General features: G+C 43.0%; 1 protein-coding gene across 2 annotated transcripts; it reads left to right on the forward strand.

Moving 5' to 3' along the window:
• Positions 1-57,770: 57,770 nt before the first annotated feature.
• Positions 57,771-119,073, forward strand: USP7 (ubiquitin specific peptidase 7). Of its 2 annotated transcripts, none has more exons than XM_075830085.1 (31): positions 57,771-58,543; positions 87,231-87,335; positions 87,958-88,156; positions 89,094-89,232; positions 90,627-90,715; positions 91,258-91,366; positions 91,840-91,970; positions 94,947-95,001; positions 97,896-97,976; positions 98,059-98,149; positions 100,459-100,541; positions 101,905-102,014; positions 103,065-103,221; positions 104,345-104,489; positions 104,679-104,809; positions 105,916-106,050; positions 107,645-107,746; positions 108,548-108,659; positions 109,024-109,116; positions 109,215-109,282; positions 109,899-109,999; positions 112,227-112,380; positions 113,349-113,416; positions 113,751-113,859; positions 113,943-114,020; positions 114,844-114,944; positions 115,800-115,899; positions 116,007-116,126; positions 116,277-116,348; positions 116,728-116,818; positions 117,785-119,073. In XM_075830085.1, exons 1-31 carry the CDS (start codon positions 58,462-58,464, stop codon positions 117,889-117,891), a joined length of 3,318 nt encoding a protein of 1,105 aa, XP_075686200.1. In that variant the 5' UTR covers positions 57,771-58,461; the 3' UTR covers positions 117,892-119,073. The 2 variants fall into 2 exon arrangements, with proteins under 2 accessions (XP_075686200.1, XP_075686201.1); XM_075830086.1 differs by having other exon boundaries at positions 108,548-108,653.
• Positions 119,074-129,357: the final 10,284 nt, after the last annotated feature.

Genomic DNA, 129,357 nt, shown 5'->3' on the forward strand with positions numbered 1-129,357 from the left:
CTAGGGCGGGTCGTTGCAAGTAGGCAGGGACAGGGCGGTGGGTAGATTAGGGCTCACTTTCCCTTCACCTCCTTCCTGCCATTACATATACCCTGCTGCCACCTATATACCAAGCTGCCCCTATATACCCAGCTGCCCCTTATATAACCTGCTGCCTCCTATATACCCTGCTGTTCCTTATATACTCTGCTGCCCCCTGTATATCCTGCTGCCCCTATATACTTTGCTGCTTCCTATATACCCTGCTGCCCCTATATACCCTGCTGCACTTATATATCCTGCTACCCCCTATATATCCTGCTGCCCCTTATATAACCTGCTGCCTCCTATATACCCTGCTGCCTCTTATATACCCTGCTGCCCCTATATACCCCACTGCCCCTTATATACTCTGCTGCCCTTATATATATGCCTCTGTGTGTGTGTGTGTGTGTGTGTGTGTGTGTGTGTGTGTGTGTGTGTGTGTGTTTATGTGTCTGTGGGTATAGTTATCATCTACGACATTATCTGTACTGTTATCAGCGGTGTTACATAGGACTGCAGTTAACATTTACTGCATTATATGTATTCAGAGAGTTATCACTGTATTATCTGTGGTGTTACATAGGACTGTAGGCAATATCTACTACATTATCTGTACTCAGTTATTAGTGTGTGTTATCTCTTGTGTTACATTGGGCTGCACATGAAATCTACAACATTATCTGTACTGGGTATATATGGGTCTGTTTGTGAATGTGTCTTTGTGCTTGTAAATATGTTCCTTTTATGTATTTGTATATGTCCCTGTCTGTGTATTTATCTGCCGGTGTGTGTGTGTGTGTGTGTGTGTGTGTGTGTGTGTGTGTGTGTGTGTGTGTGTATGTATCTATATATGTGTCTATACGTCTATATATTTACCTGTATATATATATTCCAGAATGTGTGTATGTATATTTGCCTGTATGTCTAAATATCTGTCTTTATGTATGCGCAGTATATATGTTCCAGCGTGTCTATATATGTGGTTAATTTTTGGTTTGTGTAGGGGGCGGCAATAGAGAGTCCCGCAGAGGGCGCCATTCAACCTAAGGCCGAACCTGCACCCACCTCCATCCGTGCCAGAGCTGCGGTCACTGTCTGGATTACCCAGGTACCCTAGTGCGGGACTTTGTATTTCTAGGGTGCTGTTTAGTTTGGCCAGCTGCCTCCCCACTATGGCGGTGCAGCCTAGTGGGTCCACATACCCCCCTACCGTGACAGTACGCTCAGGCCATGGACCCTGCTGGTTAACCTGACACCTTGACGACACAAGCCATGCTGGCCGAGATGGAGGATCTCCAGTCACGGCAAGACTAACTCCTCCTGTCGGTGAACGCCATTGCCTATCGGCTGGTTGCTCCAACCACAGTCGTCACCGCACCCATTCCTCCTGCTCCTCCTGCTACACTTCCTGTCTGTACCAGTGCCGATCTCCTGTGCCTCTTGCCGCTACCTTCACGCTATGACGGAGACCTGAGGACCTGCAGGGCATTTTTGAATCAGTGCCAGATCCACTTCAGACTACATGCCAGAGCCTTCTGTTCTGATGACATCAGGATCGCCTTCATGATCTCTCTCCTTTCTGGAAAAGCACTGGTGTGGGCAAATCCTCTGTGTGAACATCAGGGGCCAGAGACTCGTGACTTGCCGTACTTCTTACGGACTTTCTGCTCGATCTTTGAGGAACCTGGGAGAGTATCTTCTGCCGCTGCATCTGCTAACTCTACACCAGGGAGAGCTCTCCGTGGGTGAGTACGCCATTCAGTTCCGTACCCTGGCTACTGAATTAACCTGGAACAAAGAGGCTTTGGTGGCTACATTCTGGCAGAGACTGTCTTCGAGGATTAAGGACGAGCTGGCCGCTCGAGATCTGCCATCTACCCTGGACAATCTCATCCTACTTGCCACCAGGGTTGACATGAGGAACCGGTAGCGTTCCCAAGAGGTTTTCCGGGAGAGAGCACTTCCTAGGCTGGATTCTACTTTTCAGCAATCTTCACCATCCTCAGTCATCCTACCAGAGGATCCTATGCAGATGAACCGGACAAGGAGAGACAACGCAGACGCACTTCTGGACTTCGTCTGTATTGCGGCCTCGGATGCTATATTGTGCATCTGTGTCCCCAGAGGCCAGAGAGACCCCAGTGTCTAGGATTGGAACGGTACCAAATAAAGCATTCTGTTCCAAGTTGACTATTCCTGTGACTCTAGTATCCGGCGAGAGGACGCATCGGGTTTCTGCCTATCTAGACTCCGGGTCCGCGGAAAACTTCATCCAAAAGGAGCTAGTGGATCATCTCCAGTTGCCCACAGTTCCCCTGGAGACATCTTTGGCTGTTGCCTCAGTTAATGGACTGCCTCTGCCTGACTCGATCGTTTCTAAAAACAAGCCGTTGAGGCTCTAGTTTGGAGTCCTTCGTTCTGAACTAATTTCTTTACTTGTTTTGCCCAAGGCCATCAATCCTGTTCTCTTGGGCCTGCCTTGGCTTCGACTGCATGCCCCAGTCCTGGAGTTCTGGAGAGGTTCTCCAATGGGGCTCCAAGTGCCTCGGTCATTGTCTGTTGCAGATTCATCCTGTCCAGCCTCCTCTGCCTCAGTCATTAGCGGGACTGTCCCCCCATTTTGCTCAGTTTGCAGATGTCTTCAGCAAAAGGGAGGCGGAGACGCTGCCTCCACATCGGACTTATGACTACCCCATTGAACTGGTTCCTAATTCCTCTCTTCCCCATGTACGGATATATCCTCTCTCCATGCCAGAGTCTCTATCCATGTCGGCCTATATGAAGGAGAATTTGGAGAGGAGTTTCATACGAAAGTCTTCATCCCCGGCTGGGGCTGGCTTCTTCTTCGTTAAAAAGAAAGACGGATCCCTTCGACCCTACATTGACTACCGTGGTCTCAACCAGATCATGGTCAAGAACAAATCCACGTTGCCATATATCTGAACTGTTTGACCGTATACGAGGAGCCAGAATTTTTTCTAAGCTAGACTTGCGTGGGGCTTATAATTTGATCCAAATCTGTTAAGGGGACGAGTGGAAGACGGCGTTCAACACTCGAGACGGGCACTATGAATACCTGGTGATGCCATTCGGACTGTGTAACGCTCCCGCGGTCTTCCAGGAATTTGTTAATGATATCTTCCGAGATCTCCTCTATATCTGTGTTGTAGTTTATCTCAATATTTTGATTTTCTCCCCAGATCCGACAACTCATCGGAGGCATGTCCGTCAAGTTATACTACGATTAAGGGAGGATCGTTTGCATGCCAAGCTGGAGAAGTGCGTCTTTCAGAAGAGTTCTCTGCCCTTCCTGGGCTACATCATCTTGGATCAAGGTCTCAAGATGGATCCAGAGAAAGTGAGAGCTGTCCTGGAGTGGCCACATTCTCAAGGCCTGAGGTACATACAGCGTTTCCTAAAATTCTCCAATTTCTACCGGCGGTTTATCCCAAACTTCTCATCACTTTCAGCTCCCATCTCTACCCTTACCAAGAATGGTGTGAATGCCAAGGTGTGGACTACAGAGGCAGAGTCCGCATTTATTAGTCTCAAGAAAGCCTTCCCTTCAGCCTCGATCCTCCATCATCCTGACATGTCTCGGCAGTTTTCATTGGAGGTGGACGCTTCTTCTGTTGGTGCAGGTGCACTTCTGTTCCAGAGGAGCTCCAAAGGAAAGGCAGTTGTATGAGGCTACTACTCGAGACTTTTTTCTTCTGCTGAGCGCAATTACTCTATTGGGGGATCAAATTGGCTCTGGAGGACTGGAGACATCTGCTAGAGGGCGCAGCTCACCCCATCCTGCTCTACACCGACCACAAGTACCTCACTTACCTTCAGTCCGCTCAACGACTAAATCCCCGTCAAGCCAGGTGGTCGCTGTTCTTCACCCGTTTCCAATTTGTGCTCCACTACCGTCCCGCTGACAATAATGTGAGGGCCGATGCCCTGTCCAGGTCATGATGACACGGTGGAGTCCCTTCAAAGTATCATAGACCCGTTCTGCATTGTCACTGCTAATCCTTTCCAGGTTAGAGACATCCCTCCTCGGAGGACTTTTGTTTGGTTGGCAGACAGGAGAAGAATTCTCCGCTGGGGACACCGTTCTAAACGGTCTGGTCATGCTGGTGTTCGTAAAACCCGAGACCTGATTGCTCGTCACTTCTGGTGGCCCACGCTACCTTAAGATGTTGTGGACTTTGTCTCTTCTTGCACGGTGTGTACTTCTAGTAAAGTTACTCACTCCAAGCCTGCCGGCCTGCTTCAACCTCTGCCTGTACCCAATGCCCCCTGGCAGCACATTGCGATGGACTTTGTCACAGACCTTCCTCCCTCAGCTGGCCGGGCACGAGCGTGCACCCTACGGGATGCTGCAGAACGGGATGGAAAGCACCGCTAGCGTCTCCTGAGGAGGAGATGGGGGCCAGCGCTCACAGATCCATGGATGTGGTCGTCGAGGGGTGAGTAATCCTGACAGTCCGCGGCCATGGGTGTTACACTAATTAATTAAATCACTAAAATTTGGGGTATAGTGTCATCTGTACCTGTTTTCCTACAATCAACTAATGGATGCACCAGGGAGAGAACACAACAGTTTGTATGCAGTAATAATAATCTTTAGTTATGTAGCGCCAACATATTCCACAGAACTTTACAATTGAGGAATACTAAACTATCACCTATCCACAGGATAGGTAATAATTTTCTGATCGCTGGTGGCCCCACCGCTAGACCCAACGATCGCGAGGATGGGGGTCGCTAACCCCCAGACCCTCCTTACTGAATTTCCCGCAGTAAGGAGGAGCTTGAATGGAGATGTCCTCTGGATAGGTGAACATTTATGATTCTGGAAAACCCATTTCTGACATTTGTTGTATGGATACGTCATGGAAAGCCAGTGCTTCCCGCAAAATGCTGTATCCATATGACAAATGGATGGCACAGACTCAGAAGCGGAGCCCGCGCCATCATCCGCGACACCCTGCTGTAATTGTGGGGACCAAAATTAGCTCCGATCCCTGCCATAAACCCCTTAAATGCAGCGGTCAAATGAGACCGCTGCATTTAAGGTGTTTGTAGCCAATCGGCAACCCAGCAACAAGACCGCCGGGGTCCCGATGCCTGCAATGGCAAACGGAGGCCTAACACTGGCCTCCTGGTCTGCCTAGTATGGAAGCCTCCTATGACCCGCCTGTAGGCGGGGCCTAAAAAGCTTCCAGGTACAGACGGGAAGATGAGGTGGGCTCAGAAGCTGAGCCTGCGTCATCAGCGGTGGGTGTCAGCATTATTTTACAGCTAATACCCTGCTGTAGCGGCAGGGACCGCAGCTAGTTCCGTTCCTCGCCATCAGTAGCGTTTCTATCGCTGTAGCAGCCATAGCAGCTGCTACAAGGGGCCCTCCCATGCCCAGTGGTGCCGCTAGCATCAGCTATGGCTGCTACAGCAGTAGCGACGACTTCAGGACCAGGCTCATTTTGGCCTTCAGGACCAACCCTATTTTTTCAAATTTGACATGTGTTACTTTATGTGGTAATAACTTTGGAATGCTTTTACCTATTCAAGCGATTCGGAGATTGTTTTCTCATGACATATTGTACTTTATGTTAGTGGAAAAATGTGGTCAATAAATTCATAGCTTATTTGTGAAAAATACCAAAATGTAGAGAAAATTTGAAGAAATTATGATTTTTTCTAATTTTTAATGTATCTGCTTGTAAAAGAGATATTAATACCATACAAAATAGTTACTAATTAACATTGCCCATATGTCTACTTTATGTTTGCATCGTTTTTGAATGTCCTTTTACTTTTCTAGGAGGTTACAAGGTTTAGAACTTTAGCAGCAATTTCTCACATTTTTAAGAAAATTTAAAAAGACTATATTTTCAGGGACGAATTCAGTTCTGAAGTGGCTTTGAGGGGCCAATATATTAGGAACCCCCATAAAACACCCCATTTTGAAAACTACACCATCAAAGTATTCATCAAAGTATTCAGAAAGTGTCTTAACCCTTTAGGCGTTTCACAGGAAATTGAAGCAAAGGTGAAATTTACAAAATTTTTTTTTTTGCCAAAATTCATTTCTAATAAATTTTTTCGGTAAAACAGAAGGTTTTACCCAAAAAATTCAACTTAATATTTACTGCCCAGATTCTTCAGTTTTTAGAAATATCCCACATGTGGCCCTAGTGTGCTAATAGACTGAAACACAGCCCTAAGAAGCAAAGGCATGTGCATGAACCTATATAATAGAAGGGATAGAAGTGGTTGTCAATTGTGCTGACCTGATAGTGTTATGCTAGGAGCATAACATCCAATGATGCGTGTCCAAGTATATACTTGTGTGAGACAGTTGCAGCCCAATATCCGATCCGGAGATTTTGGAACAAACTCCGCTGTGTAAATCCAGGAGATAAAAGAGTAAAAACTGAATATCCAAGGGCGCAGCCGTGTAGAAAATTACTTTTTATTTTGTACAATAAACAACAACAATAATTGTGTTTCAAGGCCGTACCGGCCCCTTCGTCAGGTTTAGTACAAGTGATAAGTCCATTAACAGTGTCTGTGGTTATATAGCCGGTTTTTGAGGTCGGTAGTCGAAATGAGTACCGGGTTAGGTTAAAGGTCAAATGGTTACTTGTATAAGCAAGGTACGGCAAAGACATTTTTAAAATGTTATACACTTAAAATAAACCATTTTTGCAGTAATATAGAAGACCATTAAAAAGGATGTTAATAAGATATTACAAAATGGAAATAATTAAAAGTGTAAAATATATAAATTATATATGTATATACTCATGTCCAATGGGGTGTCTTGTAAAAACTATTTTTTGGTTCAGACCAAATGTAAAATGTTTTTATATGTATTTGATTGTTCTAGTTTTAAACTTTCTTAGCGTAGAGCTGTCAGTAGCGTATGCTGTCGTCATGGTGATATGACGCTCCTGAATGTGAGTCTATGCAGAGCGTTCTATTGACGGGAAGAGGAAAGAAAGAACCAAAAAGTTCAAAGGGGATTTTGCAGATAAAAAGATGATTATAGAGGTCGAGAATGCATAGAGGAACGGTAGAAGGGAGCTACCTGTATTATATCCCACAACAGTGAGTATTTTTGTATGTATATATTTCTATATATGTGTAGATATGTAGACATTTTCTCATTTATTTATTACTTAAATATTTTAAAAAAAAATTTGATTCAAATTAAATAATGGTCTCAGTTATTTCGTTCAGACCTATCGGTTTTAATGTCTATTAAATCCAGAAAATTTCTCTTTTACAAAGAGTATTAAAACGATCTGTATGATTTTCTTTGATTTGGTCAATTGGGGTAATAGTGAAACATGTAAAATTACCCTCATGTACTAATGTGCAATGTCTGGATACACTACAAAGTAAAAATTTATTTTTACAGTTAGACCTGTGTTTATTTAGTCTACAATGCAAGGGCTGAATTGTCCTTCCTACATATTGAACTCCACATATACAATTGATTAAATAAATCACAAATTTTGACTGACAGTTTAGGTTTGCATCGATATTGAATATTTTTTCTGTTTGTTGAGACCGAAATGTATAAGTTTTATCAGTTATGGATTTACAACAAAGGCATCTGCTTGTTCCACATTTAACTGGTTAAGGACTAGGCTGTTTTACAGCTAAATGACCAGAGCAAATTTCACAATTTTGCTATGCGCTTCTTTAGATGACTATAACTCTGCAGGTGAATAAAGTTTATTTTTTAATTTTAAACTCTTTTTAAAGGACAGATAGGGCTTTATTTTAGTGGTATTTGTCAGTATATATCATTTTTATTTTTTTCTCTAAAGTGGGCAAAATTGGAAAAAAATGCAAGAATTTAGCAATTGCGTCAGTTTATGCTAGCATTTTTCACACATAGAATGGACCATGGACAAAATTAATGTCCTTTCACATTCTTCCACTTCTCCCGTGCATGGGGATACCAAATATGTGTGCCTTATTCACTGTGCGGGCATGTGCCAGGGCTTGGCATAAAAGGAGGCTTTTTGGCCTTTTCGGTCCAGGAATTCTGCACTTGATTTTATAGCAGCATACTGTGTTCTGGGGGGCCTAATGCTGCTGAAACATTAGAAACACCCCATAAATGACTTCATTCACACAAGTAGACCCCACAAGGTTTTCTTCAAGGGGATTATCATATTTTTAGAAAGTTCAGTTTTCTTCTGAAAGTTTCTTGAATAAGATGGAACAAAATAAATTTAGCAATTTTTTAGCAAATGCGTCAGTTTATGCTAGCATTTTTCACACACAGTATAGACCATGGACAAAATTCATCTCCTTTCACAATCTGCCACTTCTCCTGTGCATGGGGATACCAAATATGTGTGCCTTATTTATCACATAGAGATGTAGGAGGGCGGACGATAGAAGAAGCTTATTTCACAAATCGCCTTTTTTCAAAGCTGGTTTTACAAAACTCAACAGAGTTTCTATAAGGCTATGTTCACACGGGGTCTTTTGCCGAGTTTTTTGACGCGGAAACCGCGTCGCAAAACTCGGCAGAAACGGCCCGAGAACGCCTCCCATTGATTTCAATGGGAGGCGTCGGCGTCTTTTTCCCGCGAGCAGTAAAACTGCCTCGCGGGAAAAAGAAGCGACATGCCCTATCTTCGGGCGCTTCCGCCTCCGACCTCCCATTGACTTCAATGGGAGGCAGGAGAAAGCGTGTTTTCTGCCCGCGGCGCTCAATGGCCGCGGGCGAAAAACGGCGCGATAATTGCTATTCACACGGAGTATTTTGGGGGAGGAATATCTGCCTCAAAATTCCGTTTGGAGCTTTGAGGCAGATATTCCTCCCCCAAAATACTCCGTGTGAACATAGCCTTACTCTTCCAAAATATCTGCTCTTGAACCAGAGATCACAAAATATTCATCTAGGGGTATAATGGGAATTTATATTTTTGGGTTTTCTAAATTAAGAAATTGCAGGATTATGCAAATGAGCTCTCCAGCAGATGAATTTAAGAAAATATGCAAACATGACATCCAACCACCCCACCCCCCCCCCCCCCCCCACCCATTCCCTCCCTCACCTTTGGAGTAAAATCAGGGGGGAAATAAAAATGTAATGTAGGGCAAATATATTTTCAACTAATTAACTAAAATTTAATAATTCAGAACAGTGTGGTATTTTTTAAAACATGGGTCAATGCACAGGCCTGGTTGCGAGGGACATGAGGGACAGAAATATCGGGAATCTTTGCGGTGCCCGTCTTTTCTGCAGACACGGCACTTTTTCTGGGGGTTGCTACTAGTTGGTGTTGGGGGAATGCGAGTGATGAAATGTCTTTCAGTCAGTCGCGTGACATCCTCAGACTGGGGGCATTCTCTGGTGTCCTGAGCATCAAATATGAGGCCTTCGATAATTTTCTCCTGGAAATCCAGATATGTGTCTCTGCCTCTGTTTTTTTTTATAGAGCACAAATGAATTGTGGATTGCCACCTGTTACAGATAAAAGGCCACTTTTTTGTACCAGGTTTTTGTTTTGCGTTTTACTAAATACGGCTGTAAAACCTGGTCGCTTAAATCCACCCCCCCATGTACTTGTTATATTCGAACACGCTCACTGGTTTGTGCTTGTCCGATGTTGCCCCTCTTTCCCTCACTGCCACTGTTCCTGTGGTATGAATCGTGCTTAGCACATATACATCTTTGCGACCCCTGTACTTGACCGCCAGCAATTCCTCAGATGCATAACCACAGGAGTCCCCCTTTACCATGCGCTAACCCACTAATTGCTGCGGAAAACCAATTCGGTTTTTGCGCATGGTACCACATGCTCCAGTCCTTGCAGCATGCAAATGCCTAAACAGGGGCACACTCGAATAAAAATTATCGCAGTACTGGTGGTACCCCTTGTGAAGCAGAGGCTGCATTATCTCCCACACGATCTTACTGCTGGTGGAAAGATCAGGGGGGCATCCAGGAACATTTATTGTGCGGGCCCGCCCCTCATAAATCCTGAAGGCGCTGGTATATCCTGACCCGCTTTCACACAATTTGTAGTGCTTAACGCCATATCTTGCCCTTTTGGAAGGTAGATATTGGCGAAAGCTAACTCTTCCATGGAAGTTGAGGAGGGATTCGTCCACGCTTACATTCTGCTCAGGGGTGTAAAGTTGCAGGAATAAATTATTGAGGGAATTTATTAGCGGTCTTATTTTGAACAACCGATCACGGTTTGCATCGGTACTTGGAGGGGCCTGTGCACAGTGGCGGATTATAATATGGGCGTTTCGGGCGGCCGCCCGGGGCCCAAGCTTTTAGGGGGCCCATCGCAACCCGAAACGCACATCATTTTAAACCGCTTAAGGTCGGACTCACTAATGGCCGTTCAGAAGAAGCGCCGCTAATGGCCGTTCAGAAGAAGCGCCGCTAATGGCCGTTGAGAGGGAGGGGCGGGCGGACTGCAACAGAGGGCAGCGCAGTGCTGATGAGGAGGAGGGGGATGGATATCAACGTCTGGATAGAACTAGCAGACGTGCGTCTGCTAGTCGTGGTAGAACACGCCCCTCTGACGCTTCATGTACCGCCAGTGAGGAACAGACGAGAAGGGCGGTGGTCGAGCAACGAGGAGGTTAGTGTTCATGTTCGTCTCCATCTTAATTTACATCTAAGTGACTGCGGAGGACTCCATGAAGGGGGGAATAACCCCCCATCGAGCCCTCAGTATTTCAGTATTTATTATACAGCAGGGGGGGGGCTGAGCGTGTAACTCACTGCAGAGTGTCTATGGAGGGACAATAATTTCCCTCCATAGACACTCAGCAGTGAGTTACACGCTCAACCCTCCCTGCTGTATAATAAATACTGAAATACTGAGGGCTCTATGGGGGATGGGGGGTTATTCCCCCCTTCATGGAGTCCTCCGCAGTCACTTAGATGGTTAGAACCCCCCCCCCCATTCAGTATAATTTCCCCTTCCCATAGAGCCCTCACTAGTTACTAATATATTACAAGGGTAAGTCAAATTGTCTGACTTCTGGGGGCTGTATAGGGGGGTCTGAGCGACGGGCTCTATGGGGGGGGGGCTACCCCCCCCCCACAGAGATGTCAGAATCAGACACTCAGACCTCCCTATAGAGCCCCCAGAAGTCAGACAAACTCACCTCCCCTTGCAATATAATCCCCCCCATACAGCCCTCAGTTTTCCCATAAGAAAAATGTATGACATATCCACCATCTGTAAGTCCCATAAAACTGAATGATGGTTACGGAAGCAGTGTCTCTCGCCGACTCCCTCTGATCACTAAAAGTAAGCGGCGGAAGCACTCGTGTGAGCGCTGAGCCGCTTGGTTTCTGTTTCCGGAAAGCTGAGCAGCTTATGTACGGGCTCATAGAAAGTCACCGCTACTTTGGCTTTCCGGAAAAAGCCAAACAGAAATGAAGTGGCTCTTCGCTCACATGAGCGCTTCTGCCACTTAGTCTCAGCACCCGGACCCCCACCCATCAAAAGTTCTGACATGTCACTATGACATGTTAGAAGTTTGTTAAAAATTGACTTACCCTTTAGGCCTCATTTACACGCAAAATCTGCAGCGTTTTCCGTGCGCAAACAGCACTTAACAGCTGCGTGTGTCATGATGCGCGGCTGCGAGATTTTCGCACGCTCATCTCCTGAAATACTCTGTGCTGCTGTGAACTCTGCTCTTACCGTTAAGTGGTGACTTGCCAATCATGAAGGTGTTATTGAGGACAGGAGTGGAGGAGAGGTAACAGACTGAGGGCTACGTAATGGTAAGAGCAGAGTTCACAGCAGCACTGAATCTGCACGCTCATCTCCTGAAATACTCTGTGCTGCCTTAAACTCTGTGGACAGGTCAGGATCCTGTTTCTTTTAAATGCTGCACTGTAGCGCAGCCTTATATAGTGGATCGAGCATTTAAAAGAAACAGGATCCTGACCTGTCCACAGAGTTTAAGGCAGCACAGAGTATTTCAGGAGATGAGCACGGCCGGCCACGGGCAGCCGGTCGTTTTTACGAGCCGTGCTCCCATTATGCATACGACCGTAAAAACACCCGTTATTGCATGCTCATAGACTTCTGTTACCCACGGGTACCTTCCCGTTTTCTATTTTTCTATTTTACGTGCCGTGCTGCTATACTTTATAATGACAGCACGGATCGCAAAAGCGGCCGGCTGCCCGTGGCCGGCCGTGCTCGTAATTACGAGTCGTAATTACGAGCACGGCCCGTAAAATAAAAAAATAGAACATGTTCTATCTTTTTAACGGCACGGGCACCTTCCCGTGAGAAAACGGGAAGGTACCCGTGGCAAACAGAAGTCTATGGGCCCGCTATTTCGGGCATTTTTACGGTCGTGTGCATGAGGCCTCGTAATGACGGGTGGCTACATGTGTGCACCCGTCATTACGGCAGCGTTGCTAGGCGACGTCAGTAAATAGTCACTGTCCATGGTGCTGAAAGAGTTAACTGATCGGCATTAAATAGTCACTGTCCAGGGTGCTGAAAGAGTTAAGCGATCGGCAGTAACTGTTTCAGCACCCTGGACAGTGACTACCGATCACAATATAGAGTACCTGTAAAAAAAAAAAAGACGTTCATACTTACCGAGAACTTTCTGCTTCTTCCTCCAGTCCGGTCTCCTGGCCGTTGCCTTGGTGACGCGTCCCTCTCGACATCCGGCCCGACATTCCTGGATGACGATACAGCCCATGTGACCGCTGCAGCCAATCACAGGCTGCCGCGTCAGAAAAGAAGGTCGGACTGGAGGAAGAAGAGGGACTCGTCACCAAGACAACGACCGGGTACGTATGAAATGCTTTTTATTTTATTTTTAATCAGCAGCCTCTTCTCTCTATCAGTGATTGATAGAGACAAGTGGCTGCCGATTTGTATAATATTTTTGACCGGGTTCGGTCAAAACGGGTTCGGCCGAACCCGGTGAAGTTCGGATTCGCTGCGAACCGAACTTTTCCCAAAGTTCGAACCGAAACCGGGTTCGGTTGTCCCGGTTCGGTCATCTCTAATTATGACATTCCGTTTGGATGTTTGTAAACAGAAAAGCACGTGGTGCTTTTCTGTTTACTTTCAGAGTTTGACAGCTGTTGCGCGAATCACGCAGTTCGCACGGAAGAGCTTCCGTGTGACCTGCGTGATTTTCTCGCACTCATTGACTTCAATGGGTGCGTGATGCGCGAACAGCGCACAAATATAGGACATGTCGTGAGTTTTTTTCAGCGGACTCGGGCTAAGCAAAATTCAACGCAACTGTCTGCACTGCCCCATAGAGTAATATAGGTGCGTACGACACGTGTGAAAAGCACGCGCGTTGCACAGACGTATATCACACTCGTGTAAACGAGGCCTTAAAAAGAGGTGTTACAATTTGATGTGTTAAAGGCTGTGTAAACCTTTCACAATTTTTTTTTTTTTTTAAATGGTTTATGGTGTTTGGTGCAACCTTTCTAAATAATTATTAAAAATAATTTTTACTTTTTGAGATACAGCTGCTTTGTATCCTGTTATACAGAGCCGCTGTATCTAGCACTGAAACCTGTATTGTCAGGACAGCGGGTCTGATAGTTTCAGTGTCACTGGCTCCTGCGGGTCTCTGACACGAAGGATCGAGCTGCAATCGATCACATCTACGTTATTGGATCGTGTGTGTCAGAGTTTCTATTATTTTTCATACTACTAATTTTTTATTTATTTTTTGCAGGTTCCGTTGGACCATTTGGACTACGTTGTAGATTCGTTGGACTACTTCGATGTACATTTTTTTAAAATAAAATGGTCAAAGAGGGTTGTGTAGGGGAGTTTTTATCTCAATAAAAAAAAAAATTCTCATGTCTCTGTGATTTTCAACACTTTATTACCACCTTAGTAATGGCTGCTGTGTAATAGACAGTGTCCACTACTAAGGCTAGGGCTTAGTGTTAGCCAGTAAAAAGGCTAGCACTAACCCCCCATTATTACCCCGGTACCCACCGCCACCAGGGGTACTGGGAAGAGTCAGATACAACCTAGTACCCGACCCTCTGTAGTGAGGGATGGGTACTGAGGCCGCCGCAGACTGGTATTCCCACCCTGGTAATGCTGCCTGCTACGGCTATGTTGTATCTGGCTGGTTATCAAAAATGGGGGGGGGACCCCATGTTGTTTTTTTTAATGTTTTTTTTTAAATCAACATGGGGTCCCCCCCATTTTTCATAATCAGCCATATACAACACAGCAGATGCAGCCTAGCATTACCAGGGTGGGAAGGCCCATGGTTTTTAGCCCTTCCGGGCATGATAATGCTAACCTGCGGCCGCCCCAGTACCCAGCTGTCGCTTCAGATGGTTAGGTACTGGATCGTACCCGGCTCTTCTCAGTACCCCTGGTAGCGGTGGGTAGCGGGCTAATAATGGGGAGTTATTGCTAACCTTTTAACCGGCTAATACTAAGCCCCGTCTTAGTAATGGATGTTGTTATTCAGACAACGCCCATTACTGAAGTAATAAAGTATTAAAAATACACCGAGACATAAGAAAACAGTTTTTATTGAAATAAAAACTCCCCCACACAACCCTCTCACCATATCATTTAAGAAGAAAAAACAAAAGTAAATCATCAAAGTAGTCCAACAAGTCTAGGCTGTAGTCCAAACGGTCCAGCGGAACCTACCTGAAAAGAAAAAAAAAGTTAGTACAAAAAATAAAAAACTTATACTCACCTAGAGCAGTCTTCTGTCCTTTTTTCTCCCCTGTGCTGCAATAGAAACTAGAGGTCAATAAAAAATAATTCCCCCTCATGTAATGCTGCTACCTGTAAACTAAAAGTCATCCACCAGAGGTAAAAATGTTTCCCCATGGCTGAGTACAAGTAAGTCTAATTCCTAGGTGACACTTTCTTTTACTCCGCTATCGAGAAATATTATTTCCTGTCGGATGATTTTTCCTTTGACAGCTAGCAGAGTTCTACACGGGCGGAGTTGCTGTTCCACATTTAATAAATTATGAACAGAGAGTATTCACTATCATTTTTCTAATTGTTTAAAAGCTCAAAAAGCCTTTTACGGATGTGTAATGAATTTCATGTTTTGTTTTTTATAGTGGACACAGGCACCGACCAGAAGTATTTGCAGCATCAAGTGCTTCCAGTCCAGATACCAATATCAACCTATCAGGACTTGGTCCTCCACATGAAAAGGTAGGCACTCTTCCCCTATTACTCCACTTTAGACACTGCCCTATTCTCACATTTATTCTGTAAACTATTATTTAAATTCTATGATACTTACGCAGTGGGGCACACATCGTGCCCCACTGCGTAAGTATCATAGAATTTAAATAATGGTGGCAGTTTAAGACTTAACCCGTTAGTGACCAGCCCATAGTGTTTCTACGTCGGTCACTAACGGGCCTTATTCCGATGCAATAGGCTTTTTACGTCGCTGCATCGGAATAAGTAAACAGAGCAGGGAGCTGTGAAATCTGCCAGAGGGCTGGGGGCGTCCCTGCTCGAACGTGTGAGATCGATATTAGTATTGATCTCACCCGTTTAACCCTTCAGATGCGGCGCTCAATAGCGTGCACCGCATGAGTGGTTTTGGAGAAATTGGGGAGCTCCCTCTCATCCCACTGACACCCGGTGATAAGATCACCGAGTGTCTGTGTCTCCGATGGCAGCCGGGGGTATAATAAAGGCCCCCAGGTCTTCCTGTAGTGAATGCCTGCTAGGTCATACCGGAGGCCTAGCACACGGACAGGCATAATACACTGCAATACAGAAGTATCGCAGTGTATTATAAATGCGATCGGACGATCGCACAGTGAAGTCCCTTAGTGGGATTAGTAAAAAAGTAACAAAAGAAGTTTAATAAAAAAATGAAAAAAAACACTTTTTCCCCTTACAAACTTCTTTATTATTAACAAACAAAAATAAATAAAGTAAAAAAGTCACACATATTTGGTATCGCCGCGTCCGCAACGACCCCAACTACAAACTTATTACATCATTTAACCCGCACGGTGAACGTCGTAAAAAATAAAATAAAAAGCCATGCAAAAATTGCTGTTTTCTTTGAATCCAGCCTTAAAAAAAATGTAATAAAAAGTGATCAAAAAGTCGCATCTACTCCAAAATGGTACTGATAAAAACTACAAGCCGTACTGCAAAAAAAAAAAAAGCCCTCATACAACTGCATCGGTGGAAAAATAAAAACGTTACGGCTCTTCAAAATATGGAGACACAAAAACATTTTTGGAAAAAAAAAGTGTTTTCACTGTGTAAAAGTAGTAAAACATACAAAATCTATACAAATATTGTGTCATTGCAATTGCTACAACCCGCTGAATAAAGTTATTGTGTTATTTATACCACACGGTAAACGGCGTAAATTTAGGACGCAGAAAAGTGTGGCGAAATTGCTGTTTTTTTTCTATTCCTCCTCAAAAAAAGTTAATAAAAGTTAATGAATTAATTCTATGTACCCCAAAATGGTGCTATTAAAAATTACAACTTGTCCTGCAAAAAACAAGACCTTATACGGCTATGTCGACGCAAAAAAGAAAAGGTTTCAGCTCTTTGAATGAGACGATGAAAAAACTTAACAAATAGCTTGGCCATTAAGGTCTAAAATAGGCTGGTCATTAAGGGGTTAAAGAGTTGCTCCACTACATAAAATATATGAACAGCTTTTTGTTGGTTATGTGTCCTTCCTTACTTTTGTTTAGCCTGTTTTGAGATATCCTCAGATATATGGCATGAGATGAGCAGCTTTTCAAACATTGTTTTCTATTTATGTTTTTACTCTAATCTGGTCATCTCACACCACATATGTAGGGATATCTCAAAACAAGCAGAAATGTAAGGAAGGACACATCTGTATCTGCATGGCACAATACATATTTACACAATTTCCACCATCATATTTTAATAGATGCAGTCAACACATAAATCGGGCGCTCAAAAACGAAGAGTGCAATAGTCTAGAGAACAACAACAAAAAGAAGAGATTGCTAAAATTCCAAAGTTGGACACATTCTTTAAAAAGAAAACCCAACCTGGAACAGACCAAGAGCCCAGCAGCAGTTTACCGTCTACTTCAGCATCTGACCCAACTAATGTTTCCACTGAATCAGGGTCAGTTAATGCTGAGTTAGATATTCAGGCAGATGATCCCGTGGAAAGTATTGAAGAGTTGGGTGCACATGTTGAAATTGTGCAATTTCCTTCGGATGTTGGACTGTGGGGCGAAAATATTTCCAAAGAAGTGCTGGAATACTGGGTTTCAAGGGGAAGCAAGGTTTGCCAAAATGTTGATGCTGACTTTAAAAACTCAGGAGTATTCTCAAGTGAAGGATATTATCGTTACTGCAACAAATCATACTTCACCCATGTTAACCCAAAAACGAAAGAAATCTCAAAGAGAAATTGGTTATGTTATTCCCCAACTAATGGAAAATTATTTTGCTTTGCTTGCAAACTGATCGCCAGTAGACGTGGCCCTTTTACTCATGGATTTAATGACTGGAAGCACGCAGAAGATAGAATCTTCAATCATGAATGTAGTGATATCCACAAACAATCTGTCTTATCAATAGTGGCAAGAGGTCAAATCTCTGGACGAATTGACAGCCAGATAATTTCCCAATTGGAGGGTGAAACGTTGTACTGGCGCAAGGTACTTAAAAGATGTCTCATTGTTATCCAGTACCTTGCTGAACGGGGCCTTCCACTGAGAGGCAAAGATGAAATTATTGGCTCCCCTCACAATGGAAATTACTTAGGCATCTTAGAAACTATGGCAAATGTTGATGAGTTTCTAGACGAACATATCAAACAATATGCCAACAAAGGAAAAAGCCACACGTCGTATCTTTCCTCCACTATCTGTGAAGAACTAATACAAATTTTGGGATTCAAAATTCTGAGTATAATTGGGCAAGAATTGAAGAAAGCAAAGTTTTATTCGATTTCTGTGGATTCCACGCCTGATATCACTCACTCTGATCAATTAACTTTCATCGTTAGATATGTTTTACCAACTGGGCCTGTGGAGAGGTTTTTACAATTTTTACCAGTGCTTGGTCACTCTGGCAAAAACATTGCACAACTAATTTTGGATTTTTTGGACGAACAGAAAATCAACATTAAAGATTGTCGAGGGCAATCCTATGATAATGCAGCGAACATGAGTGGCAAGTACAACGGTGTACAAACAATCATTAGGGAGCAGTGCCCTTATGCAACATTTATACCATGTGCTGCACACTCTCTTAACCTGGTAGGTAAAAACAGTGCAGAATGTAACCCAGTTGTCTACAGATTTTTTAACAATCTTGAGCAACTGTATGTTTTTTTTTCATCCTCAACTTCCAGATGGAGAATGCTGGTAGAAAAACAGAAAGCTTTAGGCCTGCCAGTTGTTAAGCATCTTTCTGGTACTAGATGGTCTGCGAGACATGATGCTGTATCAGCACTTTACAAGGGCTATGAGTCTATATGCAGTCTGTTAGAATGCATGTCCTCTGATCCTGACTACAGCTCATGCAGAAACGAAGCCTGCTCTTTGCTGGACACTTTCTGTCAACTGGATTCCACTATCCTTGTTGTTCTTTGGAATACCATTTTAGAAAGATTTCATACTACAAACCTGTCACTCCAAGAAGCTGGTTTGAATTTGAACACCGTCGTTGCATTATTGCAATCTCTTTCAAGTTTTGTACAGAGCCAGAGAGAAGAATTTGAGCACTATGAACAGGACGCCATCAAGTTGTGTGGCCATAATGAGTATAATGATGCTCAGAAACGTTTTCGACCACGTAATCCACGCTATGATGACGGACAAGGGGAAAGCACTGTGTTAACACCCAGGGAAAAATTTAGATGTGAAGTCTTTACCACAGTCATTGATCACTTATACAGTGGTTTACAGCGACGACTGGAGGCTTATAGTGATGTGTGCTCCAAGTTTGGATTTTTAGCCAACCTGTCTACACTGTCCACTTCAGAAATTAAAAAAGCTGCTGCAAACCTGGTCCAGTCATATCCAGAAGACCTCATGCCAGGTGTTACAGAAACAGAACTGATCCAATTTGCAAGTTTTCTTTCTACTTCCAAGTCACAAACAATGACATCCTGTGATGATAAAATACCGGAACGCCAAATGTTCTTATTTCTTCATCAAAATGGCCTCACCCAAACCTTTTTCAACACAGAGATAATTCTGAGAATATATCTATGTATGATGGTTTCAAACTGCACAGGTGAGAGATCTTTCTCAAAATTAAAACGGATTAAAAATGAACTGAGGAGTCAAATGGGGCAAGAGAGACTCAATCATCTTTCTATAATGAGCATTGAACATGATCTGTTAAGGACCCTGGACCTCTCAGAAATCATCAATGATTTTAGCAACAGGAAGGCCCGTAAAGCAACTCTATAATAAATTTTGGACTAAGGCTTTAATCCATTGAGAATTTTTTGCCTGTGCTCACACATTGCACTTTTCATAACTGTTAATTACTGTGAAGTGAACTACCTCATTATTTATGTTTTCATATTTTTCAAAATTGTTAGATTCAAATGTATAATTTTCTTGTCCTTATTTGCACTTCTATACGATACTCTTATGTTGCCGTATGTTTATTTTTCTGTATGATGTAATACAGTATATACCACTTTATTTGTTTTATATTTCTCTAAGTTATAATTGTTAAATTATTATTTATTCTAATTAATATTTATATCTTTGACCATAATTGCACTTACATATGGTACTTTGTGTTGCCTTAGGTTTATTTTTCTGTATGACATAATAAAGTAAATGCCACTTTATATTCAATAGTTTTCTGAAAAAAAATAACTACGGTTTTACATTTGAAAACAAATATTATTAGCATTGTTTGATTTAAAGTTTAAATAAAAGTTTAAAGAAGAAAAGCGTTTTTCATGAGTCTCGCATGGGGAAAGGGGGTTGCATTGCGTTTGCGTGTGAGGGGGGCCCAAGTTGTATCAACAGCCCAGGGCCCATGGTACACTTAATCCGCCACTGCCTGTGCATTGTCATTGAAGTGGAGGAACCTCATTATTGCTCATATCGAGACATGGGCATTACTGCAGAATACACTAGGGTGATTTGGGCAGGTCTTGTTGACCAGTAAGACCTAATGGAGGGCTTTTTGACAATACCCATATTTAGGGTGAGCCCCAAATTTTTTTTTAATTCCTGCAAATTGGTGGGCGTCCAATCTCTGGCATGGGTGGATGAAGGTTTCTGCCTTATATACTGAGCGGCATATAAATTTGTTTAGTGGACAATGATATTTAGGAGGTCGTCGGGAATAAATAAATGGAAGTAATCCATTTGGACAAAATTTGTATTGTCCACGGTTATGCCAGGCATGGCAGTAAATCCGTGGATTCTAGGCCCAAAAGATGGAGCTGGTGCCCATACAAGAGCCTGAATTGGAGGGACCAGGCTGTCCCGTGCTACAGCGCTACTAGGCCCTGCGCTTCCACGTTCTGCAGTTTCAACTGCATCAGGGACAATGTCCCCTGAAGATGAACCTGAAGTGACGCTATCATCATCACTACCTAAAACAGGTTCCAACTCTGACGCCATTTCTGATGCGGTCTCAGACTCAGACCACAGCATGGCATATGCCTCCTCAGCGCTAAAAAACTTCCTCACCATAACGTCACTAACACTAACTAAACTAACTAACTGGTATATATATATATATATATATATATATATATATATATATATATATGTGTATATCTACACTACCGCTAACAAAAAAATAAACCGCTATTGCTATATATATATATATATACATATATATGTGGATATATATATATATAATTATATATTCCCTACCTGCCTATTCTAATATAATAAAAGATAGAAAGGTAGATATATAGAAAAAAAGATAGATGGATAGATTGTATAGATAGATAGAAATCTATCTATACAGAGAATGTTTTATAGTGTAACACTGTATTTTTTTTGTAACTGTAATCTTGTAATCTTCTGGCAGCAATTCTCTCGAGTCTCTTCTTCTCCTCACACTGAAACAATGTTTGAGGAGAAGAAAAGAGGTAGGAGATTTGCTGCCAGAAATGTCAAAATAAAACAAATGTGATCGCTGTGATTTCACAGAGACCACATGTTCAGGGACCATCAGATTAGTCCCTGATACTCTGCCCAGTGCCCAGAGCTGTTAGTAACAGCGTGGGCATAGGGCTGTGTGCACGCGATCGCGCGTGCAAAGTCTCTGAAGTGCCGCCGTAATTAGTCTATACGGCGGACTTCAGAGACCCTGACCGCTGGCCGTAAAAACACAGCCAGCGGTCGGGAACCTGTTAAAGAGGCTCTGTCACCACATTATAAGTGCTATATCTCCTATATAAGGAGATCGGCACTATAATGTAGGTGACAGTAATGCTTTTTATTTTGAAAAACGATCTATTTTAAACCACTTTATGAGCGATATTTAGCTTTATGCTAATGAGTTTCTTACTGCCCAAGTGGGCGTGTTTTTACTTTAGACCAAGTGGGCGTTGTACAGAGGAGTGTATGACGCTGACCAATCAGCGTCATACACTTCTCTCCATTCATTTACACTGCACTAGCGATATAGTTATATCGCTATGTGTAGCCACATACACAAACACTAACATTACTGCAGTGTCCTGATAATGAATATACATCACTACCAGCCGGGACGTGATGTTTATTCAGAATTCTGACACTTCTCAATCTTTTCTGCAAGATTCCAGCAAGGCAAACGTAATCTCGTTTGAAATGACAGGTTACATCGTAATCTCGCGAGATTACGTTTGCCTTGCTGGAAATCTCACAGAAAAGATTCAGACGTGTCAGGATTCGGAATACACATGATATCCTGGCTGGAGGTAATGTATATTCATTATCAGGACACTGCAGTAATGTTAGTGTATGTGGCTGCACATAGCGATATAACTATATCGCTAGTGCAGCGTAAATGAATTGGTCAGCGTCATACACTCCTCTGTAAAACGCCCACTTGGTCTAAAGTAAAAACACACCCACTTGGGCATTAAGAAACTCATTAGCATGAAGCTAAAAATCGCTCATAAAGTGGTTTAAAATACATTATAGCGCCGATCTCCTTATATAATGTGGTGACAGAGCCTCTTTAAAACTACCCATTGTGGACAAAGGTTTACGTGGTTCTAGCTCACGTTCTGGATTTCCCTTTATTCCCAAGAGGTTCACTCGACTTGGGGCTAGGATATTTTTTAATAGTTCTAGCCCTTTTGAATGTAATTATTGGTTTCAGAGGTAAGATTTTTTTGCAGAAAGGGGTCAGTTTGGAGTGCATGCCAATGGTTGTTGAGTATGTCTCCTATTTTTTTTTTATATGATGTGTTGTATTGCGTAATAAAATTGAATCCAAAGTTTTTAATCGTGTTAGTATGTTCTTGGGACTCTTTTCTGGTACTTTGATCACTGGTGGTACATTGTGGTAGACAATCCTCTTGAGTAAGTGTTATAGTCTTTTTGTAGGCGTCAGTCAGGAGTGTGTTTGGGTAGCCTTTGTCTTTAAAACGTTTATACAGTTTTTTTAAATCCGTTTTAAGAGTACAGTTTTTTCTGATTCTCTTGTATTGGCTATAAGGGATGTTCTTAAAGAGGCTCTGTCACCAGATTTTGCAACCCCTATCTGCTATTGCAGCAGATAGGCGCTGCAATGTAGATTACAGTAACGTTTTTATTTTTAAAAAACGAGCATTTTTGGCCAAGTTATGACCATTTTTGTATTTATGCAAATGAGGCTTGCAAAAGTCCAAGTGGGTGTGTTTAAAGTAAAAGTCCAAGTGGGCGTGTATTATGTGCGTACATCGGGGCGTTTTTACTACTTTTACTAGCTGGGCGTTCTGACGCGAAGTATCATCCACTTCTCTTCAGAACGCCCAGCTTCTGGCAGTGCAGACACAGCCGTGTTCTCGAGAGATCACGCTGTGTCGTCACTCACAGGTCCTGCATCGTGTCGGCCACATCGGCACCAGAGGCTACAGTTGATTCTGCATCAGCGTTTGCAGGTAAGTAGCTACATCGACTTACATGCAAACGCCGATGCTGCTGCAGAATCAACTGTAGCCTCTGGTGCCGATGTGTCCTCGCTCGTCCGACACGATGCAGGACCTGTGAGTGACGTCACAGCGTGATCTCTCGAGAACACGGCTGTGTCTGCACTGCCAGAAGCTGGGCATTCTGAAGAGAAGTGGATGATACTTCTCGTCAGAACGCCCAGCTAGTAAAAGTAGTAAAAACGCCCCAATGTACGCACATAATACACGCCCACTTGGACTTTTACGTTAAACACGCCCACTTGGACTTTTGCAAGCCTCATTTGCATAAATACAAAAATGCTCATTTAAAAAAAATAAAAACGTTACTGTAATCTACATTGCAGCGCCTATCTGCTGCAATAGCAGATAGGGGTTGCAAAATCTGGTGACAGAGCCTCTTTAAGCCATTTAGGGTGATGACCACTGTTAAAATTTAAGTAACTATTGGTGTCTACTTTTTTGAAATGGGTACGTGTAATAAAATTATCTCCTGATGAAATTATTGTCAAATCAACATAATCAATTTCTTTTGCTTGTATGTTAAGTGTAAAGTTGATGCCCCAATTGTTCTCATTGAGTGAGTGGCAAAAGCTGTTAGCACTTGTCATATCACCGTTCCATACGAAGAAGAGGTCATCTATATATCTTTTGTATAGTAGGATGTGGTCCATAGCCCTGGGGTGTTTCCAAATATATTGTTCCTCAAAAGCGCCCTTAAAAATGTTGGTGTAACTAGGTGCTATCCTAGTACCCATCGCAGTGCCCTTTACTTGATGATATATAGTTTGATCGAAAGAAAATACATTATTTTTAACAGGTTCCCGACCGCTGGCCGTATTTATACGGCCAGCGGTCAGGGTCTCTAAAGTCCGGCGTATAGTATATATACGGCCGCACTTCAGAGACTGTGCACGCGGGATCGCGTGCACACAGCTCTATGCCCTGGCTGTTGCTAACAGCCATGGGCACTGGGCAGAATGTCAGGGGTCAATCTTTTGGCCCCTGAACATGTGATCGCTGTGACAACCAATCACAGCGATCACATGCATTTCTGCATAGAAAACAGTGTGCACGCGATCGCGTGCACACATCCCTGTGCCCTCGCTGTTACCAACAGCTCTGGGCACTGGGCAGAGTATCAGGGACCAATCTGATGGTCCCTGAACATGTGGTCGCTGTGACAACCAATCACAGCGATCACATGCATTCCTGCTTATAAAACAGTGTGCACGCGATCGCGTGCACACAGCCCTGTGCCCACGCTGTTACCAACAGCTCTGGGCACTGGGCAGAGTATCAGGGACCAATCTGATGGTCCCTGAACATGTGGTCGCTGTGAAAACCTATCACAGCGACCACATTTGTTTTATTTTGACTTTTCTGGCAGTAAATCTCCTGCCTCTTTTCTTCTCCTCAAACATTGTTTCAGTTTGAGGAGAAGAAGAGACTCGGGAGAATTGCTGCCAGAAGAATACAGTTACAGTTACAAAAAAATACAGTTACACTCTAAAACATTCTCTGTATAGATAGATTTCTATCTATCTATACAATCTATCTATCCATCTATCTTTTTTTCTATCTATCTACCTTTCTTTCTTTTATTCTATTAGAATAGGCAGGTAGGGAGTATATAATTATATATATATCCACATATATATAATATATATAGCAATAGCGGTTTATTTTTTTGTTAGCGGTAGTGTAGATATATATAGCAGTTAGTTTGTGTGTTTTATAAAAAAAAAAAAAAAAAAAAAAATTTGTTTAGTTAGTGTTAGTTACGTTATGGCGAGGAAGTTGTTTAGCGCCGAGGAGGCATACGCCATGCTGTGGTCTGAGTCGGAGACCGCATCAGAGATGGCGTCCGAGATGGAACCTGTTTTAGGTAGTGACGATGACAGCGTCACTTCAGGTTCATCTTCAGGGGACGTTGTCCCTGATGCAGTCGAAACTGCAGAACATGAAAGCGCAGGGCCAAGTAGCGCTGTAGCACGGGACAGCCTGGTCCCTCCAGTCCAGGCTCTTGTATGGGCACCTGCCCCATCTTTTGGGCCTAGAATCCACGGATTTACGGCCACTCCTGGCATAACCGTGGACAATACAAATTTTGTCCAAATGGATTACTTCCATTTATTTATAACGGACGACATCCTAAATCAGATTGTCCACGAAACAAATTTATATGCCACGCAATATATAAGGCAGAAACCTTCATCCACCCATGCCAGAGATTGGACGCCCACCAATTTGCAGGAATTAAAAAAAATTTTGTGGCTCACCCTAAATATGGGTATTGTCAAAAAGCCCTCCATTAGGTCTTACTGGTCAACAAGACCCGCCCAAGCCACCCCAGTATATTCTGCAGTAATGCCCAGGTCTCGTTATAAGACAATAATGAGGTTCCTCCACTTCAATGACAACGCACAGGCCCCCCCAAGTACCGATGCAAACCGGGATCGGTTGTTCAAAATAAGACCGCTAATAAATTCCCTGAGTAATTTATTTCTGCAACTCTACACCCCTGAGCAGAATGTAAGTGTGGACGAATCCCTCCTCAACTTTCATGGCAGACTTAGCTTTCGCCAATATCTACCTTCCAAAAGGGCAAGATATGGCGTTAAGCTCTACAAATTGTGTGAAAGCGGGTCAGGATATACCACCGCCTTCAGGATTTATGAAGGGCGGGACCGCACAATAAATGTTCCTGGATGCCCCCCTGATCTTTCCACCAGCAGTAAGATCGTGTGGGAGATAATGCAGCCTCTACTTCACAAGGGGTACCACCTGTACTGTGATAATTTTTATTCGAGTGTGCCCCTGTTTAGGCATTTGCATGCTGCAAGGACTGGGGCATGTGGTACCATGCGCAAAAACAGAATTGGTTTTCCACAGCAATTAGTGGGGAAGCGCATGGTAAAGGGGGACTCCTGTGCTTATGCATCTGAAGAATTGCTGGCGGTCAAGTTCAGGGATCGCAAAGACGTGTATGTGCTAAGCACGATTCATACCGCAGGAACAGTGGCAGTGAGGGAAAGAGGGGCAACATCGGACAAGCACAAACCAGTGAGCGTGTCCGAATATAACAAGTACATGGGGGTGGGTGGATTTAAGCGACCAGGTTTTACAGCCCTATTTAGTAAAACGCAAAACTAAAACCTGGTACAAAAAGGTGGCCATTTATTTGTTACAGGTGGCAATCCACAATTCATTTGTGCTGTATAAAAAAAACAGAGGCAGAGACACATACCTGGATTTCCAGGAAAAAATTATTGAAGGCCTCATTTTTGATGTTCAGGACACCCGAGAATGCCCCCAGTCTGAGGATGTCACGCGACTGACTGAAAGACACTTCATCAGTCGGATTCCCCCAACAGCAACCAGAAGCAACCCCCAGAAAAAGTGCCGCGTCTGCAGAAAAGACGGGCACCGCAAAGATTCCCGATATTTCTGTCCCTCATGTCCCTCGCAACCAGGCCTGTGCATTGAGCCATGTTTTAAAAAATACCACACTGTTCTGAATTATTAGATTTTAGTTAATTTGTTGAAAATATATTTGCCCTACATTACGTTTTTATTTTTCCCATGATTTTACTCCAAGGTTGAGGGAGGGAATGGGTGGGGGGTGGATGTCATGTTTGATGTTTTCTAAAGTTCATCTGCTGGAGAGTCCATTTGCATTAACCTGCAATTTCTTATTTTAGAAAACCCCCAAAAATAAATTCCCATTATACCCCTAGATGAATATTTTGGGATTTCTGCTTCAAGAGCAGATATTTTGGAAGTGTTATAGCAACTCTGTTGAGTTTTGTAAAACCAGCTTTGAAAAAAAGCGATATGTGAAATAATCTTCTTCTATCCTCCGCCCTCCTACATCTCTATGTGATAAATAAGGCCACATATTTGGTATCCCCGTGCACGGGAGAAGTGGCAGAATGTGAACGGAGATTAATTTTGACCGTGGTCTATACCGTGTGTGAAAAATGCTGGTATAAACTGACGCATTTGCTAAAAAATTGCTAATTTTATTTTGATCCATCTTATTCAAGAAACTTTCAGAAGAAAACTGGACTGTCTAAAAATATGATAAACCCCTTGAAGGAAACCTTGTGGGGTCTACTTGTGTGAATGAAGTCATTTATGGGGTGTTTCTAATGTTTCAGCAGCATTACGCCCCCCAGAAAACAGTATGCGGCTATAAAATCAAGTGCAGAATTCCTGGACCGAAAAGGCCAAAAAGCCTCCTTTTATGCCAAGCCCTGGCACATGCCCGCACAGTGAATAAGGCACACATATTTGGTATCCGCATGCACGGGAGAAGTGGAAGAACGTGAAAGGAGATGAATTTTGGCCGTGGTCTATACCGTGTGTGAAAAATACTAGCCTAAACTGACGCATTTGCTAAAAAAGTGCTGATTTTATTTTGTTCCATCTTATTCAAGAAACTTTCAGAAGAAAACTGGACTTGCTAAAAATATGATAAACCCCTTGAAGGAAACCTTGTGGGGTCTACTTGTGTGAATGAAGTCATTTATGGGGTGTTTCTAATGTTTCAGCAGCATTAGGCCCCCCAGAAAACAGTATGCGGCTATAAAATCAAATGCAAAATTCCTGGACCGAAAAGGCCAAAAAGCCTCCTTTTATGCCAAGCCCTGGCACATGCCCGCACAGCGAATAAGGCACACATATTTGGTATCCCCATGCACGGGAGAAGTGGAAGAACGTGAAAAGAGATGAATTTTGGCCGTGGTCTATACCGTGTGTGAAAAATACTAGCCTAAACTGACGCATTTGCTAAAAAAGTGCTGATTTTATTTTGTTCCATCTTATTCAAGAAACTTTCAGAAGAAAACTGGACTGTCTAAAAATATGATAAACCCCTTGAAGGAAACCTTGTGGGGTCTACTTGTGTGAATGAAGTCATTTATGGGGTGTTTCTAATGTTTCAGCAGCATTAGGCCCCCCAGAAAACAGTATGCGGCTATAAAATCAAATGCAAAATTCCTGGCCCGAAAAGGCCAAAAAGCCTCCTTTTATGCCAAGCCCTGGCACATGCCCGCACAGTGAATAAGGCACACATATTTGGTATCCCCATGCACGGGAGAAGTGGAAGAACGTGAAAGGAGATGAATTTTGGCCGTGGTCTATACCGTGTGTGAAAAATACTAGCCTAAACTGACGCATTTGCTAAAAAAGTGCTGATTTTATTTTGTTCCATCTTATTCAAGAAACTTTCAGAAGAAAACTGGACTGTCTAAAAATATGATAAACCCCTTGAAGAAAACCTTGTGGGGTCTACTTGTGTGAATGAAGTCATTTATGGGGTGTTTCTAATGTTTCAGCAGCATTAGGCCCCCCAGAAAACAGTATGCGGCTCTAAAATCAAATGCAAAATTCCTGGACCGAAAAGGCCAAAAAGCCTCCTTTTATGCCAAGCCCTGGCACATGCCCGCACAGGGAATAAGGCACACATATTTGGTATCCCCATGCACGGGAGAAGTGGAAGAATGTGAAAGGAAATGAATTTTGTCCGTGGACTATACCGTGTGTGAAAATTACTAGCCTAAACTGACGCATTTGCCAAATTCTTGCATTTTTTTCCAATTTTGCCCACTTTAGAGAAAAAAATAAAAATGATATATACTGACAAATGCCACTAAAACAAAGCCCTATCTGTCCTTTAAAAAGAGTGTAAAATTCAAAGATGAACTTTATTCACCTACAGAGTTATAGTCATCTAAAGAAGCGCATAGCAAAATTGTGAAATTTGCTCTGGTCATTTAGCTGTAAAACAGCCTAGTCCTTAACCGGTTAAGAATAAATTCCATACTTTGACAATAGAATTGGATTTGCGGTGGTTGAAGTTCGGTATATTTCTCAAAAGTATTTCTGAGGTTTTTCAGACCTAGGGAGAGCTCAATATTACTATACAATGCACTTACATCTAGAGTGATCAGAAGTAAGTTACTTTTAGAGGGTATCAGACGGAGTTCTGTAATGAGTTGGGTAGAGTCTTTTAAATAACTTGGTAGTGTTATCACATATTTTTGGATAACTAGATCGAAATAATGGGACAAATGACAAGTAGGTGACTGTATCCCGGAGATGATTGGTCTTCCCGGAGGGTTTTTGGGGTCTTTGTGGATTTTCGGTAGATAATAGTGTCAGGGATCATCAGCCTGTATATTGCTTGCAAAAACATTGTTACCTTACATAAACTAAATATCAGTATATTTCACAAAGAATCTGAATGTATGCAACAAGATGGAGCCTGCATCAGGGACACGCCTATGGAGACACCGCCCCTGGAATGCAAGAGGAGTGTACAGACGAACTCACAACTGAATAGAGCCAATAGGACTTAAGCACGTCCCACCTTTCTACAGAGAAGATTTCTAACTTTGTGTAATAAAAGTTCAGTTGTACTTCCTACTTCACTGAGGGAGGATCTCTACCAACACTACTCTGTCTGGTGTATTTCTTCCACACATGCCCTCAATTTCCAATTTACAGAGATGGTTATTCAGTGTGGAATAACAGGGAAAGGAACCCTGTCAATAGTAGAATGGTAGGTTAATATTTTTAGGTGTGAGATAAAATCCTAAATAAAAATTAAAGAAATTATCTATAAATATTTGGTATATCATCAATTTCAGACGTTTATTGATATCTTCAATGGGATTATGGTCAAGACTGGTATAATAGTTTGTATCAGACAGAATTTTTAACGCTTCATTATAGTAGTCTAGTGTATTCTGGATCACTGTTCCTCCACCCTTAACGGCAGATCTTATAATGATCGAGTAGTTCTCTTTGAGATTTTTTAAAGCACATTTTTCATTAAAAGTCAGATTATTTTTATGTGGAAATTTGTATGACTCAAGATTTTCCAGATCTATGCATACTAAATGGTGAAAAGTATTAATAAAATTGACCTGATGGGCTAAGGGATAAAATTTTGATGGTGCTTTTAAGTTTGTGTGTTTAAAAGTAGAGGGTAATTCGTTCTGCAGTTCATGGTTTATATCGGCCTGATTTTTTCCATCGTCCGGTTTGTGAGAAGTTAATTGAAAATGCCTCTGAAGTGTGAGTTTTCTAGTAAACCGATGCAAGTCAATAAATAGGTTAAAACCATTTGTTCCAGTAATTGAACAGAAAGAGTGGCCTTTCAAGGAGAGAAATTTCAGATTTATTTAAAATGTGATCAGAAAAATAAAAAAATAGACATCAATGGTATAGGAGGGGGGACCAATATTACTCTCTTTTTCTTTTTGCCTCCCCGGGTTCTTCTAAAATGTTTTTTCGTTTTTTCAGGCGAAAATAATCGTTTATGGTCGTTGGTTGGGGAGTTTAAAACAGGTGTAATCTCTAAAAAAGAAGTGTTTTCTAAACAAGGAGAAACAATATCTCCTGGAATTGTATTACGTATTGCAGGGGTTAGGCCCCATACACACGAACGTAAAAATGCCCGTAATTACGGGCCATAATTACGGCTCGTGTTTACGGGCCCATGGACTTCTATTGGCCACCGGTACCTCCCCGTATGCTTACGGGAAGGTGCCCGTGCCGTTGAAAAATATAGAACATGTCCTATTTTAGGCCGTAATTACGGCACGGGCAGGCCCATAGAAGTCTATGGGGCTCCCGTAATTACGGGTGACTACGTGTGTGCACCCGTAATTACGGGAGCGTTGCTACGCGACGTCAGTAAATAGTCACTGTCCAGGGTGCTGAAAGAGTTAAACAATCGGCAGTAACTCTTTCAGCACCCTGGACAGAAACTACCGATCACAATATCAACCTGTAAAAAAAAAAAAAGGAAGACGTTCATACTTATCCCTTCTTCCTCCAGTCCGGTCTCCCGGGATGACGTTTCAGCACATGTGACCACTGCAGCCAATCACAGGCTGCAGCGGTCACATGGACTGCCGCGTCATCTAGGGAGGTTGGGCTGGATGTCAAGAGAGGGACGCGTCACCAAGACAACGGCCGGGTAAGTATGAATTTCTTTTACTTTTTCTATGGAAAGGGATGTTCCTTTTCTCTATCCTGCACTGCTAGAGAGAAGGGGCTGCCGATTACTGAAGTGTAATTTTGCAGCGAAAACGTGCCCGTAAATACGGGTGGAATACTGGTAACACCGGACCCATATTTACAGGCACGGGTCCGTAAATACTGGTGCAATACGGGTCGAATAAGTGTGAGCAAGGACCCGTATTTACGCCAGTATTTACGGGAGGACAAAAATACGTTCGTGTGCATGAGGCCTTAGAAAAGGAACAGACATATTAGAACCAGCTTGTGTGTTATCTATAGTGGTCATGACTCTTGGGGATAATAGTAAATCCAGGGTAAACGCTTTTCTATTGTCAGAATCATTGTTAATCACTGTATTAGATAATAAATCATCAGATGTATTATGCATTGTTAAAATAGATAAGTCCAGAGTGTCATTTGCTGAAGAGTTAGCTGCCTGCTCGTTCAGTGTTTTGGATTTATGAATGGGAGTGAGGTTAATGTCTGTCTTACTGGTTCCTACAGTGGTGTTAATTGATTGTTTAGTTATTTTGTTCGATCTAATATATTTAGTATTCAGAAATAATCTATTTGATTTATTGTATGCAATTCCTAAATCTTCGTTTGTATTTGTGTTTAATGGGTGGGTTGACATTACTCGTTGCTGAATGTTTTTTAGAGTATCGTTTTAAAGACAAAGGCTACCCAAACACACTACTGACTGACGCCTACAAAAAAACTATAACACTTAGTCAAGAGAATTGTCTACCACAATGTACCACCAGTGATCAAAGAACCAGAAAAGAATCCCAAGAACATACTAACACGATTAAAAACTTGGATTCAATTTTATTACGCAATACAACACATCATGTAAAAAAAAAAATAGGAGACATACTCAACAACCATTGGCATGTACTCCAAACTGACCCCTTTCTCCAAAAAATCTTACCTCTGAAACCAATAATTACATTCAAAAGTGCTAGAACTATTAAAAATATCCTAGCCCCAAGTCGAGTGAACCTCTTGGGAATAAAGGGAAATCCAGAACGTGAGCTAAAACCACGTAAACCTTTGTCCACAATGGGTAGTTTTAAATGTGGAACAAGCAGATGCCTTTGTTGTAAATCCATAACTGATAAAACTTATACATTTCGGTCTCAACAAACAGAAAAAATATTCAATATCGATGCAACCCTAAACTGTCAGTCAAAATTTGTGATTTATTTAATCAATTGTATATGTGGAGTTCAATATGTAGGAAGGACAGTTCAGCCCTTGCATTGTAGACTAAATAAACACAGGTCTAACTGTAAAAATAATTTTTTATTCCGTAGTGTATCCAGACATTGCACATTAGTACATGAGGGTAATTTTACATGTTTCACTATTACCCCGATTGACCAAATCAAAGAAAATCATACAGATCGTTTTAATACTCTTTGTAAACGAGAAATTTTCTGGATTTATAAGTTAAAGACATTAAAACCGATAGTTCTGAACGAAATAACTGAGACCATTATGTAATTTTAATCACATTTTTTTAAAAAAATATTTAAATAATAAATAAATGAGAAAATTTCTACATATATACACATATATAGAAATATATACATACAAAAATACTCACTGTTGTGGGATATAATACAGGTAGCTCCCTTCTACCGTTCCTCTATGCATTCTCGACCTCTATAATCATCTTTTTATCTGCAAAATCCCCTTTGAACTTTTCGGTTCTTTCTTTCCTCTTCCCATCAATAGAACGCTCTGCATAGACTCACATTCAGGAGCGTCATATCACCATGACGACAGCATACGCTACTGACAGCTCTACACTAAGAAAGTTTAAAACTAGAACAATCAAATACATATAAAAACATTTTACATTTGGTCTGAACCAAAAAATAGTTTTTACAAGACAGCCCATTGAACATGAGTATATACATATATAATTTGTATATTTTACACTTTTAATTATTTCCATTTAGTAATATCTTATTAACATCCTTTTTAATGGTCTTCTATATTACTGCAAATATGGTTTAAGTGTATAACGTTTTAAAAATTTGTAAAAATTTATTTGCCGTACCTTGCTTATACAGGTAACCATTTGACCTTTAACCTAACCCGGTACTCATTTCGACTACCGACCTCAAAAACCGGCTATATAACCACAGACACTTTTAATGGACTAATCACTTGTACTAAACCTGATGAAGGGGCCGGTACGGCCTTGAAACACAATTATTGTTGTGGTTTATTGTACAAAATAAAAAGTAATTTTCGACACGGCTATGCCCTTGGATATTCCGTTTTTACTGTTTTATCTCCTAAGAAGCAAAGGAGCTGTAATGACAGGGATAGGGAAACAGACAAGTGAGCCCTAATCTACCCGCCACTCAGTCCCTGCCTACTTGCAACGACCCGCCCTAGGCGACGGGGTACAACTGGGCGACGGTCCCTACACTCAGTAAGTGCACGACAGCCAACCAGACAAGGAAACACTGAACAAAGGGAAACGGGGCAGTTCCCCACGGCAACACCGTGAGCAACAAGAGTAGTAAACGAGCCGAGTCAAACCAGGAGAGTACGAGGTGCCAAACGCAGAGCAGGAGAGTAGTGAACAAGCCGAGTCAAACCAGGAGTGTACGAGTTACCAAACGCAGAGCAGAAGAGTAGTCAGTAAGCCAGGGTCAATACGAAGCAGAGACAAGTAGTTCAAGAAGCTGCAGCAGGGCCAGGAAACCAACAGAGAAGAAACACAAGCAAGGAGGAACAGGAAAGGCAAGTATAAATAGACAGAGGGCGGGAGCTAGCTCCGTCTGGCCAGGCTGTGATAGGCTCTCCCACTCCTAAGCCTGCCATCCTGAGTGGTGGAAGATGGAGTCAGTCTCACAGACATAGAAGCAGGTGCAGACTGATTACCTATGGGCGTGGATACAGAAGCTGTGCCTGGCAGATCCTTAACAGGAGCACTTAGTGGATTTTGGGGCCTCGTTTTTATTAGAATATATTTTAGGCGCCATGTCAGGTTTGAAGAGGTCTTGTGGTGCCAAAACAGTGGAACACACCAAAAGTGACCCTTTTTTTGAAACTACACCCCTCAGGGAAATTATCTATGGGTATAGTTAGCATTTTGACCCCACAGTTTTTTGCTACATTTATTTAGATTAGTCTGTGAAAATGAAAATTGACTTTTTTTTCTGGAATTTTTGCAAGGAATAAAGGAGAAAAAGCAACCCAACATTTGTAAAGCAATTTCTCCCGATTATGGAAATACCCCATATGTGGTAATAAACTGCTGTTTGGACCCACAGCAGTGCTCAGAAGGGAATTAAACCCCCCAAAAGTGACCCCATTTTGGAAACTACACGCCTCAAGGAATTTTTCTAGTGGTATAGTTAGCATTTTGACCCCACAGGTTTTTTGCAGAATTTATTGGAATTAGTCTGTGAAGAAGAAAATCTACCTTTTTTCTGAAAAAACATAGAATTTTTAAATTTTTATAAGGAATAAAGGAGAAAAAGCACATTAACATTTGTAAATCAATTTCTCCTAATTATGGCAATACCCCATATGTGGTAATAAACTGCTATTTGAACCCACGGCAGGGCTCAGAAGGGAAGGAGTGCCATTTGGATTTTGCAGCTCAGATTTTGCTGAATTGGTTTCTGGGGACCATGTCGCATTTGCAGAATCCCTGAAGTACCAGTACAGTAGTAGAAATTCCCCAGGTGTTATCCCATTTTGGAGACTATAACCCTCAAAGAATTAAATTAGAGGTGTAGTGAGCATTTTGATCCCTCGGGTATTTTATAGATTTTATTAGAATTGGGCCGTGAAAATGAAAAAATATTTTTCTTTCAAATAACATGTAGATTTGGCTCATAATTTTTCACTTCCACAGGGAATACTGGAGAGAAGATACCACAAAATTTTTTACACAATTTCTCCTGAGTAGGGAAATAACCCCATATGTGGTTGTAAACTGCAGTTTGGACACACGGCAAGGGTCTAAAGGGAAAAAGCGCAATTTTGTTTTTGGAGTGGAGATTTTACAAAATTGAATTCTGGCACCATGTTGCATTGCGCTGAGGTACCAGTATAGTGAAAACCCCCAAGAAGCAACCCCATTTCGGAAACTACACCCCTCAAGGTATTCATCTAGAAGTGTAGTGAGCTTTTTGACCCCAAAGGTTTTGCAGAAATTAGTACACAGTAGATGTTGCAGATTGAATATTGCCATTTTCCACAGATATGCTATTTCAGTGTCCAATGTGTTGTGCTCAGATTGTGCCACTTTAGATAGACACACCATAAATTGTTAAGCGGGTTCTCCAGAGTACAGTTATACCCCATATGTAGTCATAAACTGCTGTTTGGGCACACTGCCAGGCCCAGAAGGAGCGCCATTTGGCTTTTGGAGCGTGGATTTTGCGTGTAGTAGTTTTGTTTTGAGTCTTACTGGTGTTTCCGTTTATAATGTGGGGGTACATGTAAGGCGGGCGGAGTATATAAGTGGCATAGTCAGGTGGTATAGTGGGGTAAAAAAAAACCAATAAAATAATCCATAGATGTTTTTTATGCTGTGACACAATCCTTTCTGCACAGGCCGGTGTCACACTAATAAATGGTCTTTACTCCCCTTTTGGTCCAGACTCGGCACCTTTGAAGTTTGGGGAATTTTGCTAGGAAGTGTTGTCCTGGTATAATACGGGCGCCCTCGCTTCTAGCAGATATGTTTGGGCCCTACCCTTCCTGGTTCCCTAATTTTAGGGGCCTTGATAATTCGCCACTTGAAACAGAAGAAACGTTCCCCTCGGGCCGGCACAACTGCATATTTTTATTTACTGGCTTATTGGTGCCTTGACTAATTTTATTTTTTCATAGACGTAGTGGTACGAGGGCTGGTTTGTTGTGGGACGAGCTGTAGTTTTATATTGGTACCATTTTGGGGTACATGCAACTTTTTGATCACTTGTTATCCTCTTTATTTTGGGAGGCAAGGTGACCAAAAAACAGCAATTCTGGCATATTTTTTTTAGTTCTTTTTATACAGCGTTCACCACGCATTATAAATTACATGTTAGCTTTATTCTGCGGGTCAGTCCGATTCCGTTAATACCTAATTTATAGCACTTTTTATGTTTTACAACTTTTTGCACAATAAAATAACTTTTGTGAAGAGAATGGATTTTTTCTGTCACCAAGTTGTGAGAGCCATAACGGTTTTAAATTTTTCGTCGACGGAGCTGTATGAGGGCTTGTTTTTAGCGAGACGAGTTATAGTTTTTATACGTACCATTTTTAGGTACATGCGACTTTTTGATCACTTTTTATTTCAATTTTTGGAAGACAAAGTGACCAAAAAATAGCAATTATGTCAGTATTTTTTAGTTTTTTTTTTACGGCGTTCACTGTGTGGAATAAATAACATAATATTTTTATAGTTAAGGTCGTTACGGTCGCAGAGATACCAAATATGTATGGCTTTATTGTTTTTTTCAATAATAAATGACTTGATAAGGGAAAAAGGGCGATTGTGTTTTGTGTTATTATTTGAAACTTTTATTGTATTTTTTACAACTTTTATTTTTACTTTTTTTACACTTTTCTTTAGTCCCACTAGGGGACTTGAAGGTTCAACTGTTTGTTTGATGTTCTAATACATTGCACTACCTATGTAGTGCAATGTATTAGAACTGTCAGTTGTTCACTGACAGCAAGCCAATCAGGCTACGCCTCCGGGTGGGGCCTAATCGGCTAACGTAATGGCAGATAGGAAGCCATTGTTAGGCATCCTGTTGCCATAGTAGCAGTCGCCAGCCTTGCCATCGCATGGCAAGGCTGCCGATTGCATACAAACCACTTTGATGCAGCGATTGCATTGAATCGCTGCATTAAAGGGGTTAATGGCAGGAATCGGAGCTAGCTCCGGTTCCTGCCGATAGATCGGGGTGTCCGCTGTAACATACAGCGGACACCCACTGCTGATGACGCCGGCTCAGCTTCTGAGCCGGAAGCTGAGCCGGCGCCATCTTGCCGATGGTACCGGAAGCCTCCTGGGCCCCGCCGACGACGGGGCATAGGAGGATTCCATTACTGGCGGACCGGGAGGTAAGTATTAGCCCTCCGATCGCCTTTGCAGCCACCGGCAACCCAGCGATAACGTTGCTGGGGTGCCGGTGGCTATAAACTCCTCACATGCTGCGATCTCTTTTGAACGCAGCATGTGAGGGGTTAATCGGTCGGATCGGAGGCTAGCTCCGGTCCTGGCCGATACCCCAGGGTGCCAGCTGTAACATACAGCTGTCACCCGGCGGTGATGTCGCTGGCTCAGCTCCTGAGCCAGCTCCATCTCCTTCACGTACAGTTACGTGGAGATGCGCGAAAAGACCATCTCCCATCACGTAACTGTACGTGAAATGGCGCGAAGGGATTAAAACATTACAAAAGGTATTAGTAGCCATACTTCTAAAAACTCTATCGACTGTGTCTGATTGACAGACACCTGCTTATCTCCTAGGGAACAAAGGATCTGGCGTGTTAAAATCCAGGAAGACCAATACTTGCTTCCTCTTTAAAGAGGCTCTGTCACCAGATTTTGCAACCCCTATCTGCTATTGCAGCAGATAGGCGCTGCAATGTAGATTACAGTAACGTTTTTATTTTTAAAAAACGAGCATTTTTGGCCAAGTTATGACCATTTTTGTATTTATGTAAATGAGGCTTGCAAAAGTCCAAGTGGGCGTGTTTAAAGTAAAAGTCCAAGTGGGCGTGTATTATGTGCGTACATCGGGCCGTTTTTACTACTTTTACTAGCTGGGCGTTCTGACGAGAAGTATCATCCACTTCTCTTCAGAACGCCCAGCTTCTGGCAGTGCAGACACAGCCGTGTTCTCGAGAGATCACGCTGTGTCGTCACTCACAGGTCCTGCATCGTGTCAGACGAGCGAGGACACATCGGCACCAGAGGCTACAGTTGATTCTGCAGCAGCATCAGCGTTTGCAGGTAAGTAGCTACATCGACTTACCTGCAAACGCCGATGCTGCTGCAGAATCAACTGTAGCCTCTGGTGCCGATGTGTCCTCGCTCGTCCGACACGATGCAGGACCTGTGAGTGACGTCACAGCGTGATCTCTCGAGAACACGCTCTGTGTCTACACTGCCAGAAGCTGGGCGTTCTGAAGAGAAGTGGATGATACTTCTCGTCAGAACGCCCAGCTAGTAAAAGTAGTAAAAACGCCCCGATGTACGCACATAATACACGCCCACTTGGACTTTTACTTTAAACACGCCCACTTGGACTTTTGCAAGCCTCATTTGCTTAAATACAAAAATGGTCATAACTTAACCAAAAATGCTCGTTTTTCAAAAATAAAAACGTTACTGTAATCTACATTGCAGCGCCTATCTGCTGCAATAGCAGATAGGGGTTGCAAAATCTGGTGACAGAGCCTCTTTAAGCCTGAATGAATTTTGAGGCTGATTTTGATATGCCTGCGCATTTTTGCCGCAGTTTCGCATCATTTTTCGCCCATGGCCGTTGTGGATCGTGGGCAAAAAATGCAGCGAAAAAAACTTTTTCTGCCTCCAATTGATTTCAATGAGAGGTCAGTGGCGTAACCGTGGCAAGAAAGGACATGCCGCTTTTTTTCCCCCGCAAGTCGCTGAAAGCCGCCCCGGACAAAAAACGCCTCCACCTCCCATTGAAATCAATGGGTGGCGATTTCAGCAGTTTTTTAGCGCTGATTCCAATGCAGTTTCCGCGTTAAAATTAACGCCAAATAACTCAGTGTGAACTGGGCCTTAAAGTTTGTTCTGTATGCAAAAAAATGCTAATTCACACATACATGGGGAAAAAAAATTCAAAGTTATTGTTAGACAATCATGGAAAAAAATTGGCAAACTGCCAGGTCTATAATTTACCTATCATTAAAACAGAGGCAAATTGAAGCTCCTGGGCACCAATACAAAATCTGCAACAGGGCCCCTAAACTATCACATGTGAGTCACAGTACTGGTCTCCTCATATGGGCAGAGGGACCATTTGCCCTCCCAGGCCCATTTCATACTTTGCATTTTGATGCATTTTGCGGCCAAAACAAGGAATGGCTGAAAAAAAAAAAAGGTTAATAAAAGCTGTCAATTAAAATTGCAGCAGTGGCGTAACTACCGCTATAGCAGCCGTAGCGGCTGCTACGGGGCCTGCGGCATGAGGAGGCCCGTGTCGCCCGCCGGCATGGGCCCCCACCATGGCCGGAGGCTCCGCTAGCTGCCGCTATGGCTGCTACAGCGCGACGCCACTGAACACAATGGCAGAGCAGGGAGGTATCTCCCCGCTCTGCCATTAAAAGGGTTGTTCCTACATAAGACATGTATCCCCTATCCACAGGATAGGGGATACATGTGTGATCGCTGGCAGCGATAGGGAGAACGGGGGACCGAAAGTCCCCTGAAGTTCTCCATGAGAAACCTCGGACTTCCGGGGTCTGTGTCGGCAGCTCCGTAAAAATGAATGGAGCGCCGGTCGCGCTTGTGCGCATGCGTGACCAGCGCTCCTTTAATTTTTATTGAGCTGCGCAGACTCCGGAAGGTTAGTCAAGGTTAGTCATGGAGAACTTCGGGGGACTTTCGGTCCCCCGTTCTCCTTATCAGTGCCAGCGATCACACATGTATCCCCTATCCTGTGGATAGGGGATACATGACTTTTGTAGGACACACTATAGGTCGGATTTTTTTGGGGGGTTGGGGCTGCATGGCGTTACCTACAGGGGGGGCTGTATAGCGTTACCTACAGGGGGGCTGTATTGCGTTACCTACAGGGGGGCTGTATAGCGTTACCTACAGGGGGGCTGTATGGCGTTACCTACGGGGGGGCTGTATGGCGTTACCTACAGGGGGGCTGTATGGCGTTACCTACAGGGGGGCTGTATGGCGCTATCTACAGGGGGGGCTGTATGGCGCTATCTACAGGGGGGCTGTATGGCGTTATCTACAGGGTGGGCTGTATGGCGTTATCTACAGAGGGGGCTGTATGGCGTTACCTACAGGGGGGGCTGTATAGAGTTACCTACAGGGGGGGCTGTATAGCGTTACCTACAGGGGAGGCTGTATGGCGTTAACCACAGGGGGGCTGTATAGCGTTACCTACAGGGGGGGCTGTATGGCGTTATCTACAGGGGTGGCTGTATGGCGTTAAATACAGGGGGGCTGTATGGCGCTATCTACAGGGGGGGCTGTATGGCGCTATCTTCAGGGGGGCTGTATGGCGTTATCTACAGGGTGGGCTGTATGGCGTTATCTACAGGGGGGCTGTATGGTGCTATTTACAAAGGGGTCTGTATGGCGTTATCTACAGGGGGGCTGTATGGCGTTATCTACAGGGTGGGCTGTATGGCGTTATCTACAGGGGGGGCTGTATGGCGCTATTTACAAAGGGGTCTGTATGGCATTAACTACAGGGTGGGCTGTATTGCGTTAACTACAGAGGAGGCTGTATGGCGTTATCTACAGGGGGGGCTGTATGGCGTTATCTAACATAACCTTTTTATTTTCCGTCCACAGCCTTATGAGGGCTTGTTTTTTGCGCAATTAGTTGCATTTTTTTACCGATACAATTTATTATAGCATGTAATGTACTGAAAAAAAAAGGAAAAAAAATATTTCTCGGGTGGAATAGAAAATAAAGACGGAATCCTCCCTTCTTTTTGGGTTTTGTTTCTACAGCATTCACTGTGCAGTAAATATGACATGTTAACTTTATTCTGACAGTCCATACAATTATGGCGATACCAACATTACACTCCTCAACATTCAAATTGCAACACCAAGGGCAAGCCGTAAGGTTATGCAAATCGATAAAGTAGCAGGTGTCGCTAAGATTTGCAAATTACCAAATTTTCAAGCAACTAGATCCAATCTGTGGCATGTGGGAGGGACATAAAAGCCAGATTGAAAGCAAATTTTTAGCCACATGAGTGGTGTGGGATGAATGTGCGATGCCTCCTGTTCATCGACGTGCCAGTTATCACCACTTGTCGCAAACTGACAGGGACAGAATCCTTGAACTGAGGGACCTTGGTTTATCACTCCGGCAGAGCACTACGTGCCTAGGCCGAGATGTCAGCACTGTTCAATGTTGCGTACCCTGGAGGTTGGGAGAACAACAACAAACGGGAATGACAGCAAGAGGTGCGCGAAGGCAAACCTCAGCACAGACGGATCATCTGTTTGGAAGAATGGTGTGTAGTGATCTATTCTTTACTGCAAGTGAAATTGGACGATTCAGGCCTAGGACGGCAACCAGTGTCGACACAAACCATCATAAGGCGTTTTCACGACATTGGGCTACGATGCAGACGTCCAGCTACAGGTGTTCCATTGACTACACGCCACTGCTCTCCAAGGCTATCATGGTGCGCAGTAAGACGGGAATGGAGGTCTATCCCCCTTTTGTCTCAGACGCAATGAAAGACGGAGATTGGTCTGGAGACCACATGGGCAATGCCATGAAGAGGCCTTCACAAAGGAACGTCACACCGGTCCTACACCCAGGATTATAGTGTGGGGTGGCCTAATGTATGTTAGCCGGACCCTTCTAGTCTTCATTTCAGGTATACTAATAGCACGGCGTTATATTGATTTTGTAGTGGAACCAGTTGCACAGCCATTTCTCCAAAGTGTCCCAGGAGCCGTTTTTGTTCAACAGGACAAGGCCAGGCCGCATGCTACCAAGGCCTGCAGCGCCGCCGGACTTGTCTACAATCGAGCACATCTGGGACGTCATTGGTCGGCAATTACAAAGGGAGCTGCCAGCAGCCAATTTTGGTGATTTGCTGTAATGACGGGGGTGGGGAGACAGACAAGTGAGCCCTAATCTACCCACCACTCAGTCCCTGCCTACTTGCAACGACCCGCCCTAGGCGACGGGGTACAACTGGGCGACGGTCCCTACGCTCAATAAGTGCACGACAGACAAACAGACAAGGGTACACAGAGCTAGGGGGAGAAGGGGCAGTTGCCCACGGCAACACCGTGAGCAACAAGAGAAGGGAACAAGCCGAGTCAAACCAGGAGAGTACGAGGTGCCAAACGCAGAGCAGAAGAGTAGTAAACAAGCCGAGTCAAACCAGGAGTGTACGAGGTACCAAACGCAGAGCAGGAGAGTAGTCAGCAAGCCGGGGTCAATTTGAAGCAAGGACAATGGTACAAGAAGCTGCAGCAGGGCCAGGAAACCAAATGAGAAGAATCACAAGCAAAGGAGGAACAGGAAAGGCAAGTATAAATAGACAGAGGGCGAGAGCTAGCTCCGTCTGGCCAGGCTGTGATAGGTTCTCCCACTCCTAAGCCTGCCACCCTGAGTGGTGGAAGATGGAGTCAGTCTCACAGACATAGAAGCAGGTGCAGACTGATTATCTATGGGCGTTAACCCCGAAGCTGTGCCTGGCAGATCCTTGACAGTACCCCCCCTTTTATGAGGGGCCACCGGACCCTTTCTAAGTGGACCTGGTTTACTGGGGAAACGAAGGTGAAACCTCCTGACCAATATCCCAGCGTGAACATCCCGAGCGGGTACCCAAGTCCTCTCCTCAGGCCCGTATCCTCTCCAATGGACCAGGTACTGGAGGGAGCCTTGGACCATCCTGCTGTCCACAATCTTGGCCAACTCGAATTCTGCCCCCTCAGGGGTGAGAACAGGGACCGGAGGTTTCCTCGAGGGAGCCAAGGAAGGGGAGCAGTGTTTAAGGAGGGAGGCATGGAACACGTTGTGTACTCGAAAAGATGGGGGCAACTCCAGTCGGAAGGAGACAGGATTGAGGACTTCAATGACCTTGTACGGCCCTATAAACCGGGGAGCAAACTTCTTGGACGGGACCTTAAGGCGCAAATTTTTAGACGATAGCCACACCAGATCCCCGACCATAAACAAGGGGTTAGCAGAACGTTTTCTATCTGCCTGAGTTTTTTGTATGCTCTGGGACGCCTCTAACTTCTTCTGAACCTGAGCCCAGACTGTGCACAGTTCTCGATGAACGACCTCTACCTCGGGATTGTTGGAACTACCAGGTGAAACGGAAGAGAACCGTGGATTAAACCCAAAATTACAGAAAAAGGGGGAGACCCCTGACGAGTTACTGACCCGGTTATTAAGGGAAAATTCGGCGAGGGGAATAAATGAGACCCAATCATATTGACAGTCAGAGATAAAACACCTTAAATATTGTTCTAGAGATTGATTAGTCCTCTCAGTTTGGCCATTAGTTTCAGGATGGAAGGCAGAGGAGAAGGACAGATCAATCTCCAACTTTTTACAGAAGGCTCTCCAAAACAATGAAACAAATTGTACCCCTTTATCAGAAACAATATTTACAGGGACCCCATGGAGACGCAGGATGTGTTTGACAAACAAGGTAGCTAACGTCTTAGCATTGGGTCGTTTTTTGAGGGGCACAAAGTGGCACATCTTACTGAAGCGGTCTACTACAACCCGCACCACCGACTTGCCTTGAGATGGAGGCAAATGGGTGATAAAATCCATGGCGATATGGGTCCAAGGTCTCTGGGGAATGGGCAAAGAACATAGTAAGCCCGCTGGTCGGGACCTGGGAGTCTTGGACCTAGCACAAACTTCACAAGCGGCGACGTAGGCCTTAACGTCTTTAGGCAACCCAGGCCACCAATAGTTTCTGGCAATGAGGTGCTTGGTACCCAGGATGCCTAGATGGCCAGATAGTGCAGAGTCATGATTTTCCCTAAGTACCCTTAGCCGGAATTGCAGGGGAACAAACAGCTTGTTCTCAGGAAGGCTCCCGGGAGCTGAACCTTGATCAACCGCAATTTCAGAGACTAAATCAAAATCAATAGCTGAAATGATTATACCTGGAGGCAAAATACAAGCAGGATCTTCCTCCGAAGGAGGGCTGGCCATGAAGCTACGCGACAGTGCATCAGCCTTAACATTTTTAGACCCAGCCCTATAGGTAACCACAAAGTTGAATCTGGTAAAAAATAACGCCCAACGAGCTTGTCTCGGGTTTAGCCTCCGGGCAGATTCTAGGAAAACCAGATTCTTGTGGTCGGTAAGGACCGTTACCTGGTGCCTAGCCCCCTCCAGGAAGTGGCTCCACTCTTCAAATGCCCATTTAATGGCTAAGAGTTCGCGGTTGCCAATATCATAGTTACTCTCAGTGGGTGAAAACTTCCTGGAGAAGTAGGCACAGGGACGGAGATGGGTGAGGGACCTGGTACCCTGGGAGAAGACAGCCCCCACTCCCACCTCGGACGCGTCAACCTCCACGATAAATGGCTCCATTTGGTTGGGCTGAACCAGCACTGGGGCCGAGATAAAGCACTTCTTAAGAACCTCAAAAGCCTGGACAGCCTCAGGAGGCCAGTGGAGGAGATCAGCACCTTTGCGAGTAAGATCCGTAAGAGGTTTAGCGATGACCGAGAAGTTAGCAATAAACCTCCTGTAATAATTAGCGAACCCCAGGAAGCACTGTAACGCCTTCAGGGAGGCAGGTTGGACCCATACCGCAACAGCCTGGACCTTGGCGGGGTCCATGCGGAATTCATGAGGAGTGAGGATTTGGCCCAAAAAATGGTATCTCCTGCACCCCAAACACACATTTTTCGGTCTTTGCAAACAGTTTTCTCGAAGGACCAGGAGCACCTTCCTGACATGCTCAATGTGGGAGGACCAGTCCTTGGAAAACACAAGTATGTCATCAAGGTACACTACAAGAAATAACCCCAGGTAGTCTCTTAAAATCTCATTTATGAAATTCTGGAAGACCGCGGGAGCATTACATAACCCAAAGGGCATAACGAGGTATTCGAAATGACCTTCGGGCGTGTTAAACGCAGTCTTCCACTTATCCCCCTCTTTGATGCGGATAAGGTTATACGCCCCCCGTAGATCAAACTTAGAGAACCATTGGGCCCCCTGAACCTGATTAAAGAGATCAGGAATAAGAGGAAGGGGATACTGGTTCCTTACAGTGACCTTATTCAAGCTTCGGTAGTCAATGCATGGCCTAAGACCACCATCCTTCTTCCCTACGAAGAAGAAGCCAGCACCTACCGGAGAAGTAGAGGGGCGAATGTAACCCTTGGCCAGGCATTCCTGGATATACTCTCTCATGGCTTCACGTTCGGGACAAGAGAGATTAAATATCCTACCCTTAGGGAGCTTAGCTCCTGGTACCAAATTGATTGCGCAATCATATTCTCTATGAGGAGGTAACACTTCGGAGGCCTCCTCAGAGAAAACGTCGGCGAACTCCTGAACAAACTCAGGTAGCGTGTTCACCACCTCAGGGGGAGAAATAGAATTAACAGAAAAACATGACGTCAAGCATTCATTACCCCACTTGGTAAGGTCCCCAGAATTCCAGTCAAACGTGGGATTATGCAACTGCAACCAGGGAAGGCCTAAAACCAAATCGGACGATAATCCCTGCATTAACAGTACAGAGCACTGCTCCAAATGCATGGAGCCAACAAGGAGTTCAAAAACAGTAGTATGCTGTGTAAAATAACCATTAGCAAGAGGAGTGGAGTCGATACCCACTACCGGGACAGGTTTAGGCAAATCAATCAAAGGCATAGCTAGAGACATAGCAAATTCCACAGACATGATATTAGCAGAAGACCCTGAATCCACTAAGGCACTGCCGGTAGCAGACCTACCACCAAAAGAGACCTGAAAGGGAAGCAAGATTTTATTACGTTTCATATTTACGGGAAATACCTGTGCGCCCAAGTGACCTCCCCGATGATCACTTAGGCGCGGAAGTTCTCCGGCTGCATTCTTACGCTTAGGACAGTTGTTCACTTGATGCTTGTCATCCCCACAGTAGAAGCAGAGACCATTCTTCCTGCGGAAATCTCTACGTTGTTGGGGGGACACGGAGGCCCAGAGTTGCATAGGTACCTCCGAGTCTTCCGGGGAGGAACGAAGCAACGGAACCTCGGGAGGCATCATGGGGGAATCAGAGGAGAAAACATCAAGACGTTCAAGTCGTCGTTCCCTGAGACGTCGGTCAAGTCGTACCGCTAAAGCCATAACCTGGTCTAGGGAGTCAGAAGAGGGATAACTAACTAGCAGTTCTTTCAGGGCGTTCGACAGACCCAACCTAAACTGGCACCTTAAGGCAGGGTCATTCCACCGAGAAGCTACGCACCACTTCCTAAAGTCAGAGCAATACTCCTCAACAGGTCTCTTACCCTGACGTAAGGTCACCAGCTGACTCTCGGCAAAAGCAGTCTTGTCAGTCTCGTCATAGATGAGTCCGAGAGCAGAAAAGAAAAGATCAACGGAGGAAAGTTCAGGGGCGTCAGGAGCCAAGGAGAAGGCCCATTCTTGGGGCCCTTCCTGGAGCCGGGACATAATTATACCCACCCGCTGGCTCTCAGAACCTGAGGAGTGGGGCTTTAAACGAAAATAGAGCCTACAACTCTCCCGAAAGGAGAGAAAAGTCTTCCGGTCCCCTGAGAACCGGTCGGGCAACTTGAGGTGGGGTTCAAGAGGTGAGGTGAGGGGGACTACCATGGTAGCATCAGGCTGGTTGACCCTCTGAGCCAGGGCCTGGACCTGTAGGGAGAGACCCTGCATTTGCTGAGCCAGGGTCTCAAGGGGGTCCATAGTGGTGTCAGGGACCAGGGTAGACTAGGTATGGGCTTGCGATTATGTAATGATGGGGGTGGGGAGACAGACAAGTGAGCCCTAATCTACCCACCACTCAGTCCCTGCCTACTTGCAACGACCCGCCCTAGGCGACGGGGTACAACTGGGCGACGGTCCCTACGCTCAATAAGTGCACGACAGACAAACAGACAAGGGTACACAGAGCTATGGGGAGAAGGGGCAGTTGCCCACGGCAACACCGTGAGAAACAAGAGAAGTGAACAAGACGAGTCAAACCAGGAGAGTACGAGGTGCCAAACGCAGAGCAGAAGAGTAGTAAACAAGCCGAGTCAAACCAGGAGTGTACGAGGTACCAAACGCAGAGCAGGAGAGTAGTCAGCAAGCCGGGGTCAATATGAAGCAAGGTCAATGGTACAAGAAGCTGCAGCAGGGCCAGGAAACCAAACGAGAAGAATCACAAGCAAAGGAGGAACAGGAAAGGCAGGTATAAATAGACAGAGGGCGGGAGCTAGCTCCGTCTGGCCAGGCTGTGATAGGTTCTCCCACTCCTAAGCCTGCCACCCTGAGTGGTGGAATATGGAGTCAGTCTCACAGACATAGAAGCAGGTGCAGACTGATTATCTATGGGCGTTAACCCCGAAGCTGTGCCTGGCAGATCCTTTACATTTGCGTTCCCAAGTGCATTTAGTGGGGCATAACACTCCTCAGACAATCAATAATAACCTCATTAAAAGCATGCCAAGGCGTGTAAGTACATGTATTTCTGTACGTGGAGCTCATACTCCATACTGAATAAATTAAAGATGTTTGATATATATTGTTTCCAGTTTTTTTTATAATTTAAATATTATTAACCCCTTCCCACTTTAGCCACAATTGACCTTCCTGATAGCCTCATTATTAAAATCTGACATGTTTCACTTTATGTGGTAATAACTTCGGAATGCTTTTACCTATCCAAGCGGTACTGAGATTGTTTTCTCGTGACACATTGGACTTTATGTCACTTGCAAAATTTGCTTGATACATTCAGTATTTAATTCTGAAAAACACCAAAATCTAGCGAAAAATTTCAAAAATTAGCATTTTTCTAAATTTAAATGTATCTGCTTGGAAGACAGGCAGTTCTACCAAACAAAATTGTTGCTAATTATCATCCCTCATATGTCTACTTTAGATTGGCACCGTTTTTTTGAACATCCTTTTATTTTTCTAGGACATTACAAGGCTTACAACTTTAGCAGCAATTTCTCACATTTTCAAGAAAATGTCAAAAGGCTATTTTTGCAGGGGCCAGTTCAGTTGTGAAGTGGCTTTGAGGGTCTTATATATTAGAAACACCCAATAAGTCACCCCATTTTAAAAACATCACCCCTCAAAGTATTCAAAACAGAAAGTTTCTTAACCCTTTAGATGTTTCACAGGAATTAAAGCAAAGTAGAGGTGAAATTTACAAATCTAATTTGTTTTTGCAGAAATTCATTTTTAATCCATTTTCTTTGTAACACAAAACTTTTACAAGAGAAATGCAACTCAATATTTATTGCCCAGGTTCTGCAGATTTAAGAAATATCCCACATGTGGCCGTAGTGTGGTAATGTACTGAAGCACAGGCCTCAGAAGCAAAGGAGCACCTTGGGGATTTTGGGGCCTTCTTTTTATTAGAATATATTTTAGGCACCATGTCAGGTTGGAAGGGCTCTTGCGGTGCCAGAACAGTGGAAATCCCACAAAAGTGACCCCATTTGGGAAACTACACACCTCAAGGAAATTATCTAGGGGTATAGTGAGCATTTTGACCCCACAGGTTTATTGCAGAAATTATTGGAAATGGGCCGTAAAAATATTAATCTAAATTTTTTCAAAGAAAATTTAAGTTTAGCTAATTTGTTTTCATTTCCACAAGGACTAAAGGGGAAAAAGCACCGCAAAATTTGTAAACCAATTTCTCCCGAGTAAAAAAATACCCCACATGTGGTCATAGACAGCTGTTTGTACACACGGCAGGGCTTAAAAGAAAAAGAGTGCTATTTGGCTTTTGGAAATCACATTTTGTTGGAATGCTTTACAGAGGCCATGTCGCATTTGCAAAGCCCCTGAGGGGACAAAACAATGAAAACATCCAAAAAGAGACTCCATTTGGGAAACTACACCCCTTGAGGAATTCATCTAGGGGTGTAGTGAGCATTTTGACCCCACAGGTGTTTCATAGAATTTATTCGATTTGGGCAGTGAAAATAAAAACAATCCCTTTTCTTCAATAAGACGTAGCTTTAGCTCAAAATTCTTCATTTTCTCAACAAATAAAGGAAAAAAAGAACACCAACATTTGTAAAGCAATTTCTCCCGAGTACGGCAATACCCCATATGAGGTCATAAACTGCTGTTTGGGCACACAGTAGGGCTCATAAGGGAAGGAGTGCCATTTGGCTTTTGGAGTGTAGATTTTGCTGGATTGGTTTCTGGGTGTTATGTCGCATATGCAAAGCCCCTGTGGGACCAAAACAGTAAAAAAGACCCAGAAGTGAGCACATTTTGGAAACTACACCCCCTAAAGGTATTCACCTAGGGTTGTATTGGGCATGTTAACCCTGCAGGTGTTTTGCAGAAATTAGTGTGCACTCGATGTTGCAGAGTGAACATTTTTTTTTCCATATGCCAATATGTGGTGCCCAGCTTGTGCCACCATAACAAGACAGCTCTCTAATTATTATGCTGTGTTTCCCATTGTTAGAAACACCCTACATGTGGCCCTAATCTTTTGCTTGGCCATTTGACAGAGCTCAAGCGTGAAAGAGTACCATGTAAAATTGAGGCCTAATTTGGTGATTTACAAAGACTTGGTTCACAATTGCAGAGGCTCTGATGTGAAATAATAAAAGAAACCCCTGAGAAGTGACCCCATTTTGGAAAATGCACCCAAGGCATTTATTAAGGGGTGTAGTGAGCATTTTCACCCTATAGGACGTTTCCATAAATGAATGCGCTGCAGATGGTGCACAGTAAAAATTGAATTTTTTCCCTAGATATGCTATTTCAGTGGCAAATATGTAATGCCCAGCTTGTGCCACTGGAGACACACATGCCAAAAATTGTGAAAAGGGTTCTGCCGGGTATGGCGATGCCATATATGTAGGAGTAAACTGCTGTTTGGGCTGCTGTAGGGTTCAGAGTGGAGGGAGCACCATTTGGCTTTTGGAGCGTGGATTTGCTTGGTAGTAGGTTTGTTTGAGCATTTCTGGTGTTTCCGTTTATAATGTGGGGGCATATGTAACCTGGGCAGCATAGAACAGGGGCATAGTCAGGTGGTATAATAATTGGGTTATTAAAAAACAGTAAAATAATCCATAGATGTGTGTTACGCTGTGACACAATCCTTTATGCACATGCCAGTGTCGCTCTGATAAATGTCCTTCCTAATCCCCCTTCTGGTCCATACTTCGCACCTTTGCAGTTTGGGGAATTTTGCTGGGAAGTGTTGTCCTGGTATAATACGGGCACCGTCGCTTCCAGCAGATATGTTTTGGCCCTCCCCTTCCTGGTTCCCTAATTTTAGGGCCTTGATAATTCACCTCTTGAAACAGAAGAAATGTTCCCCTCGGGCCTGCACTACTGTATATTTTTCTTTCCTGACTTATTGGAGCCTTAACTAGTTTATTTTTTCATAGACGTAATGGTATGAGGGCTGTTTTTTTGCGGGACGAGCTATAGTTTTTATTGGTACCATTTTGGGGTACATGCGACTTTTTGACCACTTTTTATCCTATTTTTTGACAGCCAAGCTGACCAAAAAATAGCAATTCTGACATAGTTTTTTATTATACAGCGTTCACCATGCGTTATAAATTACATGTTAACTTTATTCTGCGGGTCAGTACGATTCCGGCGATACCTAATTTATAGCACTTTTTTACGTTTTACAACTTTTTGCACAATAAAATTACTTTTGTAAAAAGAATGTATTTTTTCTGTCGCCAAGTTGTGAGAACCATAACGTTTAATTTATTCATCGACGGAGCTGTATGGGGAATTGTTTTTTGCGAGACGAGCTATAGTTTATATAGGTGCCATTTTTGGATACATGCGACTTTTTGATCACTTTTTATTCCAATATTTGTAGGGCTTAGTGACCAAAAACTTTATTCTGCATTTCAATACGATTAGAGCGATACCAAATTTATATAGTTTTACTATTTTTACAAGGAAAAAACTGACTGCTAAAAATAAAATTTGAGTTTTGTCGCCATATTCTGAGAGCCATAACTTTTTTATTTAACTTTTTAATTTTTCGTGTCGATTGAGCAATATGAGGGCTTATTTTGTTGCTGGGCGACCTGTAGTTTCTATTGGTACCATTTTAAGGTACATGAGACTTTTTGGTCACTTTTTATTCCATTTTTTGTGCGAGATGAAGTGACAAAAAAAAAGCGATTCTAGCGTTATTTTATTTATTACAGCGTGCACTGTACGAACTAAATATAACAATATTGTAATAGTTCAGACTTTTACGGATGCGTCGATACCAGTTATGCAAAAAATTTTTTTTAACATCATTTTTTTTTACATTTATTAAAAAAAACTTATTTTACTGTTTTTTTTACTTGTCCCCCTAGGGGACTTGAACTAGCGATCGCTTGCATGATGCAATACTAATGTATTGCAGTATATTGTGATACTGGCAGTCTGCTATGAAGCCTTTCCGGAGGCAGAGCTTCATAGGTGTACAAAGATGGCCCCCAGGCTGCCATGCCAACCAACAGCACCTCCCGATTACGCCGGTGAAAAGATACAGGGGGCCGCCCCCCCTAATTTGAATTATTTTTAGTAATTTCAATGCCGCGGTCACTATTGACCACGGCATTTAACGGATTCAACTAGCGGGATCGAGTAGGATCCCACTCGTTACCCTGAAGTGTTGGTTGTAACACACAGACAACAAGTTCGCTCTACGAAGCGGGCTCGGCCCATGAGCCCGCTCCATACTCCCCCACCCGACGTGCGCTGTATATATACGGCGGATGCCGGAAAGGGCTTAAAAAAATGACTATTTGTTAAAATAAAAATTTTTGTGCTGTGATATTCTAATGCTGGGTTCACACGAGCATGTTACGTCCGTAATGGACGGAACGTATTTCGGCCGCAAATCCCGGACCGAACACACTGCAGGGAGCCGGGCTCCTAGCATCATAGTTATGTACGATGTTAGGAGTCCCTGCCTCTCCGTGGAACTACTGTCCCGTACTGAAAACATGATTACAGTACGGGACAGTTGTCCTGCAGCGAGGCAGGGAATCCTAGCGTCGTACATAACTATGATGCTAGGAGCCCGGCTCCCTGCAGTGTGTTCGGTCCGGGACTTGCGGCCGAAATACGTTTCGTCCATTACGGATGTAATGACCTTGTGTGAACCCAGCCTAAGAGTACAAACAACATGGTTAGGCCTCATGCACACGCCCGTAAAAACACCCGTTATTGCGGGTCGTAATTACGACCCGCAATAACGGGCTCATAGACTTCTGTTAGCCACGGGTACCTTCCCGTTTTCTCACGGGAAGTTGCCCGTGCCGTTAAAAAAATAGAACATGTTCTATTTTTCTATTTTACGGGCCGTGCTGCTATACTTTATAATGGCAGCACGGCTCCGAAAAGCGGCCGGCTGCCCGTGCTCGTAATTACGAGTCGTAATTACGAGCACGGTCGTGTGCATGAGGCCTTAGTCAGCTTCTCCTGAAACATGAAATAAATATGCAAGTGCTAATCTGCTGGGACTTTTATGCAGCATGTTTCATGACAGAAAAGGATGCAGATGCACACTGTGGGCGATAAGATATATATATACATACATACTTTTTATATTTATTATACATTTTTATTATTTTAATTTGGATTACTGCTATATTTATTACACTTATAAGGCCGGATTCACACAAGCATTGCGCATCACGGCTGTTTTTCACGTCTGAGGTGCATTCGTGCTCTGCGCTGTGGGACGCGTTATAACGCATCGCCCATAGACTAGTCTATGGAGGGATGCGTGAAAAAATAGAGGACATGTCCTATTTTCTCACGGACCCTTTACACGGCCCGTTGAAACAACGGCCATGTGAATGGCCCATTGAATTATATAGGTCCGTGTGACGGACGTTTTTCTAACGGCCGTCACACGAACGTATAACACATTCGTGTGAATAAGGCCCTAATGTGATGTTCTTAGCACTCAGTTTGATCAAATTATGCGAGCCCATCTGCCACGACAAGGCAGCCTCATACAGGGGGTCCCTACACTGAACATTATGCCTATATAATAGGAGACTTACCTCTCTCTTGGGTCTAAGTCCACAATCATGTTTTCAGTACGGGACAGTTGTCCGGCAGCGAGGCAGGGACTCATAGCGTCGTACATAACTATGATGCTAGGAGCCCGGCTCCCTGCACTGTGTTCGGTCCGGGATTAGCGGCCGAAATACGTTCCGTCCATTACGGACGTAACATGCTCGTGTGAATCCAGCCTTAAAAAGAAAATTTGTTCTGTCGCCATATTCTGAGAGCCATAACTTTTTTATTTTTCCTTCGATTGCGCGTTCGAGGGCTTGTATTAGGGCGGATTTACACGAATGCGATATACGTCCGTGCCACCCGCGTGCTTTTCACGCGTGTCGCACGGACCTATGCAAGTCTATGGGGCAGTGCAGACTGTCCGTGATTTTTGCGTAGCGTGATTCCGCTGCGTAAAACTCACGACAGGTCCTATTTTTCTGCGTTGTTCGCGCATCACGCACCCATTGAAGTCAATGGGCGCGTGAAAATCACACGCACCACACGGAAGCACTTCCGTGGGATGCACGTTATTCGCGCAACAGCAGTCAAAATTATGTTTGGAAACAGAAAAGCACCACGTGCTTTTCTGTTTACAAACATCCAAACGGAGTGTCATAATGATGGCGGCTGCGCGAAAATCACACAGCCACGCATCCTATGTGATGACACACGGAGCTGTTAAGTGCCTTTTGCGCACGCCAAACGCAGCGTTTTTTGCATGCGCAAAAACGCACACGCTCGTGTGAATCCGCCCTTAGGGCTCGTTTACACGAGCGTGATATACGTCCATGCAACGCGAGTGATTTTCACGGGTGTTGTACGGACCTATGTTAGTCTATGGGGCAGTGCAGACAGTCCGTGATTTTTGCGCAGCATGAGTCCGCTGCGAAAAACTCACGTCCTATATTTGTGCGTTGTTCGCGCATCACGCACCCACTGAAGTCAATGGGTGCGTGAAAATCACGCATGCCACACGGAAGCACTTCCGTGTGACGCGCGTGATTCGTGCAACAGCTGTCAAACTATGAATGTAAACAGAAAAGCACCACGTGCTTTTCTATTTACAAACATCCAAACGGAGTGTCATAATGATGGCGGCATCATATGGGGCTGCCACACGGAGCTGTTAAGTGCCCTTTGCGTGCGCAAAACGCACACGCTCGTGTAAACCAGGCCTTAGTGCGAGAGGTCAGCTGTAATATACAGAGCGGTCTTAGCCCATGAGCCTGTTTCATACTCCCCCCCACTGACTATGACATATACTTACGTCAAGTGTCAGGGAGGGGTTAAACAGGGCAGCATAGTATGATAACAACATTAGGGGTCTTAGCACATTAGAAATGTTAGATCACTGGATATCCAACCACTGGGACCCCACCAATCAGCAGAACAAGGGAATCCTGTCCCTCTCCACCAGGTTGGTTATGGAGGGGAGGAGTTGCATATAGTGGTGGCCATGCATGCACGCGACTACTTTATACAACTATATGGAGATATGGAAACAGCCGAATATGCTGACTTGGCCACAGCTCCATACAGTAGTTGTCCTGGTTCAGAGGGATGGGGGTCCCAGCGGTGGGATCCCCGCTGATCTATAAATTATTACCTATCCCATCTGGACACTTCTCCTCGGCCTCATGCACACGGCCGTCCCGTAATTACGGCCCGCGGATACGGGCATGGCCGGTCGTGGGCCGTGTTTTCGGGCCATGCTCCCATACAAAGTAAAAAACGAAAAGTAGGACATGCTTCATAATTCCCAGCATGGTTCTACAGCATGGACACCTATCAGTAGCGAAACGGAAAGGTGTCCTCGGTCAATGGAACCGGGCGCGTCCGTAAATACGGTCCGCAATTACGGAGATTTTTTATGGTCGTGTGCATGGGGCCGTCCATAGTTTCCAGTTTGAGATATGGCCTAATTTGTTGCAACTGTGTTTTACATTCGAGGGAATTTATCAACCTTTGTCGCAAAAGGGCCCAAAAGTCGAGACTTGCAGTGCGAATTGCAACTTTTGGCCTTTTTTGGACAGGGGTGTGGCTTCACAAAAGGAGGCCGGGCCAGCTCCTAGCTTTGGACAATTAACTGGTTGCCGACACAGGACGAGTATGCTCGTCCTGAGCGGCGAGCACTTCGCGCATTAGGACGAGCATTCTCGTCCTGTGTGACAGCCGTCTGTGCGCGCGATCGAGAGCGGGGCAACGGCTGTAATACACAGCCAGGGCCCCGCTCTGACAGCGGAGAAAAGAGAAACATCTTCTCTCCGCTGTTAACCCTTTGAACGCCGCGATGACAGCTGATCGCGGCGTTCAAAGAGAGGGGACTGCACATTGATCGCGTCACAGAAAATAACTGTGACGCGATCAAAGTCCACAACTCGTATGGCCAGACAGCCCAGGGTGCAGTGAAGGACCCCAGGGCTGTCTGAACATATTTCCTGTTGTTAGGGCATACTGAGGTATGCCCTAACAACTGCCTGTGTACGATCAGTAACAGGCTAATGTACTGGCATATAGATCTATGCCAGTACATTGCAGTTACAAAATAAAAGTCAAAATGATAAATCCCTTTATGGGATTAAAAAAAAAAAGTAAAATGAATGTAAAAAAAAATAATGGTAAATAAATAAATAAAAAGTAAATAAAATACACAGAAACACACATTTTTTTATAATAAACTTTTTAAAATAATACAGACATATTTGGTATCGCCACGACCGTAACAACCTGTACAACAAATGTATAACATTATTTATGATGATCGGTGTATGGTGTAAAAAAATAAATATTAAAACTGCTGCAGAACTGCTTTTTTTCTGCATTTTAATCTAATTAAAAATGTATAGAAATTAAACGATAATGTATTTGTACCAAAAAATAGTACCTACATAAAGTACAACTCGTCCCGCAAAAAACAAAGTCTCATACAACTACGTCGTACAAAAAATAAAAGCGTTATGAGCGTCGGGATGCAAAGAGGGAATTTTAAAAAAAATTGCTCTGTCCTCAAGGCTAAAATTGGCCGTGTTCTTAAGGGGTTAATTAAATAATAATTTAAACAAAAATGTTTACCTAACAGCTACTCTTCTCCCCTCAGGATGACGTGGCTTATACAACCTGCTGTGCCCGGGCAGCATCAGGACAATGTCTGTGACGCAGCACTCATGACATTGATTGCTGCGTCACATAGAAGGCCCTGACGCAGTTCGGCATCAGGACCTTGTATGAGTCGCAGCATGTAGGGGGGACCCATAGGGGAGAAGCAATGAGGAGCGGTGAGGAGAGTATAATTTGTTTATTTTATATCCGATTGGGGGATGGGAACGGATAGCACCAGGCCGCAGAAAGATGCGATAGATTTATTAAGAGGTGTGCGCCTCTTAATAAATCCGTTGCATGTTACTTCAGCGGAACAGATGGCTTAAGAGTTTTTTTGTTTCATTGCCGCTATTTGTTTTAGGGAGCTGAAAAATCAGCGCTGTTTGAACTACAGAGCTGATTCCAGTTGTGAACCAAAAGCGAGGTGTTTTCCACGCTGATTCCGACATGTGAACACAGCCTTAGGCCTTATTCACACGAACGTGTTATACGTCCGTGCTACGCACGGGATTTTCACGCGTGTCGCACGGACCTATGTAAGTGAATGGGGCCATTCAGACTGTCAGTGAATTTCACGTAGCGTATATCCGCTGCGTAAAACTCACGACATGTCCTATACTTGCCCGTGTGTCGCGCAGCACGCACCCATTGAAGTCAATGGGTGCGTGCAAATTGCGCTCGGCACACGGAAGCACTTCCGGGTGCCGCGCGTGATTCGCGCAACAGAAGTAAAAAGAATGACTGAAAACAGAAACGCACCTTCTGCTTTTATGTTTGTAAACATAAAAACAGTGTCATAATGATGCCGGCTGCGCGAAAATCACGCAGCCACGCATCATATGCTGATGACACACGGACCTTTTGCGCTCGCAAAACGCATTTTTTGCACACGCAAAACTGACACGTCCGTGTGAATAAGGCCTTAAAAGGGTCTCAAAGCTGATTATTACCCGCTCCTCATTACTACAAATACGCACGATTATTTATAGGGGAGTCGGGAGAGATGGCAGCCGGCATAGAGCCATGCCAAGCACATAATCTGACCCATCCGGTAGTCAGGGGGGCTTCTAGTCATTGTGTAAACTTATGTGAAAGCAAAATGTGGCAACCCGAGTAAATTGTAGAAGGAAAGTGCAGGGAAGGTCTGTACACCCGACACCTGGGACGAAGTTCTCTCCTCATGAATGGTGCAACCCTGGGTGATATCCCATTGCAAAATTAGTTTACCACTAATAGAGTAAGAATGTCAACATGGCGGACACATCGGTCAAATGAAGTCATAGACTGGGTGCAGCTGTGGTGTCTGAAGTGTCAGTGAATCCCTATCATTAGAGTAAGGGCTATGAAGACACCAAAATACACCTTGTCACACACGGGACTCTCCGTGTATAGTGTAATATGGACACTATTCAGAGCTAACGGCTCCCGTCCACCGAGGAGCCACACATGCAATGAGGAAGCGTAGATACCGGGAGACGATGAAGGGAGGGGGAGGGGATGTGGCGGTCTCACGCTTTGATTATCTCCCCCCGCCTTCCCTCACGCCCCTCCCTCCTCTCACGCTGCCCCATGCGGATGTGACATTTCACTGAGCCGCCATTTTGAGAGCCTGGCGTCTCCACACACAGGCTGAGGAGAGGGAAAGAGCAAAGCACGAAAGGGACAGGAGAACGGGGACTAGGTGACGCTGGCTGCCCGCTGCTGCCGCCCTGTACTCGGGAAAGAGGCGGCCCGGGGTCGGCCGTGTTGCGTGTTAGTGGAGCGGGTTACATGAGACGTGGGGGCTCCAGGACAGAGTCAGGCCGTAGAGCTCCCGCTGCACCGGTTGTGCTCACATCAACTCAATGAGCAGGGGGGTGAAACCTGAGAGCAGCTGTACAAGAGCTGTCCACCGCCTGGAGTTGCCAGGCCCAGTGACGGTTCTCCGGATCAGCCCGCCTCCGTGCAGATTGTGTCACTTGACCGGCCGCTAAGGGCCCCCGGGGAGCATCATCCCCTGCGCCTACCCCTATAAAGGCGCCGAAATTGGGCGAATAGCGAGCAAATACGTGCGCGTATCCCTGCCGCCAGCTCCCTCCGCTCTCCCTCCTCCCTCTCATCTGCAGGCGCCCGCGGGAAAGGCCCAGGCTGCAGCCGCTGCGCAGGCCCTGCCGAGGCCGCTCTCCGCCCCATCCCAACCGGGCCTTCAGCCCAAGTCTACGCCGGCGCAGCGAGCAGGATTGATCGAGGCCGAACCCAGAGAGATGAACCACCATCAGCAGCAGCAACAACAGCAGAAACCCGGGGAGCAGCAGCTCAGTGAACCCGAGGACATGGAGATGGAAGGTACATGATCAGCGTGATACAACACTTTACATCACGATCATTGTGTGTTCCCTCCATTATACTGCCCTGTGCATCATCACCCCCATATGTAGTGCCCGCTATACTGCCCTGTGCAGCATCACCCCCCCATCACTGTCAGTCATTGTACCGCTGTACTTCCCCGTGCAGGATCAACCCCTCCAGTACCCCCTACCCATCCCTGTATCACTGTAGTGTAGGTGATGCGGCTGCGGTAGGATTATCACTGTACACAAGGCCTGATGCCGGCAGTGAGGAGGGCGCTGGCTTATAAGCACAAACATTACATGCACGAGCAGCCCGGCAGCAGAAGGGTTACAGGGCCGTGTGTCCTGCTGGGATTACACTATTTATCAGCATCACCCCACCATCGTGCACAGTCATCATCGCCCTGCTGGGGAAGGGAATGTTTACAGTGTGGCATTATTAACCATACACCTTCCCTGCATGTACTTCCGTGTACACCGTTCAATGCCCACACATATAGATGCACAGTCTGGTGCTCTTCATGGGAATACTGAGGTTATTGTAGTGATCATACATAGTGAAGATGAAGAGACAAATCCATTGTTACCTATTTTTCTAGTGTGTTGTCCAGGTCCTATGGAAGCTGCAAGTGATACAAAGAGTACTTAAAGTAACAGGGTACTTTGCCAGCTGTAGTGCCAGTGTAGTGTGTTTACCCTACAGATCTCACCCTGCACCGTATATCTAACATTTCTCTGCTGCTGAGTTATTTTGTGCACAGAATCTGTCAGTTTTATTATATTCCTATAGTATAATGTGAATTTATGAATATCTTTGAAACTATTTCAGATACTTTGTGGTATATTTACATATTCCTCTTCTACACACATCAGATCTATTAATGTAAATGTTCCTTTTGCTAATTAAAGTGCAACTTGAAGAACATAAAGATTCAGTTTGTAGACCGGTTGTGACTACCAAGTCTTGGCTCATCTGCCGCCTTTGGGTTCATCCATATGGCTGAATTACAGATCTGGACAAGCTCCGAGTTGAACGGATCCATGATACTGCATCCATAGTCTTTTAGGCCTTATTGTATCTTCATATGCCTCTGAAAAATCTCATGTGAGACTGTCTCTAATACAGTGCCATGGGTGGCTGGGAGGATTAGTGAAGGACAAAGTCTGTGTATCCTGACAGTCGGACCACTATCGATCATTAAAGGGGTTTTCCCATCAGGGACATTTATGATATATCCACGGGATATGCCATAAATGTCAGCTATATGCGGGTCCCACCTCTGGGACCCGCACCTATTTCTACAAAGGGGCCCCCTAAACCCCGTCCTACCTCTGTGTTCCGGCTGACGCATGTGATTCCCAACCATGAAGAGAAAAACCGCGTAGATCAGCGAGGTGGGACCCGCATCTATCTGACATTTATGGCATATCCTGTGACTATGCCATAAATGTCCCTGATGGGAAAACCTCTTTAGGTGATGGCATATCCTAGTGGATATATCATCACTTCCTATAGTGGGAAATCTCTAAGGAACCACTCACTAAAAGATGTGCAATCCGTTTTGATTTGCAGGTTTACCACTCCATAGAATATAAGGAGCATATCCATTATACCATGTACATACTGAACCACTCGTGGCTAAAGGGAGGGATTGTCATAATGGCTTTCTATTGGAGAATAGGTATTTTTTGCAGTACCTTTTTAATATATTAAGTTCAGGCTGATCACCACTGTAAGCGGGACTTGACAGAGGCTCCTACCCCATATATTTTCACAGCCAGCAATCTCACAAAAAAGGTTCTGTAGTACGTGGCAGATTACTCTATCCCACGTAGGCTGCTGCTCTGGTCAGACGTCTATTGGTTACACTCATTTCTAGAGTAGAAATAAATGACTATTGCTCATTCCTGGATAGTGAAGGAACCCTGACCTTCTGACAAGTCTTCTTTACATGCACTGTATTCACTAAAGAAATACCCGTGCCCTTCTACTCATGCCCTTTGGTCAATTTCTTTTTCTTCTAAGTCATGGAAAACCTGAGCATGATATCCCAGTTTGGAGAGGTCCAGGTCCTCTTCAGAGCAGCAGTGAGGACCTTCCTATTCTGTAAGCTGGCCATACACACGTTGGTTGAACCTGTCCTTATCGATGGGAATGGCAGACTATCGCATGTGTATGAAAGCCTGCCAACTATTCCCTGACTGTGTGTGTGTGTCATACAGGTTGGATTTCAACATTACCAATTCTTTATTCCTGCAGGAGATAAGCTGCTGCCGGGGTCCTCATTGGAAAATAGAAGGGCCGAGTGTGCACGTATACAGTGGAATTGACGAAATAGCTATTGAATGTACATGACTATCTTGAAGGGGTTTTCTGGGAAGTGCAAATTTTTTTAGGGGCTGCAAATTAAAGAAATAATAAAACAAAGCAGTACATACCTATCCTTGCCCACGGTGATCCAGCGATCTCGCTCCGGCGGCAGTCCTGGTGCTTGTTAAGATACATGTAGCATGTGACTGCTGTAGCCAATTAGTGGGCTCTAGGGCCATATGTTCTATTTCTGGCATTATGCCAGAAATGATTGGTCACCACAGAGCCCCGCTAAAGTTTGATTGGCTGCAGCAGTTTCATGGTACTTGCATGTAAACAATCACTTGAACTGCCACCCGAGTAGCAGCGCTGGATCATTGGGGGGCAAGGATAGGTTAGTATTGCTTTTTTATTTTTTTGTTACTGCAGCCCCTAAGATACATTTTTCACTTCCTGGATAACCCCTTCCCGACATTTGACGTATGGCTACGTCCTAGCCGGGTAGGTGGAAGTATGGAGCGGACTCGCGGGCTCAGCCCGCTCAATAAAATGCGGGTGTCGGCTGTATGTGACAGCCGACACTTCGCAGTAATGAGCAGGATCGAGCGCGAGCCTGCTCGTTTAACCCGTTAAATGCCACGGTCAATAGCGACCGCGGCATTTAAATTGTTAGAAAGAGGGGGCGACCCCCTTTTGCAGCTCATCGCGCCTCCCACGCAATCGTGGTGTGGCGATTGTTGCTATGGCAGCTTTGGGGCCTAATGAAGGCCCTCAGGTCTGTCATCTTTGTGCTCCTATTAAGCTCTGGCAGGGATAGCCTGTCGGGAAGACTATATACTGCTGTACATTAGTATTGCAGTATATAGTGCAAGCGATACAACGATCGCTGGTTGAAGTTCCCCAGGGGGATTAATATTTTTTTTTAAAAAAAAATTAGTAAAGTTGTTTTTTTTTGTTTTTCTTAATGTAATTAAAAGTTAAAATAATTTTTACCCCCTAGAGCATTGTAAAAACAACATAATTAGTATCGCCGCATCTGTAAAAGTCTGAACGATTACAATATATCATTATTTAACCCGCACAGTGTACACTGTAAAAGAAAAATGTAAACGCCATAATCGCTATTTTTTGGTTCGTTAATCTCCCACAAAAAATGGAATAAAATGTGATCAAAACCTTGAGTGTACACCAAAATGGTAGCATTAAAACCTACAGTTTCCCCGCAAAAAATAAGCCCTCATATCACTTAATTGACAGAAAAATAAAGTTATGGCTCTCCGAATTTGGCGACACAAAATAAATCGTATTTTTTACACACGGTTTTTCCCTTGTAATGGTAGTAAAACAGAAAAAAATATATATATTTAGTATTGCCGTAATCTTATTGACCCGCAGAATAAAGTTAACATGTTGTTTTAATTGCACAGTGAATTCCGTAAAAACAAAGCGCAAAAACAATGGAGGAATCACTGTTTTATTCATTTTTGTACCCGGCAATTTTTTCCCCGTTTCCTAGTCCATTATATGGCACAATAAATGGCGCTACGAAAAACTACAGCTCGTCCTGCATAAATCAAGCCCTCATAGGACTTTATCGACGGAATAATGAAAAAGTTATGGCTTATGCAAGGTGGGGAGGAAAAAATGAAAATCTGAAAGTTGTTTACGATAAGGGGTTAATACCGAATACCAGGATTAGCTATATCCATGAAGTGTAGCATTATCCTACTTTATGTACGTTTTTAGTTATAACGCATGCATTCATTCACATACATTCTGGATCCCATCCATACTCTTGTGAATTTGCAGGTTAAAAAGCAAAATAAAAAAAAACTTATCGCCTGATTATATAGGTCACCTCAGCGTTTCTGCGTCTGTAGGTAATTTGTAAGTGATCTATTGCATGTTGATGTGATGGGATTACAGTTGGTCTCCTAGTTTGGAAATCTGCTTTGTTCTGCATACATGATACAAAACGTACTACTCCCACTACCCCCACAAAGTTAGGGCTTATTCAGACGAACGTATAATAGGTCCGTGCAACGAGCGTGATTTTCATGCGCTTCGCACGGACCTATGTTAGTCAATGGGGCCGTGCAGACTGTACGTGAGTTTCACTCAGCGTGTGTCCGCTGCGTAAAACTCACGACATGTCCTATATTTGTGCAGTTTCCGAGTCAAAATCAGCTGTAAAAAAAAATCTGTGTGAACTGGGCCTAAGGGGTTTTAGGTATTAAAGTTTTATTTACTTTTTGTTCTGAACCACTTTCAAGATCCTTTATACTTTTTTATTTTATTTTTTCTCTTGGGCCTCGTTCAAGCAGCCGTATGTGTTTTGACCCGTTATTTTGTGCGCAGTGCAGAATTCAATAGCACGCTGTTCAGGATGTAAATAGGAAAAATGAAGTAGTTGCCTGTGGCAACCAATCAGGTTTCTGCTTTCATTTTCAGAAGGCTTCTGATCAATCAAACTTGGAATCTGGTTGCCATGGACAACTATCCCCTTTTTTCTTTTGCATTAGTTTTAAAACCTCTTCCTGGATATTGCCATTCTCTGACAGCAAACTGGTGAAAAGTCACATGCAGTGGTTATTATTTACATAAAAGTTGAAAGGGGTAACTCATGACTGGAGGATTAGAAAAACACAGGATTTGTTAGTCTGCAACCATAGAAACACATGGGTATGCATAGGAGCTGTACACACACAAAGCGGACTATTTGCTTCAATGCGTTCAATGCTAAAAAAAAAGTAGTGAATGAAACAAACAAGCTTCTCCTTTTCGTATCTTAAATATTTTTTTTTATTTTCAAACCATTATAAAATCCATTATATGTATCAACACTACTTTAGTTTAGTTCATGGGAATACAGTGGAGTTTTATGATATCTGTATTTTGAATAGTGATATTTCACCTATAGACGGCTACTCTAGAATCGTTTGTGTACTACTTAGGCTGACCATACACATAGCTGTTGCATGCTTGGATTGGTGAACATGTATTTTTGCTTCCACAAGGAGAGAAGACCAAGCTGCTGCCATGAACCCCTGGCAGTGTTTCTCCCCGAGGGAAGCAGAGCCTTGGGAAATCCAATATGACGTTTGCCTTTGAGGATTATCTAATGTGTGTGGCCAATTTGCGGGGACTACCCCTCAACTGTAGACATCAGTGGAAATAAGGATTAGCTATGATAGATTTATTATCCTTTGTTCCCCTGGGAGAGAAACGCTGCCAGAGGTGTCTAGCAGAGGCTTGTCCTCTCCCTATAGCGGTAAACATGCACGCTCGTCCAAATTGAGCACGCATGTTTATATGGTATCTTTGGTCATTATCCGTCTGGCGTTTTGAATGTTGGCAAGCATAGAGTGCTAGTTCATGACCATGGTAGTAAGGAATGAGTGCGTTTCAGAGTTTGTTGGAGTGATCCCATAGCTCAGAAGTACTATTCTTCGTTATATTGTTCAGTGGTATGCTGCACTGTTGTCCATTTTGCATGAGCTCGCTATATGCGGCATTGCAATATAAAGGACTACAATTCCCATGACTCTTCTCCCCTTACAGACATTGGCTATATTTACATCTGTCTGTATGCCCCTCTATTTCAAGGTATTAGGTAGTGCTGTAATTACCTACTGTTTGCTACTGAGACAAAGCTCAGGTTTTCTGCTAGTCTTTGCACTGCTGCCCAGCATGTGAAACACGATCCCTCCAGATACAGGGATAGAAAGGAGATAGCTGGGAGCAGCGGAGATAAGAGGCATGTAGGTGGTACTACAGGTAAAGGGAAGATAACCACGTGTACAGAGCGTCACACCAGGAGCATAGTCATGTGACTGCACGTAAGACTGGCTTACAGAAACATTTCGGCTACGTAGTTTAGTAAGCGACTAATCTTACTGCAGTTCTACTATCTGAGCATCCTTATTTTAAAAAACAAACAAACTGGAAAACCACTTAAGCTAACTTATATTTCCTATAGATATGAAGTTTAATCATAAACATTGGATGTCTGTGTAACTTGGATCACATATTTAACCCCTTAACGACTGCCGTATAGTGTTTTTACGGCGGCTGTTAAGGGTGGTTGTTCTTAAAGAGACTCTGTCACCACATTATAAGTGCCCTATCTCCTACATAAGGAGATGGGCGCTATAATGTAGGTGTCAGCAGTGCTTTTTATTTAGAAAAGCAATCTCTTTTTACCACGTTATTAGCGTGGAAGGAATGTCTATTCACTGTCTAAACACTTCAGTAACGTTAATATGTCAGTATAAGAGAGCACATAGTGAACAGCGCATTTCGGGAACACCCCACAAGACCTGCCGTTTGGTGCTGACCCAGTTGCCTAGCCATCGCAATTTGACCCTTGTCCGAAGTCGTTTAGGTCCTTACACTTGCCCTACTTCCAACACACAAACTTCAAGAACTGACGGCTCATTTGTTGCCTAATACTAGTCCTTCTCAATGAATTAGAATATCATCAAAAAGGTAATTTATTTCAGTAATTCAATTCAAAAAGTAAAACTCCTATATTATATAGATTCATTACACACACTGATCTATTTCCAGCATTTTTTTATTTTAATGTTGATGATTATGGGTAACAGTTAATGAAAACCCAAAATTGTCTTAGAAAATTAGAATATTATATAAGCCCAATTTCAAAAATGATTTTTAATATCGAAATGTTGGCCTGCTGAAAAGTATGTCCAGTATATGCCCTCAGTACTTGGTCGGGGCTCCTTTTGCATGAATTACTACATCAATGGTGTGGCATGGAGGCGATCAGCCTGTGGAACTGCTGAGGTGTTATGGAAGACCAGGTTGCTTTGATAGCGGCCTTCAGCTCGTCTGCATTGTTGGGTCTGGGGTCTCTCATCTTCCTCTTGACAATATCCCATAGATTCTCTATGGGGTTTAGGTCAGGCGAGTTTGCTGGCCAATCAAGCGCGGTGATACTGAGATTATTAAACCAGGTATTGGTACTTTTGGCAGTGTGGGCAGGTGCCAAGTCCTGCTGGGAAATGACATCACCATCTCCATAAAGCTTATCAGCAGAGGGAAGCATGAAGTGCTCAAATGTCCTGGTAGATGCTGCGCTGACTCTGGACTTGATATAACACAGTGGACCAACACTGCTCAGTGTCCAAAGTCCTGTTTTCAGATGAAAGTAAATTTTGCATTTCATTTGGAAATCAAGGTCCCAGAGTCTGGAGGAAGAGTGGAGAGGCGTCAATCCAAGTTGCTTGCGGTCCAGTGTGAAGTTTCCACAGTCAGTGATGGCTTGGGGGGTCATGTCATCTGCTGGTGTTGGTCCACTGTGTTATGATAAATTCATTAGAGAAACTTGGATCGGGAAGATGGATGTGATCATAAAAAAAAAACCCATGAACATACCAACAAAGTAGCCATAACCCCTTCCTGACATTTGACGTATCCATACGCCAAAGTCGGGTAGGGGAAGTATGAAGCGGGCTCACTGAGTGAACTCGCTCCATAAGATGTTTGTTACAGCCGACACTTCAGAGTAACGAGCGGCATCGCGCTCGAGCGTGATCCCGCTTGTTTAACTCGTTAAATGCTGCGGTCAATAACGACCGCAGCATTTAAATCATTAGAAAGAGGGGGCGACCCTCTCTAACAGCTCATCGCACCCGCAACGCAATCCCGGGGGGGGGGGGGCGATGGTTGCTATGGCTGCCTGGGGGCCTAATTAAGGCCCACAAGTCCGCCATCTTTGTACACCTATTAAGCCCTCCCTCCAGCAGGGCTTAATAGATGCATGTCAGAATCACGATATACTGCAATACATTAGCATTGCAGTATATCTTGCAAACGATCTAATGATCGCTGGTTGAAGTCCCCTAGGGGGACTAATTAAAAAAGTAAAATTGAGTTAAAGTTGTTTTTTGTTTTTTTTTTGTGTAAAAAAAATGAATAATTTAATAATTAAATTTAAAAAAAAAAGACCTTTTCCCATTTCCCCCCTAGAGCATAGTAAAAAAAATTAAAAAACAATTGATATCGCCGCGTCCGTAAAAGTCTGAACTGTTACAATATATCATTGTTTAACCTGCACTGTGAACGCCATAAAAAAAAGGGGTTAAGGACCAAACAGAAACTACACATGGACACAAACCGTGGCTATCCTGTATAATAACATGTATGTTTTTTGAGACTCTGCAAAGGCCTTTCTCTTAGAGGCAATGCCAGTGTGATGCCATCTCAGCCAGCAAAGTGTATTGAATTTGTTTATGAATTGACTCGCAGGACTTTGGATGCACTCTTAGTTCTTCTAGATTATATGATGGTCTCGGGTGGTCTAAAGTAAACTCGCATTGTCTACAAAGTCTCTGACTCCAGCTTTGGCTCTCGGTTATGCTGTGTCTTTTGTCTTTATGCTGCACAAGTGATGTATGACACTGCGATTGTAAGTTCTGTGAATCACCTCAATAATGAATGGGTAACACCGGTCTTTAACATAAGATTAATATACCTGCATAACCAGATTCACAATCATGTATACCGTGTAGTTATTAACTTCGCACATGTAGAGCCTTGTTCACTCGGCGCTAAAAAAAGTGTCAAACGCTAGTGTTTTTGTAAAGCGCTTTTTAAATTATAGGTGTTTTTTGGCGCATAATTCGGACTCCCATTTACTATGGGAATTGGGAGCGGTTTCCGCGCAAAGTATTGGCCTGCCGCGTTTGTTTTTTTTTTCACACGACACATTTTATAAACGCGCACGCGTGTGTAAAAAAACGCGTCATACACTACAATTCTCTTTCCCGTTTTTGACATGTTTTTTCTAATGATAGCTATGCATTTATGATTTTCTTTTTAGAGATGCTGTAATTGGTTTTGTAGTCTTTCATGCCAGGGGGATACGTGAAGTTTAAATAAATGGCCTGTATAGTCCTTCCCCCTTACTTACAAGTGCTTTGTATGCATGTATGTAAACGAACATACTGAAGGAGTCTGTTTTTGGAATGGGCATTTAGAAGGTGCTAAAATACTGTTTTATGTTGGGCTGTATACACTATTAAAGTTTCACTAAGCAAACCTTATATGAAGGTCTTCTAGTATCCTATACACGGGGCATTGTGCGGAGATTACTGTGTCTCCCATACACCGAGCACACAGAAGGGGAGATACTGCTCCCCTATCTCTGAGAAACAGAAGCCGCATTATACAGTGGTGTTAGTCATACTTAATTTAAATGTCCAAAATTTGACCGTTCTAAGTTTATGGGATGCCCCATAAACAGCTGGGAACTCCCACTTTTTTGTAAACCCTCCCCCTTTTGCAGTTCTGATTGCAGGAATGTCCTGCTAAAAACCGGGACTGTTGGCAAGTATGTACTGTAGATGCAGTACTAGGGTTAGACAGTAAGGCCTTCTTCAGACATTGTTAACGTTCATGTGCTGGCCGAGTGTATAACTGACAGCAGCGTTATCTGACACGCTAAAGTCACAATTCCGATTTTCTGTTATTGGAAAATCGCAGGATGCACTAGTTTGGTTCAATTCTCTCACTGGATTTGCCCATTTAAGTCAATGGGTTTGTTAAAAAAAACCTGAACCATACAGATGCCATCATGGGTTGCTAGAAAAGGAAGCAGCAAGTACTCCCGGAGCAGAGATCAATCCTGATTGAGGATTTAACACCAGAGTTCAGTTTTTCCCTGGTGAAACACTTTATGTAAAACAGTTTGGCCATGTTTACACAGGGCGCATATGCTACGTAAAAGTACACAGGGTGTCCGACCTTGAACCAGCAGTGGATTCTGGCTGAAAAAACGTACCAAATTGTGGTGCAGGTTTTTGACCGGAATGTCCGCAGTGGAAAACCACGGTAAAAACCCCCAAACCGTATATGTAACCTGGGCCATAGTCATGGAGATACGTCCCTCTATGAAGTCTAGCCTCCTGGGATGAAGCTGCAGCAGTCACATGGGGTAAAATGTCATCCCAAGAGGCAGTATGGAGAGCTGGGTAAGTATAGTGTGTGTGTGTGTGTGTGTGTGTGTTGTTTTTTTTTTGTGCGTGGAATCGTAGCTTTTCCTTGTCCACTGTGTTATCTCAAGTCCAGAGTCAACGCAGTCGTCTATCAGGAAATTGTCGAGCACTTCATGCTTCCCTCTGCTGACAAGCTTTTTAGAGATCCTGATTTCATTTTCCAGCAGGACTTGGCACCTGTCCACGCTGCCAAAAGTACCAATACCTGGTTTAATAACCACAGTATCACTGCTTGATTGGCCAGCAAACTCACCTGACCTAAACCCCATAGAGAATCTATGCAGTATTGTCAAGAGGAAGATGAGACACCAGACCGAACAATGCAGACGAGCTGAAGGCCGCTATCAAAGCAACCTGGGCTTCCTTAACCCCTTAACGCTCATTGACGTACTATTACGTCATGGTAAGCGCCCTGTTCGCGCTCCATGACGGAATAGTACGTCTCGGGAGTAACGGCCGTTTCGGCCGTCCTCCCGACACATACAGGAGCTGTGACAGCTGCTGTCTCGTACAGCAGCTGTCACAGCTCCTACAGCGGGGACCGATCGCTGTGTCCCCGGTGATTAACCCCTGAAAAGCCGTGTTCAATAGCTATCACGGCTTTTTAGGGGTTAAGCTGCCATCGCCAGCCTGCTACACGATAGCGGCCGGCGATGGTGACTATGGCAACCGGACACCAAACAATGGCGTCCGGCTATGCCATAGACAGAAGCCTAGTGGGTCCTGACGAAGTCAGGACCCACTATGCTTGCTGTCAGTGAGTAGCTGACAGTTCTAATACACTGCACTACGCATGTAGTGCAGTGTATTAGAATAGCGATCAGGGCCTCCTGCCCTCATGTCCCCTAGTGGGACAAAGTAAAAAAGATGTGTAAAAATAAGAAAATAAAAGATTTAAAAGTAAAAATCCCCCCTTTTCCCTTATCAGTCCTTTATTATTAATAAAAATATATAAACAAACAAATAAACTATACATAATTGGTATCGCCGCGTCCGTAACGGCCTGAACTACAAAATTATTTTATTATTTATCCCGCGCGGTGGACGCCGTAAAATAAATTAATAATAAACCGTCCCAGAATCACAATTCTTTGGTCACTTCACTTCGCAAAAAATGGAATAAAAAGAGATCAAAAAGTCGCATGTACCTAAAAATGGTATTGATGGAAACTACAGTTCGTTACGCAAAAAATAAGTCCTCGCACGGCTTTATTGATTGAAAAATAAAAAAGTTAAAAGAATAAGGTAACACAAAACGTGAATGATTTTTTACAAAACGTATTTTATTGTGCAAACGCCATAAGACATAAAAAAAAAACTATAAACGTCTGGTATCGCCGTAATCGTATCGCCACGCAGAATAAAGTGAATGTCATTTATAGCGCACGGTGAACGCTGTAAAAAAAATAGAATAAAAAAACAATAGTAGAATTGCTGTTTTTTAGTCACCGCGCCACTTAAAAATAGAATAAAAACTGATCAAAAAGCCGCATGCACCCCAAGAAAACTACAATAAATTCCTCAAGGTCTCTAGTTTCCAAAATGCTGTCACTTTTGGGGGGTTTCCACTGTTTTGGCACCACAAGACCTCTTCAAAGCGGACATGGTGCCTAATAAAAAGGAGGGCTCAAAATCCACTAGGTGCTCCTTTGCTTCGGAGGCCGGTGCTTCAGTCCATTACCGCACTAGGACCACATGTGGGATATTTCTCAAAACTGCAGAATCTGGGCAATAAATATTGAGTTGCGTTTCTCTGATAAAACCTTTTGTTATAAAAAAAAAAGTGGTATAAAAAGGATTTTCTCACAAAAAAAAAAGTAAATTTCACCTCTACTTTGCTCAAAATTCCTGTAAAACACCTAAAGGGTTCATAAACTTTCTAAATGCTGTTGTGAATACTTTGAGGGGTCTAGTTTCTAAAATGGGGTGTTTGATAGGGGTTTCTAATATATGGGCCCCTCAAAGCAACTTCAGAACTGAACTGGAACCTAAAAAAATAAATAAATTAGGCAATACTTCGCTTCTTACATTATACTGATAATGAGCCGTGCCCACCCCGCGATGACCCCAGTTTTGACCGTTTGTATAAATGGAGACCCCTATTAGACCGTTTCAGTGCCCGGTTTTCCCAAGCATACACCCCCGAGAAGTGTATTTCTATTGATGAGTCCTTGGTAGATTTTAAAGGGAGGGTTCAATTCCGCCAGTACCTGCCGGGTAAGAGGGCAAGCTATGGCGTAAAGATGTATAAGCTGTGCGAGAGTGCATCAGGGTATACCTACAAATTTAGGATATATGAAGGGAAGGACACCACTATTCAGCCCCCAGAATGCCCCCCCCCCCCCCTTACTGGGAGTTAATGCAAAAATTGTGTGGGATTTGGTGCATCCACTGCTGGACCAGGGTTACCACCTCTACCTGGATAATTTTTATACCAGCGTCCCACTCTTCAACTGCCTCGCTTCCAGAAGTACTGCGGCATGCGGCACTGCTAGAAGAAATCTGAGAGGCCTCCCTAAGACTCTGCAGGGCAAACGCTCAGAAGGGGTGAGAACAGGGCACAATCCAGCAGCAACATAATGTGTTTCAAGTACAAGGACAAGAGAGATGTCACACCAGTACCCATGTACCTGTACGAGGTACCAGTACAGAGACCCCCAAACCAGACTGCATCCTGGACTACAATAGGTATATGGGAGGGGTGGACTTGTCAGATCAAGCCCTGAAGCCCTACAGCGCTATGCGGTGTGGTATAAGAAGTTGGCCGTGCACATCATACAGATGGCATTGTACAACGCGTACGTGCTACGTCGATGTGCAGGCCAGACGGGAACTTTCCTGGAATTTCAAGAGGTGGTTATCAAGAAACTAATTTTTATGGACCAAGAAGGGGGGGCACCCAGTACTTATGAAGGCGAGGCCACACGCATCGTACCAGGGCGGCAACACTTTCCAGGAGAACTTCCCCAAACTGGCAAGAAAGAAAAAAGTCAAGAGGTACAAAGTCTGCTATAAGAGGGGGATAAGGAAGGACACAATATATCAATGTGACACATGTCCCGAAAAACTAAGGCTCCGTATGAAAGAGTGCTTCAAAATTTATCATACATCCCATGATTTTTAATCTACCCCAGTTTTACTTACCCTGATGCACTCCGCACAGCTTATCCCCCCTAGTCTTTCCCCTCTGAGCCCTGCTGCGTGCCTAGGCAGCCACATGTAGGGTATTGACGTACCCGTGAGAACCCACATTACAGTTTATGGTGTGTATATCTCCGGTCAAAATGCTCACTACACCTCTAGATGAATGCCTCAAGGGTGTAGTTTTTAAAACGGGGTCACTTCTTGGGGTATTCAACTGTACTGGTACCTCAGGGGCTACTGCATACATGACTTTGCACAAAAAAATCCCCAGTCGGCCAAATTGTGGTCCTTTCCTTCTGAGCCCTCCCATGGGCCCAAACGGCAGTTTATCACCACAAATGGGGTACTGCCGCACTCAGGACAAATTGGGCAACAGAATGGGGTATTTTATTTCTTGTGAAAATTTGAAATTTTCTGCCAAAACTACATATTATTGGAAAAAATAATTTTGTTTTAATTCCCAGCCCAATTCAAATAAGTTCTGTGAAAAAACTGTGGGGTCAAAATGGTCACAACACCCATAAATGAATTCCTTGAGGGGTGTAGTTTCCAAAATGGGGTCACTTCTGGTGGGTTTCCATTGCTTTGATACCTCTGGGGCTCTGCAAATGCGACATGGCACCCGAAAACGAATCCAGCAAAATCTGGACTCCAACAAACACATAGCACTCCTTTGCTTCTGAGCCCTCCCATGGGTCCAAACGGCAGTTTATCGCCACAAATGGGGTATTGCCGCACTCAGGACAAATTGGGCAACAAAATAGGGTATTTTGTTCCCTGTGAAAATAGGAAATTGTGATCCTAAATTACATCTTATTGGAAAAAATTTCATTTTTTTAATTTCACAGCCCAATTAAAATAGGTGCTGTGAAAAAACTGTGGGGTCAAAATGGTCACAACACCCATAAATGAATTCCTTGAGGGGTGTAGTTTCCAAAATTGGGTCACTATTGGGGGATTCCTACTGTTTTGGCACCTCAACACCTCTTCAAACCTGGCATGCTGCCTAAAATATATTCTAATAAAAAAGGGGCCTCAAAATGCACTAGGTCCACAAGCGCACTAGAGCCACACGTGGGACATTTCTAAAAACTGCAGAATCTGGGCAATACATATTTAGTAGTGTTTCTCTGGTAAAACCTTCCGTGTTACACAAAAAAAATTGAATAAAATTGAAATTCAGCAAGAAAAATGAAATTTGTAAATTTCACGTCCACTTTGCTTTAATTCCTGTGAAATGCCTGAAGGGTTAAAAAACTTTCTAAATGCTGATTTGAATACTAGGGGTCTAGTTTTTAAAATGGGGTGTTTTATCAGGGTTTCTAATACATAGGCCCCTCAAAGCCACTTCAGAACTGAAGAGGTACCTTAAAAAAAAGGCTTTTGAAATTTTCTTTAAAAAAAAATAAATTGCTGTTTATGTTCTAAGCCTTGTAGCGTCCAAGAAAAATAAAATAATGTTCAAAAAACGATGCCAATCTAAAGTAGACATATGGGAAATGTGAACTAGTAACTATTTTGGGTGGTATAACCGTCTGTTTTAGAAGCAGATGCATTTAAATTCAGAAAAATGCTATTTTTTATAAATTTTCCCAAAATTTTGCAATTTTTCAACAATAAACACTGAATATATCGTCCAATTTTTACCACTAACATAAAGCCCAATGGGTCACGAGAAAACAATCTCAGAATCGCTTGGATAGGTTTCAGCATTCCGACGTTATTACCACATAAAGTGAAATATGTCAGATTTGAAAAATGGGCTCTGAGCCTTAAGGCCAAAACAAGGCTGCGTCCTTAAAGGGATGGTGTTGACAGAAAAACATGTTTTTTTTTTAAAAATTAAACATTTAGTGTGTGGGTGATTAAACATTGTTCAAATTTTTTTTTTTTTTTTTGGCACGAGCCAGGAAATATTATAAATTATTTCTAATTTATAATACTACCCATTTTTGGTCACTAGATGGGGCTGTTCCCAAAATTGCAGCATTGCAACATTGGGTTAAAAGCCCTCGCTCTAGTGAGCTCTCAGCATCCCCCCCTCCTTTATCCTGGCTAGTGCCGGGATAAACGAGGGGTTTGAAAGGTTTAACCTCCTACACTGTGTGTCGCCATTTTTTGAGGTAACCCACAGTGTAGTAGGTTTACATACAGTAGTAAACACACACAAACACTAACATACATTGAAATCTCTTACCTGCTCCTGCCGCCGCGGCTCCCTCCGGCCCGTCCGCTCCGTTTGCTGCCGCTGTTCCATGTGCACAAGTCCGGAAGCCGCGACCGGAAGTAGTAATATTACTGTCCGGCCGCGACTTCCGGTCCACAGGAAAATGGCGCCGGACGGCGCCAATTTCGAATAGGACTGTGTGGGAGCGGCGCATGCGCAGTTCCCACACAGACGCCGTACACGGCAGTCAATGGGACGGGAGCCGTTCGCAGTCCCTATGGGACTGTGGCTGCCGTATTCCATGTCTGCGTGTGTCGTTAATCGACACACACAGAAATGGAACAAAAAATGGCAGCCCCCATAGGGAAGAAAAAGTGTAAAAATAAGAAACAGTAAAACACAAACACACAAATGAATATAAACGTTTTTATTAAAGCACTAACATCTGTAACATATAAAAAAATTATTTGCGATGACACTGTTCCTTTAAGGGGTTAACACCTTAGAAGTGCCACAGGCTGATCGCCGCCATGCCACGCATTGATGCAGTAATTCATGCAAAGGAGCCCCGACCGAGTATTTCGGGCAGATACTGTACATACTGTTCAGTAGGACAACATTTCGGTATTAAAAATAATTTTTGAAATTGGGCTTATATAATATTCTAATATTCTTATACACAAAATTTGGGATTTTCAGCCATAATCCTTAACATTAAAAAAAAAAAGATTGTGGAAATAGATCACTCTGTGTGTAATGAATCTATATAATGAGTATCACTTTTTGAATAGAATTACTGAAATTAACTTTTTGATGATATTCTAATTCATTGAGAAGGAAGAGTGTGTGTATATATATATATATATATATATATATATATATATTTTTTTTTTTACAACTTTTGCACGTTTAAAACTTGTTTTTTATACCCCTTAGTCTAAGCCATTTAAACTTTTTCATTTTCGTTTTACAATCCCCGCATTCTATGAGCCATAACTTTTTTTTTTTAATCTGTCTGCTAATAGAGTGGTGCGAAGGCTTATTTTTTGTGGGAGGAGTTGGTTTCTATTGGCACCATTTTAAGTACTGTATAATGTACTGCGAAACGGAAAAAAAAATATATGTACGGTGGAATTAGAAAAAACGGATTCCTCCATTTTTTTCTTCTGGGTTTTTTTTTTTTTTTAAGTCTTTCACTGCAGTAAAAACTACAAATTTACTTCTGGTCAATACGATTTAAGGCGATACCAAATTTATATTGGTTAAAAAAACCTATTTCACTGTTTCTTACTCCTTTTACAAAGAAGATACGGTTATGCCTTATTCACACGACAGGGTCCCGCCCGAGTGTCTGCTGATTAAAAATGGGCCGTTTTTCCCGGCCGGTTTGCATTAGTATTGCATCCTTTCCGGGCCGGGCATATCTGGACAGGGGCAACTCCTGAAGGGGAATCCCCATGTGGCCGGTGATTCCACTTCAGGAGAATCCCCTGTTTGTGTCCATTTATGGACACTGAACGTTACTGGCTTCGCCTGGTGTGGAATCCCCGGTCACAGAGTGTTCGGGGATTCCGCTTCAGCAGTTTCCCCTGACGTCACTGCCCAGATATGGACAGAGACATCAAGCACTCTGTCCAGAAGCGGAATCCCCGAACACATGGGGATTCCGCTCCTTCAGGGAGCTGAAGTGGGGCTTCCACATAGCAGAGCAGGGAGATACCTCCCAGCTCTGCTATAGTGGCGTCACTACAGCAGTAGCAGCAGCTGCTAGCGGCGCCATCGGCCATGGAAGGTGTCGCCGGGCCAGGGCGCTTTTAAAACGAGCAGGGCAAGGGAGCCAGCGCAGTGCTCCCTTCCACCTGCTGTACACCCCGGCCCTGCCACACAGTGTATAAACTTACCTCCAGCGTACAGCCATTCGTCCGAATGGCATAAACTCCTCCTCCTCCTCACATGCACTCTGCGCTGTGAGGAGAGAGAGAGCGACGGAATACATGGCCATCACTCGGGACACATTCCGGTGATGGCCGTGTATTACCTGGCCCCATAGACTTCTATGGGGGCCGGGTAAACGGCCGAAAATAGGACATGTCCCATTTTTTGACGGCCAGGTTTCCCGGGCCGTCATAAAATCGGTCGTGTGAATACCCCCATTAGGGGTCTATTGTTCCTACTGCAGCCAGGTGGCGGCCGTTTTATGAACGGCCGTCACCCAGCCGGGAAACCCTGTCGTGTGAATAAGGGCTTAGGAAAAAGTGTTTTTTTTCCATATTTTGAAAGCCATAGCTTTTATTTTTTGCTTTTTTTGTTATTGCGTAAAGGCTTTTTTTGTTTTGTTTTTTTTTGTAATACGAGCTGTGGTTTTTATTGATACCATTTTTTGGTACATACAACTTTTTGATAACTTTTAATTACTTTTTTTTCCACCGCTGAGTTGACCAGAAAACAGCGATTCTGGCATTGTTAGATTTTTTTACGGCGTTCCCATGCGCATTAAATAATGCTATATTGTAATAGTTCTGACTTTTACGCACGCAGCGATACAATTTTTTTTTTTTTAGGTTCCTTCAGATCAAAAATGGAAGAACGGGTTTAACAGAGGCAGAGTGATGGCAGTCCTGGGGGCCTTCATTAACCCCTGGGCTGCCATTACCACAATCCGCACTCCACGATCGTGTTGAAGAGGGCCGCCCTTTCTATAACGCCACAAATGCTGCGGTTGAGATTGACCCGCAGCATTTGAGGGGTTAAAAGGCCAGGAACAGCGCGATCGCTCTTACTGGCTGTTCGTGCCGGGTGTCCGCTGTAAAACTCAGCTGGCACCCACAGCGTATGGAACACGCTCCATACTTCTCCCCCTGCACCATGACATGCGCTTACGTCCTGGTGCGTGAAGACTTTAAAGAAAAACATTCGTCTGTTTTTGCGTTGCCACATACTTAGAGCCCAACATTCATTTTTTTTTTGGTGTGTTTTTTTTATCAACGGAGCTGTATTAGGGCTTGTGTTTTTGTGGGACGAGTCGTATTTTTTGACGTACATTTAACTTATTGATATTTACTTTCGTTTTTTTTTTAGGGGGTGATTGGAAAAAACATTCTATTGTTTCTTGCGTTTTAAATTAAGCCATACATCGTGCAGCATAAATAGCCTGTTCCCTTTATTCTATCGGTCGGTATGATTACGCCGATGCCAAACATGGGGTTTTTGGTTTTACTACTTTTGAACAATAGCACATGTTATGGAAATACGTTTTTATGTCGCCGCTTTCCAGAAGGCATAGTTACATACGTAGGTTAAAAAAGACACTGGTCCATCGAGTTCAACCTTTCTTTAAAGGAGTTGTGCAGTCCCAAAAAAATTGATGGCCTATGCTGAGAACCACCGCTACATGTGTCGGCGATTCAGTGTAGGAGCAGGTAAGGTATGAAGGGGAAGCAGCGATCGTATGAGCTCCACGGCCCCTTCAGAACAGCTGATCGTGGGGGGGGGGGGGGTTGAGTCGGACCCCCACTGATCAGGTATTGATGGCCTATCCTGAGAAGAGGCCATCAATTTCTTAGGACTGGAAGTCCCCTTTTAATGGCATGACCTACAGTGCAGGAATAATTAAGTTGAGTTTTTCTTCAGCTGCCTGAAATATGCTTTTAAGGTAGAAACCCTGTAAGGCTCTGTTCACATCTGGAGACAAAAATCCCAGACAACATAGCGCAGCATTCAGCACTATTTTTTCCAGCAAAATAAAAGAAACCCTTTTAAAACGGAACCTATTCAAATTCATGGCTTCCCATCAGGTGCAGTTAGTGTCTGTCATTTGACAGATCCGCTACTTGTGTTATTTTTGAGCACAGATCTGAACAAGGACTGAGATCTTCCCGTATTTCTCCTTCTACACTATTGTTTATAGAGTGACTGCGCCTACATATCAAAAGTTTGAGGAATCCAAAATTTTGATCGGTGGGGGTCTGGGTGCTGAAGGTGCAAAGCGCCTCCTTGACTAGTTTTCATAAGTGACTACTTTAACCCTTTTGGGCTTGTCCTCACGTTGCAGAATTTCTGTGTTTTTTACGTCTGGAATTGCAGACAGAAAAAAGCAGCAGAAAACAGTAGCAGCAAAGTGAATGAGATTGAACAAATCTCCTCCACAATCTGCGGAAAAAAAACGCTGGTTACTTGTTACTGGACTTCCCCATTGAATTCAATGGAGAGCTAAATCGTGAAACTAACAGCTGTTGCTTTTTTTGCGGCGGGTTCACGCAACTCAGCAAAAAACAAGTCTGATGCTTACCCAGGAGTCTGTGTTCCTTCCTCCAGCGCGGCCTCCTGGGATGAAGTTTCATCCCATTTGACCGCTCCAGCCAATCACAGGCTGTAGCGGCAGTCACATGGGATGAAACCTCATCCCAGCAGGCCGGCCTGGGTAACGTCAGAAGGCCGGCCCCCTGGGATGACACTTCATCCTAGGTGACCGCTGCTGCAGCCAATCTCAGTGGTTTCCTGGGATGACGCACAAGACGGATATGCGTGCTTTTACGCAGCGTATCCGTCCTGTGTGAACTCGGCCTTTCACTTCCATGGATACATGTAATATGTCATGACTTGAAATGCTTGCCAGCACTAAAATATAAGGATTAGAGCTTAATAAAATAATGTGAAATATAGCTTTTTTTAAAAAATTAAAATAAAAGTCCACAGTAGAAAAAAAGTTCTCCATGCAAAGTGGTTTTATTTTGTAAAAGTAAACCTGTATGGTATCGCCACAATCGTAACGATCCTAACAACCAAGTTAAAAACAAGTGTGCGTTTTTATTAATAAAAGTTAATCCCATCTACCCAATGACAGCTACATCTTGTCCCGCAAAAAACAAGCCAATATATGGCTACATAGATTGAAAAATAAGTTATGACTCTTGGAATGCGAAGATACATAACCACTTTTTATTTTTTGTTAGTGTTTTTGTGTAAAATTTAGTAAAACACAAAAAATATATACCTATTTGGTATCATTGTAAGGCCGGATTCACACGAGCGTGTGCGTTTTGCGCGCGCAAAAGGTTCATAAAAGCTCCGTGTGTCATCAGCATATGGTGCGCGGCTGCGTGATTTTCGCGCAGCCGCCATCATTATGACACTGTTTTTATGTTTATAAACAGAAAAGCATGTGGTGCTTTTCTGTTTTCATTTAAAGTTTTGACTGCTGTAGCGCGAATCACGCGCGGCACACGGAAATGCGTCCGTGTGCCTTGCTCGGTTTTCACGCACCCATTGACTTCAATGGGTACGCAATGCGCGAAAAACTGGCAAATATAGGACATGTCGTGAGTTTTACGCAGCGCACATACGATGCGTGAAAATCACTGACATTTTGAACGGCCCCATAGACTAACAGGTCCGTGCGACACGCGTGAAAATCGCGCGCGTTGCATGGACGTATTATACGTTCGTCTGGATAAGCCCTAATAGTTTCAACTCCTAGAATAAGGCCTCATTCACACGGCAGGGTTTCCCGGCCGGGTGCCGGCCGTTCATAAATCGGCCGGCACCCGGCTGCATTAGGAATAATAGACCCCTAATGGGGCTATTCACACGGCCGATTTTTTGACGGCCGGGAAAACCGCCCGTCAAAAAATAGGACATGCTCTATTTTCGCCCGGGTGCCCGGCTCCCATAGAAGTCTATGGGGCCGGGTAATACCCGGCCATCACCGGGATGTGTCCCGAGTGACGGCCGGGTTTTCCGGCTCTTGCGCTCTATCTCCTCCTCACAGCGTAGAGTGCATGTGAGGAGGAGGAGTTGATGCCATTCTGACGAATGGCATCGCTGTACACGGTGTAGCAGGGCCGGGGTGTACAGCAGGTGGAATGGAGCGCTGCGCTGGCTCCCTTCTGCTTGTTAAAAGCGCCCTGGCCCGGCGACACCTTTGATGGCGCCGCTAGCAGCTGCAGCAGCTGCTGCTGCTGCTGCTACTACTGTAGCGACGCCACTATAGCAGAGCAGGGAGGTATCTCCCCGCTCTGCTATGTGCTAGCCGCACTTTAGCTCCTTGAAGGAGCGGAATCCCCGTGTGTTCGGGGATTCCGCTCCTGGACAGAGCGCTTGATGTCTCTGTCCATATCTGGGCAGTGACTTCAGGGGAAACTCCTGAAGCGGAATCCCCGAACACATGGGGATTCCCCTTCAGGAGTTGCCGATGATGTCACTGTCCGGATCTGCCCGGCCCGGCACGGATGCATAACTTTATGCAAACCGGCCGGGCAGAATGGCCGATTTTACCGGCCGGCACTCGGGCTCGGACGCGACCCGGTCGTGTGAATCCCGCCTAAAGGAAACCCTATTTATGCCGAGAGGTTAATCGGCTTAAATTTAAAACGCAACAAACAATGCTGGAATTGGTGTGTTTTCCATACCCCCTCGCCCTGAAAAGCTAAGTTAATCAACAAATTTATATGTACTGTATTTTTCGGACTACAAGATGCACCCAGGTTTTAGACAACAGAAAATAGGGAAAAAATTATTTAAGAAGTAATTTATTCTGTTTCACCACATTCTGAGAACCAAAACATTTTTTTACACATTTTATAAGTTCCCCTAGGGGACTTGAACCAGTGGCCACTTGGTTACATGTGGAGTTACTGAAACATCGTAACTACCCTGATTCCCTAACTCCCATGGTAGTGAATGGCAGTTACGGAAGCAGCGTAGCATGCGAGCTATGCTGTTTCCGTAACTACTGTTCAGTTCTATGAGAGTTACGGAAACCGCGTAGGTCAGCGAGATACGCTGTTTCAGTAAGGCTGGATTTACACGAGCGTGTGCGTTTTGCGCACGCAAAAGTTACTTAACAGTTTCGTGTGTCATCACCATAGGATGCGTGGCTGTGTGATTTTCGCGGAGCCGCCATCATTATGACACTCTGTATGTTTGTAAACCGAAAAGCACGTGGTGCTTTTCTGTTTTCATTCATACTTTTTACTTCTCTTGCGCAAATCACGCGCGTCACACGGAAGTGCTTCCGTGTGCTGCGAGTGATTTTCATGTACCCATTGACTTCAATGGGTGCGTGAAGCGCGAAAAACGCACAAATATAGGACATGTGCGTTTCACGCAGCAGACATGCGCAGACTAACATAGGTCCGTGCGAGGCGCATGAAAATCAAGCGCGTTGCACGGACGTATTACACGTTCGTGTAAATAAGCCCTAACTCCACATGTAATCAAGTGGCCGGGAGAGCACAAAGCTAGACCGGGATTTAGGGGGCTCTGTTCTAGAGATAGGTGCGGGTCCCAGAGGTGGGACCTGCATCTATCTGACATTTGACATATCCTGTGGATATGTCATAAATGTCCTTCATAGAAAAACCCCTATTAATGCCACGGTCGCTATTGACCACGGCATTTAACTAGTTAAAGGGGTTTGCCATAAAACACATATATCCTGTATTCACAGGATAGGGGCTACATGTGAGATCGCTGGGGGTCCGACCGCTGGGACCCCCATAAATAAGGAGAGCAGGGTAGCGAATGTCACCCAAAGCGCTACATGAGAAGCCTGAACTTCCGGGTTCTGTGTCCGTCTTATCTGTTCCGCAGCTTCATAGAGATCAATGGAGAGCCGCTCGTGCATGCGCAGAAGAATCCCATTGATCTCTATGAAGCTGCAGAACGCGGAAGTCACAGCTTCTCATGCAGCGCTCTTGGTAACTTTCGGCCCCTGTTCTCCTTATCGATCACACCTGTATCCCCTATCCTGTGGATATGAGATACATGTGTTTTATGGCACAAGCCCTTTAAACTGCCAGGAACAGCGAAATTGCTGTTTCTGGCAGTTAGAGCAGCGTGTCAGAAGCTGACACCTGCAGTGTATGGAGCGGGCTCAGCGCGTGAGCACGCTCCATACATCACCCCCCTCCAGCTCCATGATGTGCTGGCACGTCATGGGTCGGGATGGGGTTAAGTAATGAAGCAGTCATGGCGCCCGGTGACGACGGGTCCCTTGACTGCGGACTATAAGACGCAGGGACTTATTAGCAAGATTTATTCTTGCTAAACACTGCGTCTTCTAGTCCGAAAAATACGGTACCTTAATTGGAAAATACAATTTATCCTGCATAATAACAACCCATAGAGCTATGTGGACAGAAAGTGTTATGGCTCTTAGAATACAGATGTGAAGAGCCAAAACACTGTCAACACCCCCAAAATCACTCTCTTGGAAATTAGACCCCTCAAGGTATTCGTTTAGCGACATATAAGAGCTTTTAGCCCTATTTTTTTTCCAGACAATTCATTGACTTTGATGGAAAAAATTAAAACTGGTATTTTTTCCCCCAAATATGTGAATTCAGGTGACCTTTTTTTTTTTACGTCTGGTGTATGCCACTGGGTAAACACACCTGAATACATACTTGGCAACTTCTGCCGACTATCTTCTAATTGTCATATCTATCTCTTATAACTATCAACCTATCTCTATCTGCCTCTAATATCTAATTAATGGATGGATCGATATGATGGATAGATATGAGAGAGATGGATAGATATGACAATTAGAAGATAGATAGATTTTACATGGATAGATATTACATAGATAGATATTGGATAGATATATACTGTATATAGAGAGATAGATATGATGGATACATATGGAAGAGATGGATAGATAGATATAATTAGAAGATAATAGATGGATAGATATTACATAGACACTGTATATAGAGATGGATAGATAGATCTGACATTCATAGATAGATAGGAATACATTTTCTTTATTATACACTGTTCTCCCTCTCCTGACAGCCTGCCATGAGAGGGAGAAGTTAGGGGGGGGGGGGGGTGCCGCGACGATGTGGAAAGTATAGTGGTCATTGTGACAGTTGCCCAGTGATTGGTCTCTAGGCAGAGCTCCGTGATGTCCGCTGTCTAGAGACTACTGTATCACGGGGCTGAATGCCGCTTCAGACCGGTGAACAGGCTATCTCTGCAGGACGTTCTGAAATGGCCCTGCAGAGTTAATTAAGGACCGCCCGGATGTTTATAGTCAATGGGCGGTCCGGAAGTGGTTAAAATAGGTCTTGGTCATTAAAGGGTTAATCACCAAAGTAAAAGGCCTAATATTTATAATGCTCTATATTTTGTCTTAAATAGCATCCACAGTGATCTTTTCAGTGCCCATGGAAAATATGAGATGGGCGTTCTGAATGACTTGTAGTGTCCGGCTACTTCTCTAGTGCACTTTGTCAGGATGTTCGGGGAAATAGCACAACATAGGGAACATCCAGATGCTGCAGATTTTCAATGTGGATTCCCCACAAATGACGGCACAATACAAGTGAACAGTTTTCTACAAATAAAATAGTATCCCAGTGCTCTGTTGTCTTAGAAATATGAATAAGATGTTCAGAAGTCTTGAGTTGGCTAATCTCTGAACAGGTGGAGCGTGTGCACCTTTCACAGGGGCTTCTAAGGCCCCATGCACACGAACGTAAAAACGCCTGTAATTACGGCACATTTTTACGGTCCCATGGACTTCTATTGGCCACGGGTACCTCCCGGTATGCTTACGGGAAAGTGCCCGTGCCGTTGAAAAATATAGAACATGTCCTATTTCAGGCCGTAATTACGGCACGGGCAGGCCCATAGAAGTCTATGGGGCTCCCGTAATTACGGCTGACTACGTGTGTGCATCCGTAATTACGGGAGCGTTGCTAGGCGACGTCAGTAAATAGTCACTGTCCAGGGTGCTGAAAGAGTTAAACGATCTGCAGTAACTGTTTCAGCACCCTGGACAGTGACTTCCGATCACAATATACATCAACCTGTAAAAAAAAAAAGACGTTCATACTTACCCAGAGCTCCCTGCTTCTTCCTCCAGTCCAGCCTCCTGGGATGACGTTTCAGCCCATGTGACCGCTGCAGCCAATCAAAGGCTGCAGCGGTCACATGGACTGCCGCGTCATCCAGGGAGGTCGGACTGGATGTCAAGAGAGGGACCAAGGCAACGGCCGGGTAAGTATGAATTTCTTTTACTTTTTCTGCGGAAAGTACTGTCCCTTCTCTCTATCCTTCACTGATAGAGAGAAGGGCTGCCGATTACTGCAGTGTAATTTTGCAGCGAAAACGTGCCCGTAAATACGGGTGACACCGGACCTGTATTTACGGGCACGGGTCCGTAAATACTGGTGCAATATGGGTCGAATACGTGTGACCAAGGACCCGTATTTACGGGAGGACAAAAATACGTTCGTGTGCATGGGGCCTTACCAATCAATTTTACTCTTGCTCAGTAGTGAATGCATCGCCTCCCTAGAACTTGTCCAGCCCTGCTTCAATACGTAATACCATGTATACTAATTTACTTTCCGTTGTTGTCTGTACGCATTAACCACTTAGTGACCAACCTATTTTAGGCCCTAATGACCAAGCTATATTTTTCGTTTTCCTATGGTCGCATTCAAAGAGCTCTAACTTTTTTCTTTTATTCTTCCGTCGACATAGCTGTATGAGGACTTGTTTTTTGCAGGATTAGTTGTACTTTTTAATGGCACCATTTTGGGGTACATATCGTTATTTTTCAACTTTTTTTTTGGGGAGCATAGAAAAGAAACCCTGAAATTCCGCCATTGTTCTATGCATTCATTCATGACGTTCACTGTGCGGCATAAATAACACATTACCTTTATTCCGTGGGTTGGTACGATTACGGCGATACCACATATGTATAGGTTTCTGTGTTTTTTGCTACTTTTGCACAATAAAAACTCTTTAATACTAAGATTATTTGCTTTTTGCATCGTCTCTTTCCAAGAGAAGTAATTAGACGTAGTTTTGATTGCTACTGTTTTGGGGTACATAAGACTTATTAACTTTTTTATTATTCCTTTCTTGGGGGGCAATCGTAAAAAAATAGCAATTTCACCATTGTTTTGCGTTTTTTTTTTTTGTTTTTTTTACTGTAATTATTTATTTTACATTTATTACTACTTTTTTTTAGTCCCACTAAGAAACTTTACTATGCAATCTTTAGATCGCTGCTATAATGCTTTGGTATATTTAGTGAACCTGAGCATTATTGCCTGTCAGTGTAAGGCTGGATTTACACGAGCGTGTGCGTTTTGTGCGCGCAAAAGGCACTTAACCGCTCCGTGTGTCATCACCATATGATGCGTGGCTGCGTGATTTTCGCGCAGCCGCCATCATTGACACTGTAACACGTGGTGCTTTTCTGTTTTTATTCATACTTTTTACTGCTCTTGCGCGAATCATGCGCGTCACACGGAAGTGCTTCCATGTGCTGCGTGATTTTCACGCACCCATTGACTTCAATAACGCTGCGTGAAAATCACGGACTGTCTGCACGGCCCCATAGACTAACAGGTCCGTGCGAGGCGCGTGAAAATCACGCGCGTTGCACGGACATATTACACGGTCGTGTAAATAATCCCTAAATCTGACAAGCAATCTATTAGGACATTCCTCCGGCAGACCTGGGGGCTTTTATCAGGCCCTCGGCTGCTATGGCACCCCTTCGGAGGCCCGCGATTGCATTCGCGGGTCGCCGATGGGGGAGATCCCTCCCTCTTTAGACAAGTTAAATGCCGCAGTCGCTATTGACTGCTGCATGTAACGGGTTAAACGGCCACGATCGATGTAAACTTCGATCGCAGCCGTTGGAGCATGAGCCCAGCTGTCATCACACAGCCGAGCCCCGGCTCCAGCCTTCACAGGACACCCGTGCAGGACTTAGACTGGGCTGCTGTGAAAAGGCGACTGCCTAGCTTAAGGCCCCTTTAGTGACGGCCGTGAAAAGGCGTATTGGTGGTCACTAGGGGGTTAATAACATTTGGCACTGGTGCCATTGCTTCTGAACACCATTTAGCAGTTTTTAATTTTCCACAGAAGCTGTGCCTATGTAAGTACGTTACAAGTACTGATCTTGAGCAAGCCCTTCCCCCTCCTCATATAACTGAGCTGATCTCCTATAATTCAGTGTCTTGTGTTTCTACAGATTACTGTACACTGCCTAATGTAGACACTTCACTTCCCGCAATGCAAATGATCAAAGTAAATCCCATATAGATATTGATCAAGTTCCGACTTCTGGGAGATTGCGCTGAGTTGTAAATGCAGCTCTGATAGAAGCTGGAACCACGAAACACCTGGACCTTCTAGTTCATTCTCTCCTGTCCTTGATATGCTGTAATTTATTAGAAAGTGACAGTGTTTGGAAATCCATCCTGAAAAATCCACTACAAATACCCTGTCGAGGCGTCTGACAGTTTCTCATTATTTATTAAGTGCTCACAATTCCTTCATGTCTTTTAGGCTCACTGCTCATTGCTGCGTTTTTCATGGCGTTATTTTTATTTTTTCCAGTTTTCAACATAAATGGTCATAGATCGTACAAACAAATCCAGAATGGATATCACACTTATGACATTACAAGATTTCATCTTCGTGGCGTTTTTAACTACGGCCAGATGTTACCTTGGTCTATAGTGAAATATAAGATGCACTCCACACACCTGCATTTTGGCTTGTGGCAATTTTGTGGTCAGTGGCGATCTTTATTTTTCCAAACGCAGCATGCTCTGGCTATGGTGTTTTCCCATAGGCTTCTCTATAGGATTTAAAAATGCTTTGACAAGCGCCATGAAAAAAGTCACACATATTTGGTATGGCTGCATCCGTAATTGAATTGCTCTTCTTTTCATCCTGCCTTCAAAAAAATTTGATAAAGTGATCAAAAAGTCGCATGTACACCAAAATGGTAACAATAAAAACTACAAGTTGTCTTGCAAAAAAAAAAGCCCTCATACAGCGATGTCAGCAGAAAAATAGTTAAATAGGACACAAAAACAAATAATTTAGGAAGTGTTACTAAAAGTCGTAAAACAAAAAAAACGAGATCAATTTGTTATCGCCACTATCGTAACAACACGCTGAATAAGATTATTTATACCACAAGGGCTGTTGTAGTGTCTTTTTTTATGTTTGTACTTTTTTTAATTTTTGTTAATGTTTCTTGGCTTTTTTTTTTTTTCAGCTGGAGATGCTGATGATCCTCCAAGAATCACACCTAATCCTGTAATAAATGGCAATGTTGCCATGGCAGATGGCCACAATAATACAGAAGAGGATATGGAAGATGGTAAATGATATGCATGGTGCACTGATATTCAGTATGTCTGTTAACCCTCTCCGTCTGATATATAAACCATAAAAAAATGCTTCGTTCACATCACATCTGCGTCAGGACTCCGTACATGGGTTCCGTCTGAGCTTTCCGTCGGGAACCCATAAACGGATTTCAATGCAAATGGTTTCCGTTTGTCACCGTTGTGCAAAGGTGTCGTTTTGACTGAATCAATACTGTAGTCGACTGCACTATTCATTCCGTCAAAACGACGGAACCCTTACACAACAGGGACAAACGGAAACCATTGCATCGGATCCGTCACCATTGAATTCAATGATGATGCAAACGGACAGCTATGGTTTCTGTTTGTTTCAGTTTGGATTCTGTTCATGGGTTCCCCTGATGGGAAGCTCAGACCGATCCCATGAACGGAGCCCCGACGCAGATGTGAACGAAGCCTAAGCGTGTCCTTCCCTCAAATGTATCCTTTTCAAGTAGCATTGTAAGACTTGACTATTTCTACCAAGGAGACTTTCTGTAAAGTTTCTAACCCACTGACAAACCAGATCTTGGATAAAGTTTATGAAACTCCTTTTTTTTTAATGCCCGTGATGTGGTGAATTTCTGCTTTCAGATACCAGTTGGCGGTCAGAAGCAACATTTCAGTTCACCGTGGAACGCTTTAGTCGACTTAGTGAATCTGTTCTGAGCCCTCCTTGCTTTGTGCGAAATCTTCCCTGGAAAATTATGGTGATGCCACGATTTTACCCAGATCGACCACATCAGAAAAGTGTGGGATTTTTTCTTCAGTGCAACGCAGAATCTGATTCTACGTATGATCATTTTATTATTACTGTCCGTTATTTATGTGTAACATTGCTGCTGTTTTTGCTATTATGTGGTGCAGTATTTTAGACCATAATCGCAACAAAGATGCTTTACAATATATTTTAGCATGAACCTTTTGTAATATAAGGCCTTCAGGTTTCTGCTGCAAAACAATTTCATGCTTCAAGCCACTTTTTGCAGATAGTGACCAGTCTGATTCTAGCTGATTGTTTGGTATTGTCAACACTGACCCATCATTCATGAGGCCCTGAGTGTGATGGGGGCTGTAGTACTGCTCCATCTGCCCCAAGCTACAGTGCTGGTAACACAGGCAGTTAAAACTTTCCAAATTGGTGGTTGCATTAGGCGGTGCGGTCAAAATTGGGTTTCTTGATGCAACTGGTTAAAACTGCAGTGTTTTGCCGCAAAAAAAAAAAATTTTTCTCTGCTACTGGCAAAAAAATGCATTTTGACCACCATGTGAATCCAGCCATAATGAGTGATTACATTTATGATCCTGTAAAGCTTCTATAGAATGGTCTGTCAGAAAATCCAGTCACAGAAGTTTCAGACTGTGCAGAAAGGTTTTAGCAATATACAGTCAGATAAGATTTCACACACATTTGTGACATTTCCAAAGATTTGAACTGTATTTTTACTTTAAGGGTTGTGGACACCTTTCCACTTAAAAAAAAAAAAAAAAAAAAAAAAAAAAAAATTAAAGAAATTCAACTTCATTGTTTATATTGTGTAGAATAAAGCCTTTCTGCACTTGTTTGGAATTCACATTATTTTAGGTTTTATTTTTCAGCTTGCGAGTATTACAATGCAATGACAGCTACGTTAGAGTGGGCAGTGTTACCTGTATTGGGGGCAGTGCTACCTGTATTGGGTTTTGTTTTTTGTATTCTTGTATGTAAACCTTAACGTTTTCTCTTCCAGGTCATGGTCTTGCCATGCACAGGCAGTTCTTAAGATAATCAATTACAAGGACGATGAGAAATCTTTCAGCAGACGTATTAGTCATTTGTTTTTTCACAAGGAGAATGATTGGGGATTTTCCAATTTCATGGCGTGGAGTGTAAGTAGCTTCTCTTATATAGATTGTGCCATTTGATTAAATGCTGAATGCATGAGGTTGAAATAATTGTCGTGATAACAAGCTTGGGATGTATTTTGAAAAGTTACCAAACCATTCAGTAGATGACTATAAAAAGCTGTATGAAGTTCATGTGTTAGGCGTTCATGAGCACCTCCACCTCCCATGTTTTAATGAATGGGTGTTGTGCAGATATGGAAGATTTCAACACCCAGAAATGGAAGGATTTATTAGCCTAAGTCATGGCCGGCCAGTATGAGAAGACCTTAGTGATCGAGCTTAATATCGGGCAGTATAGAGGGGGAAGCCAACAAGTGCTTCAGATCAATGGCAGCCCCCAATACTTCACAAGGAGATTTTCCAATATGTTGCAGACTACCTTGTTTCAGCATTTTTAACAGTCGACCACTGGGTTGTTCTGCAGTTGTTGGTTACACTTTGCAGGTGACGCTTTTTTTCTTGTGTAACTTGCACGCGTTGTCTATTTGTGCTAATTCACACAGTATCACACAATATTTTGGCTCTATTTTAGACGAGGACACCGTGCCAAATGGCCGAAATCGCCTCCCATTGATTTCAATGGGAGGTGGACATGCCCTTTCTGTTTCCATCTCTGACAAAAAACACGGCAAGTGTTCTGCCGGCAGGTGAAAATCTGCCTACAAAATACTCTTTGTGAACATACCCTTATAGGCTACATTCACACGACAGTGGAAAAAAAATAGCCATTAAAAACTGATCAACTGAGTTTTTCATGGCCATTTTACATGGTGTCCAAATTTTCATCCATTTCCAGGCCGTCTGTCCGTTTTTAATGGCCGTTTGACATCCCTTTTGCATCAGTTTTACATGGCCGTTAAAAAAAAAAAAAAAAAAAGTACAGGGAACTGAAGTTTGTTTGTTTGTTTGGGGTGGAATGGGGGGTAAAAAAAACAGATGCCTCCATTTGTATTTTGGCTTCTGCATTTACGGCGTTCACTTTGCAGTAAAAACCTATCTTCATTCTGTGGGTCCGTAAGATTAGGGCGATACAAAAGCTTTTACAAAAAAAATACAGCAACACAATAAAAAAAAAATTCTGAGCTATAACTTCCTGGGAAGGTGAAACGTTGCCTGTAAGTTGAGTGAATAAACTTTTTGGGATTTTTTCTATTACATTGGAGTGCTGCCTCTTCTCTTGGATTGTGTTATGTTATATCACATGATTCCCCCAGCCAGTCAGCAGCTCTGAAAAGGAACATGTCAGATTCAGGTTTTTTGGGTGTTGTGGGGTCTCGTGTGATCCTTGGGAGTGGAAGACAAATTTGGATTGTAGGAGTACGAATAGGTACAATACTCTGATGTGTAATTCTGGCTTCAAACTATTTCTTATACAGGAAGTTACAGATTCAGATAAAGGTTTCGTAGAGGATGATAAAGTGACTTTTGAAGTCTATGTGCAAGCTGATGCTCCTCATGGCGTAGCGTAAGTATTGCTACCAGAAGACACGCTGCTTTATCTAAAATATACTGACAAAATGTGTGTGGTCTATAAGTGGGCTTTTCCCTCCATTAGTGGTCGGCGTTTTGTTGGCTTTTCAGAGGAGTTGTCTATTGTAGATGGAAAGCTACAATCTATCTTTAATAGCTCCGTTTCAGTTCTCGGGCACTGTGGTAAGGTGATGAGGTGATCATAGATGTACTGATCTGTAACAATCCTAAAACAACTATCCCTAATGGTAAAGTCCATAATACAAAGACGTTCAATTTAGACCGATTTAACTTTTTTTTTTTTCTAGGCTTTTACACGTTTAGTTGGCCCTCTTTTTAGCGTTAAATCCGTTATTGGAGGAGTACATACATGTGCAGCGTGTACAATCCTTTCCATACTTTAATATCCGAATACTTCATGGACACGGGACACCCGCCTGCTCCTAACTTAACAGCTTAATCAGCACATTTGTGGTCTGTGTTTTGGTTTGTTTTTTCTTGTGTTGAGTATTACAATGTCTTCCTCCTGTCCTATAGCTGGGATTCAAAGAAGCATACTGGATATGTTGGTCTAAAGAATCAGGGAGCAACATGTTACATGAACAGTTTGTTGCAAACACTATTTTTCACAAACCAACTCCGGAGGGTAAGTGTGTGGTTTTTTTGTTTGTTTGTTTTACTGTACGATATGTCTTTGCTACTAAAGACTCTAGCTCATCCTCGATCATGGCTAAAGCCAAGATATTTGTCTTGTTTTAAAGCGCTGCCACAGTAAGTTATCTGTAGAACAGCGATGGTCATCCCAACATATTGTGGGGACCTCAAATGTGGTACTTGACACCATCGAAGGGACACATTACATTCAGCTTGGACTGAGGCACACACTGTACTTTTTTTTTTCTTTTTCTTTACACTGCGTTATTTGTAATGGGACTTTTCTTTTTTTTTTTTCCCCCTAAATTAAATACATATGGGGGGACGGGACTGTTTGGACAAAATAATTTCCAAAACTAGATCCTCCATGGTTTATAAACTGAAGCCATCTGTGAACAGTAGACAATGTTGATGTTGATGCTAATCTTTAACGGTTATATGTTACATAATGATTTGTTCTTTTAGGCTGTGTACATGATGCCCACAGAGGGTGATGACTCCTCCAAGAGTGTACCATTAGCATTACAGAGAGTGTTCTATGAATTGCAACATAGTGACAAACCTGTAGGAACTAAAAAGTTAACAAAATCCTTTGGGTAAGATGTTATATATTCAGAAATTTTTCTAAATCTGTTTAGGCAAAGTTGTACAGCACCGTATAACTGGCCCATCACCATAGATGCGGAGGGCAGGCTGCAACAAGGAGCTGTAGCACTTCTATGAAGCGTAAAAAAAAGTCTGTAACCTGGCATCACCAGGATCAAACAGATGGCAGGTTCTGAAAGTTGTGCTACCGTAATTTTATGTAACTAAAGCTGATTTAATGTACAATGAAAATTTCTGTAGCTTTCAGATATACTTTGTTTCCATTCCTTAGTTTTTAAAATCCTCGCTGTCCGTGAATTAACAGATATATATATATATATATATATATATATATATATATATATATATATATATATATATATACACCTATATATCTAGCTCTCAGCTGAGAAGTGGACACAAGTGTATCCAGTCTATGCAATACTCCCAACAATGGCCCCCAGCCTAGCAGAGAGATAAGTGCTGCTGTTGTATTTCGCTCAGAGCATTGCCCAGACTGTATACTACGGTATCTGCATCTCTGCTTAGAGGAGGACTAGGTATGTGTGGAGTGTCTTCTTCTGTTCATCTTTCATTATACTTTGAGTAAGCTTTATTTACCTAATGCAAAACTCCTTTAACATCTAATTAAAAATGTTTATAACAAAATGTTACAATAATAAACTTAATGGAGTGGGATGTCTCAACCGACACCTTACTGCAACAGCTGGGATCCAAGAGCTCTCATCCCGGCCTTTTTACCACTTAGATGCCACTGTCCATAACAAACATGTCATCTAAGCCGTGAGAGAGAGGGGGTGCGGCCCCCTTCGTCAGTCCTTTGCCTCCCCACAGCAGGTTGTTAATGGTTGTCATGGCGGACTTAGGGGGAGCCTACTGAAGGCCCCCCGATCTGCCGTTAAGGCGGGATTCACACGACCGGGTCCCGCCCGAGTGCCGGCCGGTAAAATCGGTCATTTTGCCCGGCCGGTTTGCATAAAGTTATGCATCCGTTCCGGGCCGGGCAGATCTGGACAGTGACATCAGCGGCAACTCCTGAAGAGGAATCCCCATGTGTTTGGGGATTCCGCTTCAGGAGTTTCCCCTGATGTCACTGCCCAGATATGGACAGAGACATCAAAACACGGGGATTCCGCTCCTTCAAGGAGCTAAAGTGGGGCTAGCACATAGCAGAGCGGGGAGATACCTCCCTGCTCTGCTATAGTGGCGTCGCTGCAGTAGTAGCAGCAGCTGCTAGCGGCGCCATCGAAGGTGTCGCCGGGCCAGGGCGCTTTTAAAACAAGCAGGGGAAGGGAGCCAGCGCAGCGCTCCCTTCCACCTGCTGTACACCCCGGCCCTGCCACACAGTGTACAGCGCAGCCATTCGTCCGAATGGCATCAACTCCTCCTCCTCACATGCACTCTGCGCTGTGAGGAGGAGGAGACAGAGCGCAAGCCACGGGAAACCCGGCCATCACTCGGGACACATTCCGGTGATGGCCGGGTATTACCTCAAAATGTTACCGATTATATAACGATTGCTCGCCCTGCAAACAAACCCTCACACCTTTAAATAAACGAAAGAATAAAAGTTCTGGGTTTCAGAATATGGCGATCCAAATTGTTTTTCATTTTTAGCCCTTCGTTTTTTCTTTGTAAAAGTAGAAAAACCTAAAAAAAATATATATACATTTTTTTAATCGTAATTGTATTGACCCGCATACTACAGCTGTCCTTTTTACCGCACGGTGAACTAACAAAACCCCCCAAAACAAAACCTTTTCCATTCCACCACAGTGTTTTCCGTTTCCAGGTACAATATATGGTACAATAAATAATGTGAGAAACTAGAACTCGTCCCGCAAAAAAACTAGCTTTCATGTGTCTAAATAGACAAGAAAAATAATGTTATGGCTTTTGTAATGCGGGGAGGAACAAATTAAAGTGAAAAACCGAAAAATGGCGGCAAGTGGTTAAGGAGGGGAAAATGTACAGTGAAATTCCATTAAACTGACATCTAATAATATAGAAAGTCTGATAGTCTGGAACTTGTTCCTAGCACAGAATGGCAGTTTACTGGACCAGCGCTAAGGACTGAACAGAACCAATTTTGGAATGTTTTCTGTTTAAAAATCTAAATTGTACGGTTATGTTAACATTTTATATAAAGTTCCCTACTCTTTCAAGTTAGTGTTACATACTTTTCTATATGACCATAAACCAGTCTGGCACCTATCAGGTCTCCATGGCAGATTAAAGGAATTTTACTGTATAGCTGGCAGAAGAAGAAAAACCACACCAAAAATGAACTTTTACTTAAGGGTTTGTGTGATTCTTCTTTTTCTAATGCATTTGAATTGTGCTGAGGTTATTTTTAGATGCAATTGTTATCCTTGTGCTGATGTTTTCTTAAATGATGCAGCCTTCGGCTTCGTTCACATCTGCGTCAGGGATCCACTATTGATTCCGTCAAAACGACGGAACCCTTGCACAACGGAGACAAACGGAAACCATTGGCACCGGATCAGTCGCCAATCAATGGTGAAGGAAACCTATGCTTTCCGTTTTAGTCAGGGCTCCGTTCGTTCCCTGACACAGATGTGAACGAAGCCTTACTCCTATGTTCACACGGGTCGTGTTTGCCTACACTTATTTACTGCAGGATTTGCAGCAGAAAGTCAGCTTATCTCCGATTTCTGCCACAAATGTTCAGTTTAATTTAGTGCAGATCCACACAAGAATTGGCCCCAGATCCGCACAAGAATTAGACCCATTCACTGGGGCTAATCTACATATGACAATCTGCCACCTTTTCCGTGCAGAATATACGGAGTTAGCATCCGCGTGGAAATTTCCTGCAGAGTGTGAGCAAGGTTTCCAAAACCCCATTCACACGCATGGCATGCAGATTGTCGTTGGATTTGCCACAAAAAAAATGTCAAATCAGATGTGAATGGGGCTTTACTTATACATGTGCTTATTTTTAGGTGGGAGACATTAGACAGCTTCATGCAACATGATGTCCAAGAATTATGTAGAGTGGTAAGTTGTCACAATAAACAAGGCATGGTGTTACAATATGTGTTCAGTCCTATTTAAAGGACTTCTCTACCTAAATTTGAAAACCGTCATCAATTAAACTAACACCTAAGGCAAAACCGATACTGTTATGCCTAGTGCAGGGGCTGATGGGACAGAGAGAATCCCTGTCATGTACTGCTCCCTCAGCCCCTGCACTATTCATAAAGCATCATGTCTATTTCGCCTGGCAAAAGTACATCTCCGTAAACCTTGTCAGCAGAGGGAAGCAAATTTCCTGGTAGACGCTGTGTTGACTCTGGACTTGATAAAACACAGTGGACCAACACTGTTGCTCAGTGTCCAAAGTCCTATTTTCATTTGGGAATCCAGGTCCCAGCGTCTGGAGGAAGAGTGGAGAGGCATCCACATTCAGTGATGTTTTGGGGAGCCATGTCATCTGCTGGTGTTGGTGTTAAAGGAACTAGATTGAGGGAGAGCTAATTCCAATTTCAGGTCTTCAAATGTGCGAAAGACACCGTTCGAAAAAAGGCCTCTACTCTACCAATCCTCAAACCCTTCTAATTTATCTAATTCTTTATAGAAAGTGTTTCCCCCTATAGGGGAGTAAGGAGTACACACCACTATTCCCACCAAAACTTTGGCTCTATCCCAGACCTTATAAATCATAGCCAGTGTAGGAAAGCCTGTCCTCCGTTCTCCCAACCGCTCAGACTCAAGAACCAAAAATAGCGGTTACTCACCTGTCACCGCACTGAGCCATTTCCCAACTGCAGTAGATGGTGCCTCCGCTCCCCACCTTCTGAGATGTTGCAGCTGAGCCGCAATATATTAGAGCCACTGGTTTGGTATTGCCAACTCCCCCATCCTCCTTTGGCCTTTGCAGGGTGTCCATACGTATCCTTGGAACACTTTTTTTTTCCATGTTAGATCCCTAAAGAGAACATTGAGTTTGTGAAAAATCCTCTGAGGAAGCCAGACCAGGGCATTATGCAACAAACATAGTATCTGGGGCATGAATATCATCTTAGTGAGGTTCGTTCTACCCACCTCACTCAGCAGACGTTTACACCATGCTTTCGTCTTGCTCTGTAGCTTAACCAATAACTGATCAATATTTAGAAACACAAAATCCAGAACTCTACATGGATGCCAATTGATAGTTAAGCCTGACAAAAAAACAAACAAATTATCAATTATACGCATAACATGTCGTAAGGAAACAGGCCAGCGACTTAAGAAGAGGAGCATGCAATTCGCATAAAGATCGATTAATTTTTTTTTATATTTATTTTTTTCTTCCATGTACCCCTTTGTAATAAAATCCCATAACTTCATCAGCTTGGCAGCCGCTAGTGGCTCTATGGCCAACACAAATAGCAGGGGCGATAAGGGACATGCCTGTCTCGTTCCTCGGAACAGCGAAAATGAGGTTGAGAGTAAGCCATTAGCTTGAACCCAGGCTTTAGGCGCAGCATACAGTAATTTCACCCAAGAGATAAATCTGTCATAGGCATATGCTGCGTCCGAAGAGGCCACTGCCCTGGCTTCCCACTGTGGCATCTGAAGGTTCACCAATAGTCTGCACAAGTTTACAGCCGTTGACATATTGGGCATAAACCCCACTTGGTCCTCCTGATGCACTACCTTTGTGACCACCCTAGAGAGTGGTATCATTCATCGAGTCAGGCAGCCGACCAGTTTCCAGGGCCGATTGATAAACCTGGAGTAATTGTGCCATCAGTGGTTGAGCATATGATTTTAAACACCTCAGCCGGTAATCCATCTGCACCAGGGGATTTCGCATTAGCCATAGAGGTGCAGTTCAAACCCGGTGAATTGTTCTCTGAAGTCCTGTAGCTTTTCTAATAGCTTGCTACCTGTGCTGTTCGTGTCGGCGTTTATCATTTGCATGACCGAAAGGGGCTGTCACATTGCCTATTGCTGGAGTCCCCGAGCAGAGCATCAGCTAGCGCTTTGTTCTGAACTCCAGCACTGCTCCCGATGTCACTGTCCATATTTGGTCAGTGACTTCAGAGATGTACTATGCTCTGCCCTGGAACTCCAGCTCTGCTGCCAATGTCACTGTCCATTATATGGACAGTGATGTCAGCAGCAGTACTGCAGAGCATCAGCTGATGCTCTGTCCGTGGACTCCAGCACTGCTCCCAACGTCACTGTCCATATATGGTCATTGACTTCAGGGGTGTCCGATCGCTGGAGTCCTGAGCATAAGCTGATGCTCTGTTTGGAAACACCAGCGATGGGAAACCCCTGAAGTCACTGACCAAATGTCGGGAGCAGTGCTGGAGCCCCGAGCAAAGCACTAGCTGATGCTCTGCACGGCTACTCCCTCAATAGGCAATGTGACAGCCCCTTGTGGTCATGTTATTGATTACACACTGACACAAACAGCACAGGTAGCAAGCCCTCAGTCTTGTGGGGGCGCGTCATCAATATTAGAAAAGCTATAGGACTTCCGGGAACAGTTCGCCGGGTTTGAACTGCACGATTTAGTACCGAATTTTAAATTAAAGTACATTAGCAAGTGACGACTTTTCACATAAAAATATTAATACAAAGCAATTTTTTGTCCACCGGGTAATCACTTTTATCTTCCTGAAGGTCAATGACCCTAAACCTACTGCTAAAGCTACACTGGAGTGGTCTAACCCCTTAAAGCACCATGACATAACTGTACGTCATGGTGCAGGGAATGATGTATGGAGAGGGCTCACGCACTGTGTCAGCTGTTTGGGACATGAATACTTACGCGAGACACTAGATATTCCTTCAAACCTGATCTGCCATTTTTATCAGACGCTTGGCAATGTATTATCATATGCATTAGGTGTAATAGTAGTATAGATTTTTATTCTTTATTTTCTGTCTTGCAGCTACTGGACAATGTGGAAAACAAAATGAAAGGGACATGTGTAGAAGGGACTATTCCAAAGTTATTCAGAGGAAAGATGGTGGTATGTGTCTTATTAAACACTTGATAAGAGAGTGAAGATTTACTACTGTCGAGGTTTTTAAAATTTTTCCATTCTGTTTCAGTCCTACATCCAGTGTAAGCATGTAGACTACCGCTCTGAACGAATAGAAGACTATTATGACATTCAACTGAGCATAAAAGGAAAGAAAAACAGTGAGTACCAATTTAATTCCTGACTTCAGTGCTAGCATCTATATCACTAGGACCAATCGGGGAGGGGGGGGTTTATGAAATGCTGGTAGAGTAACACAAGCGATTCGTCAAACTGGGGGGTTATAACAGGGTTCACACCGAAAGTGTCGATTCTGAGGTTGTCGCCCACGTCTTGCTTCACATGTAGGGGGACAATGCTAAAAACGGTTTGTTTTTTGGGGGGGGGGGGGGGGGTGCTTACATGACCAAGGGCAGGGATCTTCCCTAAAGTGTTTCGGCATATTTATAGGGCATGTCCTAAAATTCAAAAAGATGGCAGGTCAGACCACTGGCACCGTCACAGAGTTCATTGCACTGAACATAGCATGCCCATAACGCCCATTCTTTTCAATTCAGAGAGCATGTGCATCGTGCGCTCTAAAACCAGCCTATTTTTGGCATTGTTGGGTGTCCCCAGCAGTTTGTGTAGGCAATATGAGAGCTTTACCAGTTTGCAGGGCATTTGGACTGCGTTTTACTTTTCACTCATATAAGCCGTGTACAAAGTATTAGATGTAAATGTAATGTAATAGTGCTGCACCCCATGACAGAAGAAATAGAACTGCGTTTTTCTACAACCGGTTTAGCAAAACCGAAAGGGCTATAACATTTACTGCAGTGCTAGAATGCATCTGCAAAAGGCGTTTTCGCGCACACGGATCTATACGGGCAACTCGGATATAGTTTTATTAGTATTCATCCTATCAGCCTCTGTAATATCAATATATTGAGTTGGCAGTACTTCTATTTGTAATTCACAGTTATCTCCTTAATAAATACTAAACCAATACTGTTGGACAGTCTGTCCATATTAGATTGATCACGTGTTGATCTTCACGGTACGGTTACAATATGGTTTAACTCTACATGGTGGATTGAGAGATAATTCCAGTTATCTTGTGTTGGGATGTGACATTCTCAGGATTCTTGCTGGTTTCCCAGGACACTTCACCCGCTTCACACGATGCCGGTGTCGGCTGTTTGTTACAGCCGACACCTCAGAGTAACTAGCGGCATTGCGCTCGAGCACGATCCCGCTTGTTTAACTCGTTAAATGCCGCGGTCAACCAGGTCCGCCTTCTTTGTACACCTATTAAGCCCTCCGGCAGGGCTTAATAGTTGCCTGTCAGAATTATGATATACTGCAATACATTAGGGGACTAATAAAAAAAAAAAAAAAAAAAAGAGAAAGTTTTTTTTGTCTTTTTTTTGTGTAAAAAAAAATAAATATATATATTTTTTATTTTTTTTACTATGCTCTAGGGGGAAAATGGGAAAAGTTATTTTTTTTTTTAAACGTACGTACGTACGTACGTACGTACGTACTGAAAAAAAATAACCCTCCTTTCCCATTTTCCCCCTAGAGCATAGTAGAAAAAAAAAAATAAATAAACATAATTGGTGTCGCCACGTCCGTAAAAGTCTGAACTATTACAATATATCATTATTTAACCTGCACGGTGAACGCCGTAAAAATTGTAAACGCCAGAATTTTTTTTTTTTTTGGGGGTCACCTAATCTCCCACTAAAAAGTGATCAAACCGTCGCATGTACACCAATGGTATTATTAAAAACTACAGCTGATCCCGCAAATAATAAGCCCTCATACCACTTAATCGACGGAAAAATAAAAAAGTTATGGCTCTCGGAATTTGGCAACAAAATAAGTTTTCTTTTTTACACTCAGGTTTTTACTTGTAAAAGTAGTAAAATATAGAAAAAACTATATATATTTGGTATCTCTGTAAACGTATTCACCCAGAGAATAAAGTTAACATGTTGTTTTAATTGCACAGTGAATTCCGTAAAAACGGCGTGCAAAAAAATATGGAGGAATCGCTGTTTTTTGTTTTTTTTTTTTCTACCCCACAAATAATTTCTTCCCCGTTTCCTCGTACATTATATGGCAAAATAAATGGTGCTACGAAAAACTATAACTCGTCCTGCAAAAATAAAGCCCTCATAGCACTATATCGACGGAAAAATAAAGACTTTATGTTTTTGCGTTAAGTGTCAAGCATTCCCTAACTTTAGAATGGTCTTGGCTATGTGCATAAGTATGTTCTTAGCAGAAGTATGTTCAATATGGTGAGAAGTACTAATCATTTTCCAGAATAACACTTGTGATTCCTATTCCTCTGTATTGACAAAGACAAAGCAGTGCCAAAATTATAGCGGGGAATTTTGTTAGCCTAAGCCAAAAGTGTCCCCGCAACACAAATGTATTGTTCATACTTCTTAATTTTTGTAATTTTTTTTTTTTTCCCTAGTCTTTGAATCCTTTATTGACTATGTCGCAGTGGAGCAGCTAGATGGTGACAACAAGTATGATGCAGGGGAGCATGGCTTGCAGGTAACACAGTGCTCAGAATAACTGTTACCTTTCTCAGAAGCATTGTGATTATTAATGCTGACTTTACGTTGGTTTACACAGGGAGGGATTTTCTTGATCTGACTTCCGCGGTTTGTGATGTGTGTATGTTACTTGTCTACAGTGGCTTCTCTGGAGACGAGTTGCATCCATGTTTCTAGGGGTAGATCTTATGCTTGCAGTAGCTTATGTGAAGAGCCTTATAAAGACAATGTATATTTCAGATTCTTAATTTAGCAAGTAAAAGAAGGAAATTACTGGCCACAAAGAGGAATGAGACGAAGCGTTTTTTTTATGTAATAGTGTAACCAGGTTGTGTTTCCCAGATGGAGAGCGATGACGCGGTTGTGCTGCACTCTGGTCCTTCTACATCGTAGTCTCAAATGCATTTGAGTGTTGATTAGCAGGTGTAATCCATTTTTCACATGACTTTGGTTTGCACTGACAGATGGAAATCTTGAATTGTTTAAAAAAAATAAAATAATCCGTTGTGATCTTAATGTGCATTGCTTAAATTCGTACGTACTGTTTAATATCATGCGGTGCAGGCTTTTTATCTTTGCTACAACTGTGATCAGTGCTGGTCTAGTAGGGGTCTGAGAGTCTACAATTCACCATCTGTACCATCCATGGCTCAGGATGCTTCTCTGTACTGATCCTTATTTACTCTGCAGTTCCGCTGCTTTAGATAGTGCTGTGTATCAGCACAAGGTCCCCAAGCAGTCAATACTCTAAAGAGAGATTTCATTACAGCAAGGATAGAAACGCTAAACTCCAAGCTACTAAACCACCAGTGAGATTGGGTAGCTGAAAGCAGTGCATCTGGAACTCTTCTTTACTATCCCTCAGCAGGACTTTGAAAGTAGTTATTCCTTAAATTGTACCGATCACCTGAAAAGAGGGCCTGTTTTATTTGAGCATCCTAGGGCCTGTTCACATCAGCGTTCGCTTTCCGTTGAGGGGTTCCGTTGACTGCGCTATTGATTCAGTCGAAAAACCGGAAGCCTGCTGGATCGGTGACCAACAAACCATTAGCAATGTTTCTGTCACCATTGATATCAATGGTGATGCAAACGGAAGCTGTGGTTTCCTTTGGACGGAACCCCTCAACGGAAATTGAACGCTGATGTGAAAAGTCCCTTAGTCCCTTAAAAGTTAATAATTGTCAAAATCTACATAATGAAAGAATACTTATTCTAGAGGAATATTTAAATGATTTTATAACATATATTTAGATTATTAGTTTTTGAGGGGCTGATGGGTACACTTTAAAAGTGTTTCTACTCCTTTTCATGTATTGTAGCTAACTTTTTATTAATAATTTTTTTTCTCCCTCCATTTACAGGAAGCAGAGAAAGGTGTGAAATTTTTAACATTGCCACCAGTGTTACATCTTCAGCTAATGAGATTCATGTATGATCCTCAGACAGACCAGAACATTAAGATTAATGACAGGTAATGAATGTTAAAGCTAGGCATTTAAAAGGAATGAAATATAGGGTGACTGCTTGGGCTCACTAGCTAATTTTCTTTCTAATAATCGCAATTGCCTTGTGGCAAACGTTTCAAGTCCAAAACCTTTTAAGAATATGTTCCCACACACTGGATACGCTGCAGACTTTCTGCAACAGACAATCTGCAGCGGAATCTAAAAAGAACGCAGGTAAATCTGTCACAGAAATCTGCAGCAAATAGTGCGTTTTTGCTGCATATATTGCTGCAGTAACGCGGTTTTTCTGCATGTATTTTACCTGCGGAATTACTGGTAAACCTTGATTTGCAAAGTATATGTGCACCTGCGGATTTCCAGCGGTTTTGTTTTTAATAGCGTTTCAAAACAAATCTATTACGGAATTTGTGTTTCCAATTGAAGTCCATGGGCCAAACAGGCTGCATCTCCGCATGTGGCATTGAGTCGCAACACAGAATACTTTCCACAGCTCGTGGCTGAGGTTTGCTAAATCTCATCCACTTTGCAACTACTGTAAATGCTGCGGAATTTCCACACAGAATTCCGTTGCAGAAATTCTAAATGGGAACCCGACCTAAAATGATTTTCCCCACAATTAACATTTCTCACCTGTTCACAACGTGCATGTGCGATGCCGCTCCATTCAATGTCTATGGGGCTGACGGATACCCGAGTGTAGTGCTGTCCTCAGCTGTTTAGTCAGTCCCACTGGGATTGAATTGAGCAGCATTGCACATGCGTTACTGCGGCTTCATTCAAAATCCTCTTGACTGCGATCGTGCAGGGAGTAGAATATGGCGGTCGGGCCCCCCGTTCTAGAGATTGATGGGGTTTCCACGACTGACAGCCCAGCCACCATACATTTATCACCTATCTTGTGTATAAGTCATTACATGTTGATTGTGGGAAACCCCTTTAAAAACTATCTTAAAGTTAACATTTACTACTACAAAAAAAAAACCCTGACGCAAAAGTAAAGCCTTGTACCTGCTGTGTTGTTGGTCTGCCATGATTTCTCTCTGGTTGCTGCTCAGGTTTGAGTTTCCAGAACAGTTACCACTGGATGAATTCCTGCAAAAGCCTGATGTCAAAGACCCTGCCAACTACATACTACATGCCGTGTTGGTTCACAGTGGAGACAACCATGGAGGACACTATGTTGTCTATTTGAATCCTAAAGGAGAAGGAAAAGTACGTGTTTGTCCTAACTAGGGAGTTCAGATGAATCGCAGCTCAAAAACCTTCAGTTTGACCAATTGTGCTGTTCATAGATGTAGAGATTTTTCCCTGATCTAAAAAGCATTGCTGTATTTTTATTGTCATCACATTCTGCTTGGGAGGAAAGGCATTCACAAATAGATATTTCTACGACATTTGTGTAACATTTATTTGGTAATGAATATAAAATCAGATGTTTTAATGGTAATATTTGTCTTTGACTAGCTTGAACTTCTTAATATCCCTCGCACCACTGCTCATTAAAATGGATGTATGGGATGTGTTGTGTTGTGTCCAATCTTTTCTTTGGACTTTAGCTGGAATTGCACTCCAGTTCCTTTTACGTAAACAGGCCTAAGCTGCAATATCTGACTAAATCCAGGGACAAGAGTGGCGCTGTTTCTGGAAGAAATAAAGCACCCCTTTCTTCATCCCCTCCCTTAATCTCATACATCCTCTTTAATGAGCCAATCGGTTTAGGGCAAGACACATTATATGTAGTGGTGAAATGCATTTTATATTTTTAATTCCATTGAGATTTTAAAGAGAAATGATCATACATCTAATTAGTGAAACGAAAATAAAATACAAGTATACTGATGAGAAATCTCTTCTGTATATACAGTGCAGGAGGGGGTGTGGATTATGGCCGCTATGAAGGATGGGTTTATGGTCCGAAAAGTGTGTCCATGGACTAATAGTTTCCAGAAAGATGACATACATCCTACAGAATCTGGAATTTGAGATTTATCTCAATAATAATAAACATTTGACATGGTTTCATAACCATTGATAAGAGTGCTAAGCTATAGTATTGCTTGCTATAAACATGTGCCATTCACGTAAAGGGGACAAAAAAATTGTACGAAGAGCAGGAAAGTGGATAAAACAAATGAAATACTCAACTGATCAATCTCCAGCTGCCACCACTCGTTGTGCCATGCTGTTCATGCATGTGATTGCTGCAGCCAATCACTGGCCTCCGCGGTCTTGTGCTGTTTTTGTTAGCATAGTCACTGCTGAGCCACTGATTGGCTGCTCCTGTCAATATCTTTATTACCCTTGGTTATTTTCACATTTACTTTTTTCCCTGCAGTGGTGTAAGTTTGACGATGACGTAGTGTCAAGATGTACAAAGGAGGAAGCTATTGAGCATAATTATGGAGGTCATGATGATGACTTGTCTGTGCGGCACTGTACAAATGCTTACATGCTGGTTTACATCAGGGAATCCAAGCTGAGTAAGTGTTTCTCTCAAACTTACATTCATGTTCGTTATGTATTGAATATACAAGCTGGAACTCCGTATTGAGCATAGGTGGTCATCCGCAATGAATGTGTTCAGGTATAGAAGCTAGTGGCACTAAAATAAGTAAGATTTTCTAAACTGTTTGCATTGAAAGCTAAAAGATTATTCTTCTCCATTTCAGACGAAGTCTTACAAGCTGTCACAGATCATGACATCCCTCAGCAGCTTGTAGAGCGACTACAGGAAGAAAAGCGTATAGAGGCTCAGAAGAGAAAAGAGCGCCAGGAAGCTCATCTTTACATGCAAGTTCAGGTGAGCTGGCAGTTTTCTTAAGAAATTGCTCCTGCAGTGCACGTTGTGAAGCGCATAACATTTATTTGACAATATGTCCGATCTACAACTCCATTAAGTGTTAACACAACTTTTAAGTTTTGTGTATTGTGTTTGAGAGTAGAGGTCCTTTTACACCTGCCAATGTGGTCCGTGAAAACGAGCGGCCAACGAGACTTGCTGCTGTTCGGTGCTCGTTTGCTCCTTTCACAAGCAGCTATGATTGGTTAAGTTTGTGGACGAGCGATCATTACTACGATCGCTCGTCCCCATAACGTCTGCTACACATCTCCCTGTTTACACAGGAAAATGTGCTGTCGACAGCGATATTTATTGCTGCTTAAGCGATACGAACAGCCGATGAATGAGCGTTTGCTCATCGGCTGATCGTTGCTTTGTTTACACAGGTCAATGATCGGGAACGAGCAGTCATGAGTGCTCATTTGCCCGATCATTGGCCTGTGTAAAAGAGGCTTTACTCTCACAATGTTCGGTTGACTCTTCCCTGCTAACTGACCGCAACATATTAATAAGCAAGACAGATAACTGTTCAGTACAATGAAGATACTACTGGGCACTTGCAGGTAGATGGTCCAAATGTAGTGTCCATGTTTGCCTGAACACGCAGTATTATCCTGAGAATGGGGATTGGAATGGTAAAAAGTTAATTGAACTAATAGTGTTGAGCTCTTGTTTTTGCCAGTTTCCTCTTAGTAGAGACCAACATCATCATTAAGTTCCGCTGGTACTATAAGTTCTAGGATAGCAGGTTGATATATAATGGTGTTAAAATGTTGGAAATCCTTAAAATATTTTATTTTTTAAATGGAAGACAGCTTTTAACCCCGGACATGCAGCATGACATACTGGCCATTTAAATAAATATATTGAGGGCTCGGGTCTGCCCGAGTGGACATTTAGACTATGGGTTTCTTAAGAAGACAACCCCTTTAAAAGAATGTAATCTCTGTTAATCCCCGCACAATTTGTGTGTAGGTGGTGTTGGGGGAAGGCGTAACTGAAAATAATGGAGCATGAGCGTCATTTGTAAAAAGTTTTAAATGTAATGAAAATTTGTACTTTCTCAGATTGTCGCAGAGGACCAGTTCTGTGGTCACCAAGGCAATGACATGTATGATGAAGAAAAAGTTAAATACACTGTGTTCAAAGTATTAAAAAACTCCACACTTGCCGAATTTGTACAAAATCTTTCACAAACTATGGTAAGCAAATCTGAGGTTTTCTGTGTCCTGTGTTGGCTAACTGGTGGCTCTTGTCAGTCCTAGATCTCCGAATAGTCTCTCTGCTGTTCAGCATTGAGTTACTTTCTACGTATGTCTCACATATTTCATTAAATGTTGTTTTTCAGATTACTGCTGATTTCTGTATCTCTGGTAATTGCTTGGCATGTGCTAAAAATGTCCCGTTATATATTTCTCATTAAATTTAGAAAACCTATAAATATTAAGTGTCTCTGCTTTTAGATGCCCTAATATAAAAGTGTCAATTGTTGTCCAATATCCCACTATATTGTTGGCAGCATCAGAACTACTCCACACATGCACAATCCAGTTAGAAAGCTGGAAAGCCACAGGGAATTTGGTGCTTCTGACTAATGGAGACTTCTCCCTGACAAGCAGGTTATGTATGCCAGCATATTTCACCTCCGTATTCCATCCGTTTTAGTTTTTTTCTTGTTAAGGTCTCTTCCACGCATTTTGCAAAAGTAGTTGGAAGCCAAAACCAGGAGTGAAACATAAACGCATTGGAAAGATTTGCACTGCTTCGATTTGGATCCATTCCTGGTTTTGGCTTCCAAATGCTGAGGCAAAATACTGCCCTGTAAGAGGCCGTATACGGAGCTAATGTTAATAAATGTGGCAATTCATATGGGTGTATAAATTATTTTCAACTAAATTTGGTCCCTATGCGATCTGTATTGTAACCTTAGTTCATCAGCGTTGCATTCGTTTTTCAAAAGGGCTGTCTTATGTAATTGATCTATCTCCCTAGAAGACAGTCCATCAGTAATACGGATCTGTAAGGGTATGTGCACACACTAATTACGTCCGTAATTGCCGGACGTATTTCGGCCGCAAGTCCCGGACCGAACACACTGCAGGGAGCCGGGCTCCTAGCATCATAGTTATGTACGATGCTAGGAGTCCCTGCCTCTCTGTGGAACTACTGTCCTGTACTGAAAACATGATTACAGTACGGGACAGTTGTCCCGCAGAGAGGCAGGGACTCCTAGCATCGTACATAACTATGATGCTAGGAGCCCGGCTCCCTGCACTGAGTTCGGTCCGGGACTTGCGGCCAAAATACGTCCGTCAATTACGGACGTAATTAGTGTGTGTGCACATACCCTAATACTGATTCAAAGTCGTCCATGTTACGGATCAGTATTGCAGGTGTTGACAATTACACTTGTGTGACAAGCTTATGAATAATTTTACTTTTAGTATTTCTTTATCTCACAATTTAGGCCTCCATTGCACCACAAAAAACCTTGGTTGTGCATCCATGTGTCAATCACGATTCATGAATCAACCCCAAAAAAATGTGTTTAACCCATAGTGTGAACCCGCAAATCTGGACTGTAAATTGACTTGTCCTGAGTTTTTGCACTACAGATTTGCAGCCTCAGCACAGATCCATGAAAACCACGGTCGTGTGCTTGGGGCTATAGAAATGAATGGGTCCGCAATTTATCCACAAAAATGTGGATGAATTGCGGATGCAAATGTGCGTTCGTGTTTCATGAGGCCTTAGTTTAGTCCGGTTTTCACAATAAACACTTCTTACCTTTTGCAGGGATTTCCACAGGACCAAATTCGGTTATGGCCAATGCAAGCTCGGAGTAATGGAACAAAACGGCCAGCAATGTTGGATTATGAAGCGGATTGCAGCAAAACTGTAAATATTCAATATATGAGAGCCTTCACTTCTCTTCTGGATTCATTTGCTGAATGTTGTTAGTGTGGTAGTTTTAAATGTAACTACTTTATAGTTTCCATAGTTCCTAGACCAAGTCTACAGTGATCCAGTAAGGTCAAGCTCGTATTTTTATATGCATATTTACAAATATAATAATGTATTAGAATATAACATAGATCCTTCAGCGGAGCCTTTATTAAGTGACTTGGTATTTTACTTGGCCAATCGGGTGGAGGTCTGACTACTGTGATCCCTACCCATCAGTAGAAGTGGCCACTTAAGCTCCTGTTCGCTCTGCTTCACTTCTATTGGAGACCAAATTGCTGGCTCATTATAGTCAGTGGTCGACCATGTGGCTTTTTAATAAAAATAAAAAACAGGCCGTGCAGAAGTGAGATGTGGGATTCCTGTCGCATCTGCCACATTGTGGGGATCACAGCTGTTGTAGCCCCACAAATTGGACATTGATCCTAGCGACAAGCCATCAATGGTTATAATGAAACAAGTACATCTAAATGTGGAAGCTTTCTGGGACATATCCCCTTTTGCTGTTAATCTCAAACGCTCCCCAAGGTCTACACAAGGAGTAAACAAATTCTTATATTACTGAACACTGTCCGTCACATTGTCAATGCCACAATGAATGTTTTTTTTTGTTTTTTTTTTTTATATATGGAGCATTTATCTATATTATACAATTTTTTTTTCTAAAATTAGCTGCTGTGAATGGCTGAAAATAACTACTTTCTGCTGTATTTCTACATTATATTTATCATGTAGATGATTGAGTTGAGTGACAATGAAAATCCCTGGACCATCTTTTTGGAAACTGTAGATCCAGAAATGGCTGCTAGTGGGGCAACGCTTCCCAAGTTTGACAAAGATCGTAAGTGTAGGCTATCCTCTCTAAATACTTCTCTTTACATGTAACCTTTTTGGTTTGGGGATGGGGCTTATTCTATCCATGGTTTTGCTTCAGCTAGGTTTTATTCCCTTGATTCACTTATGAAAACTCCAATCTGAATATGTTTTGACTTCTTTACAATGCAGTAAAATAACGTATTTATTACCTTAATGTTGACATACTGTATAAGTATCCAGTATGTCATTGTTAGACCCAATATTAACCACAATCTACATTTCCAGACTTATTTCTTGCTTATATTACTTGATTTTCCCATTTTTTTTCCACCACAGAAATCTAGGCACTTAGTTCTGTGTTCAGCTTATTCTTACTGAAGCTTTCTCTTCAACAGATGATGTAATGCTCTTTTTAAAGATGTACGATCCAAAAAGTCGAAGCTTAAATTACTGTGGACATATCTACACCCCAATTTCCTGTAAAATACGTAAGTTGTTTGCATGTCGGAGGGCAATAATACTTTAATGGATGACCTCTTGTAGTCCTACATCTAAATAATTATTACTTTTTTTTTCCCCCAAACAGGTGACCTACTGCCAGTTATGTGTGAGAGAGCTGGATTTCCGCAAGGAACGAACCTTATCCTCTATGAGGTAAACGGACGTTAAAATGCTGCCCCTTGTATTTTCTTGTAACACCTTTTTGTTACACTATCCCTTGTTTAAAGTGTTGAATTGTACCTGTTTTATTAGATAGAGCAGAGAGCTGCTGCAAAGTGTGTGTCTCCCTCTCCAGGACAAGATCATGTATTGCATGGTTGCATATTAATTTCCTATGCCATGTAATGCAACACTTCTCCTGCAGGGACCAGTACATGCCTTGTTTGCAGACCTGATGAGTATGGCCGGATTTAAAGCAATACCTTAAGCCCATAAAATATACTGGGAACCTGAAGTATATCTTCTCGACATGCGGCAATGCAGCATGCTTAATAATTCTGTAACTTGCCCCTTAAAGTTGTGAAGAGCCTCAATGTAGTTTTCTTCAGTGAAATTACTAAAGGAAAAATGTCTGCTCCCCACTATTTTTTTATTTTTTACTTGTCCAATCTCTCCAGTTCTTATGATAACTAGAAATAGCCACACAGTCATTTTTCAATATTAGGAGCGATTTAAAAAGCTTTACATATAGGCTCCGGTGGTCATTTACTCTACCGCTGTATGAAGTTGCTTGTGAAATTTACCACCTTTTTTTTTTCTCCTATTGCAGGAAGTCAAACCGAATTTAACAGAACGCATTCAAGACTATGATGTGTCCCTTGATAAAGCACTTGATGAGCTTATGGATGGTGACATTATAGTATTCCAAAAGTGAGTACATTTCATATATTCACAGCCTGATGTGTTCTTCCCCTTTCCATGAGGATTAGTGTGCATTTTTCAATGTTAGTTGTGTTTTTATCTTTTTTTGTTTTTCTTTTACTTCAATTGTCCACCTACAAATCTCAAACTGCCAGTAGCATGCCTTTAGCTTCAGTTCACTATTGAAGACCGTTTTTGTTTTACATAACCGAGTAGCCGTTAAAACACTTTGTCTTACTGATCATGAATTTGCTCTACTTTAGTCTGTATAAGGGTATGTTCACACGATAACTGGCTTTTACGTCTGAAAAGACAGACTGCTTTCAGGAGAAAACAGCTGCCTCGTTTCAGACGTAAATGCTCCTCCTCCGCATTTTGCGAGGCTTCTCTGACAGCCGTAAATTTTGAGCTGTGCTTCATTGAATTCAATGAAGAACGGCTCAAATTACGTTTCAAAGAAGTGTCCTGCACTTCTTTGACGAGGCAGTCATTTTACGTGTCGTCGTTTGACAGCTGTCAAACGACGACGCGTAAATGACAGGTTGTCTGCACAGTACGTCGGCAAACCCATTCAAATGAATGGGCAGATGTTTGCCGATGTATTGTAGCCCTATTTTCAGACGTAAAACGAGGCATAATACGCCTCGTTTACGTCTGAAAATAGGTCGTGTGAACCCAGCCTTATAGTTGAAAGCTGACTTTTGGTTTCTGCTGGTTGATACAGGAATCAATCCATGGTTGACTTTCAGCTGAGCTCCTATAATAGAAAACTTGAGCTTGAAAATTTCCATAATTGTGAATGAGAATAATACATGCATTAATTGTGGCTTACTGGATTCGGGAAGTTGCTCAATTTTGTAAGGGATATATTGGGCAATAATTGCTGTAGGATAAAAAGTTTTTTTTTTTTTTTTTAAACTATAATTATGAATTGCTTTGTAAACACATGTTGTCCAGACACCCATATATCAGGAGCACTACCTTTTTATATGTCATGTTCTCCCATGTTAATTTGTATACTCTGCATATAACTATATCGGCTGTTCAGATAAACTGTACATGTTTAAATAGAATTAAAAGTGGATTAGACCTATATTTTCTAACCACAGGGTTATGGGTACTTGATCCCTCTTATTTAGGCTAAGTTCACGCTGAGTTTTTTGGCGCGGAAACCCCGCCAAAAAGCTCGTCAAAAACGGCCCGAAAATGCCTCCCGTCGATTTCAATGGGAGGCGGGGGGGCGGTTTTCTCCCGCGAGCAGTAAAACCGGCTCGCTGGAGAAAGAAGGGACATGCCCTATCTTCGGGCGTTTCCGCCTCTGACCTCACATTGACTTCAATGGGAGGCAGAGAAAGCGTATTTCGCAGCGTTTTATGCCCGCAGCGACCAATGGCCGCGGGCGAAAAACGCTGCGAAGATTGGCGTGCAGGGAGAGGAAAAACTGCCTCAAACTTCCAAACGGAATTTTGAGGCAGAAATTCTGCCTGCAAAATACTCTGTGTGAACATAGCCGTAAGCTTTTTTTTTTTTCGTCAATATTTTGTTTCAGTATTTTTATACCAATACCAGGAGTGGTTCCAAAACACACAAGGGAGAAATCTTTCAGTTATACTGCTTCTCTGTTGGTCCCACTCTTAGTTTTGGCTTACAAATACGGACTCATAATACTGATGTGAAAGTGGTCTTATTTTGTGTCCTGAACAACGTTATTGGAATAGCCTTTGTCAATATATATTTACAGGCCAGCAGTAAGTGTCTAATGTTGCTGGCACTTAAAGGGAACCCATCACATTTAAAATGCAGACAAATCTGGGGACAACACGTTATATGGCAAGTGGAGCTTAGCAGATTGAGAGCGATCGCTATGAAAGGCCCCATTGAGTAGAGCTGAAACGTCGTGGTTGGTGAATAAACCGATCCTTACTTTTTCACTATTTACGGAGTGCTACCTCGTGTCTGGGGATACATTTCAAAAATTTGGGACACTGGTCACGTGTCTAGCGAGGACTTGCACCCTACTTCTATTTCTGAAACTCAGTAGAACTTGTATTATTTTTATTCAATTAAACCTCTGCTCATTCTGGGCCTAGGAGTCCAGTGGGTGGTTCTTATCACTGATGGTTATCGCTGTATTCAAACTTATATATAGAAGGTTGTCAATCACTGTGCAGGACCGCCCACTGGACTCCTAAGACCAGAATATGCAGATCTTGTTTTATTCTGATCTTGTTTTTAGAGATGACCCAGAGAATGAGAACAGTGAATTGGCGACTGCTAAGGAATACTTCAGAGACCTTTATCACCGTGTTGATGTAATATTCTGTGACAAGACCATTCCTAATGATCCAGGATTCGTTGTTACTCTGTCTAACAGAATGAATTACTCTCATGTACGTATGTAATTATTTACCATGTTTATGCAAATTTTCTTCATTAGAATAAGTATTCTCGGAGAATTCATTTAACTGTAGTACTGCAAAATTCAGCAAGGCCTTCTTTTATAGAGAATCTATCACCTTGGCAGGCAACGTTAACTCAATGCACAAAGTAAAACCAGCCAGCTGGTGCTCGAACTGCCTCAGAGGACTTCATCTCAGCCAATAAATTGCAGCCTTTATGCTAATTTGGCATCCTGTAGTTAGATGTTGGCCCTCTGTGCAGCGGCGTCTTTGGCCCGTTGTCTGATATTCAAATCCATTAGCAATTCTTCATGGTGATGGGAGAAGATCACATTAAAATTGTAAACTTAACAAAATATCCATTTCCAAGTCTTGCAGTGCCCACACACCTATTAGTTGTGGAGAGATTTCAAATTCTGGAAATCTGACTTCACAATCCTAAAGTTGACTATAGATATAAGATTGCAGTTGGCCGAATGCTTTTTTGGGCCAACAGCTAAATCTCATGTCTTCCCCATAAACATGCAGGCCTAGGTGATAATTGTCTGATCGCTGTGACAGTCACTGATCCCCGAACCACCGTTCCTTCTCATTGCCGCAGTGAGGAGGAGATTGAATGGAGCAGCAGTCAAGTGTGCACGGGAACTCTACGGGAATGCCAGAAATAGCCAAGTACATTGCTCGGCTGTTTCGGTCAGTCCCATAGATGTTGCATTTCAGCGGCGGGCGCATACTCAACTGCCACTCCATTCAATGTCTTCCTCACTGCGGAGGGGGGGGGGGCTGTGCAGTGAGGAGGATCTGGGGGTTCGGTGGGGCCCCCAACGATCATCCGAATATCTCCTATGCTGCGGGACAGGTGATTGTCAATTCTGGTACAATTCTTTTAACTCTCTAGACACTAACATGGATTGCAAAATTTGAGAAGTAAAATCTTTAATATTATAATTGTTTTTCAGGTTGCAAAGACTGTTGCACAAAGACTCAACACTGACCCAATGCTTCTACAGTTCTTCAAATCTCAAGGGTGAGCGTTCTGTACACCAAGCTGGGTATATTTACAAGGTTGACACGATTGACTAAGCAGTTTTCGTCGGGTTATTATAAATGCAGTTCATATCGGTCATATTACCTTTTGTAATGCAGAGGCTGGCGAGTAGTCCATTCATGACACCTGTATGTGTTCTCTCTTATTCTAGTATACTACATAAGGGAATTTAATGGTTTTATCTTACTAAATAATGAAGAGACTGAGATTTAACAGCTAAGGCAGTGGATGATGCAGAGGTTTAACCTGTTGATGTTTTACGTCACGTTCTTGTGAGCTGATACAGAACTTACAGCTTATATAATATCTATAGTTACAGAGATGGCCCTGGAAACCCTCTTAGGCATAATTATGAAGGAACTTTACGGGATCTTCTGCAATTCTTCAAGCCTAGGCAGCCCAAGAAACTCTATTATCAGCAGGTACGCGCTCGTATATAAGAGACAAATGTTCTACTGTCCTAGAATGCTGGTAGTTCCTGTGACTGTTTCTATTTCCCTTTCAGCTTAAAATGAAAATTACAGACTTTGAAAACAGGAGGAGCTTCAAATGTATATGGCTTAATAGCCAGTTTAGAGAAGAGGTAAGCAGTCTACTGGCTTGATCATTCTGCGGTCAGAATTAATGTTGCGTATTTGCTAACTTCTAGGTGGCTAATTCCTTTCTAATGGGTCTCATACGTGGGGTGTAGGTCTACAGAGGTTTTTAACCATTTTTACGCCTTGGACCCCTTTGGAAGGCTGGAGGTTATGAACCTCTTTCCAGAATAGTGTGATCTGCAACATCTATTTGGATATTATGTATTGGTCCCAAAATGACAGGCACTGGTAATATAACTGGTTTGCGGCCTAAATTCATGATTTTAGGTATTGCCAATTATCACTTGGAGCTTAGAGTTTATATTTTTTCTCTCCCCATTCAAGTTCATGAGAGGGGCCCGCCCCCCTGAAATATCTCCACAGATCCAAGGCTTATGACCCCTGCTTCAGATCTACTACAGTATTCAACAGTACACAATTGGGTTACGGTCAGACCTAAACTCCACAGCAAAGTACAGTGCACGTGTAGAAAAGTTCCTTTTTCCAAGTACTCAATTCTGCTGTGGGTTCTGTGTATCACAGTATTCATCCATGTCCATGGATTTTTCATGTGTGAGGCCCATAAGTCAAGAAAGAGTCTAGCTATTATGAAACCCAATGTAAATATATGTGAAAAGTTCAGGAAAGGCAGCTTTCCTATAGAAACGGTTATTTTTGTTGCAATGAGAGAAAACTATAAATATAATTTGGATGCTCTGAACGGATAGGACACCACCGCTACCAATGTAGTGCAGAATGTTACATCTTGCCGACTGTTAATATTACTGTTCTTGTTATCCATTTTATTTCTTTTTTACCTATATACAGGAAATAACACTATACCCAGACAAGCACGGTTGTGTAAGAGATCTTCTAGAAGAATGTAAAAGAGCTGTTGAACTCTCTGATAAGGGATCTGGTAAATTGAGGTAAATGATGAAGTGCATTCTTTTTAATCATTAACTCTCCCCCAAAGCGTGGACAAAGCCAGACTAACACAGGTTGTGCTATTTAAACCTAGCCATTATTATGTCCCATTATTACTATTTTATCTTCTGCACGCTGTAATTCACTTTAGATTCTTTCATTGCAAAACTGATGGTTCACAGTTTAGTTGCTGCTTTATCTTTTCAATATTTGTATTCTCTATGAAGTTGCAATGCTGGCGCATCCTTTTTGCTAGAACTCTGCGTTGTGTGCCATTCTTCCGGGAAATGTATAAATATATTGATAACTGGCTGTTACCATTCCCCTGGTCAATCTGACATTTCCCGCTGATACTGTCAGATTTGTAAGGACACACTGTTGATAAAGGGAATAGGTGTTTTTATTTATTTCCAGAAGGATTTGGCTAGTGCTACATGGCGTCTTATTGCCCGCCACATTAAGATTGCAAATGTTGCCCTGCCAGTCGCACCTAATGATAGTGAATATAGTCATGCAGAAATACAGCAGGTTTGGATTTCTGTTGCGGCATTTTGCAGGTCGCAACGAGACAACGTTAACTATGTAGGAGCGTAACATTGCGATCACCAATCCTTGTGTTGCCTTAAAGTGATTGCAGAATTCAAAGAAAATCTGATCCATTTTTGATTTGAGGAATACAAGTATTTACGAAAACCGATATGTCAAGAAAGCAGACAGGTTCTCTTAAGTTGTCACCTTTTGAATGTGCATTATCCCTGGTATTCACAGTTCAGTGTATGGCAGGTCATTGCCGGGGAAGGGTAAGAGCTATACCACCTTTGTGGATGACTTATTTGACTTTTATGTTTATCTTGAAGGCTGCTAGAAATCGTAAGCTACAAGATAATTGGGGTACATCAGGAGGAGGAACTACTAGAGTGCTTATCCCCTGCTACAAGTCGAACTTTTCGAATAGAGGTATTTTCTGTTACATCAAAATATTACTCCCAGAAATTCTTACTTTCTGCAATCGAATGTGAAAAGTATGGGAGGTTGTTATACTACCCAATTTTATTAAATTCTAGGAAATCCCTTTGGACCAGGTGGACATAGATAAAGAAACCGAAATGCTGATTACTGTTGCACACTTTCACAAGGAGGTGTTTGGCACATTTGGGATTCCATTTTTGCTTAGGATACAACAGGTATGTTGCAGTTTATCAATTCTCAATGTTAGATTTTTTGCAACAGTTAGTGCAGAATCCATTTACCCCTAATGGCTTTATGTATTTCATGACTAATTGCTTTTTTGACCTTCATTCTTTGAGAGATTTGATTTAAATTTTTTCAATTAGGGTGAGCCGTTCAGAGAGGTGATGAAGAGGATTCAGGCCATGCTGGAAATCCAAGAAAAAGAGTTTGAAAAGGTGGGTTAGGATGTTAAATCATAGCTGAGTGCACCAGTCTTTGCATACCACGTAATTCTAGTGCTCTGTGTTAGGGTGTCGTACACGTTGCGGCAGAGTTGCAGCAACAAACCACACGCAGGTTTGCGGAAAGCACAGGTGAAGCACATAGTTTTTATGTGCTTCACCAGTTTTTGCCTCATGGTTCTCTGCAGCGCTGCAATTCCCACAACTTGGCCGCATAGTGTATGGGCACCCTTACAAGTATGTAATTCTATGTGGTCTTACACTGTTATATAGTATTATACAGATGTTAATTACAATAAAACATACATCAGATACAAGTAACACATTTGTGGAACATTAAAAAAAAAGTTAGTTTATTTTGTTGTTCTTACAGTTCAAGTTTGCAATTGTAATGATGGGCCGGCATCAGTACATAAATGAGGAGGACTATGAAGTGAACCTAAAGGACTTTGAGCCCCAGCCTGGTAAGTCCCTGAACTGTACCCGAAGTCTGTGCTAAAGTGCATATATCTTAATATATGTCAATAGGAGAAAAAATATTAATTTGATGGCTTACCAGTTGTATGCTAGAAAAGTTGCTCTTTCAGGGTGATTATAGGCGCAGTAAAATGGGTACTAAAGCCACAATAGTAAGGGTTACAGCAGCTTGCGTCTACACTGATGTATTTCACATTCACCTTTCCACTGAAATCAACTCCTGTCAATGTTATGACCGATCTGAAACTCTTCAGCATTCTTTCCATGTACGTTTTGACCATTATGTTAGTAAGTTACTACGTGGGCTAATGTAGGTAAGCTTTGCCCTACGACACTGCGGAGAAGTGTTAATTCTTAGCTTTTTGAGGAACTTAATAGATGGATTACACTAACTCTACAAATGTCTCCATGTCTTACTGACCAAATGAGCCTGGAGGTCTTACCCGTAACATAGTGTTGATCCATAAAGTCATAGTTGCTACTATTTGTAGTAATTATGTTAGAGGCTGTTACATGCACTTACTATAGCTGGAGCCAGCAGTCCCATGTCACAGCAAGGTATGGCTGCCATCTCTGCTAAGATTTCAGTGTAAACAATGTGCTGCTCCCTCTAGCGTTAGACACTAATCCAGCCTTCCTGTCTGACGTTTCAAGCTGGAGAGTGGCCGACTGTGACCGGTGAATAGTCTCTTGCCATATCTTTAATTTGCATAGAGCGGAACAGCATAGCACCAAGCAATGAAAGCCGTAACTTCCTTGTAGAGAAGCCATGGGGGAAAATGTGTCTGGTGGGCAAGGAAGGTAAAATATTTTACAAAGTCCATTTCACTGTAAATTAGATGAGGGCTGGATTGTTTCTGGGAAAAAAAGGCCAGGATTTTTTCAGTTTTTATTCCTAGTTTAATGCTGGTCATTGAATTAGAGTTTAATATTGACTTCTAATCTTTTTCTAGGCAACATGTCCCATCCAAGGCCTTGGCTAGGGCTTGACCACTTCAATAAAGCTCCAAAGAGAAGCCGCTACACATACCTTGAGAAAGCAATTAAGATCCATAACTGACTCACCGTAACCAAGTTTATCCAAACCAAGGGACATATAAGTGTGCGTGTGTGTGTGCACCTTTCTAACAAAGCTAGAACTTTGGTACACGTGCACTATATTTGAAATCTACAGCAAGAAGATTTGCTGCTGATGTTAATTTTATTTTGTTGAGGCTGTTCCGTTTGGCTTCTCTGTATCTATTGACTGCCCTTTTTGAGGAAAATGAAGGTGTTTTTTATAAAGCTTGAATGCCAATGTAATATTTTATGGTAACTGTAAAGCTAGACCGAAAGGAGATCGTGGGGTAAATTTAGTCGAACAAAGGATTTGGTCCAAATTGTTCATAGAGTATAGTGTATGAGGCATACGATGGCTGGCTGCACGCCAGCTGGTGTTTCTATTCTACTATCATTGCAGCAAGTAACTCCTTTGTTTACACTCACAACAAGTTTGCTCCCTTTAAATTACATCTTTGTGCATTTGTTAATTCAGAAACCCTCACCTCGATAAATAGCAATCTCTACTTCATTGTGTACATTGTTGGCACTTTTTTGGCAATCAAATACCTACCGCACAATACCTTCAAAAGATGTCTGTCTTGTTAAGAGGTCCGCCAGATTACATCATAAGAGTTGCTGGGAATAAGCCAGGTGTCTGTTGCTGCCTGTTTTGCAATCTAGAAAAACATCCAGACTTGGGAAAAATAAAAAATAATACAAATTCTATGTATACCCACGTTTGTGTATATACAGTTGTTGATGCTGATTGAAAAACACCATTTTCATTAACCGCCTTGAGCACCGAGGGCATGCTCACTAGTGTTTAGTAGGATAACTTTGTACAAAAACTACAGACCTAAAATGTATATTTAATGAACATGTAAAAATTAACACATGGAGGTTCATATTGTTGGTTGAGTCTCAGTCTTTCACTGATGTTGATATTCTTGTGTGTAGTTTTATTTCCTATTCCAGTTTTTCCTCCCTTGCTTTTCTCCCTCCCCCTCATCTCTTGGTTTTTTTTTTCCACCCCATGACACAAAGACAGAAGCGTGTCTAGTTTGAGTGCGGTAAATAGGTTACAGCCATTCAAATTAATTTTACTTTTTTTTTCTCCTGTTAGCAGCAGTGTACAACTCTACCTGTATATTGCCTTTTTGCTGGAAAATGTTGTCTGTTGAATAAAAGTTTTCTATAAAAATGTTGTCTCTGTCAGTGATATACAATGTGAACGCTACTTTGCGCGATCTGCTGCATCAGAACTTATTCTAGTCATTTTTTTTTTTTTTTTTATTGTCCACTTTCAAGATAAAAGTAAAATACCACTAGAAAACTTAAACTGCAAAGTGAGAACGCAGCCTTGTCTGATTAAAGCTCCTTCAGTACAGCTATGCTACTGGTGACCAGTCAGAACTGCTCTCTGATGGAGGGGAAGGTGCTGGAGTTCATTAGAAGATAATCCCTCCACCAGAGATTAGGATTTTTAACCTCTTAACGCCGAAGGACAGATATATCCATCCTCTGCAGCTGCTAGTTCGCGCAGGAGGATGGATATAGCCGTCCTGCAGTTAAACTGTCACCGTGCGTGTTTACACGGTGACCAGTACCTGGCAACAGCTGTCATAGACAGCTGAGGCTCACAGGGAGCCGTCAAGGGGCCAATGACAGTGGTCCCTGCACAGCGATTGCTGTGATTGGTCAGGCAGATTTGACTGACCAATCGAAGCATGCAAAGGCTGTGAGGCAGGGCAAACCGCTCCATTCTCCTCATTCATGTCAGATCGTTGAGAACGAAGCTGTGTGCTTTGGTGAAAAAAAAAAAAAGATACTTATCACCCTCAGTACCCCATTCTCCCCCTCCCACACCTTTAAGTTAGGGGGGCAATTAGTTAGACATAGTTAGTTAGGGCTAGTGTTAAAGAACATTTATCAGCGTTAGGTTTATAGGGTTAGTGTAGTAGGGGCGTTTTATATTTGTTTATTTAGATATATATATAGATATAGTATAGCACTTGGAGTTTAGTAGGGTTCATTAGTGTTAGGCGTAGGGAATTAGGTAGCATAAGTTAGGTGTAGGGCGTTAGGGGGGGCAATTAGTTAGAAATAGTTAGGGTTAGGTTTATAGTAATAAAATGGCTCAGCGTCTATTCGGCAGATGAGGCCTACGCCATGATCTGCTCGGTTACAGAAAGTGCAAGTGAGACTGATGAGCAATTTTTTGTTTTGTCATCGTCCACTAGCACTAGTGATGAGGAGCCACAGCCAAGGCGCCGCAGGAACGATTGTCCACCTGTCACTAGTGCCGTTGACCCCGATTGTGTGCCCATGGAGTCATACACCCTGTGTCCTCCAGAATTTAGTTCTGACGGGCATCCAAATCAGCACCGAGGGGTTTAGGGAGGAGGACTTTTAAAAAAAAATCTTTTCAGAGGAGTTCTTACTCCTGATGGTTGAGCAGACCAATTTATATGCTGCTCAATTTATCGCCAGTCACCCCACATCTTATTACGCCAAAAGTAGTTTGTGGCGCCCAGTAGTTGTGGCAGACATTTTCTAATTTTGGGCCTTCCTACTGAACATGTGTTTGGTTAAGAAACCCACGATTAGTTCCTATTGGACATCTGATGTTCAGTACTACACCCCTATGTACTGTGCTACCTTCGTTTTGTTGGTAATAGACTTTTGCCCAACCCACAGTGACCCCCGCCATGACCGGCTTTTTAAAGTTTCGGCCACTTTTACATTTTTTTAAATGGGAAGTTTGCGGATACATATACCCCCGAAAAATATTGCGGTGGGTGAGTTTCCGGTCCCTTTCAAAGGCCGCATACAATTCAGGCAATGTTTGCCAAATAAGAGGGCCCGATTTTTATAAGCCGTGTGAAACTGACTCCGGTTACACTCACAAATTCAAAGTGTATGAAGGGAAAGACTCCCAAATTGTCCCTCCAGAATGCCCCCCTTCACTTAACAGCAGTGGAAAAATTGTCTGGGACCTTTTGCACCCTCTTCTGGATAAGGTGTACAATTTGTATGCGCGTAATTTCTAGACTAGCGTACCACTCTTCAGGTGCCTGTCTGCAAAAAAAAAAACTGGCCTGTGGCACCATATGCCGAAATCAAAAAGGCCTGCCAAAGTCCCTGGTCAACCAAAAATTAAAAGCTGGGGAAATCAGGGTACTTTGTAATGAGGACTTGCTGCTTGTCAAATTCCGTGACTAGGGATGTTCTCATGTTAACATAGATTCACCCAGACGGCAGCAGCCACTTTCCTGTACGCGGGACAGGTCGTACCGTCTGGAAGCCTGTTTGCATACGGGATTACAATAAATTAATGGGTGGGGTGGACCTTGCAGACCAGATGCTGCAGCCCTACAGCGCTGTCCACAAATCCCGGATATGGTACAAAAAAAAACTGTTCACCTCGTCCAAGTGTCGCTATATAATTCCTATGTTGTTGACTCGCCAGCGTCATACACTTCTCTCCACAACGCCCACGTGGTCAAAAGTAAAAACACGCCCAGTTGTCTATTAAAAAAAAGTCATTAGCATAAAGCTGAAACAGGTCATAACTTGGTGAAAATAGATGGTTTTTCTAAATAAAAAACACTGCTGTAATCTACATTAGTGCCGATCACATATACAAGATAGGCCACTTATAATGTGACAGAGCCTCTTTAAGTCCTGGTAATGTCAATACATTTATACAGCACCGGAACAAAGTTCAGTACATTTATACAGCACCGAAACTAAGCTCTGTACATTTATACAGCACCGGAACCAAGCTCAGTACATTGTCGTATTAATTGCACGGTAAACGCCGTAAATACGAAAACCCAAAAAACAATGGAGGATTCGCTGGTTTTTTTTCCCCATTCCACCCCACAGAGAATTTTTTTTTCACGTTTACCAGTACTTTACATGGTAGAATAAATGGTGAAATGACAAAATAGAACTCATTCTTAAAAAAAAAAACAAGCCCTGATAAGGCTTTATCAACGGAAAAATAAAAGAAGTTATGGATTTTGGAAGATGGGGAGGAAAAAGCATAAATGAAAATACAAAAACTTGCTGCAATGGGAAGGGGTTAAACAGCAGTTTAATACCACATATGGAGTATAATCATGCTCGGGAGGACCCACTTAAAAGGGGTTATCCGGGATGTGATTTTTTTTAAAATAGGGGCTGGAAATTAAATAAATAAACCAAAAAAGCAACACTTGCCCCCGGCGATCCAATGCTGACGCTCCGGCGTCGCTTCCGGTGGTTGTTTACATGCACGTAGCATGTGACCGCTGCAGCCAATTAGAGGGCTCAGTGGTCATGTGTTGCATTTCTGGCATTATACGAGAAATGCAATTTATCACCACAGCCCTGCAGCGGTTACATGCTACGTAAACAACCTCCGGGAGTGCTGCTGGAACTACAGCGCTGTATCGTCAGGGGCAAGGATAGGTAAGTATTGCTTTTTAAAATTAATTTAATTTCCAGCCCCTAATAAAAAAAATTCACATCCCAGATAACCGCCTATTTATGGGGTGTGTGTCTGAAGTGACACAAGCTGGGCACAACATACTTAGCAGTAAAGTGGCATATCAGTGGAAAAATTGCAATTTTCACTCTGCAGCATCCATTGAGCATTTATTTCCGAAATCCACCTGGGGGATCAAAATGCTCACTATACCCCTAGATTAATTCCTTGAGGGCTGTAGTTTCCAAAATGGGGGTCACTTCTCGCAGGGTTTTCTCTGAAATGGTACCTTGGGGCAATGTAACATGGTGTTAGAAAACCATTCCAGTAAAATCTGCCTAAAAAAAACTTAAGTTGTGCTCCTTCCCTTTTGAGCCCTGCCGTGTGTCCAAACTGCAATTTACAACCACATATGGGATATTTCTGTACTCGGAAAAAATTGCGTAACAAATTTTGGGGTGCTTTTTCTCCGATAGTCCTTTTAAAAATGAAACTACATATTATTGTAAAAAATTACATTTTCATTTTTTTATGGCTCAATTTAAATTCGCTCAAACACCTGTAGGGTCAAAATGCTCACTACACCCCTTGATTAATTCTTTGAGGAGTGTAACTTCCTAAATTAGGTCACTTTTTGAGACTTTCCACTGTACTGGAACCTCAGGGCCTTTACAAATGTGACATGGCGTCAGAAAACCATTCCAGCAAAATCTGGGCTCTAAAAACAGAATTGTTCTCCCTCCATTCTAAGCGCTCCAGTGCCATAATCAGGAGAAATTGTCTTTCAAGTTTTGGGGTACTTTTTCTCCTGAATTCTTTAGGCCAGGTTCCCACGGGCCAGATACGCTGTGTAAAAACTACTCCGCATATCTGTCCCGGAACCCACAGCACGTTCCATCCAAAGAGAACACATCGTAGCGCAATTTTTCGGCCGGAATTTCTGGTGCAGTAAGCAGCGTAGAAATAAAATTGTCCATACTTACCTAGGCTGTTGTCATGGTGTCGCGTCCCTCCTTTACGGTCCGTTCAGTCCTCCCTGGATGAAGCTACAGCCCATTTGACCGCTGAAGCGGTCATATGGGATGAACAGTCGTCACAGGTGGAGGAAGAAGCAGGGAGTAGTGGGTTAGTATAAATTATTTGTATTTTTTTTTAGTTGCGAATTTTGCGGCGGAATTGCTGCGATTCCGCCGCAAAAGTAGCAAAACTTGGGTTTCTTTTACAGATGGTTTTTCATCACCATTGAATTCAATGGGGAAAACTCACAACAGAAAAACAAAAATGCAGCATAAATATACATGCTGCGGATTTAAATTCCGCACTGCATTTCAATTTATGAACATTTTCGCTGCGTTTTTTCCTGCAGTGTGGGCATCAGATTTTCAAAATCTCGTCTATTTTGCTGCTACTTTGAATGCTGCGGAACTTCCACACTGAATTCCGTTGCGATAATTCCACCGTATCTACGCTACGTGGGAACCCGGCCTTATAGAGATGAAAAATTGTGAGCTAAAACTACACATTGGAAAGCAACACTAATCAATATTCCCATATAAACAAGTCCATAAATGCATGAATATACGAAGTTAAACCAATAAAGTTCATGCAGAACATTGACAAAAAGTTTAATAGAAACATCAATGTTTAATAGTTATTCATTAAAAAAAACACGTCATTTTTTTTTTTTAAACGCACAGACCCACAAAACACATAAAAGGGTGGATCACCCTAGTAAAGTCCAAACCGTGTAATAATGTAGTCAAAATACGTAAGGTATCAAAGTGATTCATACACTGGATATCAGAAAACATATCAAGAAACCCCCACAGGTATATCGCTGATAGTAACAACCGAGGTAAAATAACGCAAAGCACAGGAGGATTGTAATGCCCACGCTGTAAGTATAGGCTAAGGCGGGATTCAAACGACGGTCCCGCCCGAGTGTCGGCCGGTAAAATCGGCCATTTTGCCCGGCCGGTTTGCATAAAGTTTTGCATCCGGGCCGGGCAGATCTGGACAGTGACATCAGCGGCAACTCCTAAAGGGGAATCCCCATGTGTTCGGGGATTCCGCTTCAGGAGTTTCCCCTGATGTCACTGCCCAGATATGGACAGAGACATCAAGCGCTCTGTCCAGGAGCGGAATTCCCTGAAAACACGGGGATTCCGCTCCTTCAAGGAGCTAAAGTGGGGCTAGCACATAGCAGAGCGGGGAGATACCTCCCTGCTCTGCTATAGTGGCGTCGCTACAGTAGTAGTAGCAGCAGCAGCCATGGAAGGTGTTGCCGGGCCAGGGCGCTTTTAAAACAAGCAGGGGAAGGGAGACAGCGCAGCGCTCCCTTCCACCTGCTGTACACCCCGGCCCTGCCACACAGCGTACAGCCATTCGTCCGAATGGCATAAACTCCTCCTCACATGCACTCTGCGCTGTGAGGAGGAGGAGATAGAGTGCAAGCGACGGAAAACCCGGCCATCACTCGGGACACATTCCGGTGATGGCCGTGTATTACCCGGCCCCGTCAAAAAATCGGTCGTGTGAATAGCCCCATTAGGGGTCTATTATTCCTAATGCAGCCGGGTGCCTGACGATTTATGAACGGCCGGCACCCGGCCGAGAAACCCTGTCGTGTGAATGAGGCCTAAGAAGGTAAGGACAATGGGGGAAGAAGAAAAAGGCAAGTACCAGGGGATCCAACAAGCCCATACTGGAAAGGAAAAGTTGAGTAGTTGCCCATGCTTTCCTTTTTTCAAAGAGCCTCTGAAAAGAGAGATGGAATCTTAATTGGTTGCTATAAGCAACTACAGTACTTTTGTCTTGCACTAGTTTTGATAAATGTCCGTCATTAAGTTTTATTTCTCTGTTAACACCTGCTATGTAAGGCCCCATGCACATGACCGTATTTTTGCGGCCGCAATTCATTTCAATAAGCCCATGCACAAGACCGTGGTTTCCACGGTCCGTGCATTGCCCAGGAGCATGGACTGCAAAAAGATAGGACATGTCTTATTACGGCCGTATTTTGCGGTCCAGGCTCATAGAAATGATTGCACGCGGCCATGTGCACAGATGTGCGGGCGGCACCCCACTACAGTCGTATACATGAGGCCTTAGGCTTCGTTCACATCTGCGCCAGGACTCCGTTCATGGGTTCCTTTGGAGCTTTCCATCAGGAGAACCCATGAACGTAATCCAAACGGAAACCATAGGTTTCCGTTTGCATCACCATTAATTTCAATGGTGACGGATCCAGTGCAAATGGTTTCCATTTGTCTCCGTTGTTTAAGCATTCTGACGTTTTGACGGAATGAATAGCGCAGCCGACTCCAGTGTTGATTCTGTCAAAACGACGGAACCTTTAAACAACGGTGACAAACGGAAACCATTTGCAGCGGATCTGTCACCATTGATATCAATGATGATGCAAATGGAAACGTATGGTTTTCGTTTGTTTCAGTTTGGATTACTTTCACGGGTTCCCCTGATGGATAGCTCAGACGGAACCCATGAACGGAGTCCAGACGCAGATGTGAACGAAGCCTTACTGAAATGAATGGATTACTGATTATTTGAATATCTGCAAAAAGTAATATTTGTCTTCTGCATTTTGCTTTAAAGCGTACCTCCAATGACATTGCATCAAATTTTTTTTTTTTGCACAGCTGAATAGAGCCTTTCACTACAATTCCAACTATACCTATATTATGCAGATAGCTTCTTCCTAGCCCGAGATCCAGCCGTTATACATGTCAGAGAGTAAATGTAAAATCTCTTGCTGCATATTGAAATGGACGGGCACTTCCTGATTGTGACATCAGCCAAGGGAGTTGAAGCCAGGGCTTGTGCCCTTATATCACAGGATGCTTTGCTTTTAACTCAGGCACGAGCAAATGAGCTCAGCCAATCAGGTCACAGAATCTCCTGCTGCAATCTCTCCCCAGAATATAGTATCTATACAGACATCTTCTGCAACGCACTGGATCCCTGCATCATGCTAATATATAGCATCATGCTATATTTTAGGTGTGTGTGTGTGTGTGTGTGTGTGTGTGTGTGTGTGTGTGTGTGTGTGTGTGTGTGTGTATATACATATATACATAACCGTTCAAAAGTTTGGGGTCACCCAGACAATTTTGTGTTTTCCATGAAAACTCACACTTATATTTATCAAATGAGTTGCAAAATGACTAGAAAATATAGTCAAGACATTGACAAGGTTACAAATAATGATTTTTATTTGAAATGATAATTTTATCCTTAAAACTTTGCTTTCGTCAAAGAATGCTCGATTTGCAGCAATTACAGCATTGCAGACCTTTGGTGTTCTAGCTGTTCATTTGCTGAGGTAATCGGGAGAAATTTCACCCCGTGCTTCCAGAAGGCCCTCCCACAAGTTGGATTGGTTTGATGGGCACTTCTTGCGTACCATACGGTCAAGCTGCTCCCACAGCAGCTCTATGGGGTTGAGATCTGGTGACTGCGCTGGCCACTCCATTACAGATAGAATACCAGCTGCCTGCTTCTTCCCTAAATAGTTCTTGCATAATTTGGAGGTGTGCTGTGGGTCATTGTCCTGTTGTAGGATGAAATTGGCTCCAATCAAGCACTGTCCACAGGGTATGGCATGGCTGTGCAAAATGGAGTGATAGCCTTCCTTATTCAAAACTTATGGAGGGAGCTGAAGATCCGAGTTGCCAAGCGACAGCCTCGAAATCTTAATGATTTACAGATGATCTGCAAAGAGGAGTGGGCCAAAATTCCATCTAACATGTGTGCAAACCTCATCATCAACTACAAAAAACGTCTCACTGATGTGCTTGCCAACAAGGGTTTTGCCACCAAGTATTAAATCTTGTTTGCCAAGGGGATCAAATACTTATTTCTCTGTGCACCATGCGAATAAATATATATAATTTTGACAATGTGATTTTTTTTTTGATTTTTTTATATAATCTATCTCTCACTGGTCAAATTAACCTAGCCTAAAAATTCTAGACCGTTCATGTCTTTGACAGTGGGCAAACTTACAAAATCAGCAAATACTTATTTCCTTCACTGTATATACATACACATACATACATATATACATACATACATAAATACATATATATACACTACCGTTCAAAAGTTTAGGGTCACTTAGAAAATTCCTTATTTTTGAAAGAAAAGCACAGTTTTTTTCAATGAAGATAACATTAAATTAATCAGAAATACACTCTGTACATTGTTAATGTGGTAATTGACTATTCTAGCTGCAAACGTCTGGTTTTTAATGCAATATCTACAAAGGTGTATAGAGGCCCATTTCCAGCAACCATCACTCCAGTGTTCTAATGGTACATTGTGTTTGCTAACTGTGTTAGAAGGCTAATTGATGATTAGAAAACACTTGAAAACCCTTGTGCAATTCTGTTAGCACCGCTGTAAACAGTTTTGCTGTTTAGAGGAGCTATAAAACTGACCTTCCTTTGAGCTAGTTGAGAATCTGGAGCATTACATTTGTGGGTTCGATTAAACTCTCCAAATGGCTAGAAAAAGAGAGTTTTCATGTGAAACTCGACAGTCTATTCTTGTTCTTAGAAATGAAGGCTATTCCATGCGAGAAATTGCCAAGAAACTGAACATTTCCTACAACGGTGTGTACTACTCCCTTCAGAGGACAGCACAAACAGGCTCTAACCAGAGTAGAAAGAGAAGTGGGAGGCCCCGCTGCACAACTGAGCAACAAGACAAGTACATTAGAGTTTCTAGTTTGAGAAATAGATGCCTCACAGGTCCTCAACTGGCAGCTTCATTAAATAGTACCCGCAAAACGCCAGTGTCAATGTCTACAGTGTAGAGGCAACTGCGGGATGCTGTCCTTCAGGGCAGAGTGGCAAAGAAAAATCCATATCTGAGACTGGCTAATAAAAGGAAAAGATTAATATGGGCAAAAGCACACAGACACAGAGGAAGATTGGAAAAAAGTGTTATGGACAGACAAATCGAAGTTTGAGGTGTTTGGATCAAACAGAAGAACATTTGTGAGACGCAGAACAACTGAAAAGATGCTGGAAGAGTGCCTGATGCCATCTGTCAAGCATGGTGGAGGTAATGTGATGGTCTGGGGTTGCTTTGGTGCTGGTAAAGTGGGAGATTTGTACAAGGTAAAAGGGATTTTGAATAAGGAAAGCTATCACTCCATTTTGCAACGCCATGCCATACTCTGTGGACAGTGCTTCATGGGAGCCAATTTCATCCTACAACAGGACAATGACCCATAGCACACCTCCAAATTATGCAAGAACTATTTAGGGAAGAAGCAGGCAGCTGGTATTCTATCTGTAATGGAGTGGCCAGCGCAGTCACCAGATGTCAACCCCATAGAGCTGTTGTGGGAGCAGCTTGACCGTATGGTACGCAAGAAGTGGCCATCAAGTCAATCCAACTTGTGGGAGGGGCTTCTGGAAGCATGGGATGAAATTTCTCCCGATTACCTCAGCAAATTAACAGCTAGAATGCCAATGGTTTGCAATGCTGTAATTGCTGCAAATGGAGCATTCTTTGACGAAAGCAAAGTTTGAAGGCGAAAATTATTATTTCTAACCTTGTCAATGTCTTGACTATATTTTCTAGTCATTTTGCAACTCATTTGATAAATATAAGTGTGTTTTCATGGAAAACACAAAATTGTCTGGGTGACCCCAAACTTTTGAACGGTAGTGTATATATATATGTATGTATATATATGTATGTATATATATGTATGTATATATATGTATGTATGTAGCAAACAAGAAGGCAGCAGCACTCACGTAAGAATGATCGACCAGGTGCCCAGCAAAACGTCCCGATCCTCGGACGTGTAATAATATAGAAGAAGAAAATTTGCAGCACTCCAACATGAAAAAAGTGGTGGTTTATTCAATCCAAAACAACAGCAACGTTTCAATCCTACAATAGGATCTTTATCAAGCCTAGTGACACATCTACTCAGCAAGCTTATATATGGTTGAGACTATTTTACATAATTGGCCT

This window comes from Rhinoderma darwinii, chromosome 6 (assembly GCF_050947455.1).
Source record: "Rhinoderma darwinii isolate aRhiDar2 chromosome 6, aRhiDar2.hap1, whole genome shotgun sequence".
Classification (NCBI taxonomy): domain Eukaryota; kingdom Metazoa; phylum Chordata; class Amphibia; order Anura; family Rhinodermatidae; genus Rhinoderma; species Rhinoderma darwinii.

Bases quoted from the DNA above. Each gene is read 5' to 3' on its own strand.
- USP7 (XM_075830085.1), top strand. From the start codon at position 58,462: ATGAACCACCATCAGCAGCAGCAACAACAGCAGAAACCCGGGGAGCAG. The intron at 87,336-87,957 runs GTAAATGATATG...TTCTGCTTTCAG, and splicing joins AGAAGAGGATATGGAAGATG to ATACCAGTTGGCGGTCAGAA. The intron at 116,819-117,784 runs GTAAGTCCCTGA...ATCTTTTTCTAG, and splicing joins GGACTTTGAGCCCCAGCCTG to GCAACATGTCCCATCCAAGG.